Genomic DNA, 144,179 nt, shown 5'->3' with positions numbered 1-144,179 from the left:
GATATCCAGTATTATGATCCCTCTCATTTTGTTCTTCTTTCTCAAGACTTCTGTGGCTATTTGGGGTCTTTTATGGTTCCATATAAATTTTTGGAGTATTTGTTCTATATCTGTGAAATATGCCTTTGGTACTTTAATAAGGATTGCATTGAATCTGTAGATTGCTTTGGTTAATATAGACATACTAATGATGTTGATTTTTCTAGTCCATGATCGTGGTATATATTTCCACTTTTTGTATCTCCCTCTATTTCTTTTTTCAATGTACTATGGTTTTCTGAGAATAGCTCTTTTACTTTCTTTATTAAAATTATTTCTAGGTATTTTTGTTGTTATTGTTGTTGTTGCAATGGTTTTTTGTGGGGGTATTTTTGTATTTTTTGTTGTTTTAGTTTCCCTTTCTGGGTGTTCATTATTGGTGCATTAAATTGTCATCAATTTATGAATGTTGACTTTGTATCCTGCTACTTTGCCAAATTCATTTATTAAATCTAGTTACTTTTTTATGGAGTCTTAGGGTTTTCTATGTGCAATATCATGTCATCTGCAAATGAGGACAGTTTCTTTTTCTCCTTTCCAATTTGGATCACTTTTATATTTTCCTCATCTAATGGCTGTGGCTAACACTTCCAGTACTATGTTAAATAAGATTGGTGAAAGTGAGCATACTTGTCTTGTTCCTATTCCTAAGGGAAATGGTTTGAGTATGTTGTTGTCTGCAGGTTTTTCATATATGGATCTTATTATGTCGAGATATGATCCCTCTATTCTAACTTTGCTGAGGGTTTTTATCACAAATGGGTTCTGAATTTTGTCAAATGTTATTTTAGCATCTATTGATTGATCATGATTTTTATCTTTCATTTTGTTTATGTAGTGTATTACATTTTTTGATTTGTGAATATTTTACAAGCCTTGCATTCCTGGAATAAATTCCACTTGGCAGTGGTGAATAATTTTTAAAATATATTGTTAGATCTGCTTTGCTAATATTTGTTAAGAGTTTTTGTATATATGTTCAACAGGGATATTGGCTTGTAGTTTTCTTTCTTTGTAATGCCTTTATCTGGTTTTGGAATTAGAATTATTCTAGACTCATAAAAAAACTTGGAAGTCTTCCTTCCTCTTGAATGTTTTGGAATAGTTCAAGAAGAATGGTGCTCATTCTTCTTTGGATGTTCAGTAAAACTCCCCTGTAATGCTGTGCAGGACTGGGCTTTTGTTTGCTGGAAGGTTATTACTTGCATCTACAATTTCTTTAGTTGTTGTTGGTCTGTTTAAGTTTTCTCTTTTACTGGTTCAGTTTTGGGAGACTGTGATTCTAGAATTTTTTTCCATTTAGCCTAGGTTGTGCAATTTTTTGGTGTAGAAATGTTCATAGTATTTTCTAACAATCCTTTGTATATCTATGGTGTCAGTTGTTTTTTTCTCCTCTTTTGTTTCTAATTTGGTTATATGGGTCCTCTCTTTCTGTTTCTTGGTGAATTTGCTAAAGGTTCATCAATGTTGTATATCTTTTAAAGAACAAGTGCTTTTTTTTCATTGGTCTTTTGAATTTTTTTTTAGACTCCATGTCATTCATTTCTGCTCTGACCTTTACTATTTATTTCCTTCTATTTTCTCTGGGTTTTTCTTTTTGTTTACTTTCTAGTTCTTTACACTGTATGGTTAGATACTGTATTAGAAATGTTTCTTGTTTCCTGAAGTAAGCCTGTGTTGCTATGAACTTTCCTCTCAGGACTCCTTTTGCTGCGTCCCATAGATTTTTGTGTTGTTGTGTGCTCATTTTCATTGATCTCTAGGAAGTTTTTAAAATTTATTCCTTGATCTCCTTGATAACCCATTCATTGTTTAATAACATACTATTTAGCCTCCATGTGTTTGAATATTTTTTTAATTTTTTAATTGTAATGAATTTCTAGTTTCATGGCATTATAATTTGAGAAGACGCTTGATATAATTTCAGTCTTCTTGAACTTATAGAGACTTAGTCTATGTCCTAAGATGTTGTCTATCTTTGAGAATGTCCCATACGTACTTGAGAAGAATGTGAATTCTGCAGTTTTGGGTTATAATTATCTGTAAATATGTATTAAATCCATTTGATCTAGTTATTAGATCCTCAGCCTCCTTGCTAAATATTTTATCTACAGGATATATCCTGTGATGACAGTAGGGTGTTGTAGTTCCCTAAAACTTTTCATTTAAATCAAGAAAAAAAAAACAAAAACTTTGAAGGATGAGTCTCTGGCACCTCTACTGATATCTTGTTCCTTTACTTATGATTCACTCTGACACTGACCTCAGCTTATCTGAATCCTTCTTATGCACAGAGATTTCCTAAAGGCCTGCCTCTTCGGAAATTCACTCATTTCCAGTTCACACTGATAGAAATTTTCTATATACTGCTATTGAAACAGAGAAATAACATACCAAATTTTACTTTGCTATTCTGTTTTCAATGTGATTTTTGCCTCTTTATTCAAATAGATAACATAATCCTTGGGGCAAGAACAATTTCTTGTATTTTAATATGCTTCATAGTACTGTTTAATAAAATAGTTTTGAACTTTACCTTAAGATTTATACTCAATCACTACAAGTTGGGAAGTATCACAAACCAAAATGCTGAGCTCAACAAACTAAAAATTTAATTTGTGTATGAAATACAGAAAACTATACAGAATTGTGAATTATCACTGCCAGTAAGGACTGAAAGAGGTATTTTGGCCCAGCCTGTCTTCAGGCAGATGGATATTCAAGCAAATTTATTTTCTTACGAAAGAACACAGAGAAAGAAACTTCCAAATTTCACCTCAAATATCTATTCAAATGCACGCCGACCATTAGTTAAAAATTCCTACTTTTTGCAAATGAAACCTCATATATTACTTTATGCTATCTTAGTGGTTTATCAATTATTTCTTCTTTATTTAAATTAATCGATCCACTTTGGTATCATGTTGCCAAAGCCAATGAGAAATGGTTTAACTGAATCAGTAATTTAGATGGAAATAATCTTAATCTCTTCCCTTTATGCCTATCCGCCATTTCTCACCAGTTTCTGTCAAGTGCAAAGCATACCCACACCCACAAAAAATGCTAATTCAAAATAAAAACTGTCTATCTGTGTACACACTGGCATATTTGATAAAATGCAACAATGTGTTAACATGAAATCTCAAAATGTTAAAAATAGGCTATAGAAATATACCCTAAGAAGCCTGAAACACCAATCAGAAAGAATATATGTACTCTCATGATCATAGCAGCACTATTAACAATAGCTAAGATCTGGAAATAGCCCAAATGTCCATCAGTAGAGGAATGGATAAAAAAACTGTGGTACATATACACAATGGAGTACTATGCAGCTGTAAGAAAGAAAGATCTCTTATCCTTTGAGACTACATGGAGGGACCTGGAAAGTATCATCCTAAGTGAAACAAGTCAAACAGAGAAAGACAAATATCATATGATCTCACTTATTTGTGGAACATAATGAACATAACAGTCTGAGGAATAGGGTAGTCCCAGAGACGTGGAAGTGGGGTACAGACTGACAATCCCCAGAAGAGGACGTGGTGGGGAAAAGATAAACCTCAGAACTTATATGCATGAACAATGGACATGGACAACAAAGCTGGGGAAAGGGCAGGGAGGGAGAGGGAAGGGAGGATCAGTGGGTGAAAAAGGAGAAACATTTGTAACAAAAATTAATTATTAAAAAAAATAGGCCATAGAAATTATTTTTAATCCCTTTAAATATGGGCTACGCCAAAATAAGGCCAAAGTTGTAAAGTACACCTTGACTTCTCAGGATGAAATCCTAAGCTGTAAGACCAGGGAAATTTTAGCCTAACATCTTAATAGAACTAATTCATAAGTGGGAGGACTTTAATTACCATAGCTGCTACCAAATATATTTTATAAAAGCATTTTGGGAAGTAAAAATGTCTATACTTTATCCACCTTTAAAGAATTCCTTTCAGCATGGATCCTTACATACAGATACAAAGGACATATAATCATTGCTTGGTGTTGCCTTTGACCATAACACAAATTACTTAGGAATTCTCTTAGCAAAGAAGTATTTTCCAATCAAAACACTTGACATAAGGTCAATGAATAATAGTCCTATAAAATAAGTTCCCTTTTCATTTCAATCTGTTTTACTGAATACATGTTTACTAAACTCCTACTTCTATACTCACTAAAGGCTTATCCATATGGGGAATCAAAAGAAGATATTACCTTTAATAACAAGGTACTCTTAATATTGTAAGAGAGATGAGACTTTTCACATACAACAATTACAAAACTAATATGTTACTAAACTCTGGACACAAATACAGAATTTCCTATTTCTTGACTAAAGCACATAAACATATTTTTGAAATAATCTATGTTGAAATATAAATGAATAATAGGTTCAAAATAGCCTGGTATTGGCACATGAACAGGCATATAGACCAGTGGAACAGAACAGAGAACCCAGAAATTGACCCAAGGCAATATGCTCAATGAATATTTGACAAAGAGGGCAAGAGCATACAGTGGAGTAAAGACAGCCTCTTTAATAAATGGTGCTGGGAAAATTGGACAGCTACATGCAAAAAAAAAAAAAAAAAAAACTGAAACTAGACCATCAACTTACACCCTACACAAGAATAAACTCAAAATAGATAAAAGACTTAAACATGACTCATGAGTCCATAAAAATCCTAGAAGAAAATGTAGGGAACAATATTTCAGACATCATGCACAGCAGAATTTTCACTGATACATCACATAAGGCAACAGAAACACAGGAGAAAATGAACACATGGGACTACATCAAACTAAAAAGCTTCTGCACAGTGAAAGATACAATCATCAAAACGGAAAGTCTACCAACTGTATGGGAGAGCATAATTGCCAATGATATATCAGACAAGGACTTAATATCCAAAACATATAGGGTGCACATACAATGCAACAACAACAACAAAAAAGGACAAAGAACCCAATTAAAAAGTGGGCAGAGGAACTAAATAGACACCTCTTTAAACAGGACATGCAAATGGCTAAGACACATATGAAGAAATGCTCATCATCACTAATCATCAGAGAGATGCAAATTAAAACAACAATGAGGTATCACCTTACACCTGTCAGAATGGCCACCATCAACAAATCATCAAACAACAAGTGTTGGCGAGGGTGTGGAGAAAAGGGGACTCTAGTACACTACTGGTGGGAATGCAGACTGGTGCAGCCACTATGGAAAACAATATGGTGCTACCTTAAGAAATTTATAATTTAACTGCAACTTGACCCAGTGATCCCACTTCTAGGAATATACCCTAAGAAGCCTGAAACACCAATCAGAAAGAATATATGTACCCCCATGTTCGTAGCAGCACTACTTACAATAGCTAAGATCTGGAAACAGCCCATCAGTAGACGAATGGATAAAAAAAACTGTAGGAATTCCAAAATGGCGGCACAGTGAATGGAAGCTACACAGACAGTCTCCCAGTACCAAACTGGAATTACAACAAAAATCAAGACAAATTGATGAGAAAAAGCAACAGAAAAGCAGATTGCGAGGATCATAAAACCAGGGACACTGACTCATTCCTGGTAGAATTACAGAGGTGTGATATGGGGCCTAGAAGCTCACAGACAGCAGCAGCCTTAGATGTGAGTAGCGCACTGGAGTTAAACTCCCAAGTGGCTCCACAGAACAGAGCTGGAACAGACGCTAAAATAGCCACAGCCACTCAACTTGGGCTCCGGCAGAGGGAGGGCAGACTGGAATGGAACTGTGTGGGGACACTCAGGATTTGGAGGGGGCTCAGAGATTTTCCTGCATTGCAGCCACACAGGACAGTGGCCATGTTATACCTTCCCAGGTCTCTGGGGAGAGGTGGTGGCCCCTCCCTCAGACATTCAACCTGACCCAGATGGGCCATTGAAATTCAAATTGAGGCTCACTAACAACAAGATCTGCCCCACGCTGTGGAAATCCCCTTACACTGAAAACCTGAGGGAGTTTTTCATTCAACTGAGAACTCAAGGCTCTTCAAGTAACTGCTACTCAAGGCCTCCAGGCAAAAAGATAGAGGATAACTGTACCATTCCTGAGCTAGTAACTCTAAACAGGAAAGTAAGACTTGACAGTGGTGTTTAACATGGGATCTCCCAAGCTCATCCAAACCCAAAAGAGGGAGCCACAAAGAGCAGAACACCAATACCCACAGGAAAATTTTGGCAGGCTCCAAAGCCCACTGTGATAGCCAAAATGGTGAAGCACAGAAACAAAAGCCAAATGAAAGAACAAGAGACCTCTACTAAAGATGAAATAAATGAGGTGCAGTTAATCAAGTTAACAGAACTAGAATTCAGAGCTATGATCTTGTGGAAGCTCAACAGCATGTGTAAGGACATAAAGGTGTTGAAAATCAACCAATTGGAAATTAAAACCCAAGAGGAAGAAAAAAAAAGACATATCAGAAATAAAGAAAACATTGGAAGGTCTAAACCGCAGAGTAGAAGAAACTGAGGACCGTTTCAGTGAATTAGAAGATAGGGTAGAAAAAAATCAACCAATCAGAAAACCAAAAGAAAAAAAAAACTTTTAAAAACAGGAAGACAGCTTAAGAGAACTGTGGGACAAGTGGAAACATAATAATATTTGCATCATAAGAGTCCCCGAATAAGAAGAACATGAGCAAGGGTTAGAGAATATATTTAAAGAAATAGTGACAGAAAACTTCCCTAATTTGGTGAAGGAAGAAGGCATTCAAGTTCAAGAAGCACAGAGAGCCTCAAGTAAGAAGAACCAAAACAGGCCCACACCAAGACACATAATAATTAAAATGCCAAAAGTTAAAGACAAAGAAAGAATCCTAAAAGAAACAAGAGACAAGCAACAGAATACCTATAAAGGAACCCCCATGACACTCTCAGCTGACTTCTCAACAGTAACAATACAGGCCAGAAGAAAATGGCACAAAGTAATCAAGGTCATGAAAAACAAGTATCTGAATCCAAGATTACTCTACCAAGCAAGGCTGTCATTCAAAATAGAAGGTCAAATAAAGAGCTTCCCATTAAAAAACAAAAACAAAACAAAACAAAACAAAAAAAAACAACAAAACTAAGGGAATACATTAGCACCAAACCACTGCAAGAAATGTTAAAAGGACTGCTCTAATTAGTAGAAAAAAGAGGAAGAAAAATAGAACCACACTAAGCAAAAATGGCAATAAATAAGTACATATCAATAATCAGCTTAAATGTAAATGAACTGAATGCTCCCATAAAAAGACACAGAGCAGCTGATTGGATAAGAATTCATGACTCATCTATATGTTGCTTACAAGAGACCCACTGCACAACAAAAGACTCACATAGGTTGAAAGTGAAGGGATAGAAAAAAATCTTCCAAGCAAGTAGAAAGAAATAAAATGCTGGGGTAGCAATACTCATATCTGATAAAATAGATTTCAAAATGAAGGCCATAACTAGTGACAAAGAAGGCCACTCCACAGTATTGCAAGGATATATCCAACAGGAAGACACAACCTTGATAAACATAAAAGCACCCAATATAGGATCACCAAAATATATTAAAAATCTTATGGAGCACTTCAAAGGAGAAATCGAAAGCAATAAAATCATAGCAGGGGACTTCAACACCCTGATGACACCACTGGATAGATCCTCTAGACAAAAAAATTAGCAAGGAAACAGAGACTCTAAATGAAGCACTAGACCACATGGATTTAATAGATATCTACAGAGAATTACTCCCCAAAACTACAGAATTCACATTCTTCTCAAATGCACACAGGACAGTCACAAATGTAGACCACATAATAGGACCCAAAATAAATTTCTACAAGTTCAAGAAGATAGAAATCATATCCAGCATCTTATCAGATCACAATGGCATGAAACTAGAAATCAATTGCAACAAGAACATGCAAAGACATTTGAACACATGGAGACTAAATAGCATGTTATTAAACAATGAATGGGTTACTGCGGAGATAAAGGAAGAAATTTAAAAATTCCTAGAAACCAAGGAAAATGAACAGCCTACAACACAAACTCTATGGGATGTACCAAAAGCAGTTCTGGGAGGGAAGGTCATTGCACTGGAGGCCTACCTCAAGAAACAAGAAAAATTTCTAATTGACTGTCGAACCTCACAACTTAAAGAATTAGAAAGCAAACAAAAAGAAAATGTAGAAGACAGAAAATAGTATAGATCAGAGCAGAAGTAAATGACATAGGGACCAAAAAATAATTCAAAGGATCAATGAAACAAAGAGCTGGTTTTACAAAAAGATAAACAAGATTGATGTACACTTAGCTAGACTCACCAAGAAACAAAGAGAGAGAACCCTAATACACAAAATCATAAATGAAAGAGGAGAAGTAACAACTAACACCACAGAAATACAAAGATCGTTGACAGGTACTATGAATAATTATATGGCAACAAATTTGACAATCTAAGCAAAATGGACAAATTTCTAGAAACACACAGTCTACCACAACTGGACTGGAAAGAGAGAAAAAACTCAAACAGACCAATAACAACTAAGGGAATTGAAGAGGTAATCAAAACTCTCCCAGCTATCAAAAGCCCAGGTCCGGATGGCTTCACGGGGAGTTTACCAAACATTCATAAAAGAACTAACATGCGTTCTTCTCAAAATCTTTCGAAAAATTTAAGAAGAAGGAATACTTCCAATCTCGTTTTATGAAGCCAGCATAATTCTAATTCCAAAACCAGAAAAAGACACTACAAAGAAAGAAAACTACAGGCCATTATCCCTGATGAACATAGACACCAAAATTCTGAACAAAATACTAGCAAATCGAATCCAGCAATACAGCGAAGAAATTCATGATGACCCAGTGGGATTCATCCAAGGGATGCAAGGCTGGTATAATATTTGCAAATCAATAAATGTGATACACTACATAAACAAAATTTAAGATAAAAAATTCATATGATCATATCAATAAATGCAGAAAAAGCATTTGACAAAATCCAGCATCCATTTCTGATTAAATATTCTCAGCAATGTGGGAATAGAGGGATGATGTCCTGACATTATAAAGGTCATATATGAAAGACCTACAGCCAACATCATACTCAATGGGCAGGAACTAAAAGCATTTCCCTTAAGAACAGGAACAAGACAGGGATGCCCACTTTCGCCACTCTTATTTAACATAGTACTGGAAGTCTTAGCCACAGCAATTTGACATGAGGGAAAAATAAAGGTATCTACATCGGAAAGGAGGAAGTGAAACTGTCATTATTTGCAGATGACATGATATTATACATAGAAAACCCTAAAGACTTCATCAAAATTCTCCTATACTTAATAAATGAATTTGGCAAAGTAACAGGAGACAAAATCAATGTCAAGAAATTGACAGCATTTTTGTACACCAATGATGAACTCACAGAAAGAAAAACTGAAAAAAACAATCCCATTTACAATCGTGGCAAAAATATTAAGATACATAACAATAAACATAACCAAAGAAGTAAAGAACCTATTTGTAGAATACTACAGGACATTGACAATAGAAATAGAGGAAGATGTAAAAAAGTGGAAGCACATACCTTGTTCATGGATTGGAAGAATTAACATCATTAAAATGTCCATAGTACCCAAAGTGATCTATAGATTCAATGCAATCCCCATCAAAATATTAACAACATACTTCATGAAACTAGAACAAATACTTCAAAAGTTCATATAGAACAAAAAAAGACCCCGAATGGCCACAGCAATCTTGAAATACAAGAAAATACTAGGTGGGATCACAATGCCAGTTATTAGGTTATACTACAAAGCAATTGTAATCAAAACAGCCTGGTACTGGCACAAGAACAGGCATATAGACCAGTGGAACAGAATAGAGAACCCAGAAATGGACCCAAGACAGTATGCTCAAGTAATATTTGACAAAGGAAGCAAGAGCATACCATAGAGTAAAGACAGCCTCTTTAATAAATGGTTTTGGGAAAATTGGACAGCTACATGCAAAAAAAATGAAACTAGAACATCAACTTACACCATACACAAAAAAGAAACTCAAAATGGATGGATGAGTTAAATGTGACTCATGAATACATAAAAATTCTAGAGGAAGTGCAGGCAACAAAATTTAAGATGGCATATGCCACAGAATTTTTTTTTTTTTTTTATTATGAATTTTTATTTATTTTTTTGTTACAGATATTTTACCTTTTTACCCCATTGGCACCCCCCACCCCCCTCCCCCTCCACCCTGTCCCCGGCTTAGTTGTCCATGTCCATTGGTCATGCATACATGCATATAAGTTCTGTGGTTTATCTCTTCCCACCCCCCCACCCCCCATCCCCTCTTCTGAGGGATGTCAGTCTGTACCCTACTTCCATGAACATAACAGTCTGAGGAATACAGTAGACGCCACAGAATTTTCACTGACACATCACCTAATGCAACAAAAAGAAAGGAGAAAATGAACACATGGGACTACATCAAACTAAAACGCTTCTGCACAGCAAAAGAAACACACATCAAAATGTAAAGGCAACCCACTGTATGGAAGAACATCATTGGCAATGATACATCAGATAAGGGGTTAATTTCCAAAATATATAGAGTACTCATACAACTCAACAAAAGGAAGACAAAGAACTCAATTGAAAAATGTACATAGGAGCTGAATAGACCCCTCTCCAAACAGGACATACAAATGGCCAATAGACATGTGAAGAAATGCTCAATGTCACTAATCATTAGAGATGCAAATTAAATCAACTATGAGGTATCACCTCACACCTGTCACAATGGCCTTCATGAAGAAATCATCAAACAACATGTGTTGGCGAGGGTGTGGAGAAAACGGGACTCTAGTACACTGCTGGTGGAAATGCAGACTGGTTCAGAAACTATGGAAAACAATATAGTGTTACCTCAAAAAATTAAAAATTGAACTGCCATTTGACCCAGTGATCCCACTTCTAGGAATATACACTTAGAAGCCTGAAACACCAATCAGAAAGAATATATGTACCTCCATGTTCATAGCAGCACTATCTACAATAGCTATGATCTGGAAACAGCCCACGTTTCCATCAGTAGACAAATGGAAAAATAGCTGTGTTACATATAAACAATGAAGTACTATATAGCTGTAAGAAAGAAAAATCTCTTATCCTTTGAGATGACACGGAGGGACCTGGAAATTATTATCCTAAGCAAAACAAGCCAAACAAAGAAAGACAAGTATCATATGATATCACTTTTTGTGGAATATAATGAACATAACAGTCTGAGGAATGGGGTAGTCCCAGGGACGTGGAAGAGGGGTACTGATTGACAATCCCCAGAAGAGGAGGTGGTGGGGGAAAGAGAAACCACAGAACTTATATGCATGTATGCATGATCAATGAACATAGACAACAAAGGTGGGGACAGGGCGGGGAGGGAGGGGCAGGTGGTAATTAGTGGGGGGAAAAAGAGAAGAATCTGTAACAAAAATAAATTAATAAAAAAATCAATCAATAAATAAAAACTAAAAAGAAAAATAAATAAATGAAAGTAGGAATCAGCCCTGGCCTGTTTTGCTCAGTGGTTATAGTATCGGCCTGCAGTCCTGAGAGACCCAGGTTCGGTTCCCCCTAAGGGCAGGTACCTCAGTTGCAGTTTGTCCCAGGCCCTGGTTGGATCCTATGGGAGGCAGCCACTCGAAGTGTCCCTTTCATGTTGATGTTTCTCTCTTTCTCTCTCTTCCTCTCCTTCCCTCCCACTCTATCTGAACAAAAAATGGAAAAAATGTCCTCGGGTGAGGATGAAAAAATAATTAAATAAGAGTTGGAATAAAAAAAAATAAAGAAATAACTCAGTTATTAGGAAACACAAATCATAAATATTGGTTATTAAAACTTATTTGCAAAAATTCAAAGTGTGATTTTGTGATGATTTAGGTACAATATGGAGAAAATGCTATGAAGATCTTTTGAAGGCAATTGATAATACACACAGTTAATCAAGATTGCTTGCAGAGAAAGATACAGTAAATTCAATCCTCTACATGTACCCCTCTGTAAGGTATAGAAATACTTGCACCCATACACACAGAGCCACATGCAAAATTGTTGACTGTAGCCCTGTTTGTATTAGCAACAATTTGGAAACATCCTAAATACCCGTAAATAAGAGAACAGCTAAGTAAACTATAGAATGTTCATATTATATAATGATACAGAGTTATTAAAAGAAATGAGCTCTATACACATGTAACAACATAAACACTTCCCAAGACATTTTGTTGAGCGAAGAAAAAAAAAGTTGCAAGACAAATTTTATGAAATGATACTAATTCTGTGATCATGCATGTGGGCATGCACAGACACCTATACATACACACACACAGATGAACGCACATACACATATCAATAGAAACATACATATATAAGTATAAAATAAGCATGGCAAATTTTGGAAGGATAAAAACCAAACTCAAGTGGTAGTACATTCTTAGCAGAAAGAGTGGACTGGAGTTGGAATACTAACCAAAGAGTACTTTGGTCTCATAAATAATGTTTTAATTTTTTAAATTAATTTATTTTTTATTAATTAATTTTTGTTACAGATGTTTCTCCTTTTCCCCCCACTGATTCCCCCCTCCCCCTCCCTTCCTGCCCTGTCCCCAGTTTGTTGTCCATGTTCACTGTTCATGCATACATACATATAAGTTCTGTGGTTTATCTCTCCCCCACCACCCCCTCTTCTGGGGATTGTCAGTCTGTACACCACTTCCACGTTTCTGGGACTACCCCATTCCTCAGACTGTTATGTTCATTATATTCCACAAATAAGTGAGATCATATGATACTTGTCTTTCTCTGTTTGGCTTGTTTCACTTAGGATGATACTTTCCAGGTCTCTCCATACAGTCTCAAAGGATAAGAGATCTTTCTTTCTTACAGCTGTGGAGTACTCCATTGTGTATATGTACCACAGCTTTTTTATCCATTCGTCTACTGATGGACACTTGGGCTGTTTCCAGATCTTAGCTATTGTAAATAGTGCTGCTACGAACATGGGGGTACATATATTATTTCTGCTTGGTGTTTCAGGCTTCTTAGGGTCTATTCCTAAAAGTGGAATGACTGGGTCAAATGGAAGTTCAATTTTTAATTTTTTAAGGTAACACCATATTGTTTTCCATAGTGGCTGCACCAGTATAAGAATACAAGTAAAATAAGAAAGAATAGAAACCCTGTAGTCCAACTACTTAATCCTACACATCTACTCTGGACATGGCTCCACTGCTCTACATTGCCTCAACACCAGGCCACAAATTTGTCCAAGCCAAGGACTTTTCCCGTGGACTCATAGGCACAAAACCATATCCAAAAGAAAACTTGTCTTGTTTCAGAACAATTTGAAATGAAAGTCCATCCTCTGTTAATATGCAGGGCAGAAAGTTAAAACAAACAAGAGAAAAGTTCAAAAAGTGTATTTTGAAAACTCATGATTATCTGCTTGCGACACTGCACATTTGCCCTTTTTCAAATATTTTAATAGGATTTTTCCATATAAAAATTTCAAACTTGTAAATTGCCAGCTCTTCTGCTTCTCCTTCAGTGAGTTAGCTAGAACTTGCTTCTCAGTTGCCAAAGCCCAGCTATAAATTTAACTTATTTCATTTTTAAAGAAAAATGGTCTCTGGAGTTTTTCTCAACTGGCACTAGTACATATCTCATGCAGCATTTAAAATAATCATATTCTAACAATGGTAAAATGACTAGAACTTGTTTATCAATCAATTACATTTAATGCAGATTGTGTTTTGCAACAAAGAAACCATTTCATGGTTATACAAGGCAACTAAATTACCACAATGCTACAGTGGTAGAATATTTATGTACATGTCTTATCTTCAGTACTAGATTATAAGATGTAAATGTCATAGGAACAATTTTTTTAAAGGTACAAATTTTAAGCACTTACTATATCAGTTACTCTATCACCACTTCACATAGATTACTGCTTTTAAATTATTATCCTCATAGTCAACTGTAAAGAATGTATCATTAGCCCATTTTTTCAGAGGAAGAAAGTGATGCTGAGACACTTTAAGCAATTTACTCTCAAGGTCACTCATCTAGTAAGTAGCGGAGCCAGAGTTTGAATCTGGGTTTGTTGTATTTCAAAGACAGCATCAATTATATACATACTACAGTCTTTTATATATCAAATGGAAAAAGTAAGTCTGGAAAAAACATTGAGAGAGTGACCCCACAAGAGTTTGCTTGGTAGCAAGTATATGTCATTCATCTTTGTATGGCACAGGACACATAGTCTAGTTAACTGCACATAGTATGTACTCATTAAATATTTGTTCACTAAATAAATTTGCATTTAAAATTACAGCAATAGCCCTGGCCGGTTTTGCTCAGCGGTTAGAGCGTCGGCCTGCGGTCCCGAGAGACCCGGGTTCGGTTCCCGCTAAGGCCATGTACCTCGGTTGCAGTTTGTCCGCGGCTCTGGTCAGTCGTGCGGGTGGCAGCCACTCGATGTGTCCCTTCACGTCGATGTTTCTCTCTCTCTGTTCCTCTCTCCCCCTCCTACTCTACCTGAACAAAAAATGGAAAAATGTCCTCGGGTGAGGATAAAAAAAAAAAAAATTAAAATTACAGCAATAAAATTCTGAAGAAAAATGTGTATCACTTGAAAAAGAGAAATGAAATTAATTAAGTTTCTACTTTGGTGAGAAGGTAAAATTGTTCAGCCATTTTGAAAAACAGTTTGCCAGTTTCTCATTTAAAAACTAAATTTATCATATGACCCAAAGTTTACACTCCTAGGTGTTTAACTAAATAAAATGAAATTTATGTTCACACAAAAACATAAATGTGAATAGGTATACAGGCTTACCTTTAATTAACATCAAAATTTTGAATAAAGCAATTGTCCTATCAACTAGCACATAAACAACTTGTGCTACATGGTATAAGAAATTTCAGAGTTTATTTAGCAATAAAAAGGAATTTGCCTTTTTATTGTCTGTGTTGTCACACGTGTAACAACACAGACAAATGTCAAATCATTACGATTAGTGAAAGAAGCCAACAGAAAACACAACATGCTGTATGATTCCATTTATATGACATTCTGGAAGAGGGAAAACACTGAGGGTGGAAACCAAATCAGTCAGAGATTGGGAATCAGGGGTGAATACAAAGAAGTATTTTTCAGAGGAAGAAAGTGATACTGAGACACTTTAATTGGAAGGGTAGCAGAACTGTTTTATAACTGAACTTTGTTAGCTTGTACTTGTCAAAACCCTCAGAATTGTATGTTAAATAGGATAAATTTTACTATATGTAAATTATACTTTAATTTTTTTCAAAGTAAAATAAAAACCTCACTTAAAGAACTTGTAAAGAAACTATTTGAATTTTTTGTTCCATCTTGCTTCAAAAAAGAGAGTATGTTGTTACAAATACATCTAATGCAAAAGGTAAAAATTCCATTTGTAATAATTTAAAAAATAAATGTGATCATTTGAAATAATAGTATAATCAGTTGTGATGCTCAAAGCTTCTTCTTCCCAAAAATATGAGTGAGGAAATTATTGCAAAGAAAAAATATGGGCAGTAAAATTCAGATTAAATTAGTGATGAGGTTAATAAAATAATGCATGCTATAATGTCTTGCCATTTACTAAAGGGTGGCCACAAATTTAGTTCACAGTTTCCTAGCAATTGATACAAATAGAAAGATCCAATGTGCTACACAAGTCCTGTTATTGCTCAGTAAAGAAGAAAAGCATTCAATTACTTAGGACACAAAGAGATTCAAGTATTATAAGCCAGGAAGAAAATTAAAAAAAAAAAAAAAAAAACAACATAAGAAAAGTAAAACAAGAAAACTAAGATGAGATAAAGGCAAAATACAGAAAGAAAATGTAGCAGGATTAATAAATAAAGACAATGATTGGGTATAAGGGAAAATAATACAATTTAACAAATGAAAGATTATAAAAATTAACAAAAAAGAGACAAAATGACTCTGGTAAGTGTGGCTGAATTGGTTGGGTATCTTTCCATGTGGGTTCAATTCCGTGTCAGGGCACTTGCCCAGTCCCAGGCTAGATCCCTGGTAGGGAGCTTGCAGGAGAAAGCTGAACAATGTTTCATACAGTCGGCCCTCGTTTACCACGGTTAATCAGTTCCAGACTCTACTGTGATAAATGAGTTTCTCCGAAGTAGGATTCTTTACACTCAGTTGTCCCTCACCACTTCACACTTCGCCTTTCAGATTTACTCTATGGTGGTTTTTTCAAATACTACACTAAAACAACCGCCATAGAGTGAAGCCATTAAAATCCCAGTGTGAAGTGTCCAGGGACTTAGTTGCAGTTTGTCCCTACCCCAGTTGGGATTGTGTGGGTGGCAACCGGTCTATGTGTCTCTCTCACATTGATGTTTCTCTCTCTTCCTCCCTCTCTCTCCCTCTCACTCTATCTGAAGATAAATGCAACAATGGTCTCGGGTGAGGATAAAAAAAGAAAATGTTCAGCTATGAAATATAATAAAAATGAGTATCAAAAGAAAGCATTGTAAGAAAAATGTAAATGATAAATTTTTATATAACAGGCTAATATTTATTCTTTTAGTAAATAAATGTCAACTATTTTATTGCTATTTTATTTTATTTTATATTTTATTGTTGAAAGTATTACAGATGTCTCCAGTGTTTCCCCATCAACCTTCTTCCCGCTCCCACAACCCTCCTGCCTTCCCCAGCCTAGTGTCCATGTCAATTGGCTGTGCATATTTGCATATATCACTTTGGTTTATCTCTTCCCTCCCCTTCCACCTTCCATCCCTCTAAGATTAGTCAGTCTTCTGTCTACTTCCATAATTCTGGATCTCTTTTGGTTGACACCTTATTTTGTTCATTATGTTCTACCAATACATGAGATCATGTGGTAATTCTCTTTCTCTGAATGGTTTATTCCACTTAACATAATGCTCTTCAGGTCCCTCCATGTCATCTCAAAGGGTAAGAGATCTCTTTTTCTTATAGCTGCATAGTATTCCACTGTGTAAATGTACCTCTTCTTTGTTATCCACTCATCTACTAATGGGCACTTGGTCTGTTTCTAGATCTTAACTATTGTAAATAGCTCTGTTATGAACATAGGGGTGCATATAGTCTTCCTGACTGCGGCTTCCAGCTTCTTAGGATATATTCCAGGAAGTGGGATCACTGGATCAAATGGCAGTTCCATTTTAAATTTTTTGATGAGACACTATATTGTTTGCCATAGTGTCTGAGTCGTGTGCATTCCCACCAGCAGCATATAAAATTACCCTTTTCTACACAACCTCACCAGCATTTGTTGTTTGAGGATTTGTTGATGGCCGCCATTCTGTCAGGTGGGAGTGATATCCCATAATCATTTTAATTTGCATCTTCGTGATTATTAGAAACGTTGAGTATTTTTTCATATGTCTCCTGGTCATTTGTATGTCCTGTTTGGAAAAGTGTCTATTCATGTTCAATGTTCATTTTATAATTGAGTTCTTCGTCTTCCTTTGTTGAGTTGTATGAGTACTCTGTATATTTTGGATATTAACCTTTTATCTGATTTATCATTGGCAAGTATGTTCTCCCACACAATGGATTCCCTTTTCATTTTGATGCTGGTTTCTTTTGCCATGCAGAAGTTTTTAAGTTTGATGAAGTCCAATTTATCTTTTTTTTTTCTTTATTTCTCTTGCCCTAGGTGAGGTATCAGTGATTCCTCTACATATGATGTGTGAGATTTTTCTGCCCGCATTTTCTTCTAGGATTTTTATGGCTTTAGGGGTTACATTTAAGTATTTAATCCATTTAGCCTATTCTTGTGTATGATGTAAGTTCATGGTCTAGTTTCATTTTTTTGCATGTAGCTGTCCAATTTTCCCAGCACCATTTATTGAAGAGACTGTCTTTTCTGCATTGTATGCACTTGCATCCTTTATCAAGCATTAATTGTGCATACTGCCTTGAGTCAATATTTGGGTTCTCTGTTATGTTCCATTGATCTATATATCTGTTCCTGTGCCAGTACGAGGCTCTTTTTATTACAATGGCTTTGTAGTATGAACTGATATCTAGTATTGTGATCCCTCCTACTTTGTTCTTCTTTTTCAAGATTGCTGTGGCGAATCAGGGTCTTTTATGGTTCCATGTAAACTTTCAGAGTATTTGTACTAGATCTGTAAAGTTTGCCTTGGGTACTTTAATAGGGATTGCATTGTATCTGTAGATTGCTTTGGGTAGTATGGACATTTTAACTATGTTAATTCTTCCAATCCATGAACAAGGTATATGCTTCCATTTTTTAATACCTTCTGCTATTTCTTTTTTTAATGCCCTGTAATTTTCTGAGAACATGTCCTATACTTCTTTGGTTAAGTTTATTCCTAGGTGTCTTAGTTATTTTGCTACAATGGTAAATGAAATTATTTTATTAGTTTCTCTCTCTGTGAGTTCATTATTTCTGTATAAGAATGTCATAAATTTCTTTTTATATTTTACTTTTTTTCTTTATTGATTTTAGAGAAAAAGGAAGAAAGGTAAGAGAGATAGAAACATCAATGAGAGAGAACAACAATTCACTGCCTTCTGCAGGACCCTCACTAGGGACTGGGCCCACAAACTGGTCATGTGCCCTGACTGGTAATAGAACTGGCGACCTCTTGGTGCATGGATCAACACTCAACCACTGAGGCACACCGGTCTGACTCTGTCGATTTCTTGATATTAATTTTGTATCCTGCTACTCTGCCACATTCATTTATTAACTCTAGTATTTTTTTTTTAATTTTGATAACTTTTACAATTTTTATTAATCTATTTTTGTTTCAGATGTTTCTACTTTTTCCCCCCTAGACACATTCCTTGCCATCCTGCCCTCCCACACCCCGAGCATTGTTGTCTATGTCCATGTGTTATGCATACATGCATATAAATTCTTTGGTTAATCTCATCCATCTGCCCTCTCCTCTGAGGTTTATTAGTGGGAACCATACTCCTTTCTATGTATCTGGGTCTATTTTGTTCATCAGTCCACCTTATTCATTATATTTCCCTAATAACTAAGATCATGTGATATTTGTCTTTTTTGATTGGATTATTTCGCTTAGCATAATATTCTTGAGGTCCCTTCATATGTCTCAAAGGATAAGAGATCTTTCTTTTTAACAGCTGCATAGTATTCCATTGTGTATATGTACCACAGCTTTTTTATCTATGCACCTACTGATGGATACTTGGGGTGTTTCCATATCTTAGCAATTGTAAATAGTGCTGCTATGAACATAAGGTACATATATTCTTTCTGATTGGTGTTTCAGGCTTCTTAGCATATATTCCTAGAAGTGCAATCATTGGGTCAAATGGCAGATCAATTTTTCATTTTTTGAGGAAACACCTAGTGTTTTCCACAGTGTCTGCACCAGTGTGCATTCCCACCAGCAGTGTATTAGAGTCTCCATTTTTTTCCAAACCCTGGCCAGCAGTTGTTTGATGATTGTTTGATGCCAGGCATTCTGGCAGGTGTGAGGTGAAACCTCATAGTTGTTTCCATTTGCATCTCTCTGATGATTCAGCATTACTTCATATGTCTCTTGGCCATTTGTATGTCCTTTTTGGAGAGATGTCTATTCAGGTCCTTTGCCCATTTTTAATTGGGTTCTTTGTTTTCCTTTTGTTGTGTTGTATGAGCACACTATTTATTTTTTTTAAATTAGCCCCTTATCTGCTGTATCATTGGCAGTTATGCTCTCCCATATAATGGGTTCCCTTTCCATTTTGATGGTTGTTTTATTTTATTTTATTTTATTTTTTTTTTGCTGTGCAGAATCTTTTGAGTTTGATGTAGTCCCATGTGTTTATTTTTTCCTTAGTTTCTCTTGTCTTAGGAGTTGTATCAGTAAAAATTCTGCTGCATATGATGTCTGAAATTTTGTTGACTATATTTTTTGTAGGATTTTTATAGATTCACGAGTCACATTTAAGTCTTTTATCAATTTTGATTTTATTTTTGTGTATGGTGTAAGTTGATTGTCTAGTTTCATTTTTTATTCCATGTAGCTTTTCAATTTTCTCAACATCATTTATGAAAGAGGCTGTCTTTACTCCATTGTATGCTTTTGCCACTTTTGTCAAATATTAATTGAGTCGATTTATATTTGGGTCAATTTCCATGTTCTCTGTTCTGTTCCACTGATCTATCTGCCTGTTCTTGTGCAACTACCAGGCTCTTTTGATTACAATTGCTTTGTAGTATAACCTGATATTTGGTATCTTCCTCCCTAAGTCTTTCCATCAGAGAGTTCAATCCATTTACATGTAATGTTATTATTGATATGTGCATTTTATCCCCATTTTTGTTTATCGGGATTATATTTTTCTTCCTATTTTTTCTTCTAATCACAGCAGTCCTTTTAACATTTCTTGCAGTGCTGGTTTGGTACTAATATATTCCCTCAGCCTTTTTTGGTCTGGGAAGCTCTTTATTTCACCTTCTATTTTGAATGATAGCCTTGCTGGGTAGAGTAGTTTTGGATTCAGATCCTTGTTTTTTATTACATTGATTACTTCATGTCATTCCCTTCTGGCCTGTAGTGTTTCTGTTGAGAATTCAGCTGATAGCTTTATGGGGGTTCCTTTGTAGGTAACATATTGCGTATCTCTTGCTGCCTTTAGGATTATCTCTTTGTTTTTAACTTTTGGCATTTTAATTATTATGTGTCTTGGTGTAGGTCTGTTTGTGTTCTTCTTACTTGGGGCTCTCTCTCTGTGCTTCTTGAACTTGAATGCCTTCTTTCTTCACCAAGTTAGGGGAATTTTCTGAAACTATTTCTTCAAATATATTATCTAACGTGTGATCATTTTCTTCTTCTTCTGGAACTCTTATGATGTGAATGTTGTCATGGTTCTAGTTGTCCCTCAGTTGTCTTAAGCTGTCTTCCTGTTTTGTTTTGTTTTTCCTTTTGATTTTCTGATTGGTTGATTTTTTTCTACCCTATCTTCTAATTCACTGATACAGTCCTGATCTTCCTCTACTTTGCTGGTTATTCCTTCCAATGTGTTCTTCATTTCTGCCATGTCATTCTTCATTTCCACTTGGTTGGTTTTCAATGTTTCTATATCTTTACTCATGCTGTTGAGCTTCCTCAAGATCATAGCTCTGAACTCTACCTCTGATAACTTGCTTAACTGCATTTTGAAATCCATTTAATTTTTCATTTTTATAACACTGTTCTTTCTAAATTTAATCTCACTAAATACTTAGAGATGAGTAGAAAAATCAGATAAACCCCATTTAGTTACTAAATAATCAAAGGATGAGGCTCAAGCTAACACCTGTTTCTCTGACTCAGTTCTCTAAAACTATTCTAGTAGATTTTTAATAGAGTCTTTAGGGTTTTCTATGTACAGTATTATGTCATCTGCAAATAATGACAGTTTCACTTCTTCTTTTCCAATTTGGATCCTTTTTATGATTTTTTTTTTCATATCTAATTGCTATGGCTAAGAATTTTAGAACTATGTTAAATAAGAGTGGCAAAAGTGGTAATGCCTGTCTTGCTCCTGTTCTTAAGGAAAATGCTTTTAGTTTTTGCCCAGTGGGTTTGATGTTGGCTATAGGTTTTCATATATGGCCTTTATTATGTCAAGATATGGTCTCTCTATTCCCACATTGCTGAGCATTTATATCAGAAATAGGTGCTCAGTTTTTGTTGAATGTGTTTTCAGCATCTATGTCTATGATCATATGTTTTTTTCTTTCATTTTGTTTTTGTGGTGTATCACATTTATGGATTTGAAAATATTGTATCAGTCTTGCATGCCTGGGATGAATCTCACTTGATCACAGTGAATATTTTTTTTAATAAATTGCTGGATCTGATTTGCTAATATTTTGTTAAGGATTTTGGCATCTATGTTTATCATGGATATTGGCCTGTAGTTTTCTTTATTTGTAGTGTATTTTTCTGATTTTGGAATTAGAGTTATGCTGGCCTCATAAAATTAGTTTGGGAGTCTTCCTTCTTGTTGGAATTTTTGGAATAGTTGAGGAGCATGGATCATACACCTGTGAATATTTGGTAAAGCTCCTCTGTGAAGCCATCGGGGTCTGGCCTTTTGTTTGCTGGGTGTTTCTTGATTACATCTTTAATTTTCTTAGTTGTTATTGGTTTGTTCAAGTTTCTGTCCCTTTCTGGTTCAGTTTTCGGAGATACTGTCTTTCTAGAAATTTGTCCATTTTACCTAGATTGTCTAATTTGTTGGCATATAATTGTTTGTAGTATATTTTGATGATTCTTGTATTTCTGTTTGTTTATCTATTCAAAGAACCAACTCTTTGTTTCATTGACTTTTTAAAATTGTGTTTTAAGTTACTGTGTCATTTATTTCTGTTAAAACCTTTACTATTTAGTTTCTTCTACTTGTTCTAGATTTGTCTTTTTATTTACATTCTAGTTCTTTAAGTTGTGAGGTTAGATAATCAATTAGAAATTTTTCTTGTTTCTTGAAGACATGGGGGAGGAGCTCAGCGTAGGAACTCAGGCATCAGTCTTCAGAGCCAGGACCCCCCAAACTGAGAGCCTGGTCCAAGTTTCAAATATTTCTTGGAGTCTTTTTTATCTCTCCTTGCTTGCTTGTAGTCTCTAGCTGTTAATGAGCCCCAGTTTGCATTTCTCCAGCCAGGTCGTGTTAAATTCCTGAGGGAGGAGCCATTGCTTCTTCCCTGGGCTCTTTGAGTCAGATGGCTACTGTCCTATGAGGGAGTGATTTAGCCTAACATTGCTGATGACCTCCTTCCCAGCTCTCTCCCCAGTGCCATGATCCCCTGACTCTCTTCACACATTTCCAGTCCAATCTGCCCTCCTTTTTCTGGAGCCCAAAGTGAGTGGCTGTAGCTGTTTTAGTCCACTGGTCCTTCATGGAAGTGCTTGTGATCCCAGCACCTCTCCCTGCTGGATTAAACCTCTGTCTGCTGTTTCTCTCATCCAAGTGTTATGTGGGCACCTTTCTCTGTTCTTCCACTCTGTGTTGGGGAACCAGCTTAGGGTTTTAACCCCCAACTTCTCTGAGGGAACTGCTTAAGGTAAGACGGCCCTCAGCTGCCGCCCATAGGCACCCAGCCAACCCTCTTCTTCCTCCACAGCTCCTAACAGGCTCAATTTGGTGTCCTCTTTATGTCTCTGGTTATAAGGGCTCTATCCAGATGCTCTTCAGTTCATTTTTCCTGAACTATCAGGTTAATATTTGTGTTCTACTTGAAAAGTTAACAAAGAAAATGAACAGGCAGTTTATACAAAAGTAAATTGAAATAGAATATTATGTGAAAAAGATAAAGCCTTCATAGCAATTAAATTAATATAAATTAAAATAAAAATATCATTGCTTATAAATTAAACTGACATAAACACATACAGTTTATAAAGTCAATTTTTTGTGGGAATTTGGGGTTATGGGTGACCTTATACACTACTCTTGGTTCTGTAAAGTGATTCAGTTTTGCTGAAGGGTAATTTGGCTACATATGAAAAGAAAAACCATTCATAAAATTTTGTCTAGCAATTTATTTGTAGAGAATATACTACTAAGAAAACAACCAAAAGGAAAAAGTGATTTGTTCTATGATTCTCATGGCTGTGCTCTGTTCAACTATAAAAAAATAGAAGAGAGTCCAAATGCCCTTTATTACTGACATGATAACAAAGATGTTTTCTATAGGTATTAAAAGTGACAAATGTAAGAAATTTGTTGTTATATATAATTACATATATAAAACAGTTATATGAAAAAATCAGAACAAAAAAATAGTACATACACAATAATACAACCATGCTAACTGGAGTAATACAATTTATAATTTTCTATTTTTTTCTGTCAACTTTGGAAAGCCGTACAGTATTTTCCTAAAACTTTGTCCATAATATTTAAATTTTAAAATGTACTGAGATAAAGCTGTTCATATATATATTTTAATGTTTTTTGTTATTTTTTCAATTTATTTTTGTTACAGGTGTTTCTCCTTTTTTCCCCATTGACACCCTCCTCCTCATCCCCCACAACCCCGTCCCCAGCATTGTTGTCCATGTCTATCAGTTATGCGTACATGCATATAAGTTCTGTGGCTTATTTCTTTCCTTCCCCCACCCCCTCTTCTCAAGATTGTCAGTCTATACCCTACTTCTATGCCTCTGGGTCTACGGCTGTGGTATATATACACAATGGAGTACTATGCAGCTGTAAAAAAGAAAAATTTTGTATCCTTTGAGATGACATGGAGGGGCCTGGAGAGTATTATTCTAAGCAAAGCAAGCCAAGCAAAGAAAAACAAGTATCACATGATCTCACTTATTTATGGAATATAATAAACATAACAGTATGAGGAACAGGATAGAACCATATATATATATATTTACATTACAAATCTAATGGGCTCTGGCCAGGTGGCTCAGTTGGTTGGAGCATCATCCTGTACAACAAAAGGTTGTGGTAGATTTGTTCCCCAGTTGGGAAACATATGAGAGGCAATGTTTCTCTCTTATGTTGATGTTTCTCTCTCTCCTCCTCTCCCTTCCTCCCTCTCTCTACAATCAATAAAAACATATTCTTGGGTGAGGATTAAAAATAATCTGTTGGGATGATGCCTTCTTTGAGTTTTTCTTGGACAGTATTGGAAGAAGTTTACTTTATTTTTCCTTTCAAACTACCAACTTTTGGCTTTGTTGACTATCTCTAATGTATTTTTGTTTACTACTACATTTATGCCCTTATTTTTATTTCCTGTCTTCTATGTTTCTTGAGTTTAATTTGCTGCTCTTATTCTAATCTCATGAAATGGATGGTTATCATTGTGTTTCAGTTTGTCTTCTTTCTAATCTATGTATAGACACAAATACCTCTCTAACCACAGCTACATTCCACAAGTGTTGATATATATTTTCACTCATTCAATTAAAATATTTTCTAATTTCCATAACTTTTATTTGACTTATACATTTTATAGTATTATACTGCTCTTTTTAAAAATAAATCATGATTTACTGATTATCCTTTTCCTATTGATTTCAACCTTAATTTTATTATGGTTAAACAGTATACTTTGTGTAATTTGAATCCACTGAAATTTATTCAGACATGATTTCTGGCCCAGCATATACTCAGTTTGGGAAATATTATTGTATATAATTGAAAAAAATGTGTAGTGTCCCAGTCTCAGACGTAGTGCTGCTCTGTACATGTGATAGTATGTTGGTAAATGTTTAACTGGATCTCAAACAGAGACCTGGATATGTACCATTGGCCAGTTTTTATCATGTGAATGCTCTCAACATAGTCAAATGCAAGCTTACAACAAAAGATCAATGAATTCATAGTTGGAAAGAGATGCACACATGAGACTCTCACAAGTCAGTATGAGTTCACACTGGTATACCACTGTATATATGTCTTATTAGGTCAAGTTATTAATTGTGTAGTTCAATACTCTATATCCTTACTTATTATTTGTTTTTATTGATTAAATATTTGTACCTCCACCAATTCATATGTAGAAACTTAATGCCCAATATGTCAGAAAGTGTAGGCTTTGGGAGTTTCTTAGGTCATGAGGGTTGAGTCCTCATACTTTGATTAGTGATTTTATGAAAGTGACCTCATAAATCTCCCAAGTCCCCTTCTACCATGTGAAATTACAACAAGAAGATGGCCATCTGTTAGAAAGTGGGACCTCACCAAACACCAATACTGCTGATGCTCTAATCTTTGACTGACTTCCCAGACCCCAGAACTATGAGAAATAAATGCTTGTTTTTATGTCACCCAGTTTGTTATTTTTTATACCATTCTGAGTTGATTAAGATATTTGCCATCTTGTTTTATTATTTATTAAGAGAATTGTGTAAAATATCTCACTATGATTATGGATTTACCAAATATTCCTTGTATTTCTCTATCAATTTTTGTTTTATCTATTTTGAAGCTACATTACTAGGTGCATACAAATTTATGATTGTTATATTTTCCAGAGTGGCTGAGAATTCATATATATATATATATATATATATATATATATATATATATATATATATAATATAAAATCTGGTTTATAATCTAGTAATTATTCTTGCCTTAAGTCTACTTTACTTTTTTGTGGAAGGAAGAGATACTTACTAGAAGAGGTATAGGGTTCCTAGATATCATAAACCCAACCATACACCAAAACTTGATGTGACCATATTTATTACTATCTTTGAATGTACCGCCAGATATTTATTCAGATGAACACCTTTTTATAATCATCTGAACATAGAGCTCAACTTTATTTTATATAAAATATTTCCCTGTGGTTTTAATATACTCTGATCTTTCCAGGGAAGCACAAACTATATACACAGAAGATTATATTTTTCTTAATAGATAACATAAGCAAGATTTAGTCATCATTTAAAATAATTATGTTGCCAATGTCAATGAAGCTCACTGTACTTAAGTTATCAACAAAACTCTGTACATTTTGTGTTTGTAGATGTTTCATTCATAGTGGTTCTACATGAAAATCAAAGTGTTTAATTGATTATAATGTCTAGGGCTGTAGTACCTGGACATCTACATATTCAAATACACATTTTATTAAAAATTATTTCTTGTTTTTATTTTATAGTACATTTAAGAATATATACATATTTCTAAAAAGAAAGAAGATTAGCAAAAAGGTGGCAGAGAGAATGGAATCCACACAGATCATCTCCCAGGACCAAACTGGAATTACAAAGAAAATAAAAACAAATCATCAGGAAAAAGCAACAGAAAAGCAGCTTGGAGGACAATATAACCAGGGACACCAAATCAATCCTAGTAGGATTGCGGAGGTGTGAGAGGGGGGCTGGGAGCCCACAGATAACAGTGGCCTTAGCAATGAGCAGCACCCTCAGGTTAAACTCTGAAGTGGTTTCAGAGCACAGAGTCAGGATGGAGGCTAAAATAGCCACAGCCACTCACCCTGGGCTCCAGCAGAGGTAGGGCAGACTGAACTGGAACTGTGTGGGAACACTCAGGATTTGGAGGGTACTCAGAGCTTTTGCTGACTTGCAGCCACTAAGGACAATGGTTATCTTACTCCTTCTCAGGGCTCTGGGGAAAGGCAGTGGCCCCTCCCTCAGAGATTCAACCCCACTTGGTGGCCATTGAAATGCAAATTGAGGACCATTAACAACCAGAATCTTCCCCACTCTTGGGAAGGCCCCTTATACTGAGTACCTGAGGGAGTTTTTGATTCAAACGAGAACCCAAGGTGCTTCAAGTAACCCCTACAGATAGCCTCCAGGCAGAAAGCTAGAGGATAACTGTACCATTCCTGGGCTAGCAACTATTACCAGAAAAGTAAGACTTGACAGTGGTGTTTAACTTGGGTCCTCCATCACTCATCCAAACCCAGGATAGAAAGCCACAAACCTCAGAACACCAACACCCACAGAAGACTCCAAAGACCACAATGATAGCCAAAATAGTTAAAAACAGAAACAAAAGCCAAATGAAAGAACAAGAGAACTCTATGAAAGATGAGATAAATGAGGTGCAGATAATCAAGTTAACCAAACTAGAATTCAGAGCCATGATCTTGAGGAAGCTCAACAACATGTATAAGGACATGAGAACGATGAGTAAAGACTTAGAAATGTTGAAAATAAACCAGTTGGAAATTAAAAACCACCAAGGAGAAATGAAGAATGACATATCAGAAATAAAAAACACATTTGAAGGTCTAAATGGCAGAGTACAGGAAGCATAGGACCAGATCAGTGAATTAAAAGACAGTGTAGAAAAAAGTCAACCAATCAGAAAACAAAAAGGAAAAAAATGATTAAAAAACAGAAAGACAGCATAAGAGAACTGTGGGACAACTGGAAACATAATAATATTTTCATCATAGGAGTCTCCGAAGAAAAAGAAAATGAGCATGATTTAGAGAATATATTTGAAGAGATAGTGACAGAAAACTTCCCTAATTTGGTGAAGAAAGAAGGCATTCAAGTTCAAGAAGCACAGAGAGCCCAAAGGAAGAAGAACCCAAACAGGTCCACACCAAAACACATAGTAATCAAAATGCCAAAAATTAAAGAGAAAGAGAGAACCCTAAAGGCAGCAAGAGATAAAAAACAGGTTACCTACAAAGGAACCCCCATAAGGCTCTCAGCTGACTTCTCAACAGAAACATTACAGGCCAGAAGGGAATGGCATGAGGTAATCAAGGTCATGAAAAACATGGATCTGAATCCAAGACTACTCTACCCAGCAAGGCTATCATTCAAAATAGAAGGTCAAAATAAAAGCTTCCCACACAAAAAAAAGGCTAAGGGAATACATTAACACCAAACCAGAACTGCAAGAAATGTTAAAAGGACTGATGTAATTAGCAGAAGAAATAGGAAGAATATAACCATACTAAATAAAAATGGCAATAAATAAGTACATATCAATGATTACCTTAAATGTAAATGGACTGAATGCTCCCATAAAAAGACACAGAGTAGCTGACCAGATAAAAAGGCATTACACATATAAATATTGTTTACACAAGACCCACATAATAACAAAAGACTGACATAGGTTGGAAGTGAAGAAATAGAAAAAAAACAAAAACAAAACTTACAAGCAAATGAAAAGAAAAAAAAGCTGGGGTAGCAATACTCATATCTGATGAAATAGATTTCAAAATGAAGGCCATAACTAGAGACAAAGAAGGCCACTATGTAATATCGAAAAGATCTATCCAACAGAAAGATATAACCTAGATAAACATATATGCACCCAATATAGGAGCACCCAAATATATTAAAAATCTTCCGGAAGACTTCAAATGAGAAATTGATAGCAATACAATCATAGCAGGGAACTTCAACACCCTGCTGATATCACTGAATAGAACCTTTAGACAAAAAATGAGCAAGAAAACAGAGACTCTAAATGAAGCCCTAGACCAAATGGATTTAATCTATATATACAGAGAATTACACCCCAAACTACAGAATTCACATTCTTCTCAAGTGCACATGAAACATTCTCAAAGACAGACCACATGTTAGGACACAAACTAAGACTCTAAAGTTTTAAGAATATTGAAATCATATCAAGCATTTTCTCAGATCACAAGGGCATAAAACTAGAAATCAATTGCAACAAGAACATTCAAACACATTTGAACACATGGTGGCTAAATAGCATGTTATTAAACAACAAATGGGTTACCAAGGAGGTCAAGGAAGAAATTAAAAACTTCCTGAAAACCAATGAAAATGAACACTCAACAACAGAAAATGTATGGGATGCAGTGAAAGCAGATCTGAGAGGGAAGTTCATAGCAGTACAGGCCTAAGTCAAGAAACAAAAAAAAAATCTCTAGTAGACTATCTACCCCCACAACTTAAATAACTAGAAAGCAAAGAAAAATAAAACCCCAGAGCAAGTAGAAGCTAGAAAATAGTAAAGATCAGAGCAGAAATAAATGACATAGAGTCCAAAAAAACATTCAAAGGATCAATGAAACAAAGAGCTGGTTTTTCTAAAAGATAAACAAGATTAATGGGACCTTAGCTAGACTCACCAAGAAACCAAGATAGAAAACCCAAATCCACACAATCAGAAATGAAAGAGGAGAAGTAACAGCTGACACCACGGAAATACAAAAGATCGTTAACAACTACTATGAACAATTATATGGCAACAAATTTGACAATCCAAGCGAAATGGACTGATTTCTAGAAACACACAGTCTCCGAAAACTGGACCGAGAACATATAGAAAACTTGAACAGACCAATAACAACTAAGGAAATTGAAGATGTAATCAAAACTCTCCCACCAAACAGAAGCCCAGGCCTGGAAGGCTTCAGGGGGGAGTTTTACTGAACATTCCAAAAAGAACTAACACCCATTCTCTTTAAACTCTTTCAAGAAATTCAAAAAGAAGGAAGACTTCCAAACTAATTTTATAAGGCCAGCATTATTCTAACACCAAAAACACGAAAAAGATATTACAAAGAAAGAAACCACAGGCCAATATCCCTAATGAATATAGACGTCAAAATCCTGAACAAAATACTAGCAAATCGAATCCAGTAATACATCAAAAATATTATTCAACATGACCAAGTAGGATTCATCCCAGGGATGCAAGGCTGGTACAATATTCGCAAATCAGTAAATGTGATACACCACATAAACAAAATAAAAGATAAAAATCATATGATCATATCAATAGATGCTAAAAAAGCCTTCGACAAAATCCAGCATCCATTTCTGATAAAAATACTCAGCAATGTGGTAATAGAAGGATCATATCTCGACATAATAAAGGCCATATACAAAAGACCTAAAGCAAACATAATACTCAATGGACAAAAACTAAAAGCATTTCCCTTAAGAACAGAAACAAAACAAGGATGCAAGACAATTTTTGCCACTCTTATTTAACATAGTACTGGAAGTCTTAGCCACAGCAATCAGGGAGGAAGAAAAAATACAAAAGATCCAAATTGGAAAGGAGGAAGTGAAACTGTCAATATTACAGCTGAAATGATACTATACATAGAAAACCCCAAAGACTCCATCAGTAATTTACTAGACTTAATAAATGAATTTGGCAAAGTAGCCGGATACAAAATTAATGTCAAGAAACCGATGGCATTCTTATACACCAATGATGAACTCACAGAAAGAGAATCTAAGAAAAGAATCCCTTTTACCACTAATGGAAAAAAACAATTAAGATACCTAGGTATCAACTTAACCAAAAAATAAAAGACCTATGCTCAGAAAACTAGAGGTCATTGAAAAAAAAAAAAATAGAGGAAGATATAAAAAAAGTGGAACCACATACCTTGTTCATGGATTGGAAGAATTAAAATCATTAAAATGTCCTTACTACCCAAAGCAATCTATAGATTCAATGCAATCCCCATCAAAGTACCAATGACATACTTCACAGAACTGAAACAAATACTTTAAAAGTTCACATGGAACTAAAAAAGACCCTGAATAGCCACAGCAATCTTGAAAAAGAAGAACAAAGTAGGAGGGATCACATTACCAGATTTCAGGCTATACTACAAATCCACTGTAATCAAAACAGCCTGGTACTGACACAAGAACAGGCATATAGACCAGTGAAATAGAACAGAGAACCCAGAAATGGACCCAAGGCAATATGCTCAATTAATATTGACAAATGTGGCAAGAGCATACAGTAGACTAAAGATAGCCTCTTTAATAAATGGTGCTGGGAAAATTGGACAGCTACATGCAAAAAAAATGAAACTAGACCATCAACTTACACCCTACACAAGAATAAACTCAAAATGGATAAATGACTTAAATGTAATGCACGAATCCATAAAAATCCTAAAAGAAACTGTAGGCAACAAAATTTCAGACATCATACACAGCACAATTTTCACTGATGCATCACCTAATGCACTAGAAATAAAGTAGAAAATGAACACATGAGACTACATCAAACTCAAAAGTTTCTGCACAGCAAAAGATACAATCATCAAAATGGAAAAGCAATCCACTGTATGGGAGAGCATCATTGCCAAGAGTATATCAGATAAGGGGTTAATTTCCAATATATATAGAGTGCTCATAGAACTCAACAAAAGGAAGACAAAAAACCCAATTAACAAAATTGGCAGAGGAGATAAATAGACACCTCTCCAAAGAGGACACAGAAATGGCGAAGAGACATATGAAGAAATGCTCAACATCACTAATTACCAGAGGGATGCAAGTTAAAACAACAATGAGGTACCACCTCACACCTGTCAGAATGGCCACCATCAACAAATCATCAAACAACATGTGCTGGGGAGGTTGTGGAGAAAAGTGGACTGTAGTACACTGCCTGTGGGCATGCAGACAGGTGCAGCCACTATGGATAACAATATGGTGTTACCTCAAAATGTTAAATATTAAAGTTCCATTTGACCCAGTGATCCCACTTCTAGGAATATACCCTATGAAGCCTTAAATACCAATCAGAAAGAATATAGGTACCCCCATGTTTGTAGCAGCACTATTTACAATAGCTAAGATCTGGAAACAGCCCAAATGTCCATAAATAGACAAAGGGATAAAAAAAAGCTGTGGAACATATACACAGTGGAGTACTATGCAGCTGTAAGAAAGAAACATTTCTTATTTTTTGAGACAACATGGAGGGACCTAGAAAGTATTATCTTAAGTGAAACAAGCCAAACAGGGAAAGACAAGTATCATATGATTTCATTTATTTGTGGAATATAATGAACATAACGGTCTGAGAGATGGGCTAGTCCCAGAGACATGGAATTGGGGTACAGACTGACAATCCCCAGAAGAGGGGGTAGGGAGGAGAGATAAGCCACAGAACTTATATGCATGTACGCATAATCAATGGACATGGACAACAAAGCTGGGGATGGTTTCGGGTGGATGGGGAGGAAGGTGTCAATGAGGTAAAAAAGGAGAAACATCTGTAACAAAACTAAAATAAAAATAATAATAATAAATTACAAAAAATAAAAAGAAAGAAGATTATGTTATCTATGGAATAATTACAAAATAATTTTTCTAATTTATTTTGGATGAATATTTAGGAGAAGAGGAAGTTTTTTACTATTAGCACTTTTTTATAGAAATTTCAAGTAACTTAAGGACATATGGCTTTAAGGCTCCTGGGTACTAAGGTCTGAACAGAGATTCAACAAAAGAGATAGAAGATAATCAGTAGAATTTTGTTTTTTTGTTGTATACACCAAGCGTTTTCTCTTTCCTGGAACACTCAACAAACCAGGTGTCATAGTACCAGTAAGCCAATTCCAAGATTATAACAACCATTTCAAAAGACTCACACAGTGAAAAAAGATCAGGTAACCAATCCAATGACTACAGCTGTGGCTTTTACTGATCACCAATCCAAAGGTAATGGTCTTTATATTAACGGTTGTGACAACAAACAAGTGTGGCCAAATAGAGTTGAATTAAAAAAATGAATAAATGTCTCTGTCTCTCTTATACTGTGTACCTCTTTCATGAAGACTTCCTGGTTATTTCAGCCCTTTAGAAGATTATCTACTCTAATGCTTAGAATCTTTCCAATCTGTACCTAACAACCTAATTCTTGTGCTCTCAAGGCAACATTATAATGACTTGATAGGAGAACAGGCTCTTAGAAAAGACTGCCTAGACAAAAATTCCAGTCATTGTACTTATTAGATGGACAAGTTACTTAGCCTCACTGTGCCTTTTCTTTTTTGGAAATGTAATATGCATAAAGTTCTTAGAACAGTGCTAGTTTGCATTAGATAGCTTTTATTCGTTTTTTTTTTTAAACAACCTTAGCAGCTCTATAATCAAGGTGATTGAACTTTTTGTAGAGTACTTCAAATGAGAAGAGTTTAACTTTCTTGATTAGCACTAAGTAGAACCCAGGAAACTTTGTGGATCCAAAAATAGAGTCAATAGAAACCAGGATGAAGTAAGGTTGGAAATGTACAAAGATCATGGGAGGGTACTGAACTGATTCAAGTTGTAACATTAGGTACTTGAGCCAAGTTTAAATTCTGAGAGAGAGTTGACAAATATGAATGCAAAGTACTAAGGGAACAGAGAGGGAGACTGTGCAATCCAAAGTGTAGAAGTGAAGGGTAAAGAAAGCCTGATTGGAGGAATTGATAGTTGAGCTTAATCTTGAATAATATATGAATCAAAGTTGTAGTAGAGGAACAGTGGAAGCATAAATAGCAGTGTAAATTAAGGTTAAAAAACCTGAAACAACATGCTGTGTTAGAGGATCTACAAGTAGTTTAAACTTGATGGAGCTTAAAATATAAGACAAAGAGCCCAGCCAGTGTGGTTGGGCATCGATCCATGCATCAAGAGGTCTCCAGTTCGATTCCTGGTCAGGGCACATGCCCAGGTTGTGGACCCGATCCCCAGTGGTGGGGTGCAAGAAGTAGCCAACCGATGTTCTCTCTCATTGATGTTTCTATGCTCTTTCTCTCCCTTCCTCTCTGTCTCTAAAATCAATAAAGAAAAAAAAAGCATGAACTTTCTCAAAAACACACACACACACACACACACACGACAAAGAGTTGTATAAAATGAGCTTGGAAAGTCAAGTAGGTGCCAGACCACATAGACCTCTGTAAATCATGGTAACAAATACAATCTTTATATTAATTATAATGTCCAGAGTGAGTACGTGCTGAGGAACAACAAGCACACATTGTTACCCATACTAGAAAAGGAAAACAATGCCTGGAGAAGTTGGACCACCACTATTCTGATCATTTGAGTTAGGCTCACCAGCAATTTAGACTTGTGACTATCCAATAGAACAGAATTCTAGCGAAAATTACAAAACACTAAAAAGTCCATTAACATGGATTCTAATAATTAAAACTCCATAATGTGGACTTAGGCATAGTCTCCCTCTTCTTTCATTTTTTTTTGAAGAAAGTGTATTTTAAATGTTATTTTAAGCACAGTAATATTTGAATACTTTACATCCTTTCCATCTTCCATGTCCTACCTTGGCAAGAACATTGCATTTACTGCAAAATTAAAGTCCAAAAATTTCTCTGTGAACTATACATTGACTTAATGTAGCACAATTTCTGAAAGCTTTCTCATGGAACTTTGGGATTTTTTTCCAGATTCCTATGACAATGTAAGATCTCCCAGATACAACATCTTTTTATATCTTTAGAATTTACTTCTGGGATTAGAGCTTTAGGACCCAGCTGATGATATCTCTCATATTCAGTCCAATAGAGGACAAATCCTCTTAAAATAAAACTTATATATGTGTATGCTCATCATCTTTAAACCTTGTATTATAGTTATTGCTGTGTCTTCTCTATTACATTATAAGATTACTGAAAACAAGGACCATATTTTTGTCATCTTTCTAATTCATACTACCTAACATAGCATCTATAGGTACTAATAACTATTTACTGATTGAGTAATTGGTGGATTAAATTAGTGAATAAAAGTTTTGGTATCACTTCACATCTCTATTTTAAAACCTCAAAGATTCTATTTAAATATTGCTCTTAAAATGCTTAGTTTTAAAAGAAATGGTAGCCCATTTAGAAAGTCATTTTGCTAATAAAAGAAGATTGAATAACTACAAGGTTTTTCAAAAGATGAACTGATTCTGAAAGCAGATATATTTGATTTTGTGTGATGGCTACTAAGAAAATACCTGAATGTAAATTTTATTTTACATAAAACTCAGTTAAAATATTAATTAGAAGAGAAAAAAAGCTTTAAATAAAGTAATAAAGTGACTAAAAACTGTTTTCTGATTGGAAGGAAAAAAGATCATATTTTATATAATCAATCTCTATATTTCAGTCACTGTAAGTAGAGGAAAGCTAGTAGCAAGAAGGCAGAAAGGAGACACTATCTTTCTACTTCCTAACAGTTTCTGTCTTATGCTAATTTTCAGAATAGGGGAAAAGACAAAATAGGTAAATGCTAGCAATTTAATCTCTTCAACACTTAGTGATCTAGATTTCAGCTGAAAGCTCACACCTTATGGTAAACCTCTCTCAGAAGGGAGTGGTGGCTTAATATGTGTTCTCACAGGATATAGAACCTCTCCAGTTCGAGCACTCAGTATACTGTATTATAATTTCTCTAATACTTCTCTATCATCTCCTCTTCAATGTAAATTTTGTGAGACCAGGGCTGTGTCTTATTCATGCCTAAATTTCTAGCACCTGGCCCAGTGACCCGCTTCCCTTTTCAGCTTCTTCTTCTTATATTGCTCCCTTAACACTTTACACTCTCAATGAGACTTTAAAAAATCTGAATTTAGCAACAGGCCACTCTTTCTCTCACTTTTGGACCTTTTCACACAGTACTGTTCTCTCTATCCTAATGTCCTAAACCTCACTATTCCCTGACAAAATATTTTTCATCTCAGTTATCTGCTTATGAATCACTTCCTTCAAGACCTCCCTGACTCTCCAAGTCTAGGTGAGGGGAACCCTCTTATGTGTTTCAATTCTACCCTAACATGGCACATATCTCATGGTGCTGTAATAATTTATTTCATGGCAGTAAATAACTCATCTCACTGCCCCCCCCCCCCACACACACACGTAGCACAGTGCCTGCTACATCATATGAGCTTAATAAATAGTTGATGACTGCATAAAAAGATGAATGCCTACTGTAGACAAAAATATCTGACAGATGTGGGGTAATGCAGGGTATGTTTATGACACAATTCTTGCTGACAGCATCAGGAAGGATCCAAACAAATGCATAATTAACGCCAACACAAGGCAGACTGTAATGAATTCTACAATTAAGGCAAACATGCACTCTGAATTTTTTAGAACCATCTTGATTTCAAATAAACTATCATGTTGTTCCTGTAAGTACAATTATAGTTGTCAAAGCCTGTGTTCTGATTTTAGAGTTCAGCAAACACAATGGCTGTAGTTATAACTCAAGAATAAGCAAAATGCTATGGGCATATGGAAGATGAAAAGATGAGTACTGAGGAAGACTTATTAGAGGAAGTGTGATTTGCTCTGGGTTGGGAATGGAGAGAATGACAGGCAGAAATGAATGAAGGGAAGAGGAATTTCAGGCATAGGAAATCAGCCTAAGCAAAAACATGAGGCAGGAATAGGTGAAGTATGGTGCCAAGAAATGATTAATAAATTAGTATGACTGGGGCAGAGAACAGGAGGTCATCTTAAAGCATAAGGAACATTAGAAATGGCAAAGGAGCTTCTGACCTTTGATTAGTTGTAAGCAGGTAGTTATTTTTCTCACAGGGGAGCTAAATTGACCCTCAACATAAGAAAAGCTGCAGGGGCTGTGATAGTAAGATTCCAGAGGTGCCAGAACAGTGAAAACCTCTTGAAGATGGAGAGAGATTGAAACTCTAAGAAGAGTTAGAAAGAATCCTGGTAGGGTAGAGGATGGAAATAATGAGAATGCTGTATTTACTTTTAAAATTTACCTTAACTGTACATCTTTCATGGTAATGTGTAGCAATTTACAAAGAATTCTATTTAGGGGCAGAATACAATTGAGTGGGAGAACATCCTAAGCTGTTTTTCAGTTAAGAATGACTACATAAAGTAACATTTAACTGAAAGCAAGAAATGTATCTAAGAGAAAATTGTTTTGAGTCTTAATATAATGATATTAATAGCCCAATACTTAAATCTACTTTATACATATCATCAACCAAACTATGTCCTTAATTTATCAGTGGGTAGCACAAACAATTATTTCTTAATCAATTGCTTCATTAAAATGGGTTTTTGCAGACAACAACAAATTTACCTGAATATCTGCTTTTGAATCTGTGGTGTTTACACTTAATTTTTATTCAGTTCACATCATAGCAAAGAAAGCCTTTCAAACCCATTCACTTAACTATATCCCTACTCCTGGAGACATTTGAGAAAGAGACGTTTTGTTTCTGTTGTTCTATGCATCAGCTGCAGATATAAAATGTCCCTTCATGGCATGGAGAACCTGAGCAGGGAACTATAGGAGAAGATAGGCAGGTCTCCTAATCCTCCAATTCCAGATGTTTCCAGTACCATGTCCTTATTTGGTTTATTCTAGGAGTTTGTTTCGTCAGATAAGCACAAATTCAAATATATGTATAAAACTCTCTAAAGCAAGTTAGAAATTATTTTTTTAATTATCAACACATTCACACTAGACCTTCAACTAGAAGAAGCCTAGCAACAAATTAGATTACTCCTTTCATTTTAAAAACAAGGAAACTAAAATTCAGATAAATTAAGGAACTTCTTGCCCAGCCAGTGTGGCTCAGTGGTTGAGCATGCACCAAGAGGTCTTCAGTTCAATTCCTGCTCAGGCCACATGCCCAGATTGTGGGTCTGATCCCAGTTGGGGGACTAGCAGAAGAGAGGTCAATCGATGTTCTCTCTCATCAATGTTACTATCTCTCTCTCTCTCCCTTCCTCTCTCTCTAATATTAATAAAGAATTTTATTTTTAATTAAGGAGCTTCCCTGTGAACACCCATATGACTGTTCAGATTATTCACTGCATATAGCAAATAGGCAGAGAGCAACACTTGAGTTGTACAGTGCATAACCTGCACAAACATATGGGTACCTCTTATGCCCTTAGGCATACAGCTACCTAATTGCAGAACCAGGAAGGCGGTATAGTCTCATGGTTCAGCATGGAGATTCTGGAGTCAGTCTTTCTAAATTCAAAGCCCATTTCTGCCATTTGCGAGCTGTGTTACCTTATGCAAGCAGCCAATCTTTTTAAATCTCAGTTCCCTCATATTTAAAATGAGGATAATGAAAATAAATAAATAAATAAATAAATAAATAAATAAATAAATTTGGGATAATGATATTACCTACTTAGGGTTGTTGTGAGTATTAAATGCTTAGTAAAGGCCTAATAAATATTAACTTTTTATTGTTGTTGTCATTATTATTATTAATCAGACTAAAACACACATCTCCTAACTTCTACTCATTATTTCTTTCACTACCTTCTTACATATGAGTAGGCAGTAATTTGCCATATAATAAAGTATTGGCTAATTGTGCAATTATTTGTACTATTTCACTTAGCATTCATACTAATAATAAAAATAATAAATATATATTGAGTAGTTTGCTGGGCCCAGTGCTAAGCACATTTATACACATTTCATTCAATCCTCATAATAACTCCATAAAAGAAATTGTTTTATTATCTCTGTTTTACAAATGAGGAAACCAAAGTTTATTAAAATAAAATAACTTGCCCAGCTGGTGTGGCTCAGTGGATTGAGCATAATTCCATGGACTGAGACGTCCTGGTTCAATTCCCGGTCAGGGCACATGCCTTGTTTGCAGGCTCGATCCTCAGTAGGAGGTGTGCAGAAGGAAGCTGATCAATGTTTCTCTCTCACATGGATGTTTCTATCTCTCTCTCTAAAAAACTGATAAAATCGTATTTAAAAACGTATTAAACAATTTAAGACCCCCTCAGCCAGCAAATGACAGCACCAAAATTCAAACTCTCGTCCATTTGACCCTAGAGCCCACATTTTTTTAAAATTTATTTATTTTTTATTTAATTTGTTTTGTTACCGATGTTTCTCATCTTTCCCCCATTGACACCCTCCTTCCCTTCTCCCCTCCACTCCATTCCCAGCTTTGTTGTCTATGATCATTGGTTATGCATACATGCATGTAAGTTCTATGGTTTATCTCTTCCTTCCCCATCCCCTCCTCCTCTGAGGCCTGTCAGTCTGTACCCCACCTTGATGTTAGAGTCCACAGTCTTAATCTCTGTTATGCCTCAGTATATGAAAATATTTTAGTCTGTTCCATATTTCATTACAAATGGCCTTTGACCTGGCCCACTCGGTCCTAGACCTCAGCTCACTTGTTCACCTACCCAGAAGCCAGGCCAGCTCTGAAGATTATAGATATCAAACTGTTTCCTTTGCTATATTATTCTTTAATAAATGATAAAGTCTCAACCTGCAATGTTATGCAAGGGCTACCATGAAAGGTAAATATTTCTTAAGTTCTAATTTCCTATTCTCTTCATCTTTCTCTGGGTGCTCCTTTGCTGTTTAATATTTTGAAAAATTAATAGCTTAATTTCTAGTGATTTATTAAACCAACACTGAGAAGAACATCTTATTTATTTATTTTTACTGCTAAAAGTATTACAGATGTCTCCCTTTTCTCCCCATTGATCCCTCCCTCCCAGGAACATCTTAACTGAATACTTTTGAGCTCATCATCTCTGTATAGCAGATAATTTACTGCTGGGAGAAAAATCCAGGCAGAAGAGAGCAAAGGAGAAAAATCTTTCCTTTCTTTGCTTGGTAGAAAACATTTATAGTCACAGTGTCAAGTCAGAAAGAAGTATTATGAAACTCTGAGAAAGGAACACAAGGAGTAAATTATGTCTTTACTTTTTATTTGACTCAGTGGCTTCTCCAGAGTTAACATCAGACATAGCAAAACCTGAATGCAAAGTCATATAAAAAGACACATATAAAACATATATGCTGTATATATGTATTATATATACTATATAGGGAAATAATAGCATCTAAAATATGAACCTTAACATATTTGTATATTCTAATTATCAGTGATCAATGGCTATTGATCATAACCATGACAAAGAGTAGTTTTAAAAAATATCTAGGAAGACTATAATTAGAGATATCATATAAGGTTCTTCTTAACTTTTATAGATTCCATATGACTTGAAATCACTAAATCAACTTGCTTTTGCTATTATTGTTGTTGTTTCCTCCAAAACATAGCACTGATAATTTACTTTGCCTATAATTGTGAGCTTTTTCACATATGTGTTCTATACACGAGGTTAGCCACTTTCTCTAGGCCAGAGGTCAGCATACGCCTTTAATAAATAATTAAATAGTAAATGTAAAGGAATGCGTATGTTTGAGTTTCAGTAAGACTTTATTTATGGACACTGAAATTTGAATTCATATAATTTCCCCATGTCACAAAATGTTCCTCGTTTGATTTTTTAACAACCATTTTAAAATTTAAAAACTATTCTTATCTGACTTGCTATACAAACATAAGCAGCAGGTTGGATTTGGCCTTTAGATTATAGCTGCCAACTCCTAACCTAGGTATGGACCAAGCTGATCTTAAGAGGAGGTGATAGGTATTTTGACTTTGCTATTTGTCCTGTGGAGTCAGAAACTGATAATGGAAAGACTTAATAGGCTACACTATTTATCAGAATTACCTGATGCATTATGTCTTAATACTCTAAGGCTTGGGTTTGGGGAGACACAAGCCCATAATAGCTCTAAATATGAGATCTTAAGTTTGACAGTTACTGACAACAGGAACAAAAGAGATTTGCAATTGGCAGGAGATTCATGTCAATAAATATTTTTTGATTCAAAAAATACCATGAATAAATGTTTTTCATCTTTTTAATTTTTTTTTCTGTATTGATTTTTACAGAAGGGAAGGGAGAAGGAGAGAGAGATAGAAACATCGATGAGAGAGAAAATCGATTGGCCACCTTCTGCATGCCCACCACTGAGGATTGGGCCCACAACCTGAGCATGTGCCCCAACCGAGAATCAAACTGCTTACCTCTTGGTGTATGGGTCAACACTCAACCACTGAGCCATATCAGCCAGGCGAATAAATGTGTTTTAATCATTTTATTCTTGCTTAATATATAATAGGAAACTCACAGAGAACAATCACCTTCGCTTTTCTATTTGATCAACAGCTGATCATCTTGGCATAATTGATTTAGATTCCTAAAACAAGGGATTCGTCCTTCTAGGACTAGTTAATAGCTGGTCTAGTTACTTCTTGTAATTGCTTAGACATGAACATCAAGAAATAGCATACCCTTCTTTCTCTGGAATTCTGATTCACATGATATAGTGGCATTCATGCAATTATAATATTTTTTTTTTAAATCCAATTTTCATATGGGTCATTCTAACATAGATTGAACCTTCACAAGGATAGTGATCATATGCTTTGTTCACTGCTCTATCCCAAAGTTATGACACTGTTTTGAGAATATAGGCAGATATAGGAAGCTCTCAATAAATAAGGCAATATCATATGGTTGGTAAAATTGTGCACTTCCGAGTTAGACAGACATGGATTTGAATCCACGCTCTACTCAACCTAACAAGTCATAGAGGCTCACTGAGCCTCAGTTTTCTAATCCACAAAATGAGGATAATAATAGTGGATTGAATTAGGTGATATCTATAAAATAACAATGTTGGCACTGGCATATAGAAAGCATTAATAGGGACTAGGAAAATGGCGGCGGAGTGAATGGAAGCTACATAGACCATCTCCCAGGACCAAACCAGAATTACAACAAAAATAAAGAAAAATCGTAAAGAAAAGACAACCGAAAAGCAGCTTGGAGAACCACATAACCAGGGACACTGACTCAATCCTGGTAGGCTTGTGAAGACACGAGAGGGGGCCGGGAGCCCACAGTTTGCAGCAGCCTGGTCTGGGACCTGTGGCAGTCTCGGCTGGGACCGGCGCACTCAGCTGGCACCTCCAGCCTCGGCTGGGACCTGTGGCCTCAGCTGGGACCTGCGGCCTCCGCTGGGACCTGTGCCCTCACCTGGGACCTGTGCCCTCAGCTGGGACCTGCGGCCTCTGCTGGGAGCTGCAGGCTTGGCTGGGACCTGCGGGGACCTCGGCTGGGACCTACGGGTTTGGCTGGGACCTGCGACCTCTGCTGGGATCTGCGACCTCTGCTGGGACCTGCGCCCTCGGCTAGGTGCTACGCCCTCGGCTGGGAATGACGGCCATAGCTGGGAGAAGCACCCTTAGCTTAGAGTGGCGCCCTCGGGATAAAGTCCCAAGTGGCTCCACAGCGCAGAGCTGGGACAGAGGATAAATTAGCTGCAGCCACTCAACTAGGGCTCCGGCAGACAGAGGGCAGACTGGATTGGAAATGTATGGAGACACTTGGGATTGAAGGGCGCTCAGAGCTTTTGCTGAGTTGCAGCCTCAGGACCTTGGTCATCTTCCTCTTTCTCAGGGCCCTGGTGAGAGGCTCAGCCCCTCCCTCAGGGATTCAACACCACCCAGTGGCCATTGAAATGCTAATTGGGGCCCATTACCAACCAGCATCTGCCCCATCCTTGGGAAATCCTCTTACACTGAGCACCGGAGGGAGTTTTTCAGTCAACTCAGAAACCAAGGGTCTTCAGGTGACCACTACTAATAGCCTCCAGGCAAAAAAATAGAGGATATCTACCATTCCCAGGGCTAGCAACTCTAACCAGGAAAGTAAGACTTGACAGTAGCGGTTAAAGTGGGTCCTCCATGCCTCATCCAAATTCAGGAGAGGGAGCCACAAACAGCAGAACACCAACACCCACAAGGAAAATCAGGCAGGCTCCAAAGCCCACTATGATAGCCAAAATGGTGAAACACAGAAACAAAAGCCAAATGAAAGGATAAGATACCTCTACCGAGAATGAGATAAATGAGGTGCAGTTAAGCAACTTAACAGAACTAGAATTCAGAGCCATGATCTTGAGGAAGCGCAACAGCATGTGTAAGGACATGAGCACCATGAGTAAAGACATACAAATGTTGAAAATCAACCAGTTGGAAATTAAAAACCACCAAGAAGAAACAAAGAATGACATATCAGAAATAAAAAAATAAAAAAAAAAAAACACATTTCAAAGTCTAAATAGCAGAGTAGAGGAGGCTAAGGACCAGTTCTGTGAATTAGAAGATAGAGTAGAAAAAATCAACCAATCAAAAAACCAAAAGGAAAACACAATTAAAAAGCAAAAAGACAGCTTAAGAGAACTGTGGGACAACTGGAAACGTAATAACATTCACATCATAGGAGTCCCCAAAGAAGAAGAAAATGAGAAAGGGTTAGAGAATATATTTAAAGAAACAGTGACAGAAAACTTCCCTAATTTGGTGAAGGAAGAAGGCATTCAAGTTCAAGAAGCACAGAGAGCCCCAAGTAAGAAGAACCCAAACAGGCCCACACCAAGACACATAGTAATCAAAGGGCCAAAAATTAGAGACAAAGAGAGAATTCTAAAGGCAACAAGAAAGAAGCAACTGGTTACTGACATAGGAAACCCCATTAAAGGTCTCAGCTGACTTCTGAACAGAAACACTAGAGTCCAGAAGGGAATGGCATGCGGTAATCAAGGTCATGAAAAACAAGAATCTGAATCCAAGACTACTCTACCCAGCGAGGCTATCATTCAAAAACGAAGGTCAAATTAAGAGCTTCCCAGACAAAAAGAGGCAAAAGGAATAGATTAGCACCAAACCAGCACTGCAAGAAACGTTAAAAGGACTGCTGTACTTAGCAGGAGAAATAGGAAGAAATATATAACCACACTAAACAAAAATGGCCATAAATAAGTACATATCAATAATCACCTTAAATGTAAATGGATTGAATGCTCCCATAAAAAGACACAGAGTAGCTGATTGGAAAAGAAAGCATGACTCATCTACATGTTGTTTACAAGAGACCCACCTCACAACAAAAGACTCACATACGTTGAAAGTGAAGGGATGGTAAAAAAAAATGCCATGCAAACGGAAAGGAAAAATAAGCTGGGATAGCAATATTCATATCTAATAAAACAGATTTCAAAATGAAGGCCATAACTAGAGAAAAAAAAAAAAAAGAAGGGCACTACATAATATTCAAAGGATCTATCCAACAGGAAGATATAACCTTGATAAACATATATGCACCCAATATAGGAGCACCAAAATATATTAAAAATCTTCTGGACGACTTCAAAGGAGAAATCGACAGCAATACAATCATAGCAGGGGACTTCACCACCCCACTGACATTAATGGATAGATCCTCTGGACTAAAAATTAGCAAGGAAATAGAGACTCTAAATGAAGCACTAGACCAAATGGACGTAATAGATATCTACAAAGAATTAAAGACCAAAACTATAGAATTTACATTCTTCTCAAGTGCACATGGGATGTTCTCAAAGATAGACCACATGTTAGGACGCACACTAAGTCTCTACAAGTTCAAGAAGACTGAAATCATGTCAAGCATCTTCTCATCACAGTGGCATGAAACTAGAAATCAATTGCAACAAGAACATGCAAAGACATTTGAATACATGGAAGCTAAATAGCATGTTATAAAACAATGAATTGGTTACCGAGGAGATCAAGGAAAAATTAAAAACTTCCTGTAATCCAATGAAAATAAAGACACAACAACACAAAATCTATAGGATGCAGCAAAAGCAATTCTGAGAGGGAAGTTCATAGCACTACAGGCATACCAAAAAAACAAAAACAAAAATCTGTAATACACTATCTAACCTCATTACTTAAAGTACGACAGAAAAACAAAACAAAACAAAACAAACAAACAAACAAAAAAAAAAAAACAGAGAAAGTAGAAGGAAAAAAATAGTAAAGATCAGAGCAGAAATAAAAGACATAGTGTCCAAAATAACAATTGAAAGGATCAGTGAAACAAAGAGCTTGTTTTTCGAAAAGATAAACAAGATTGATGGACCCTTAGCTAGACTCACCAAGAAACAAAGAGAGAGAACCCAAATACACAAAATCAGACATGAAAGAGGAGAAGCAACAACTGAAACCATAGAAATACAGAAGATTTTTAACAACTACTATGGACAATTATATGACAACAAATTTGAAAATCTAAGTGAAATGGACAAATTTCTAGAAACACATAGTCGCCCAAAACTGGACCAGGAAGATATAGAAAACTTGAACAGACCAATAACAACAGAAGAAATTGAAGATGTAATCAAGACTCTCCCATCAAACAAAAGCCCAGGCCCGGATGGCTTCATGGGGGGTTTGACCTAACATTCAATGAAGAACTAACACCCATTCTCCTCAAACTATTTCAAAAAATTCAAGAAGAAGGAAGACTTCCAAACACGTTTTATAAGGCTAGAATAATTCTAATTCCAAAACCAGAAAGAGACATTGCAAACAAAGAAAACTACAGACCTATATCCCTGACGAACATAAACACCAAAATCCTGAACAAAATACTAGCAAATCAGATCCAGCAATACAGCAAAAAAACTATTCACCATGACCAAGTGGGATTCATCCCAGGGATGCAAGGCTGATACAATATTTGCAAATCAATAAACGTGATACACCACATAAATAAAAAGAATAAAAACCATATGATCATATCAACAGATGCCAAAAAAGCCTTCGACAAAATCCAGGATCCATTTCTGATAAAAACACTCAGAAATGGTGGAATAGAGGGATCATATCCTGACATAATAAAGGCCATATATGAAAGACCTACAACCATCATTATACTTAATGGGCAAAAACTAAAAGCATTTCCCTTAAGAAGAGGAATAAGACAAGGATGCCCACTTTTGCCACTCCTATTTAACATAATACTGGAAGTCTTAGCCACAGCAATCAGACAGGAAGAAAAAATACAAGAGATCCAAATTGGAAAGGAGGAAGTGAAACTGTATTATTCACAGATGACATGATACTATACGTAAAAAACCCTAAAGACTCCATCAAAAATTTACTAGACTTAATGAATGAATTTGGAAAAGTAGCAGGATACAAAATGAATGTCAAGAAATCGATAGCATTCTTATGCACCAATGATGAACTCAAAGAAAGAGAAACTAGGAAAACAATCCCATTTACCATTGTGGCAAAAAAATTAAGATACCTAGGAATAAACTTATCCAAAGATATAAAGGACCTATTTGCAGTAAACTATAGGTCATTGACAAAAGAAATAGAGGAAGATATAAAAAAGTGGAAGCACAAACCCTGTTCATGGATTGGAAGAATTAACATCATTAAAATGTCCATACTACCCAAAGCAATCTATAGATTCAATGCAATCCCCATTAAAATACCAATGACATATGTCACAGAACTAGAACAAATATTCAAAAGTCTATATGGAACCAAAAAAAACCTGGTATATCCACAGCAATATTGAAAGAGAAGAAAAAAATTGGAGGGATCACATTACCAGATTGCAGGTTATACTACAAAGCCACTGTAATCACAACAGCCTGGTACTGGCACAAGAACAGGCATATAGACCAGTGGAACAGATCAGAGAACCTAGAAATGGACCCAAGGCAATATGCTCAATTAATATTTGACAAAGGTGGCAAGAGCATACAGTGGAGTAAGGACAGCCTCTTTAATAAATGGTGTTGGGAAAATTAGACAGCTACATGCAAAAAAATGAAAGTAGATCATCAAATTATACCCTACACAAGAATAAAATCAAAATGGACAAATGACTTAAATGTGCCTCATGAATCCATAAAATTCCTAGAAGATACTGTAGGCAACAAAATTTCAGACATCATACGTAGCAGAATTTTCACTGATACATCACCTAAGGCAATAGAAACAAAGGAGAAAATGAACACATGGGACTATATCAAACTCAATAGCTTCTGCACAGCAAAAGAAGCAACCATCAAAATAGAAAGTTTACCCACTGCATGAAAGAGCAAATTGCTAATGACATATCAGATAAGGGGTTAATTTTCAATATATATAGAGTGCTCATGCAACTCCACAAAAGGAAGACAAAGAACCCAATTAAAAATGGGCAGAGGAACTAAATAGACACCTCTCCAAACAGGACATCCCAATGGCTAAGAGATATATGAAGAAATGCTCAACATCACTAATCATCAGAGAGATTCAAATTAAAACAGCAATGAGATATCACCTCACACCTGTCAGAATGGCTTCCATCAACACATAATCAAACTACAGGTGTTGGCGAGAATGTGGAGAAAAGGGTACTCTAGTACACTGTTGGTGGTAATGCAGACTGGTGCTGCCACTATGGAAAACAATATGGTGTTACCTCAAAAATTTAAAATTGAACTGCCATTTGACCCAGTGATCCCACTTCTAGGAATATACCCTAAGAAGCCTGAAACACCAATTAGAAAGAATATATGTACCCCCATGTTTGTAGCAGCACTATTTACAATAGCTAAGATCTGGAAACAGCCCAAGTGTCCATCAGTAGACAAATGGATAAAAAAGCAGTGGTACATATACACAATGGAGTACTATGCAGCTGTAAGCAAGAAAGATCTCTTATCCTTTGAGACTACATGGAGGGACCTGGAAAGTATTATGCTAAGCAAAACAAGCCAAACAGAGAAAGACAAGTATCATATGATCTCACTTATTTGTGGAATATAATTTACATAACAGTCTGCGGAATGGGGTAGTCCCAGAGATGTAGACATGGGGTATAGACTGACAATCCCCAGAAGTGGTGGTGGTGGGGGAGAGATAAACCACAGACCTTATATGCATGTATGCATGAACAATGGACATGGACAATAAAGCTGGGGACAGGGCAAGGAGGTAGGGGGAAGGGGGAGTCAGTGGGGGAAGAAGGAGAAACATCTGTAATAAAAGTAATTAAATTAATTAATAAAAAGAAAAGCAAGCATTAATAAATACTAGCTGTGATTCCTTCTCTTTCTTGTTCTCTTGTTCTTTTTCCTTGTTATTTTCAATACTGTTTATTCTTCAATTGGTGTGTTTCAGCTTATACACTGAGTCTCAAAAATGTTGTTTTGTTATCATCTAGGGGATATATTGATATAAATACACTTCTCTTTAGCCTGGCAAGGATTTTTACAGGGAACTTAACACATGCTTTTCTGAATAATGCTTCCTGATAGGTCTAGTTAGAGTGACCATCCCAGGTTCCACAGGATTGAGGGTGTTACCAAGATTTTCAGTGTTAAATGGGGATGGGTAAACTGGAATGAACCTGTTGACTTACCCTGAAGTTTTCCTTCCTTGTCATCCTAGCATTGAGATGCCACCCATAAAAAATAAATTTGCATTTGGGACTGGATGGATGAATAAGAGAGGAAGGAAAATAATATTCAATGCTTCTGGTGGGAACCAGAACAGAAAGCCTAACAAGAGTGCACATTTTTTCTCATCTTGCAAATAGAAATAGTTAGCACTTCACACAATGGTTAATCAACTAGCTGCAGGCTATAGAAGAACTGGTATTTACATTCATCCCCCTCAAAAATGTTAATTGAAATTATCTATAGCTAAAGGAAGTTTGAAAACTACTTTTGTGATATAGACAAAGCCTGGAAAGGTGTCGTTTCTCTCTCTTATTTTTCTTTATTATGAGCTCTTGTTCCACAGATCAAAGAGTAGCCATGCCATTTGCAGCTGGCTATTTTATCTTCTGAAGTTTTATTCATATGAAAATCCAAATATAAGATTCAAGCTTGGATGCTGATAGGTGAAAATCCCTTCTTTGACAAGCTTTCCTCCATGCAGCTGGAGAAACAGCCCAGGACTGCTTTTCTGCTGCATATAGTTCCTCAGGACTTAATTTGAAATGGGGATGGCTTCAGAGGAAGATGCATGCCATTGAAACAGAAGTCATCTCTTTTGCTATTCCCCTGCAGCTTTACAATTTCTGCAGAAATGCTCCAGAATTAACTGAGGAGTGTAGGTTCCAGTCAAGGAAAATATGAAAACCTGTTGCACCTAAGGTAACCAGGCATCCCAGGAATTAATTTTACAATAATAACACCATATTACATAATAAATCATTGATATGAGGCAGGATAATAAAAATCTAGGAAAATTCCTTGGCAAGTGGAATAGGCAAACTAGACAGAGGGCTGATTCAAACTGGTCCCATCCAGCAAGGGCTACCATGAAAGGTAAATATTTTTTAGGTTCTAATTTACTACTCTCTTCATCACAAGGGGGCCTCAGAATGTGCTTTTTCATGTACTACCTAAAGGTCAAGAATGACATCTGGACAATCTCTAGCCTACAAGACAATCATTGGCTTTTTTAGGCAGAGGTTTAGCCAACCAGGTTATATTTCCAATGGTATTGCATATGATTTTGCTGAAAAATCAGAGATTTAGCAAAATTGCAACGATTTCTGAAGGCCTTCTAATCCCATCTTCTAATGTATACTGTGGAAAGAGGAAAAACTTTCCTCTACTCCCTTAGGTTCTTTTGGCAGGTCTAACAAGTCTACATGAGACAAATTAGATTGACAAGATAAAATAATCAAATTTAATACATACATGCTAAAGTGGCACATCTTGGAGGGGCCTGTTCTAAACACCTTCAATGCTTAAATCTCTGTACGCTATAGTAATGTATCAGAATTTGCCACTGAAAATATGTCTCTTTGGCATAGAATTATTTTCGGCCAGTTATTATTATTATTTTTATAAAACAGTAGATATGAGAGAAGCTCTGAAAACTAAGTACAAGTTACCCTTTGAGAGACATTTACTTTTTGTAAGGGAAATCTCTATTTGTAAGATTGTCTCCCTGGCTATACCAGGGAGAGGGGTATGACTCTAAATCTCTAGAAACTCTTGTCGATGGAGAAGGCAAAGATTTAGATCTGCACAGTAACACTACACTGTTTACTGTGCTTTTCCAGGTAAATTCTCATAACTGACTCTTCACTTTTAATATTTTCTTCTGTCTTTAACTAAAGATAATGTTTAAAGTGATGGCCTCCACCATTTCAGTGAGTTACTCAGTTTTCTTGGGTCTCTCTCATGCATTCAGGAGGTCTACAGGTTATTAAACTTGTTTTTTTTTTCCTTTTTAATCTGTTTTATATCAATTTAATCATTAGACCAGCCAAAAATTCTAGAGGGTAAGACAGAAAATTTTCCACCCCTACAAGATGACTTGTCATTTTGTCTAAATTTGAACAGCTCTAGGATGGAGAACTCACTACCATAGATCATATTTTATTATGTCTATGAGACAATTTATCTTTACACTGAATGACAATATGTCATCTTAGAGTTTTCACCAACTAAACATGACATAACTGCTTTCATAATACATAGACCCACTCAAATTTCTCTACCATGCCTCTCTCCAATTATATAACTTATATAACATTTACAGTGTACCAAGCACTGTTATATTTTCTTTTATTAAATGTATTGGGGTACAGGTTTCAAGTGTACAACTCCATAAAACATTATCAAACATTATCTGCACACTGCATCTTGAGCCCCTTGCTGCAAGAGTCTCTTTCTGTCTTCAATCACCCCCTTGCCAAGCACTGTTTTAAGTGCTTTGAATATTAAATTACTTAATTCTCTTAACAACCCTATGTTTTAAATACTATTATTATGCCCAACTTAAAAAATGAGAGAACGAAAGCAGATAAGTTAAATAGCTTGCCAAATGTCACCCAGCTAATAAATTTAGAGCTGGCTCCAGGGTCTGTACTTTAACTCTAATGGTATATTGACCCTCAAATACTTTCTTTTCTAGAAGTAACAGTCCTACTTCCTCTAAACATTTTTATATGGAATGCTTTTGAGTTTGCTCATTGTATTGGTTTCCTTTCTTTTAATACATTTGCTTGACTATAGCCCTGTTGTTCAGAACTAATTACTGCACTCTAGTCATGCTCTTATGGAGTCTGAGTAGAAAGGGGTTATCATCTTCATGCTGAATATCTTCTGTTTCCCTCTTCCAATCCACTTCTACCCTGCTCTTTGCCCTACAAGCTGACCTCTACATAATGCATTAACTGGGCTTCCTTGCTTATAGCTTCCAGTTGGTTTTGGCGTATGGAAATCTTTGGAGCAAGAATGGAGGAGGAATATGAAGGTGAGGAAGAGGGTATTCTGCTCTCCTGGTTGTCACCCCTACTAGGCCCCAGGTTAGCTGTAGTTGTGTTGCTCTACCCAAGGTCACCATCCTATCAGTGGATCATTTCTCTAAGATACCCTTTGGAAGTTCCAGGAACAACTCTTTCCCCCTTGCTTCTTCAGATCTAAGAAAGGTAACAGTTCTGAAGGGGAACCACTCCCAAATATGCCTTTTTGGCATTAGGATTATTTTAGACTGGTTATTTTTAAGAAACATAAGACATAAGAAAAGCTCTAAAAACCAAGTAAAAGTGATCCTTTTGTAAGAGCAATTTGTATTAATAAGAGAAATCTCCATTTGTAAGTAGTCTCTCTCTCTCTCTCTCTCTCTCTCTCTCTCTCTCTCTCTCTCTCTCTCTCTTTCACTTTCTCCAGAAAAAAAGATGAGTCTAAGTCTCTATAAACTCTTATCAATGCAGACAGCAAGGAATGAAATTTGCATAACAACCTTGCCCTTATTTACTGTGTTTTTCCAGGTAACCTCCCATAACTTCCCCTCCACCCCACATCTTCTTTTGTCCTTAGCTGGAGATGGTATGTAAGGTGGCAGCTTGGGCCATTTAAGAAAATGATTCACTTTTCTTGGGACCCTTTTAAATGAGAAATTAAGTGAAGAAATAAAATGGAGTCATTTTAGTTAAGCTTCTAAATTACCAAAATAAAGCAATTTGGAGCATGAAGAAACAATTCCATTCTTATTTTAACTAGACTAGAAGTTAAACTTTTGAACTTTCCAGTCCTGAGTCATTGCCTAGGTATACACTAAACCTTAAGATAACTCTCTGATTGCCCCCAATGGACAAAGGAAATAATGTTCACATATCCAGACCATCTGACATTCATTATTCAGACCACTTGTCATCTAGAAGATTATCATGTGGACAAAAAGGAGCCACATGCTAACCTGACAAGCTCAGGGAAAGCCTACATGGAGACCTTGCTAACTCAAAGACCTAAAATAATCACAAAGAATGGTCTAAAATTAAAACGTTTTAACTAAAAGCAGTTTATGGCAGGCAATCATGTCCTAGGCCAGTATCTTCCCTGACAAAGGTCAATCTTTACCTTAACTGAGCCTATCTATTGTCTTTTTGCATCTATGATACCATATCTTTGAAATTTCAGAGTAATTTACCTTTTTCCAGACCCCTCAAAGCATAAGCACCACTCTGTGAAGAACACAAATGCTCTCATTGTTATCAAGTTAATTGTTGACTGTTAAGTATTCTGTACCCCACTATGTAAAATATATATGTGTCTATCATTTTACTTTTCATCCAATCCCAGAGGTTTCCCTACTTTGATTTCTCCCACCTCCTTAATCTATCACCATTAAATGTCATGTAACTCACTTGCATCTTCTTTTGATTATAATGTATAAAATAAAATACAAAACTGCCATTATCTAGAACATTATCTCATTTTGTTGAGATTTTGTTTCCCAACAATTGCCAAAGTTTTTAGCTCAAATAAACTCACAAAAATTATTATTATTTTTTTATTTTTGGGTGAACTTGGGTGACTTGTTCTTTTGATCCAGGACCTTCCCTGGCTTATGGTAGAGGCTCTGACTTTATTTGAGCTATAATTTTAAATCCTCTAGATGGAACTAAGGTTAAGGGTTGACAAAACCCAGGCTAAAGCAAAACAGAATGAAGAATGGATGACCTGTTTGGATTTCAGTTTTTCAACTGTAATTACTTTCTGAGAGTCTGAACAAAAACCTTCACTGTATAAATGAGGGTTGAACTTGGTCAAGTCCAAAAATAAGGGGCAAGCCCTCCCTTTAGCCCAAATCTCTAGTGTTCTTAGGTGACTAAGAATCTTTGTAGAAGTTCAGAGATCATTCCTCACAACATGCAGGAGCTCCATAGGCAAATTGCAACTCAACTGTAATTAAACTGACTGGTTTTTCCAGTGGAGCACCCATAATGTTTGGTCAACCAGAGCCCTGAGCCCTTCTGGTTATTTTAGACAGCCGGGAGAGAAACCAAGGCACATAGGAGGGTTGAATGCAACTCCAGGGATGAGAGCTTCATGGAGCTCAACCCAGAAGCAACACACTTCAACCTACTACATAACATCCCTAGAAAAAATTTCAGATGCCAAATACCCCCCCCCCAAAAAAAAACCCTCTAAAATTGACATGGGAAGTTATGCCTCCAAGGCCAGGAACTCCCAGACCCCAGCCCTCATTAATACTCATAATAGGAAGCCTTTACTTGCAAATAATTTACAGAAATGAGATTTAACTAGAAATGATGCCAACTTTAAATGGCCAAATACAGTTGTTTTGGGCGTGCCTAAGTTAATTGTTGACATGAAAAGAATTAGAAAAATGGCAGCTCTAAAATTAAACTGAATAAATGAATGGAAAGTATACCTTATTTGAAAATTTGAAGCTTCTAAGAAGTATAAATAAATTATTAAAGAAAATAATAAAAAAAATAGATACTGTCTCCGAACTATTCTAAAACCAATAAATTCCTACACCCCCTTCTTTCCCTTGCATTACTCCTCCACTATACCCTTTGCTCTCTGAGCTTCCTTGTCCAGACCTGCCCTTCCCCTCCCTGCTTCTTTTCCCTACTATCTCTTTCACTACCATTCCCTATTGACTTAAGGGAAAGTGAGAATAGGAATTCTAACAACTCCCTTTAAAGAAAAACTGTCTCAGCCAAACAGGAACCAGCAATTATTTCTGCTTTTATCTGGAACCCTGATGGGTTCACCAAAAAATTTAATTATTAGAACATACAATCCTGACTACTCTAATTTATTGCAATTAATATAACTACTGGTTTCTTGGAGCAAAAGCAACAGAAATACTAAATAAGGTTCATAAGGAAACTACTATAAAAAAGTGTCTACTTTAAGAATTATAGGAAACTAAAATAAAATTAACGAAACAAAACAAACAAACAAGCATAGGACTGCTCTGGTAACTAGAAGAAAACATTTCCCCTGCTCCTTATTAATAGTAGTTTAGGAAAAATTAAAATTACCATGAAAAGGGAGAGCTTATAATTCCACATATGAGTCCCTATAATTCTCCTATTCTTCCAATAAAGACACTAAATGAAAAAAAAAAAAGGAAATACATTTATACAAAATATCAGAATTATAAATACACTAGTTATTCCTAGACACCCTGTGGTTCCAAATCCACCTACCTTATTGTCAGCCACTCCTGTTGACTACCAATAATTTTTAGTAATAGATTTATGTAGTACTTTTTTCAGAACTCCAATAGAAAAAGACAGTCAATACATCTTTGCTTTCACCTGTGAAGATCACAAGTTTACTTGGACAGTAATGCCCCAGGGCGATATGAAAAGACCCACCTATAGTCTTAGATACTAAAAACTAATTTAAATAATATTAATTTTTCTAAACATCCCATTCTAAATCCATGTATGTAATTTAGTTTTATGCTCCAGAAAAATTACTAAACTCCCAGAAGGACATAATATACCTATTACAACAGCTAACTATAAAGGGACATAATTGAAGATTCTTATTTACCTGAATAAAATCTGCCTAACAAGCTTAATTATTTATTCTAATTTAGGCTTGTCAATTGGCCAAAAATCAAATAGCCAATATTTACACTAATAATAGTTATACCTTTAGTATATAGCTCACAACTTTAGAATATTATAGAAGCAGCAAGGCTTCTTAGTTTTCTAAGGCAGCCCATAAAGAATGAAAAACAAATTATAGAATTATTAAATGTCACACAAAAATTTAAACAATTCACTATTATCAAAACTCCAGGGCATTCTAAAACTGCCACCATGGAAACAAAACAAAACAAAAATAATTTATCTGATACTACCAGTATATCTGTTTTACCATTCCTAAGGGAAATGGACAGAGATTCCATATATCCAAGACTTTATGTCTCTCAGAGGTGACAATAAGCTATATACTGTCTACAAACTAAGAAAACCCAAATGGGAAGAAACATTCCAAACCTGGGCAAATGGATTTTGAGTCCATTGTTAAGGTATTAAAATAAATAGAGATGATAGATAGATAGATAGATAGATAGATAGATAGATAGATAGATAGATAGATGATAGATAGATAGATAGATAGATAGATAGATGATAGATAGATGATGATAGATGATAGATAGATACATGATAGATAGATAGATAATAGATAGATGATAGATAGATAGATAGATAGATAGATAGATAGATAGATGATAGATAGATAGATAGATGATAAAGTACTGTCCTTACTTTATAATAGTCTTTACAGGGACAGAGGTATGGCTCCAGAAACAATTCACAGCCCACCAGATCTTATCTGGGCTATCTTTTAAAATCCAAATTTTTGAAAGGTAATCCTAATTGAAGGGGACAAAAAATTTAGCCACCTAAGCAAATCAGTTTAACTAGTTTAACTAATTTTAGCTATTCCTTTCTAAATTAATAAACTTAATAAAAGTTTTTAAATATCTAAATATTTTTAAATAACATAAAATTCTAAAATACTGATTGCTAGGCTGTGGAATAAATTTGGAACTGTTAATAAACGTCTAATACTTTGTTAAAAGTATGTTTCTTGAAGGTGTGTTTGACAGTAGAGGAAACTATATTTCCAAAGGTTATAAAATAAGTTCATTAAAGTCAATCTAGGAAATATTAGATGCTTATTTTTTTGGTTGTCATTGGAAATAAAGATTTCTAAAAGTTAAAAATTCTAATTAGGATAAAAAAGTATATGATTTTGTTAATAGAAGGCATGAGATATGAAAATTCATTTTTGAGAAAAAATAAAAAATGGAAGTTTTCTAAGGATAGTTATTTCTGAATGGGTAAAAAGGTTTGTAAAAATTATAAAACGGTATATAAAAGATTGTAAAGACTATAAAAGTTTATAAAATTTTTAAATTTTTATTTAAAAAAAGCTTAACTCACACCTATTGCTTAGTTTCTTAGATTGGAGCCAAGACTTTCTTTATTTCTACCACTCATTCATAGCCCTTGAAGCTTTCATTGTAAGTTTCAACAGGTCTTCCTGCTTGATGTTTAAGAACTTCCCTCACCTTTTTCTAAAATGTCATCAAAAACAAATGAAAAAAATCTTGTGTCTTCTCCATAAAGATAATAATTTTGATTATGTGTATGGTCTTTATATATTTAGTCTTCATTAAGTATGGTCTTTATATGTTTGTCTGTGGTATATGTGGTATATATGTTTATATGTGTTAAGTTCTTTGCCACTGGATGGCATTACTAAAGGATGATTTTTTATTGGCCTAAAAAATTAAATACTTATATAAATTAAGCAAAATCCTATGGTCTGGACAAATATTTCACACTAAAACTGGTTTAAGTTTAGTTATGTTTTTTAAAATTATTACCACAAAATACATGTTTATTTTACCTAAATTTATAAAGAATGTATAATATAACCTTTTGATTAAATATATTTGACAACCTTCCCAAAGTTTACATTTTAAAAAACTTTTTAACCAAAAAATGACTTTGAATTATTCTAATGGGCCTTGTAATACTTCAAGAATTTATTCTCTTGAACAGTAGGAGAAGATGGCGGTAGGTAAGACCAGAGGGAGGGTGAGTGTGTGAGAGAGTCTGAGTGGATGTGGAGGTGGACGACCAAACTCATGCAGTGCAGAGACACTGAGCAGAAGATTCCTGTGCTGTGGATGGGAGCAGCCAACTACCACTGTAAGCTGCTCTTCAGGGCACTTCTCCCTGCACCTTGGGGTGGTCCCATCATTTTGGAAGATCCTGGGTGGAGGAAGTGTGAGCTGCTAGGGCCCAGCAACATGAACCCAACAGCACACCTGGCACCATGGGACCAGTGGACACTCTGTGTCAACACAGACCAGTGCACAGTAGTGAAGCTCCCAAGGTGCCTGTTGCAGAAGCTTCAAACAGCCAGGAGAACGGCACCATGCCCCATAGTAGCAGCCCAATCAGAGTCAAGATATACCTCCAGCAGCAGAGGCTGGGGAGCAGACACCCATCCCTAGGCAAGAGAAGCACAGACCAGCAGCTGAGACCCATCCACAAACTAGAGCAAATGCTGAGTAGGAGATGAGCCCCACAGGGCAGCAGCAGTCCCCAGCCACCAGCAGCGGGACCTGGGGCTCCACAGAGGCCTGTGTGGTCCAGCAGTTCACAAGAGCAGTGGGAAGCAGGAGCCCAAGAAAGACTGGTGCTATCCAGCTGCCTGCACATTGAACCTGCAGGGCGCTGGGGCAACAGAGAGGCCTGTGCGATCCAGCAGGAACTGGGCAATCCAGTTACCCCCGGGATCTGCAGGGTGCAAAAGCACCAGAGAGGCCTATGCAACACAGCAGGGACTGTACAATCTAGTTTCCCCAGGACCTACAGAGTGCTAAAACACCAGAGAGGCCTGTGCTACCCAGAAGGTATTGCAGAACTAGTTACCCACAGGACATGAGGGGTGCTGAAGCACCAGAGAGGCCTGTGCTACCAATCAGACCATAACATAGGCATAGAGCCAGGTTCCCAAAGGGACTAGGTGATGCAGTTACCCTAGGGACCTGCAGGGTGCAGGGGTACCAGAGAGGCCTGTGCAACCCAGCTGCTCACAAGATAGGCATAAAGGATGTGAAAATGGAGGTGGAGTGAATAGAACCTACACAGAGGATCTCCCAGAACCAAACAGGAATTACAACTAAAATAAAAACAAATCCTCAAAAAGAAAACAACAGAAAAAAAAAGCAGGACAGGACCATATAACCAGGGACACTGGTAGGACCTGTGGAGGCATAAGAGGGTTGCAGGCTAGGAGCCCACTGACAGTAACAGCCTTAGCTGTGAGCAGAGCCCTTGGGAAATAAAGACCAAGCCTGCTCCACAGCACAAAGAGCCTGGACAGAGCACTAAAATAGCCACAGCCATTCATCTGGGGGTTGCTGCAGAGGGAGGGCAGACTGGACTACAACTCTGTGGGGACAACCTGGACTTGGAGGGCACTCAGAGTTTTTGCTTAGTTGCAGCCAAAAAAATAAAAAAATAAAAAAATCAGTGGCCAGTGTGCTCCTTCCCAGAGCTGTAGGGAAAAGCAGCAACCCCCACCTCAAAAATTCAGGCTTTCCCAGGTGAGGCAAAGAAATGCAAATAGAGGATCATTAACAACCAGCATCTGTCCCACCCTCTGAAAATTCTTTTATGCAGAACACCAGGACTATATATCCCAAGGCAATAGGTAACCAACTACTAACTTCCAGGAAAAAGCTTGAGGATAATTGAACCTTTCTTGGGCTTGCAACTCTATCCAGGAAATGAAGACTTGACAGTGGTGCTTAACGGGGATCTGCCCAGGCCCATCCAAACCCAGTAGAGGGAGCCACAAACAGAAGAACACAAACACCCACAGGGAAAATTTGGCAGGATCCAAACCCACTGAGATAGCCAAAATGGTGAAAGAAAGAAACAAATCCCAAATGAAAGAACAAGAGAACTCTATCAAAGATGAGATAAATGTAATGTAGTTAAGCAAACTATCAGAGGTAGAGTTCAGAACCATGATCATTAGAAAGCTTAACAGCATGAATAAGGACATCAGCACGATGAGTAAATATATAGAATCACTGAAAAACAAAAAAGTGGAAATGAAGAATGACACACCAGAATAAAGGACACATTGGAAAGATTAGCCAGCAGAGTAGAGGAAGCTGAGGACTGGATCAGTGAATTAGGAGACAGGGTAGAAAAAATATCAACCAATCAGAAAACCAAAAGTAAAAAATAATTAAAAAACAGGAAGACAGCTTAAAAGAACTGTGGGACAATTAGAAACATAATAACATTCACATTATAGGAGTCCCCAAAGAGAAAGAAAATAGGCAAGGGTTAGAAAATACATTTGAAGAAATAGTGACAGAAAACTTTCTAAACTTGGTAAAGAAAGAAGACATTCAAGTTCAAGAAGCACAGAGAACCCCCAAAAAAAGAAGAACCCAAAAAGGCCCACACCAAGACACATAGTAATTAAAATACCAAAAATTAAAGACAAAGAGAGAATCCCAAAGGAAGTAAGAGATAAGCAACAGGTTACTTACAAAGAAAACCCCATAAGGCTCTCAACTGACTTCTCAACATAAACACTGCAGGCCAGAATAAAGTGGCATTAAGTAATCAAGGTCAGGAAAAACAAAGGTCTGAATCTGACATACTCTCTCCAGAAAGGCTATCATTCAAAATAGAAGGTCAAATAAAGAGCTTTCCAGACAAAAAAAGGCTAAGGGAATATATTAACACCAAACCATCACTGCAAGATATGCTAAAAGGACTGCTGTAGTTAGTAGAAGAAATAGAAAGAAAAATATAACCACACAAAACAAAAATGGCCATAAATAAGTACATATAAATTATCACTTTAAATGTGAATGGTTTCAATACTTCAATAGAAAGACACAGAGTAGCTGACTGGATAAGAAAGCATGACTCATCTATATGTTGTTTACAAGAGACCCACTTCACAACAAAAGACTCACATAGGTTTAAAATGAAGAGATGAAAAAAAATATCTTTCAAGCAAACGGAAAGCAAAAAAAGCTGGGATAGCAATACTCATATCTGATAAAGTAGATTTCAAAATGAAGACCATCACTAGAGACAAAGAAGGCCACTACATAATATTGAACAGATCTACCCAACAGGAAGATAAAACCTTGGTAAACATATATGCACCCAATATAAGAGCAACAACATATATAAAAAATCTTCAGGAGGACTTCAAAGGAGAAAGCAATCGCAATACAATCATAGCAGGGAACTTCAACACCCGGCTGATATCACTGAATAGATCATCTAGACAAAATTTAACAAAAAAACACAAACTCTAAATGAAGCACTAGATCAAATAGATTTAATAGATATCTACAGAGAATTACACCCCAAAACTGCAGAATTAACATGCCCCACAAGTACACATGTGACATTCTCAAAGATAGATCATATATCAGGGCACAAACTAAGTCTCTACAAGTTCAAGAAGATTGAAATCACATCAAGCATCCTCTCAGATCACAATGGCATGCAACTAGAAATCAACTGCAACAAGAACATGAAAAGACATTTGAAAACATGGAGGGGAAATAGCATTTTATTAAACAATGAATGGGTCACCATGGAGATCAGGATGAAATTAAAAACTTCTTGGAAACCGATAAAAATGAACACACAACAACACAAAATCTATGTGATGCAGCAAAAGCAGTTCTGTGAGGGAAGTTCATAGCACTAAAAGCCAACCACAATAAACAAGAAAATTTTCTAATAGACTATCTAACCTTACAACTTAAAGAACTAGAAAGCAAGCAAACAAACAAACAAAAAAACAGAGCAAGTAGAAGGAAGGAAATAGTAAATATCAAGCAGAAATAAATGACAGAAAGACCAAAAAATAAAATAAAATAAACATTCAATGAATCAATGAAACAAAGACTTGGTTCTTTGAAAAGATAAACAAGCCCTGTCACATTTGGCTGAACAGTTAGAGCATTGGCCCTTGGTCCAGAGATACCTGGGTTTGGTTCCCACTAAGAGTGCATACCTTGGTGGCCTTTGGCCTTGGCCCTTGTATAGTTGTGTGGGTGGCAGCCATTTGATGTATCTCTTTCAGGTCAATGTTTCTCTCTCTCTCTCTCTCTCTCTCTCTCTCTCTCTCTCTCTCTCTCTCTCCCTCTCCCTCCCACTCTATCTGAACAACAAATGGAAAATGTCCTTGGGTGAGGATAAAAAATAAAAAAAATAAAAAAAAGATAAGCAAGATTGATGGTCCCTTAGCTAGACTCACCAAGAAACAAAGAGAGAGAACCCAAATATACAAAATCAGATATGTAAGAGGGGAAGTAACAACTGACACCACAGAAATACAAAAGATTGTTAACTACTTCAAAACAATTATATGGCAACAAATTCGACAATCTAAGAGAAATAGACAAATTTCTAGAAACACATGGTCTCCCAAAACTGGACCAGGAAGAGATAGAAAACTTGAACAGACCAAAAACAACAGAAGAAATTGAAGATGTAATCAAGACTGCCAGCAAACAAAAGCCCAGGCCCAGATGGCTTCACGAGGGAGTTTTACCAAACATTCAAAGAAGAACTAACAGCCATTCTCCTCAAACTATTTCAAAAAATTCAAGAAGAACGAAGACTTCCAAACTCGTTTTATGAAGCCAGGATAATTCTAATTCCAAAACCAGAAAAAGACACTACAATGAAAGAAAACTACAGGCCAATATCCCTGATGAACATAAACACCAAAATCCTGAACAAAATACTAGCAAATCAGATCCAGCAATATACCAAAAAAATTATCCACCATGACCAAGTGGGATTCATCCCAGAGATGCAAGGCTGGTAGAATATTTGCAAATCAATAAACTTGATAAACCACAGAAATAAAATGAAGAATATAAACCACATGATCATATCAATAAATGCCGAAAAAGACTTTGACAAAATCCAGCATCTATTTCTGATTAAAAAGCTCAGCAATGTGGGGATAGAGGGATCATATCTAGACAAAATAAAGGCCATATATGAAAGACCTACAGCAACATCATACTCAATGGGCAAAAACTAAAAGCATTTTCCTTAAGAACAGGTACAAGGCAGGGATGCCTGCTTTCACCACTCTTATTTAACATATTACTGGAAGTCTTAGCCACAGCAATCAGACAGGAAAAAAAATAAAAGGGATCCAAATTGGAAAGGAGGAAGTGAAATTGTCATTATTTGTAGATGACATGATACTATTCATAGAAAACCACAAAGACTCCATCAAAAATGTACTAGCCTTAATAAATGAATTTGGAAAAGTAACAGGATACAAAATGAATGTCAAGAAATCGATGGCATTCTTGTGCACCAATGATGAACCCTCAGAAAAAGAAACTAGGAGAACAATCCCACGTACCATTGTGGCAACAACATTAAGATACCTAGAAATAAACTTAACCGAAGAAATAAAGGACCTATTCACAGAAAACTACAGGTCATTGAAAAAAGAAATAGAGGAAAATATAAAAAAGTGGAAGCACATATCCTGTTCATGGATTGGGAGAATTAACATCATTAAAATGTCCATGTTACCCAAAGCAATCTATAGCTACAATGCAATCCCCATCAAAATACCAATGGCATACTTCACAGAATTAGAACAAGTACTTCAAGAGTTCATATGGAACCAAAAAATACCTTGAATAGCCACATCAATCTTGAAAAAGAAGAACAAAGTTAGAGGGATCACATTACCACATTTCAGGTTATACTTCAAAAGTACTGTAATCAAAACAGCCTGGTACTGGCACAAGAACAGGCATATAGACCAGTGGAACAGAACAGAGAATCCAGAAATGGACCCAACGCAATATGCTCAATTAATATATGACAAAGGTAGTAAGGACAGCGTCTTTAATAAGTGGTGTTGGGAAAATTGGACAGCTACATGCAGAAAAATAAAACTGGGTTATCAACTTACACCCTTCACAAGAATAAACTCAAAATGGATAAAAGACTTAAATGTGACTCATGAATCCATAAAAATCCTAGAAGAAACTGTAGGCAACAAAATTTCAGACATCATATGCAGCAGAATTTTCACTGATTCATCACCTAAGGCAACAGAAACAAAGGAGAAAATGAACACATGGGACTACATCAAACTCAAAAGCTTCTGCACAGTGAACGATACAATCATCAAAACAGAAAGTCCACTCAATGTATGGGAGAGCATAATTGCCAACGATATATCAGATAACGGGTTAATTTCTAATATATATAGAGTTCTCATATAACTCCAAAAAAAGAAGACAAAGAACCCAATTAAAACATCGGCAGAGGAACTAAATAGACACCTCTCCAAACAGGACATACAAATGGCTAAGAGACATGAAGAAATGCTTAACATCACTAATCATTAGAGAGATGCAAAATAAAACAACAATGAGGTACCACCTCACACCTGTCAGAATGGCCGCCATCAACAAAGTATCAAACAACAAGTGTTGGCGAGGGTATGCAGAAAAGGGGACTCTAGTGCACTGCTGGTGGGAATGCAGACTGGTGCAGCCACTATGGAAAACAATATGGTGTTACCTCAAAAACTAAAAATTGAACTTCCATTTGACCCAGTCATTCCACTTCTAGGAATATACCCTAAGAAGCCTGAAACACCCAGCAGAAAGAATATATGTACCCCCATGTTTGTAGCAGCTCTATTTACAATAGCTGATATCTGGAAGCAGCCCAAGCGTCCATCAGTAGACGAATGGATAAACAAGCTGTGGGACATATACACAATGGAGTACTACAGAGCTGTAAGAAAGAAAGATCTCTTATCCTTTGAGACAACATGGAGGAATGTGGAAAGTATCATCCTAAGTGAAACAAGCCAAACAGAGAAAGGCAAGTATCATGTGACCTCACTTATTTGTGGAATATAATGAACATAACAGTTTGAGGAATGGGGTAGTCCAGGAGACGCGGAAGTGGGGTACAGACTGACAATCCCCAGAAGAGGGGGTGGTGGGGGAGAGATAAACCACAGAACTTATATGCATGTGTGCATGAACAGTGGACATGGACAACAAAGCTGGGGATAGGGCAGGGAGGGAGGGGGAAGGGGAAATCAGGTGGGCGAAAAGGAGAAACATCTGTAACAAAAATTAATTAATAAAATAATGAAAAAAAATAAAATAAAAGAGTTTCTCTGTATAGGGAAAACACTTAAATCAACATCTATAACAACAAATGGGGACAATTTTACTCTGAAAAGTATTCCTGGACGGTCTGTATTTGTAGTTGCAAGTGGAGAAACACTAGAATCTAATAATCTGTTACCAAAGTGAAATGTGAAGCTAATATTGATTTTGCTTTAGTTACTTAGAAACAATATTAATCTTTAAGAGGTATATTTAAACATTCTGAATTTATTTTGAATTAGTTTCAACGAATTGATTGAAAAACATTGTATATCATTTTTGTTTTTAATGAGATCTTTAACTTCTGGCTCATATATTTGTACTCCAGTGAAAGATTAAAAGTGGATTTTATTCACCCAGCCAGAATGGCTCAGTGGTTGAGCATAGAACCATGCACCAAGAGTCACCATTTCGATTCTCAGTAATGGCACACGCCCTGGTTTGGTCCAAATTCCCAGTAGGGGGCAAGGAGGAGTTGTATAATCGATGTTCTCTTTCTCCCTCTGTCTTCATCTCTTTCTAAAATCAATAAAGTAAAAAAAAAATTCAAGTGGATTTTATAGGTGAAAATTTAACATAAATAAGTGCCCATTCCATGTTGTATAAAGAAAAAGAAAAGAAAACCAAAACCTAAACATGGCAGACTCATTTTTATGAAATGAGTGATGGGTGAAAAGTTAATAAGTTGGCTTAGTGCCCAGGAGAAATACCTCTTTCTCTGTTCCCCTGACAATCTCATACCATCTTCCATGCACATTTTAAAATTTTCAGAAGACTCAAAGTTTTCCTTCCAAACTTTCCTCAAATATACCCTAGAACAAAGAAAGCATCTGAGAATGTCCAGGCTTCTACATTAGTCAAATGGGTTTTAGGCTCCTCTTGTTTCCAATTAAAGAACTGCAATTCGTTTCTAACATTGCAAACTAAGATAGTCTGGGTCACTTCTCCATCAACTGAGACATAGAAAATGCATGTATTCTCCCAAACATTTGGAGAAATTATACAGCCAGGTAAAAGAGACTAAGGGGCACCAAAAAAAAGAAAGAAAGAAAGAAAGAAAGCCGAAATGTGTCATGGAAACACCTAACTTTAAATCCCAGCTCATTATTCAGTGGTAGTGTGACCTTGAACAGGTTTACTTATCATCTCAGCATTTCATCCATAAAAATTCAATTTCATAAGAATGTTCTGGGAACTCAATGAGATTGAGACAATGTTTGTAAAAGAACCAAGTAAAATAATAAACACATAAATTTTTTCTCAATAAATGACAGTTTTTTATTTCATACAAAAAAAAAGATTTGTTTTAAAGTTATATAGTCTAGTTAGAGCAATAAGCTATTTGTACAAAAAATAAAGAGCATTTTAAGGCAGTAAAGACTCAGGCATCACATGGCATAGCCTCAGGTCACAAAATTGGTAACTTTTTTATAGTTTCAATTTTTTTCATTAATTTATTTTTGTTACAAATTATTTTTTTTCCTCACTGACACCCACCTCCCCATGCCCCCACAACCGGACCCCAGCTTTGTTGTTTATGTCCATTGGTTATGCATACATGCCTATAAGTTCTGTGGTTTATCACTTCCCCCTCCCCTTATTCTGAGGAATGTCAGAATGACTCTGGATCTATTTTGTTCATCAGTTTGTTTAGTCCATTATATTCCAGAAATGAGTGAGATCATGTAATATTTGTCTTTCTCTGATTGGTTTGTTTTGCTTATTATCCAGCTCCCTCAATGTCATCTCAAAGGATAAGAGATCTTTCTTTCTTACAGCTGCATAGTATTCCATTGTGTATATGTAACACAGCTTTTTTATCCATTCGTCTACTGGTGGACACTTGGGCTGTTTCCAGATCTTAGCTATTGTAAATAGTGCTGTTACAAACATAGGGGTACATATATTCTTTGTGATTGGTGTTTCAGGCTTCTTAGGGTATATTCCTAGAAGTGGGACCACTGGGTCAAATGGCAGTTCAATTTTACATTTTTTGAGGTAACACCATATTGTTTTCCATAGTAGCTGCACCAGTCTGCATTTCTACCAGCAGTGTACTAGAGTTCCCTATTCTCCAAACTCTCATTAGCACTTGTTTGATAATTTGTTGATGGTGGTCCTTCTCACAGATGTGTAGTGATACCTCATTGTTATTTTAATTTGCATCTTTCCGATGACTAGTGACATTGAGCATTTTTTCATATGTCTCTTGACCATTTGTATGTCCTGTTTGGAGAGGTATCTCTTTAGGTCCTCTTCCCATTTTTTTAATTGTTTTCTTGGCCTTCCTTTTGTTGAGTTGTGTGCGTACTTTATATATTTTGGAAATCAACCGCTTATCTAATGTTATCATTAGTAATTATGGTCTCCCATATAGTGGGTTCCCTTTCCATTGTGATGGTTGTTTCTTTTGCTGTGCAGAAGCTTTTGAGTTTGATGTAGTCCTATGTGTTCAGTTTTTGTTTGTTTGTTTCTGTTTCCTTAGGTGTTGTATCAGTGAAAATTTTGCAGCATATGATGTCTGAAATTTTGTTGCCTGCATTTTTTTCTAGGATTTTTATGGATTCACGAGTTACATTTAAGTCTTTTATTTATTTTGAGTTTATTGTTGTGTATGGTGTAAGATAGTTGTCTAGCTTCAATTTTTTGCAAGTAGCTATCCAATTTTTTCAACACCATTTATTGAAGAGGCTGTCTTTATTCCACTGTATGCTCTTGCACACTGTGTAAAATATTAATTGAGCATATTGTCTTGGGTTAATTTCTGGGATCTCTGTTCTGTTCCATTGATCTATCTACCTGTTTTTTGTGCCAGTTCCAGGCTGTTTTGATTACAGTGGCTTTGTTGTATAACCTGATATCTGCTACTGTGATCCCTCCTAATTTTTTTTTTCAAGATTGCTGTGACTATTTGGGGTCTTTTTCTTCCATATACACTTTTGGAGTGTTTGTTCTAGTTCTCTGAAGTATATAATTAGTATTTTAGATGAAAATTGCATTAAATTTATATATAGTTTTGGGTAGTATGGACATTTTAATAATGTTAATTCTTTCAATCTGTGAACAAGGTATGTGTTTCCAATTTTTTATATCTTTCTTTATTTCGTTTTTCAATAATCTGTAGTTTTCTGTGAGGAGGTCTTTACTTCTTTGGTTAAGTTTATTAATAGGTATCTTAATTTTTTTTTTCCTGTGGTGGTAAATGGAATTGTTTTTTAGTTTCTCTTTCTGTATGTTCATCACTGCTGTATGAGAATGCCGTCGATTTCTTGACGTTAATTTTGTACCCTGTTACTTTACCAAATTCATTTTTGAATTCTAGTATATTTTTGATGGAATCTTTGGGTTTTCTATGTACAATATCATGTCATCTGCAAAAAATGACAGTTTCACTTCCTTTTTTTCAATTTGAATCACATTTATTTTTTCTTCATGTCTAATTGCTGTGGCTAAGACTTCCATTACTATATTGAATAAAAGTGGTAAAAGTGGGCATCCCTGTCTTGTTCACATTTATAAGGAAAATGCTTTCAGTTTTTGTCCAGTGTGTATAATGCTGGCTGTAGGTTTTTCATATTTGTCTTTTATTATGTTGAGATATGATCCATCTATGCCATCATTGCTGAGCGTTATTCTCAGAAGTGGGTGCTGGATTTTGTTGAATGTTTTTCAGGATCTATTGATATGATTATATGGTTTTCATTTTTGATTTTGTTTATGTGGTGTATCACATTTATTGATTTGCAAATACTGTACCATCCTTTCATCCCTGGGATGAATCCCACTTGGTCAGGATAATTTTTTTGGTGCATTACTGGATTTGATTTGCTAATATTTTGTTAAGGAATTTAGCATCTGTGTTTATCAGAAATATTGGCCTGTATCTTGCTTTTTTTTCTAATGTTTTTATCCAGTTTTGAAATTAGAATTATGCTGGCCTCCTAAAGTAACTTTGGAAGTGTCCTGTCTTCTTGGAATTTTTGGAATACTTTGAGGAGAATGGGTATTAGATCTTCTTTGAATTTTTGGTAATACTCCTCCATGAAGCAATCTGGGACTAGGCTTTTGTTTGCTGGGAGTTTTTAAATTACATCTTCAATTTTCTTTGCTGTTATTGGTCTGTTCAAGTTTTCTGTCTCTTCCTGGTTCAGTTTTGTGACGTTGTATGTTTCTAGAAATTTGTCCATTTCTCTTAGACTGTCGAATGTTTTTGGCGTAAAATTGTTCATAGTAAGTTTTGATAATCTTTTGTATTTCTGTGCTGTCAATTGATATTTCTCCTCTTTCCTTTTTGATTTTGTTTATTTGTTGTTGTTTTTTTTTTTCTCTTTTTGTTTCTTGGTGAGTTTGGCTAAAGGTTCCTCGATCTTGTTAATCTTTTCAAAGAAACAGCTTTTTGTTTCATTGATCTTTTGAATTTTTTAAAAAATATCTATACCGTTTATTTCTGCTCGAAACTTTACTATATCCTTCATCCTACTTGTTCTGGGTTTTTCTTATTGTTTACTTTCTAGTTCTTTAAGTTGTAAGGTTAGAAAGTCGATTAGAAATTTTTCTTGTTTCTTGAGGTAGGCCTGTAGTTCTTTGAACTTTCCTCCCAGGACTGCTTTTGCTTTGTCCCATAGATTTTGTGTTTTTGAATGTTAGTTTTCATTGGTTTCCAGGAAGTTTTTAATTTCCTCTGTGATCTCGTTACAAACCCATTCATTGTTTAATTACATGCTATTTAGCCTCCAAGTGTTTGAATGTTTCTGTGTGTGTGTGTGTGTGTGTGTGTGTGTGTGTGTGTTTTCGAATTGAGTTCTAGTTTTAGGCCACTGTGATCTGAGAAGATGCTTTATATAATTTCAATCTTTTTAAATTTTTGGAGACTTGCTTTGTGTCCTAACATGTGGTCTATCTTTAAGAATGTCCTATGTGCACTTGAGAAGAATGTATATTCTGCAGCTTTGGGGTGAACTGTTCTGTAAATACCAATTAAGTCCAACTGATCTAGTTTGTTCTGTAAAAACTCTGTGTCCTTGTTCATTTTTTGTCCAGAAGACCTATGCAGTTGTTTCAGTGGCGTGTTAAAGTCACCCACTATGATCATATTGCTATTGATCTCTCCCTTGAAGTCCTCCAAAAGATTTAATATATTTTGGTGCTTTTGTATTTAGTGTGTATATGTTTACCAGGGTTATATCCTTATGTAGTGACCTGTTCTGTCTCTTATTATGACCCTTATTTTGAAGTCTATCTTGTCAGATATGAGTATTGCTACACCCGCTTTTTTTATTATTATTATTTCCATTTACTTGAAAATTGTATTCTATCCCTTCACTTTCTTCCTGTGTGAGTTTTCTGTTCTGAGGTGGGTCTCTTGTAAACAGCAAATATATGGATCAGGATTTCTTATCCAATAAGCTATACTATGTCTTTTTTTCTTTTAAAGAGAAGTAAACTTTATCTTTTTTTATTTATTCATTATTCATACACATGTTTCTTCATTTTCCCCCATTGACACCCTCCTCCTTCTCCCACACCGCCATGTCCCCAACTTTGTTGTCCATGTCCATTGGTTATACATACATGCATATAACATCTGTGGTTTATCTCTCCCCACTCACTCCATCTTCTGGGGATTGTCAATCTGTACCCTACTTTCATGTCCCTGGGGCTACCCTGTACTTCAGACTGTTACGTTCATTATATTCCACAAATAAGTGAGATCATATGATACTTTCTATCTCTGCTTGGCTTGTTTCACTTTGGATAACACTTTTCAGGTTCTTCCATGTCATCTCAAAGGATAAGAGATTGTTCTTTCTAACAGCTGCATAGTACTCCATTGTGTATATGTACCACGGCTTTGTTATCCATTCGTCTACTGATGGACATTTGGGTTGTTTCCAGATCTTAGCTATTGTAAATAGTGCTGCTATGAACATGGGGGTACATATATTCTTTCTGATTGGTGTTTCAGGCTTCTTAGGGTATATTCCTAGAAGTGGGATCACTGGGTCAAACGTCAATTCAATTTTTAATTTTAGAGGTAACAATATAGTGTTTTCCAGAGTGGCTGCACAAATCTGCATTTTCAACAGCAATGTACTAGAGTCCCCTTTTCCCCACACCCTCGCCAACATTTGTTGTTTGATGATTTGTTGATGGCGGCCATTCTGACAGGTGTGAGGTGAAACCTCATTGTTGTTTTAATTTGCATCTCTCTAATGATTAATGATGTTGAGCATTTATTCATATGTCTCTTGGCCATTTGTATGTCCTGTTGGGAGAGGTGTCTATTTAGTTCCTCTGCTGATATTTTAATTGGGTTCTTTATCTTTCTTTTGTTGAATTGTATGAGCACTCTCTATATTTGGAATATTAACCCCTTATCTGATATATCATTGGCAATTATGTTCTCCCATAAAATAGGTTGCCTTTCCATTTTGGTGGTTGTTCTTTTGCTGTGCAGAAGCTTTTGAGTTTGATGTAATCCCATGTGTTCATTTTCTCTTTTGTTTCTGTTGCCTTAGGTGATGTATCAGTGAAAATTCTGCTGTGTATGATTTCTGAAATTTTGTTGCCTACATTTTCTTCTAGAATTTTTATAAATTTATGAGTCACTTTTAAGTCTTTTATCCATTTTGAGTTTATTCTTGTGTATAGTGTAATTTGATGGCCTAGTTTCATGTTTTTGCAGGTGGCTGTTTAATTCCCTGCACCATTTATTAAAGAGGCTGTCCTTCCTCCATCGTATGCTCATGCCACCTTTGTTGAATATCTATTGAGAATAAAGTTTTGGGTCCATTTCTGGGTTTTCTGTTCTCTTCCTGTGATCTATGTGCCTGTTCTTGTGCCAGTAGCAGGCTGTTTTGATTACAGTGGCTTTGTAGTATAACCTGATATCCGGTATTGTGATCGTGCCTACTTTGTCTATTCAGGGTCTTTATTGATTCCATATGAACCTTTGAAATATTTGTTCTAGTTCTGTGAAGTATATCATTGGTATTTTGATGGGAATTTCATTGAATCTATAGAATGCTTTGGGTAGTGTAAACATTTTAATGATGTTAATTCTTCCAATTCATGAACAATGTATGTGCTTTTACTTTTTTATATCTTCTTCTATTTGTTTTTTTTTTTTTCAATGACCTGTAGTTTTCTATGAAGAAGTTCTTTACTTCTTTGGTTAAGCTTATTTATAGATATCTTATTTTTTGCTGCGTTGGTAAATGGGATTGTTTTCTTAGTTTTTCCTTCTGTGAATTCATCATTGGTGTTTAAGGATGCCATCAATTTCTTGACATTAATTTTGTATCCTGCTACATAGCCAAATATATTTATTAAGTCTAGTAATTTTTTGATGGAGTCTCTACGGTTTTCTATGTACAATATTATGCTGTCTGTGAATAATGACAGTTTTACTTGTTCTTTCCAGGTTGAATCCCTTTTATTTTTCTTCATGTCTGATTGCTGAGCCTAAGACTTCCAGTAATATATTAAATAAGAGTGGTGGAAGTGGGCATCCTTGTCTTGTGTACTCTCTTAAGCGAAATGCTTTTAGTTTTTGTCCATTGAGTATGATGTTGGCTGTAGGTCTTCCATAAATGACTTTTATTATGACAAGATATGATCCCATAGTCCCTCATTACTCCGTGTTTTAATCAGAAATACATGCTGGATTTTGTCAAATGCTTTTTCAGCATCTATTGATATGATCATATGATTTTATGATTTTTATCTTTCCTTTTGTTTATGTGGTGTATTATATTAACTGATTTGTGAATATTGCACCAGCCTTGTATCCATGGAATGAATCCCACTTGGTCATGCTGATATATTGCTGAATCTGATTTGCTAGTATTTTGTTAAGAATTTTGGCATCTATGTTCATCAGGAATATTGGCCTGTAGTTTTCTTTATCTGTAGTGTCTTTTTATGGTTTTGGAATTAGAATTATGCTGGACTCATAAAACAAGCATGGAAGTCTTTCTTCTACTTGAAATTTTTTAAATAGTTTGAGGAGAATGTGTATTGAATGTTTGGTAAAATTCCCCCGTGAAGCTGTCCGGGCCTGGGCTTTTGTTTGATGGGAGAGTCTTGATTACATCTTCAATTCCTTTGTTGTTATTGGTCTGTTCAAGTTTTCTATTTCTTCCCGGTTCAGTTTTGGTAGACTATGTGTTTCTAGAAATTTGTTCATTTCTCTTAGATTGTCGAATTTTTTGTTGTATAATTGTTCACAATATTTGTTAATGATCCTTTGTATTTCTGTGGTGTAAGTTATTATTTCTTCTCTTTCATTTTTGAGTTTTTGTATTTGAGTTCTGTTTGTTTCTTGTTGAGTCTAGCTAAGGGGCTATCAAACGTGTTTCTCTTTTCAAAGACCAGATCTTTGTTTCATTGATCCTTTGAATTTTTTATTTGGTCTCCATGTCATTTATTTCTGCTGTGATATTTACTATTTCATTTTTTCTACTTGCTCTATTTGTTTGCTTTCTAGTTCTTTAAGTTGGTAGGTTAGATAATCTATTAGAAATTTTTATTCCTTCTTGAGGTAGTCCTGCAGTTCTATGAACTTCCCTCTCAGAAATACTTTCTCTGCATCCCATAGATTTTGTGTTGTGTGTACATTTTCTTTGGTTTCCAGGAAGTTTTTGATTTCTTCCTTGGTCTCCACAGTAACCTATTCGTTGTTTAATAACATGCTATTTAGCCTCCATGTATTCCAATGTCTTTGAATGTTCTTGTTGCAATTGATTTCTAGTTTCATGCCATTGTGATCTGAGAAGATGCTTGATATGATTTCAATCTTCGTGAACTTGTAGAGACTTAGTTTGTTTCCTATCATATGGTCTATCTTTGAGAATGCCCCATGTGCACTTGAGAAGAATGGGAATTCTGAAATTTTGGGGTGTAATTCTCTGTAGATATTTATTAAATCCATTTGGCCTAGTGCTTTATTTAGAGTCTCTGTTTCCTTGCTAATTTTTTGTCTAGAGGATCTATCCAGTGATGTCAGTAAGGTGTTGCAGTCCCCTGATATGACTGTATTGTTCTCAATTTCTCCTTTGAAGTACTCCAGAAGATTCTTAATATATGTTGGTGCTTCTATATTGGGTGCATATATGTTTACCAAAGTTATATCTTCCTGTTGGATAGATCCTTTTAATATTATGTAGTGGCCTTCTTTTCCTCTAGTTATGGCCTTCATTTTGAAATCTATTTTATCAGATATGAGTATTGCTACCCCAGCTTTTTTTTTTTTTTTCCCCGTTTGCTTGGAATTTTTTTTTTATCCTTTCATTTTTAACCTATCTGAGTGTTTTGTTGTGAGGTGGGTCTCTTGTAAATAACATATATATGAGCTATGTTTTTGTATCTAATCAGCTACTCTGTGTCTTTTTATGGGAGCATTCAATCCATTTACATTGAAGGTTATTATAGATGTGTACTTATTTATTGCAATATTTTATTTAGTGTCATTATATTTTTCTTCCTATTTCTTCTACTAATTACAGCAGTCCTTTTAACATTTCTTGCAGTGCTGGTATGGTGCTAATGTATTCCCTTAGCTTTTTTTTTTTTTTTGCCTGGAAAGTTCTTTATTTGACCTTCTATTTTGAATGATAGCCTTGCTGGGTAGAGTAGTCTTGGATTCAGATACTTGTCTTTTATGACCTTGATTACTTTATGACATTCCCTTCTCACCCGTAGTGTTTCTTCTGAGAAGTCAGCTGAGAGCTTTATGAGGGTTTGTTTGTAGGTAACCTGTTGCTTCTCTCTTGCTGCCTTTAGGATTCTCTCTTTGTCTTTAATTATTGGAATTTTGATTACTATGTGTCTCGTTGTGGGCCAGTTTGAGATCTTACTTGGGGCTCTCTCTGCATCTTGAACTTGAATGCCTTCTTTCACCACATTAGGGAAGTTTACTGTCACTATTTCTTCAAATATATTCTCTAACTCTTGCTCATTTTCTTCTTTTTCAAGGACTCCTATGATGCAAATATCATGACATTTCGAGTTTTCCCACAGTTCTCTTAAGCTGTTTTCTTGTTTTTTAATCATTTTTTTTCCTTTTGGTTTTCTGATTGGTTGATTTTTTCTACCCTATCTTCTAATTCACTGATCCATTCCTCAGCTTCCTTTACTCTGCTGTGTAGTCCTTCTAATGTGTTCTTTATTTCTGCTATGTCATTGTTCATTTCTTCTTGGTGGTTTTTAATTTCCAGCTGGTCGATTTTCAACATTTCTCTGAGGAAGGGGCCACCACCTCTCCCCAGAGCTCTGAGAAGAAGTAAGGTGACTACCGTTCTTCATGGCTGCAACTCAGCAAATGTTCTGAGTGCCCTCCGAGTATCTGAGTGACCCCATACAGTTCCAGTCCAGTCCTCCCTCCCTCTACCTGAGCCCAAGGTGAGTAGCTGTGGCTATTTTAATGCTCTGCCCTGGCTCTCTGCGCTGTGGAGCCACTTGGAAGTTTAACCATATGGCACTGCTCACAGGTCAGACCAATGCTGTCCATGAGCTCCCAGCCCCCCTTTCGTGGCTCCGTAATCCTACCAGGATTGGTTTAGTGTCCCTGGTTATATGGTCCTCGCAAGCTGCTTTTTTGTTGCTTTTTCCAAACAATTTGTCTTCATTTTAGTTGTAATTCCCATTTGGTCTTGGAAGATGGTCTGTGTAGATTCCATTCACCATTTTGGAATCTTTGGTAAGCTCTTTATTTGACCTTCTATTTTGCATGATAACCTTACTAGATAGAGTAGACTTGGATGTAGATCCTTGCTTTTCATGTCCTTGATTACTTTATGACATTTTCTTCTGGCCTGTAGTGTTTCTGTTGAGAAATCAGATGGTAACCTTATGGGGGTTCCTTTGTAGATAACTTGTTGCCTATCTCTTGCTGCCTTTAGAATTCTCTTTTTGTCTTTAATCTCTGGCATTTTAATTATTATGTGTCTTGGTGTGGGCCTTTTTGGGTTCTTCTTACTTGGGGCTCTCTGTGCTTCTTGAACTTGAATGTCTTCTTTCTTCACCAAGTTTGGGAAATTTGCTGTCACTATTTCTTCAAATATATTCTCTAACCTTTGCTCATTTTTTTTTTTTTTTCTTTTTTGGGGACTCCTATGATGAGAATGTTATTACGTTTCCAGTTTTCCCACAGTTTTCTTAAGCTGTCTTCTTGTTTCTTAATTTTTCTTTTTCCTTTTGGTTTTCTGATTGGTTGATTTTTTCTACCCTATCTTCTAATTCACTGATTCAGTCCTCAGCTTCCTCTACTCTGCTGATTATTCCTTACAAATGTGTTCTTTATTTCTGCTATGTTATTCTTCATTTCCACTTGGTTGTTTTTCAGTATTTCTATATATTTATTCATGGTGCTGATGTCCTTACTCATGCTGTTGAGCTTCCTCAAACTTATGGCTCTGAACTCTACTTCTGATAATTTGCTTAATTGCATTTCATTTATCTCGTTTTTGATAGGGTTCTCTTGGTTTTTTTATTTGGGATTTGTTTCTTGGTTTCACCATTTTGGCTATCTCCGTGGGTTTTGGAGCCTGCCAAATTTCCCCTGTTGTAGTTGGTGTTCTGCTGTTTGTAGTTTCCTCCACTGGGTTTGAATGAGTGTGGGAAGACCCACATTAAACACCACTGTCAAGTCTTCCTTTCCTGGATAGAGTTGCAAGCCCAGAAAAGGTTTAGTTATCCTTTATATTTTTTTCCTGGATGCTAGTAGTTTTAGTTACTCAGGGCCTTAGAATGTAACCCTGGTGTTCTTCCTAAGAGGACTTCCAGAGGTGAGACAGATGCTGGTTGTCAATGAGCCTCAATTTGCATTTCTTTGCCTCACCTAGAATGGGCTAAATCTCTGAGGGCGGGGCTACTGATTTTCCCCACAGCTCAGGGAAGGAGAAAGCTGGCCACCTTCCTTTGTTGCCACAACTCAGTAGAAACTCTGAACACCTTTCACATCCTGGGTGTCCCCATAGAGTCCCAGTTCAGTCTGCCCTCCTTCTGCTGGAGCCCCATGTGAGTGGCTGTAGCCACTCCAGTGCTCTGTTCCAGCCGTCTGTGCTGTGGAACATGCTTGGCATTTTATCCCCAAGGGCACTGCTCACAGCTAAGACTTCTTCTGTCCATGGGCTCCCAGCCTGCCACCCTCCTGTGCCTCCACAGATCCTACCAGTGTCTCTGGTTATTTGGTTTTGTGTCATTGCTTTTATGCTCCTTTTTCCCCCCCAAAGATTTGCCTTTATTTTATTTGTAATTCTCATTTGGTCCTGGGATATCATCTGTGTAGCTTCCATTCACTCTGCCACCATTTTCCTGAACCGACCCTTCGTCTTTTGATTGGAGCATTTAAGCCATTTACATTTAAGGTAATTATTGATAGATAGTTATTAGTTGCTATTTTAATTTTATGCCTGTGATCCTCACTCTTTGTCTCTGTTTCTTCTTCTTACACCAGTCCCTTCAGCATTTCTTTCAGTGCTAGTTTGGTGATGGTAAATTCCTTTAGCTTTTCTTTATTCATAAAGCTCTTTATTTCTTCTTCAATTTTGAATGATAGCTTTGCTGAATAGAATAGTCTTGGATTCAAATTTTTGCCTTGCTTTACTTTGTACACTTCATGCACTCCCTTCTGGATTTCAGCATTTCTATTGAGAAATCAGCTGACTTTCTAATGGGAGCTCCCTTGTAGGTAACTTTCTGTCTCTCTCTTGCTTCCTTTAAGTTTCTTTCTTTGTGTTTAATATTTGCTATTTTTATTATGATGTGTCTATCTGTGCGTCTTCTGGGGTTCATCTTGCTTGAGACTCTATGTGTTTCCTGGACTTGTGTGACTTTTTTCTCACTAGTTTAAGCAAGTTTTCTGTCATTATTTCTTCAAACAGTTTCTTATTCCTTTCTCTAATTCTTCTTCTTCCGGTACCTCTATATGCAAATGTTGTTACGTTTTGTAATGTCCCACAGTTTTCTTAAACTCTCCTCCTGCTTTTTAAACTCTTTTTCCATTTGGTACTCTATTTGGGTGTTTTTATTTAACTTGTCTTTTAAGTCACTGATTTGGTCTTCAGTTTCTTCTAATCTACTATTGAACCCTTCAAAATTATTTTTCATAACACCTATGTCATTCTTTATTTCCTCTTGATTTTTATGCATAGCTTCTACCTCTATTTTTAAGCTGAAGCAGTTTCCAGTGAGCTCTTCATAATTCTTATTAAGTTGCATGTAGTTCTCACAAAATTGTTTGAGCACCCTTTAAATCATTGCTTTGAATTCTTTATCTGACAAGTTGCTTTCTTCCATTTTCTGTTATTTTTTTCCTAGTGATTCCTCTTTTTTTTTTTTTTTTTTTTTCCTTTGTGTATTGTTTCTTTGTCTCCCCATTTTAGACATCTGGTAGCTCTAGACCCAGTGAGAGATGTTTAGATGTGTAAGCAGCTCATTGTATATCAAATAAGGTCACTGTGCCTCTCATACTCTTTTGTTATGTGTCTCTTGTTGTCTATTGTGGATCCTAGTGGATTGACTACTGAGGGCTGATATTGGTATGTCCTGGTATGTGCTACTGCTGAATTGTGTGGGCCCCTCTGAAGTTGTGTTCTCCACTGGTTGTTGATGCCACCTGTAGCATATAGCTCTGACCATGCTGGAACTGCACTCCCTGCTTGCACTGTGGGTGGCTGGGTGGCACAGGCTTCTCTGGAGCCCTGGCTGCGCACTGCTCTTTTTGGTTACTGGGTCACACGGGTCCCTCTGTATCCCTGGCTTTCTGCTGCTTTCCTGGGCAGCTGTGTTGCACAGTCCCTTATGGAGCCCCAGGTCCCACCACTGGCAGCTTGAGAGTGCTGCTACCCAATGGGGCTCAGCTTCTTCTCAGCCTTTGCTGTAGTTTTTGGGGATAGGTCTCTGCTGCTGGTCTGTGCTTTTTTGCCTGGGTATGAATGTCTGCTCCCCAGCTTTTGTAGCTGGGGGTATATCTTGTCTCTAATTGAGCTGCTACTGTGGGAAATGGTGCTGGGCTTCTGGCCATTTTTGGTTTCTGCAGCTGGCACCTTGACAGCTCTGCTACTGGGCACTGGTCTGTGTTGACACAGGGTGTCTACTGATCCAATGGTGCCAGGTGCACCAGTGGGTTCAATTTTCTGAGCCCTAGCTATTCCCACTGCATCCTCCCAAGGAAGACCTGGTATCTTACAAAATGTTGGGACCTCCCTGTGGCACAGGGAGAAGTGCCTTGAAGAGCCACTTACTGTGGTAGCTGGCTGCTCCCATCCACAGCACAAGAACCTTCTGCTGTGTGTCTCTGCACTACAGGAGTTTGGTTGTCTACCTTCATGTCCACTCACACTCTGTCTCACACTTGCTCACTCTCTCATGCACTCATCCTCTCTCCAGTCCTTCCCGCCTTCATCTTCTCTCTTAAGTATAATTTTAAAGGCAATATATCATCACCCAGCCCAACAATGACCATTGCTACCTGCTAACATTTATATACCTGTTGCAAATGCTTCAGTTCTAAGCACAACATAAGGTACTAATTTTTAGTTGTTAGCATGTTATGGGATCACTTAAAAATTTTATTAACATACAGATTCTAACATCCCAATACCTTCAGTTTCTAGTTTAGAAAAATTTTGGTAGGCCCTAGTAATGCACATATTTGTATCAAACACTGAATAGTTTGCATGCCTTCACTTAAGTTATTGTTAGAAGCACATGCTATGAAAATTTTGACCCATGAGCTCCCAGTGGCTTTTTAACAGAGGTGGAGTTACTAGATAAGTTGGTTCTCATGTAGAATTCTGCTTAGAATGAAAGGAAGAGGGAGATGGAAACTTGGTGTCCTGCTGGGGTAGGAGTACAGCAATAGGGAGACATTAGTCACCCCAGGGATAGCCTGAGATAATTGTGTATAGGCATATGATAAAGGCAGTTATGATAAAGCCAAATGAAAAGAGAGAAGTGGGAGAAAATTATAGAGAACTGAAATTCAACTTGACTTCCTTTGCATCAAGCATGCCCCACAAGAGAAAATGGTGCCAGAGAAGTATGGCTATCCAGTCAATAAATCGTCCTTTCTCTCATCTTTGCTACCATTTCTTTGTTGGCCTGATAACTCCTGGGTGTGGCAGGACCAATAGACAAAAGATATAGAAGACAACTATGGCACCATCAGAAACATTTCAACGAATGTTGCCAGCAGAATGGTGCCACAGAAAGAGCTATAGACTGGTATCAAGAGACCTAGGTTAAAGACCTGGATCACCACTAATTCCACTTCACTGCTTTGAGGCTCATTTGTAGCACATTTAGCTAGAATCCATGACTCAGTCCCAACAGGCATGACAGCTGAGAAAGCCAAGGACTGAAGCTGGGAAGAGGAGGGCTGAGGTGATGGGGAAGAATCATATCCCCTCAAGTGTTGCTCATGAACAGAACTCTTTGCCATGCTGTGAGATGATCAACTTCAATTTAAAACTTTAAATAAAAAAGAAAGAATAAAAAAGACACACAGGCAGTCATTTAATGCTGCATGTACCTCAAGAAGTACAGCCAAATTTATCAGAGTCCAGTATTTAGAGAGAAGTATGCAAAAAACACATTGCCATTAAAGCGTTTCACAGAAGCCTATAAAAGCAGAAATGCAATTAGAGAAAAACAGTGAAGGCAGATCTTCCCTTGAGGTAGGGGGAAGGGGGTAGTTCTAAGCCAAGATCTATATCTACATGGGAGGAGGGGATACAGGTTCTGTCCATACAGACAGTCATGCTCAGGTCAAAAACCTGAAATTGCTAATTAGATAATGTGGGCCTTCAGAAACACAGTTGCTCCTTTAACTGGATCCCTGTAGCTCCTTTGGGCTTCCACCCCCAACACATGCTCCAAATATTCACTGTTCTCCTGCTGTCAATCCCCTAACTTCCCAAGAAGCCCTCTGGCTTCAACACCTGCTCTCTGTTAGGTGATTAAAGGTCAGAATCAGATAAACAGACATCTCTAACCAGTGAAAGTGTACATGTTTGAAAACAATTTCATAAAGTAAATCTAGTAGGTAGAAATTTCAGGCTGTGTAGACATTGATGGAGAAAAAAGCTGATCCAAAACCTAACTGTCAAATAGAGAAAAGTTCTATGGTTTCAGTCTCCCCTTTTTGTATGTTTGTTCTTCCTATTTGCCTACCCTCTAAAATCAATTTTGTCTTAAAGAGTGAACTAGTGTCTACATTCTCTCTGCCATTCTTTTATCAAAATCTTATTTTATAAAAGAAACTGCAATGTCACTAATACTTCCATTAGGTTATTTTTCCTGTGGTGGGTGAGTTTCAAGGCCTCTTTTTCTTTGTGAAATTACAGGCTTTGTCATCTCCTATTAAACAGATTTCTAGATTTAGTGAGCAATTTGTGTGTGGGGGATATGGGGGATTACAATCTTTTTCAGGTTCCCTGAAGTCAGAGACACCATCCAAAACTATGGCTGATTTCTAGTACAGACCTGGCATGTAAGGTTCATTTTTATATTTTTCATGAAAGTTGAAAGCAATAAAATTGCTAAGCACAAAATCACTTATTCAATTTCTTATTTCCATGTAATTTCTAATCACTAATAGAACTGGTCTATGAAATAATGACCCATATAATTGGCAGTTATATACAAAGTACTTTGAAGTAGTAGATCTAAAGAAGTCTATTGCCAGAGTGACTCTTGATTATAGCAAGGCATTTTATTTATTTTTTAATGATTACATATATATATATAAAATAACTTGTATCCAAGATATAAAAGAAGTATTATAATTCAATAATAGAAAGAAAACCAAATTGAAAGTGACTTAGTCTTTTTTATTTAAAAACTTCTTATAATGCTACAGTTATCAAAACAATTGTGGTGCTATATTGAGATACATATAGATCAATATCAAGGTATTTAAAAAGAGGAATTTTATGATAACCTTATGGGCAAGATGAAGATATATAGAATATCTAGACAATAATAGTACGGTGAGGCACAACCTTAACTCATTGATGTCAACCTGGGAAAAGCTCTATAGTAATACCCAAGGTTCTTGCCCTTTACATAATTCTGTTAAATATAGTAATCAATAACTTGAATGAAGATGCAAAAAGCCTGTTTGTCAAAATTCCAGGTGATAAATAAATTGAAAGAATAGTAAATACACTGGTTGACAGACTCTACATGTAAAAAGTCTCAACAGAATAAGAATAAAGTACAATTGTATTCCAAAAAACAAATGTATAGGTACAATACAGGGAGATCTGACATATGAAAGTGTTTTAGAAGTTTCTGTTAACAAAAATCCAATTAAGTCTTCAGTGTACTATGGCTCTTCAAAACTGCCAATATAACTGCTTTAAGAGGAATGTACTGTCCAGCCTGTGTGGCTCAGTGGTTGAGCATCGACTCATGCACCAAGAGGTCACTGGTTCGGTTCCTGGTCAGGGCATATGCCCAGGTTGTGGGCCAAATCCCTAGTGGGGGGCATATAGGAGGTGGCTAATCAATGTTCTCTCTTATCAATGTTTCTGTCTTTCTGTCTCTCTCTTCCTCTCCCTTCCTCTATCTCTAAAATCAATAAAGAAAAAAATTTAAAAAAAAAACAAAAACAGGAATGTACAACCAGTCATTATGAAGCCAACAAATAGGCAGCATTAGACAACTGATAAAAAAATACAGTGGTTATTCTTCACAAGATTCTGTGTTGGGTTTATAATTATTGTTATCTAGAGGCAGTATTGCCCCAGTGAGCATAAGGTAATATGTTGGTAGTTTTGGTGGGTATCACAATGACTGAGAACTACTAGCATTCAGTGAGTAGGGGCCAAAGTTGCTAAACACTCTGCAATGTGCAAGAGGAGTCCTACATGTATTCAGAACTTTCTCCTCTATAATGTAAATAGCAACCATCACCAATGAGAAACATTTGTTAAGCTAACAAGAGAAACTAGGAACCATGTCACAAGAGGCAGAGTTGAAATGACTGAGAATATCTACCCTGGAGATAAAAAGGAATATCAGAAAGAATAAGTCTTTCATAATATATGAAGCACTGTGTTAATTGCCTAAGGTCTCACAATTAACAAACAGACATGTAGACCAGGAACTCAATCTCTAGATGCAGACTATTTAAGGAGTGGGGTAGGAGAAAACTTGGCCTTTGGAACCTGCCAGATACAGTTGCTAGGGCTTACTTACTGCCTCTGCTTGTATCATGTACCAATATAGCAGGGCTATCATAAAGATTAAATTAGACAATGAAAATAAAGGCCTTACTTTGTGTCCATTATATCATGATAGCTTAATAAATATTAGCTGCCAGTATTTTGAGGAGTATAGCATGGCAGATTCATGTTACAGTTTGGTTTGACACAACACAAGAAGCACTGTGCAGAATGGGTCAGAGGGTGGTTTCCAAAGCCAGATAGCCTGTGTTTAAATATGAGTTTTGTTATGTTCTAGCTGTGGTTTTAGACAAGTCACTTAATCACTGTGCCTTAGAGTCCTATATCTGCTGAACAGCAATAATAATAACACTTCCATTGGGCTGTTGTGAAGATTAAATAATTATTTTTTAAATCATATTTGGGAAAGTGAATGTCAGACAGTGAGCATTATATAAAAAATTGCTCTAATCATGGACTATGTGTGAACTTTGTAATCTGGAACAGGTTATTTAACACAGCTTTAAGTTCCTTGTCTATAGAATAGAGATAATGATATGTTTGTGATGATTAAGAAAGGAACAAAAATCTACTAATGTAGTACCTGACAGCATATCATAAGTATGTGAATTGTTAACTATCATTATTATCAGTGGTAAAAAACACCAGGAGCACCAAGCAAATCAATCCATCCATCATTCTAACAAACTTATAGTTAAGATGTATTATCACATTTCCTGGACATCATCTGTTAACAACAAAATCTGGAGGTGAGCCTCAGGCCTCAGTATTTTTCAAAAGCTTCCAAGGAGACTCTAATATGCAAACAAGGTTGAAGACCACTGCACTGTGCACTCTATTTCCCTGAACTCCTTAAAATCTTATAGAGAGGTGAGGCAACAGAGATGAAGGTGCAGAATGCTGGGGAACACAGCAGAGAAAATGCATACAGCTTAAAAAGTCTTTCAAAAATGAATCTTTCTTTGTTGATCTGAGAATCACTGCAGTAAAGTCAACAGGAATTTGGGAGGCAGTATATAGTCAAAGCAGCAGCCACGAGCATAAGACATCTTTAGAATTTCATGTTTTTTATTTATTTTCAATATGTACTCATTTTGCCTTCAATTACCTAGTCTAGTTTCATTTTTTACATGAGATTGCATTTGGCTCATAGTGAAACTGCCTCCCCAAGAAGATTAATCATGCTTACCCCATGGAGCCTTCTCATACATCTCAGCATAATGCCACCTACTTGTGGTAGACAGCTTTCAAAGATGCCCGCATGATCCTTGCTTCCTGTTGTTCCTGCCCTTTTACTATCTTCTTCCCTAGAAACTAGCTTTGAATGAACAGAATGTGACAACAGTGATAGGATGTTACTTTCATAATTAGGCTGCAGAAGACTGACTTCCATCTTTGCTAGCCATGTTGTGCGCTGTCCTGTGGTGAGGCCCAGAAGTCAAGGAACTGACAGACACTTCTAGCCAATAGTCAGCAAGGAACTCAGACCTGTTAACAGCCACAGGAGTGATCTTGGAAGCAGATATTTCCCATGTAGAGCCTGGCTACAGCCTTTTAGCGATTCTGAGCAGGATTCTGATTCAAGTATAATGAATCCAAAGCCTATTGTATACATTAAGATAGACTAAGGTTTGAGTTTCAATCTCAGTTCTGCCATTAACACTTTATTTGACCTTGCATTAAGTTATCTCAATTTGTTAAACCCCAGTTTTCTTATCTGTTAAATGGGGATACTTACTAGTGTTTGTGGAGCCTGGGAGAAGAGCACAAATGAAGGCGCACATACCAGATGTCAACATATTTTTAAAATATAAACAAAAATTTAAAAATAGTTAAATAAAATGTTTACTCCTACTTTGAAAAATAAAATTAATAACAGCTTTGAAGGCTAAGTTCAATTTTAAATGCTCAGATTCCCCTGAGTTCTGTACCAGAATATGTCAGTACAGAAAGAGGTGACCCCATGTCCCTAGTGTGCTCCCTTCTCTTCTGACTCCAGGCTCTATACCACAGAGTAAAGGGCCTCACACACATATATGTGGACATTCCCGACCACAAATCCAAGTTTTGACTGTACAAGGGTTGCCAGACTCAGAAATAAAAATACAGAGTGTCATATATTTTATCTGGCAAACCTAGACGGTACTTCCTTCCACACAGAATTTTCCCCAGGCCTCAATGCACACACTGGCAGCACTAAGTACACTCTCTGTGGAGAGAGATAGCCAGAGTGGGGATCTTTTAGAGCATGGAGCCCAGGGTAGTTGCAGCTTTTGCTCAGGTCTAAAATTAGATAGGCCTTAAGTGATTAAATGAGTTTTCATTTGAGGGTCTCTTTTCTAACCTCCATTTGTCCCTTCTGTATTGTTTCCTTTTACCAGTGCCCTCAAATAGCTTCTAACTTCCCAATTCCTTAGATCTTAAGTTTATTATTTAAGTCTGGCCCAGAAACACTGACAGAAAACCTTGCCCATAAGACTATATTTAACTGTGTAATGTATTTGTCAGAGCTCAAATCCCTCCCCTTCTCCATCCCCATTCCCACTCACAATTCCTTACCCTCTGAGTCATTGCCAAAGATTTCTAAAGAACAGTGAAAGGAGGTGAAACATATATGTATTTGTGTGTGCATCCAAAAAAATAAATTCAGCAATTGCAATGTAAGTGAAGTCCTAAAACAAAATGACAGAACAGGCAAAGGCAGCCAAGCCATCGTTAAATGTATCACATTATGAAATAGGATTAATTTTGTTCAGCAGTCATTTTCTAAATGTATATTCATCAGAAACATACTAAACATAATAAAGCAAGGCACAGATAGAATGGGCAACATTTCTCTCCTATTGCTTGAAGTGTAATATAAAATCTATCCACCTACAGAAAATATTCTGAAGCTGAGGAAGGCCACAAGCCACATTTCCATAGCAACCCCCCCCCAAAAAAAAAAAAAAAAAAATCAAGTCAAGGACATCAAGCCTGACACTGAAATTACATCTCTCGGGAAGATGACATAAAATCAAGTAAAACAGATAGAGTTGGTCAAAATGTGTCTCAAAGAGGTAGATAAAGGCTTTCCTGAAAATATGGCTCTGGGCAGGACTGGAGTGAGGGTGTGCGAGAGTGAGAGAGAGTGAGAGTGGACATGAGTGTGGAAGATCAACCTCGAGTAGTGCAGAAACATTGGAGAGAGGCTTCCTGTGCTGTGGATGGGGAGCAGCAAGCTACTACAATAAATGGCTTGTCAGGGTGCTTCTCCTTGCATGGCTGGAAGGCCCCGCAATTTTGGAAGATCTGCTGGTCTTCTCTGGAAGGAGGCAGCAGAGAGTGGCTAGGGCCGAGAGTGGTGCTGTCAAGGTGCCTTCTCTCAGAGCAGCAACCAGACAGATCCAAGCACCATCCCCCACAGCAGCAGCGGTAGCCTCACCTCGGGAGCAGAGCAACACCCCCAAAAGCAGTAGTGCCAGCTTGGGAACCTAGTACCTTCCCCGTTAGCAGCAGTGATTGGCTTAAAATTGGAGCTCCACCTGCAACAGCAGCTGAGGCTCAGGAACTGAGAGGCACACCCAGCAGCAGAGGCTCAGGAAGCTGAGGACCAACCCTGACAACTGTAGAAGATGTGGAGGGGAGCCCCTCCCACAGCAGCAGGAAAGTCCTGGGAGCTGAGAGCACACCCTGACAACAGCAGCAGCAGCAGCAGTAGCAGCACAAACTGGGAGCTGACACTGGCCCCCAGCATCATTATCAATGACTGATTGGGACCTGAGTCTGACCAGACAGCAGCGCACCCCAGCAGACCACCAGCAGGATCCATTCACACCAGGAGCACCTACCATGACAGACAAATACCATCAGCCAGTTGTCAGTCCTCCAGGACCCACAGCAGGCAAGAGACACCACACACCAGAACAGTCTAGGAGGCATATCAGTCTTATTTGATATCCACTAACCTGCCTACACATTCCAAAATCCCTCACTACACCTGGAACTGCCAGACTGCTAAAATGGTGAGACAAAAAATAACCACCAAATGAAAGAAAAGGAGGCATCACCAAAAAAAGAACTACATGAAATTAAAGCAAGTCATTTGTCAGATAAAAAATTCAAAGTAATGATTTTAAAGTTACTACAACAATTCATTGAGAACTGCAAGGAACTAAATGAGAATTATAAAGAGCTCAGTGGAAAATACATCATATCAAAAAAGATGTAGAAGCTATGAATAAAAGTCAAGTGGAAATAAAGCATGACATATCTGATATGATCCTTGGAAGGATTTAGTAGTAAATTAGAAGAAGGTAAAGACCAAATCAGCGAGTTAGAAGACAAGTAGAAAAAAACACCCAAATAGAGCAGCAAATGGGAAGAAAAATTAAAAAGCAGGAGGAGAGTTTAAGGGAGCTTTGAGACAATATAAAATGTCATAACAATTGCATCATAGGAGTACCAGAAGAAGAAGAATCAGAAAAAGGATAGAGAACCTATTTGAAAAAGTAGTGACAGAAAACTTTCCTAATTTGGTAAAGAAAAAAAGTAACACAAGTCCAGAGAGTCCAAAGCAAGATTAACCAAAAAGACCCACAGATAGACACATCATAATCAAAATGGTAAACATTAAAGACAAAAAAAAAAAGAATCTTAAAAGAAGCAAGAGACAGAAACTTACCTACAAGGAAGGTGCCATTAGACTGTCAGCTGATTTCTCAATAGAAATACTGTGGGCCAGAAGGGAGTGCCATAAAGTGTAAAGAGTAATGAAAGGCAAGGGTCTGAATCGAAGACTACTTTGTTCAGCAAGGCTATGATACAGAATTTAAGGTGAAATGAAAAGCTTCATACACACACACACACATACACACATGTGTGCACACACATGTGTGCTAAAGGAATTTACTACCACCAAACTAGCACTGCAAGAAATGCTAAGGGGGCTGCTATAAGAATAAGAAGAAATAGAGACAAAGAGAGAAACACAGGCATAAAATAGAAATGGCAACTAATAACAATCTATCAATAATTACCATAAATGTAAATGGCTAAAATACTCCAATAAAAAGACATAGGATACTTGGAAATAAGGAAACGGCGGAGGAGTGAATGGAAGCTACACAGATCATCTCCCAGGACCAAACTGCATTTACAATGAAAATAAAGACAAATTGTCATGAAGGGGCAACCAAAAGACACCTTGGAGGACCACATAAACAGGGACACCAACTCAATTCTGGTAGGCTTGGGAGAATGTGAGAGGGGGCTGGGAGCCCACGGTCTGCAGCGGCATGGGCAGGGACCAGTGGACTTGGCTGGGACCAGGGGACTTGGCTGGAAGCTGCAGCCGCCTCAGCTGAGTCCCGCTACCATGGCTGAGACCTGTGGCTTCCGCTAAGTGCTACGCCCTCAGATGAGTCCTGCGAACTCGCCTGAGTGCTACACCCTTGGCTGGGGCCACAGCCAAAACTGCCCTTGGCTGAAAGCAGCGCCCTCAGATTAAAAGTCCCAGGTGGCTACATGCCGCAGAGTCTAGACAGAGGCTAAATTGAAAGCAGCCACTCATCTTGGGCTCTAGCAGAGGGAAGGCAGACTGGACTGAAACTGTGTGGGGACACTTGGGATTTGGAGAGTGCTCAGAGCTTTTCCTGAGTGCAGCCACGCAGGACTGTGGTCATTTTACTCCTTCCCAGGGCGCTGGGGAGAGGTGGTAGCCCCTCCCTCAGAGATTCAACACCACCTGGAGGCCATTGAAATGCTAATTGAGGCCTATTAACAACCAGCAGCTGCCCAACTCTCAGGAAATCCTCTTACACTGAGAACATGAGGGACATTTTTAGGCAACTCAAAAACCAAGGTTCTTCAGGTGACCTCTACTAATAGCCTCTAGGCAAAAAAAGCTAGAGGATAACTACCATTTCCTAGGCTAGCAACACTAACCAGAAAAGCTAAGATTTGACAGGGGTGTTTAAAGTGGGTCCTCCCTGCCTCATCCAAAGCCAGGAGAGGGATTGACAAACAGCAGAACACCAACACCCACAGGGGAAATTTGGCAGACTCCAAAGCCCACTGTGATAGCCAAAATGGTGAAAAACAGAAACAAAAGCCAAATGAAAGAACAAGAGACCTCTACAGAAGATGAGATAAATGAGGTGCAGTTAAGCAAGTTAACAGACTAGAATTTCCAGCCATGATGTTGAGGAAGTTCAACAGCATGTGAAAGGACATGAGCACCATGAGTAAAGACATAGAAATGTTGAAAATCAACCAATTGGAAATTATAAACCACCAAGAAGAAATGAAGAATGACATATCAAAAATGAAAAACACATTGGAATCTATAAAAAGCAGAGTAAGGGAAGCTGAGGACCAGATGAGTGAATTAGAAGACCGGGTAGAAAAAATCAACCAATCAGAAAACCAAAAGAAAAAAAAACTATTAAAAAATAGGAAGACAGCTTAAGAGAACTGTGGGACAACTGGAAATGTAATAATATTTGCATCATAGAAGTCCCTGAAGAAGAAAATGAAAAAATGTTAGAGAATATATTCAAATAAATAGTGACAGAAAACTCCCCTAATTTGGTGAAGTAGGAAGGTATTCTAGTTCAAGAAGCACAGAGAGCCCCAAGTAAGAAGAACCCAAACAGGCCCACAACAAGACACATAGTAATCAAACTGCCAAAAATTAAAGACAAAGGGAGAATCCTAAAAGAAGCAAGAGATAAGCAACATGTTACTTACAAAGGAAACCCCATAAGGATCTCAGCTGAATTCTCACAAGAAACACTACAGGCCAGAAGAGAATGTCATGAAGTAATCAAGATCATGAAAAAGAAGGATCTGAATCCAAGACTACTCTACCAGCAAGGCTATCATTTGAAATAGAAGGTCAAATAAAGAGCTTCCCAGACAAAAAAAGGCTAAGGGAATACATTAGCACAAAACCAGCACTGCAAGAAATGTTAAAGAGTGCTGTAATTTACAGGAGAAATGGGAAGATAAATGGAACCACACTAAACAAAAATGGCAATAAATAAGTACATATCAATAATCACCTTCAATGTACATGGATTGAATACTCCCCTAAAAAGACACAGAGTAGCTGATTGGATAAGAAAGCATGACTCATCTATATGTTGTTTACAAGAGACCCACCTCACAACAAAAGACTCACATAGATTGAAAGTGAAGGGATGGAAAAAAATCTTCCAAGCAAACAGAAAGGAAAAAAAAAAGCTGGGGTAGTAATACTGATATCTGATAAAATAGATTTCAAAAAGAAGGCCTCAACTAGAGACAAAGAAGGCCACTACATAATATTGAAAGAATCTTTACCACAGGAAGATATAACCTTGATAAACATATATGCATGCTATACAGGAGAACCAAAATATATTAAAAATCTTCTGGATGACTTCAAAGGAGAAATGAATAGCAATACAATCATAGCAGGGGACTTCAACACTCCTCTGACATCACTGGATAGATCCTCTAGACAAAAAATTAACAAGGAAACAGAGACTCTAAATGAAGCAGTAGACCAAATGGATTTAATAGATATCTACAGAAAATTACACACCAAAACTACAGAATTCACATTCTTCTCAAGTGCACATGGGACATTCTCAAAGATAGACCACATGTTAGGGCACAAAGTAAGTCTCTACAAGTTCAAGAAGACTGAAATCATATCAAGCATCTTCTAAGATCACAATGGCATGAAACTAGAAATAAATTGCAAGAAGAACGTACAAAGACATTTGAACACATGGAAGCTAAATAGCATGTTATTAAACAATGAATGGGTCACCGAGGAGATCAAGGAAAAAGTTAAAAACCTCCTGGAAACCAATGAAAATGAACACACAACAAAACAAAACCTATGGGATGCAGCAAAAGCAGTTCTGAGAGGGAAGTTCATAGCACTACAGGTGTACCTCAAAATAAACAAGAAAAATCTCTAATAGATTTTCTAACCTCACAACTTAAAGAACTAGGGAGCAAACTAAAAGAAAACCCCAGAGCAAGTAGAAGAAAGGAAATAGTAAAGATCAGAACAGAAATAAATGACATAGAGACCAAAAAAAAACAAACAAACAAACAAAAAAAAACAATTCAAAGGATCAATGAAACAAAGAACTGGTTTTTTGAAAGATAAACAAGATTGATGGAACCTTAGCTAGACTCACCAAGAAAAAAAGAGAGAGAACCCAAATACACAAAATCAGAAATGAAAGAGGAGAGGTAACAACTGACACCACAGAACTAAAAAAGATCGTTAAAAACTACTAAGAACAACTATATGGCAAAAAAATTGACAATATAACTGAAATGGACAAATTTCTGGAAACACATAGTCTCCCAAAACTGCATCAAGAAGAGACAGAAAACTTGAACAGACCAAAAACAACAGAAGAAACGGAAGATGTAATCAAGACTTTCCCAGCAAACAAAAGCCCAGGTCCGCATGGCTTCACTGGGGAGATTTACCGAACATTCAAAGAAGTATTCTCCTGAAAGTATTTTTAAAAATTCAAGAAGAAGGAAGACTTCCAAATTCATTTTATGAAGCCAGCAAAATTTTAATTCCAAAACCAGAAAAAGACACAACAGAGAAAGAAAACTACAGGCCAATATCCCTGATGAACATAGATGCCAAAATCCTGAACAAAATACTAGCAAATCAGATCTAGCAATACACCAAAAAATTATCCAACATGACCAAAAGGGATTCATCCCAGGGATGCAAGGCTTGTACAATATTCGCGAATCAATAAACGTGATACACCACATAATTAAAATGAAGAATAAAACCGCATCATCATATCAATAGATATCGAAAAAGATGTTGACAAAATCGAGCATCCATTTCTGATAAAAACGCTCAACAGTGTGGGAATAGAGGGATCATATCTAGACATCATAAAGGCCATATATGAAAGACCTACAGCCAACATCATACTCAATGGGCAAAAACTAAAAGCATTTTCCTTAAGAACAGGAACAAGGCAAGGATGCCCACTTTCCCCACTCTTATTTAACATAGTACTGGAAGCCTTAGCCACAGCAATCAGACAGGAAGAAAAAATAAAAGGGATGCAAATTGGAAAAGAGGAAGTGAAATTGTCATTATTTGCAGATGACATCATACTATATGTAGAAAACCACAAAGACTCCACCAAAGTTTACTAGACTTAATCAATGAATTTGGCAAAGTAGCAGGATACAAAATTAACGTCAAGAAATCGATGGCATTGCTATACACCAATGATGAACTCACAGAAAGAGAAACTTAGAAAACAATCCCTTTTACGATTGCGGCAAAAGAAAAAAAAAAAATACCTAGGAATAAACTTAACCAAAGAAATAAAGGACCTATTCGCAGAAAACTACAGGTCATTGAAAAAATAAATAGAGGAAGTTATAAAAAAAATGGAAGCACATACCTTGTTCATGGATTGGGAGAATTAACATCATTAAAATGTCCATATTACCCAAAGCAATCTATAGATTCAACGCAATCCCCATTAAAATACCAACGGCATACTTCACAGAATTAGTACAATTATTTCAAAAGTTCACATGGAACCAAAAAAGACCTTGAAAAGCCACAGCAATCTTCAAAAAGAAGAACAAAGTTGGATGGATTACATTACCACATTTCAGGTTATAATACAAAGGCACCGTAATCAAAAGACCCTGGTACTGGCACAAGAACAGGCATATAGACCAGTGGAACAGAACAGAGAACCCAGAAATGGACCCAAGGCAATATGCTCAATTAATATTTGACAAAGATGGCAAGAGCATACAGTGGAGTAAGGATAGCCTCTTTAATAAATGGTGCTGGGAATGTTGGACAGCTACATGCAGAAAAATGAAACTAGACAATTAACTTACACCCTACACAAGATTAAACTCAAAATGGATTAAAGACTTAAATGTGACTCATGAATCCATAAAAATCCTAGAAGAAACTGTAGGCAACAAAATTTCAGACATCATACGCAGCAGAATTTTCACTTACACATCACCTAATGCAATAGAAACACAGAAGAAAATGAACACATGGGACTACATCAAACTCAAAAGCTTCTGCACAGGGAAAAATACAATCATTAAAACGGAAAGGCTACCCACTGTATGGGAGAGCATAATTGCCAATGATATATCAGATAAGGGGTTAATTTCCAATATATAGAGTGCTCATACAACTCCACAAAAGGAAGACAAAGAACCCATTAAAAAATCGGCAGAGGAACTAAATAGACACCTCTCCAATCAGGATATAAAAATGGCTAATAGACATATGAAGAAATGCTCATCATCACTAATCAGCAGAGAGATGCAAATTAAAACAACAATGAGGTATCACCTCACACTTGTCAGATTGGCCGCCATCAACACATCATCAAACAACAAGTGTTGGTGAGGGTGTGGAGAAAAGGGGACTCAAGTGCACTGCTGATGGGAATGCAGACTGGTGCAGCCACTATGGAAAACAATATGGTGTTACCTCAAAAAATTAAAAATTGAACTTCCATTTGACCCAGTGATACACTTCGAGGAATATACCCTAAGAAACCTGAAACTCCAATCAGAAAGAATATATGTACACCCATGTTTATAGAAGCACTATTTACAATAGGTAAGATCTGGAAACAGCCCAAGTGTCCATCAGTAGACGAATGGAGAAAAAAGCAGTGATACATATACTCAATGGAGTACTACGCAGCGGTAAGAAAGAAAGATCTCTTATCCTTTGAGACTACATGGAGGGACCTGGAAAGTATCATCCTAAGTGAAACAAGCCAAACAGAGAAAGACAAAATTCATATGATCTCACTTATTTGTGGAATATAATGAACATAACAGTCTGAGGAATGGGATAGTTCCAGAGTCGTGGAAGTGGGGTACAGACTGACAATCCCCAGGAGAGGAGGTGGTGGGGGAGAGATAAACCACAGAACTTATATGCATTTATTCATGAACAGTGGACATGGACAACAAACTGGGGAAAGGGCAGGGAGGGTGCGGGAGGGGGTAATCAGTGGGGGGAAAAGGAGAAACATCTGTAACAAAAATTAATTTATAAAAAAATGATAAAAACTAAATAAGGGAAAAAAAAAGACATAGGATACTTAATGGGAAAGGGAAATATGCCCAATATAGATGCTGTTTACAAGAGACCCACCTCACAAAAAAAAGACTCACAGTGGATGAAAGTGAAGGGATGGAAAAAAATTTTCCAGGCAACTGGAAATAAAAAGCTGGTGTAGCAATATTCATATCTGATCAGAGAGACTTCAAAAGAAAGGCCATAATAAGAGACCAAGAAGGTCACTACATAATTTCAAAGGGATCGATCCATAATATAACCCTGGTAAACATATATCCACTGAATATGGAGCACAAAATGCAATAAAAAAAAACTTCTGGAGAACTTTGAGGGAGAGATCAATAGCAATAAATTCATAATGGGTGACTTTAACCACCCACTGACACATCTGGATACATATTCTAGAAAAAAATAAATAAATAACCAGAAAACAGAGTCGCTAAATGATGAATTAGATCAGTTGGACTTAATCAATATTTACAGAACATTTCACCAAAAAGCTTCAGAATATACATTTTTCTCAAGTGTACACAGGATATTCTCAAATATAGACCACATGTCAGGACACCAACTAAGACTCTACAAACTAAAGAAGATTGTAATCATATCAAGCATCTTCTCAGATTACAATGGCATGAAACTGAAAATCAATTACAATAAAAACACTGAAAAATATTCAAACACATGGAGAATAAAGAACTTGTTATTATACAATGAATGGGTTACCAAGGACATCAAGAAAGAAATAAAAACACTTCCTGGAAACTAATGAAAATGAACATACAACACTACAAAATCCACAGGATACAACAAAAACAGTCCTGAGGGGGAAGTTCATAGCAGTACAGGCCTACCTCAGGGAAGCAGAAAGATTTGTAATAAAGTATCTAACCAAACAATTTACAGATTTAGAAAGAGAACAATAAAAAAAACCCAAAGTTAGTAGAAGGAAATAAATAATATCAGAGCAGAAATTAATGACAAAGAGACTAAGATTAATGTACAAAAGATCAATGAATCCATGAGTTGGTTCTTTGAAAAAAAATAAGATTAACCAACCTGTAGCCAGAATCACCAAGAAACAAAGAAAGAGAACCAAAATTAATAAAATCGGAAACAAAAGAGTTGAAGTAACAACTGACACCACAGAAATACAACGAATTGTAAGAATATACTATGAACAATTATATGCCAACAAATTTGACAACCTAGGCAAAATGGACAAATTTTTGGAATCATATACTACTCCAAAACTCAGCTGGGAAGAGTCTGAAAACCTAAACAGACCAGTAAAAATTAAGGAAATAGAAAAAGTGATCAATAAAATCCCAGCAACAAAAGTCCTTGTCTGGACCGCTACATAGGGGAATTTTACCAAACATTCAAAGAACAATCACCTGTCCTCCTCAAACTAGTCCAAAAAATTCAAGAGGAAGAAAGATTTCCCAGCTCTTTTTATGAGACCGGCATAATCCTAATTTCAAAATCAAATAAAGACACTACAAAGAAATAGAATTATATGCCAATGTCTCTGATGAATGTAGACCCAAAATCCTCAACAAAATTTTAACAAATCAAATACAGCAATATATTTAAAAAGTATACACCAGGACCAAATGAGATTTATCCCAGGGATGCAAGGCTGGCAAAATATTCATAAATCAATAAATGTGATACACCACATAAAGAAAAGGAAAGATAAAAATCATGTGACCATATAGATAGGTGCTAAAAAAACATTTTACAAAATCCAGCTTTATTTTTGATAAAAACTCTCAGAAAAATGGGAATAAAAGGATCATATCAATATAATAAAGGCCATTTATGATAAACCTATAGCCAACATTGTACTCAGTGGGCAAAATCTGAAAGCATTTCCTTTAAGAACAAGAACAAGATAGAGATATCCACTTTCACCACTTTCATTTAACATAGTACTATAGAAGTCTAAGCCACAGCAGTCAGACAACAAGTAACAACAAAAGGGATCCAAATTTGAATGGAAGAAGTGAAACATCATTATTTGCAGATGACATAATATTGTATGTAAAAAACCCTAATGACTCCATCAAATAACTATTAGGTTTAATAAATAAATTTAGCAAAGTAGCAGGATACAAAATTAACGTCAAGAAATGGACAGCATTCTTATACACCAACAGCAAACTCACAAAAATAAAAACTAACAAAAACAATCTCATTCACCATTGGAACAAAAAATTAACATACTAGGAAGAAACTTAACCCAAAAAGTAAAGGACCTGTTCAGTGAAGACTGTAGGACATTGAAATAAAAAATAAAGGAATATATAAAAAAGTGAAAACATATGCCTTGTTCATGGATTGGAAGAATTAACATAATTAAAATGTCCATACTACTCAAAGCGATCTATAAATTCAATACAATCCCCATTAAAATAACAATGAAATACTTCATAGAACTAGAACAAACACTCCAAAAGTTTATATGAAATCAAAAAAGACCCTAAATAGCCACAGCAATCTTGAAAAAGAAGAACAAAGTAGGAAGGATCACAATACCGAATATCAGGTTATACTACAAAGCCACTGTAATCAAAACAGCCTGGTACTGGCAGAAGAACAGGCATATAGATCAATGGAACAGAACAGAGAACCCAGTAATGGACCCAAGATAACATGCTCAATTAATATTTGACAAAGGTGGCAAGAGCATACCATGGAGTAAAGACAGCCTCTCCAATAAATGATGTTGAGAAAATTGGACCGAGACATGCAAAAAAGAAAAAAAAGAAGAAGAAACTAGACCACCAACTTATACCATACACAAGAATAAACTCAAAATGAATAAAAGACTTAAATGTGACTCATGAATTCATAAAAACCCTTGAAAATATGTAGGTGGCAAAATTTCAGACATAATACGCAGAAGAATTTTCACTGATACAACACTTAAAGCAAGAGAAACAGAAAAAAAAAATAAACACATGGGATAACATCAAACTAAAAAGCTTCTGCAGAGCAAAAGAAGCAACCGTCAAATGGAAAGGGATCCCACTGTATAGCAGAGCATAATTGTCAATGATACATCAAATAAAAAGTTAATTTCCAGAATATATACAGTGCTTATACAACTCAATAAAAGGAAGACAAAGAACCCAATTAAAAAATGGGCAGAGGACCTAAAGAGACACCTCTCCAAACAAGACATACAAATGACCAAGTGACATATGAAAAAATGCTCAACATCACTAATCATCAGAGATGCAAATTAAAACAACAATAAGGTATCACCTTACACCTGCCAGAATGGCTGCCATCTACAAATCATCAAACAACAAGTGCTGGCAAGGTTGTGGAGAAAAAGGGACTCTAGTACACTGATGGTGGGAATGCAAACTGGGCAGCCACTATGGAAAACACTATGGTGTTTTCTCAAAAAATTAAAAATTGAAGTGCCATTTGACTCAGTGATCCCACTTCTAGGAGTATATTTGAAGAACCCTGAAACACCAGTCAGAAAGAATATATGCACCCCTATGTTCATATCAGCACAATTTACATTTGCTAAGATCTGGAAACAGCCCAAGTGTCCATCAGTAGATGAGTGGATAAAAAAGCTGTGCTACATATACACAATTGAATACTATGCAGCTGTAAGAAAGAAAGATCTCTTATTCTTTGAGACAACATGGAGGGACCTGAAGAGTATTTTCCTAAGCGAAACAAGCCAATCAAAGAAGACAAATATCACCTGATCTTACTTATTTGTGGTATATAATGAGCAAAACAAACTGATGAAAAAAATGGACTTAGAGACATAATAGTAGGGTACAAACTGACAAACCTCAGAAAGGGTGTCAGAGGGGATTAGAGAGATGAGATAAAACACAGAACTTATATGCAGGTATGCATAACTATGGACATGGGCAACAATGCTGGGGATGGATAAGGGGATGGGATCAGAAGGAGGGGTTCAATGGGGGAAAAGGAGAAACATTCGTAACAAAAATAAATTAATAAAATAATAAACAAAATTTTAAAAATAATAAAAAATAATTCATACAACTTAACACCAAACAAACAAATAATCCAATTAAAACGTGTGGATAGGGCCTAAACAGACACTTCTCCTGAAAAGACATACAAATGGCAAACAGATACTAGAAAATAAGTTTAACTTCACTAGATATCAGGAAAATGCAAATCAGAACTACAATGAGATACCACCTCACATCTGTTAGAATGGCTATTATCAACAATACAGGTATTAAGAAGTGTTGGAGAGGTTGTGGAGAATAGGTGACCCTCATTTACTGCTGGTGTGACTATAAAGTGGTACAACCACTGTGGAAAACAATACAATATGGAATTCTGTCAAAAAATTAAGAATAGAGTTACCATATGACCCTATAATGCCTCTTCTGGATATCTTCCCCCAAAAAACTTGAGAATATATGTTTGCAATGATTATGCAGCCCAATGTTCATTGCAGCATTATTCACGGTGACCAAGACATGGAGACAACTGAACTGTCCTTTGGTAGAGGATTGTATAAAGAAGATGTAGTACATATATACTATGGAATACTATTCAGCCATAAGAAAAAATGAAACATTGCCATTTGCATCAGCATGGATGAACCTTGAGAATATTATGCGAAGTGAAATAAGTCAGACAGAAAGAGCTAAGAACTATATGATTTCACTCATATGTATGATATAAAAGTGAAACTCATAGACACAGACAACAGTATGGTGGGCACCAGAGGAAAAGGGGTGGGGGGGGTAGTAAAGGGGGCCAAATATATGGTGATGGAAGATTTGAATTTGGGTTGTGAACACACAATGCGATATACAGATTAGGTATTACAGAAATATACTTTTAAAACAATTATTATCTTATTAACCAGTGTCACCATAATAAATTTATATAAGGATGATTGCCTGAACATAAGTGGTCAACCTGATGACTTCTAGTAAGTCAGTAAGCCTTTCTGTTCTTTTGCCCTTTGTCCATATAAGGGAAATAAAATCACAATACTGTTTTATCTGTTGATTTTTAACAAAATAAAATATTTTATCCAGCATGAAGTTTGTGACTTCTCAAGATATCCCCATTCTCTTGATGGACCATAATAACTCTTGACAGTATTTATTATTTTTAGTTAATGATTAATATCACTTCTGCCCCTAAAGCCAAACAGAGTATTAGAATAATATCTCTTCTACATCATTACCCTTTATATATATTAAAGTCATGCATTCATATTTTCCTCCATTAATTCATTCATCCATTTTATTCAACAAATATTTTTTGAGAACCTACTATATTGTTAGGTATTTTGGTAGAAATTGGGGATATATGAGTGATTAAAAGACACATAATCCCTGATTTTATGGATCTTATGTCTCCTTGAGTCTTTTTTTTTTTTTTTTTCATGATGAATATATTTAGTTTCTCATACTTTTCCTCACATGGCATGGTTTGAATTCCCCTCACCGCTTTGGTCATCTTCTTTTGGACATGTCATCAGTTTCCTTCTAAGGAGTATGAGTCTCCAATCAGAAGTGATCCAACAAATGGTTGTCATATCTGGGTTCAGATAACAACTCTGTGTATTATTAATTGTATTATATATAACAAAATATTTAATCTATCTGGTACTCTATTTCCTCTTCTATAAAATGGAAAATATAAAGGTATTGACTGAGCTGTTGTGATGATTAAAAAGAGACTGTACATAAAAAGAACTTACCACAGTACCTGACATGTAAGTACCTAATAAAGAATGCGACATTATTTTATTTATATTTGTTAAACAGCCTAAGATGGCATTAGCATTTTGGGAAGATATATTTCTTGCTATTGCCTCCTGAGGTTACAATTACTCTAAACCCCCAAGTCATTTTCTGTCTTCCTGGGAAATTACTTCTATTTTCCAGAGCTGAGACCAGATGTCAAAACCCTACATACCACTTTTTTAAAATTAATTTATTTTTTTCACTTAAATTACTTTATTTTGGTTACAGATGTTTCTCCTTTCCCCCCCATTGACACCCTCTTCCTGATCCTGCACTCCCCTCACAGAATTGTTGTCTATGTCCATTGGTCATGCTTATATGCATATGTTCTTTGGTTTATCTCTTCTCTCCCCACTTTCCACCTCCTCTAAGGTTTCTCAGGCTGAAACATACTCTTTTATTTTTCTCTGGGTTTATTTTCTTCATTAGCTTATTTTATTCATTATATTCTACAAATAAGTGAGATCATGTGGTGCTTGTCTTTCTCTCACTAGCTTATTTCACTTAGCATAATACCCTTCAGGTCCCAACATGTTGTCTCAAAGAATAAAAGATCTTTCTTTCTTACAGCTGCGCAGTATTCCGGTGTGTAAATGTACCAGTTTTTTTTATCCACTCATCTACTGATGGACACTTGGGCTGTTTCCAGATCTTAGCAAATGTAAATTGTGCTGATATGAACATAGGGGTGCATATATTCTTTCTGACTGGTGTTTCAGGGTTCTTCAAATATACTCCTAGAAGTGGGATCACTGAGTCAAATGGCACTTCAATTTTTAATTTTTTGAGAAAACACCACAGTGTTTTCCATAGTGGTTGCCCAGTCTGCATTCCCACCATCAGTGTACTAGAGTCCCTTTTTCTCCACAACCTTGCCAGCACTTGTTGTTTGATGATTTGTTGATGGCAGCCATTCTGGCAGATGTGAGGTAATACCTCATAGTTGTTTTAATTTGCATCTCTCTGATGATTAGTGAGGTTGAGCATTTTTTTATATGTCTCTTGGCCATTTCTGTTTAGATTATTTCTCTTCTATTTGTTGAGTTGTATGAGTACAGTATATATTTTGGAAATTAGCATGTATCCTTGGCATTTATGGTCTCCAATACAGTGGGTTCCCTTTTCATTTTGATGCTCGTTTCTTTTGCTGTGCAGACGCTTTTTAGTTTGATGTTGCCCCATTGTTCATTTTTTCCTTTGTTTCTCTTGCCTTAAGTGTTGTACCAATGAAAATTCTGCAGTGTGTGATGTTTAAGATTTTTCTGCCTAGATTTTCTTCAAGGATTTTGATGGATTCATGAGTCACATTTAAGTCTTTTATCCATTTTGAGTTTATTCTTGTGTTTGGTGTAAGTTGGTGGACTAGATTCATTTTTTTCCATGTACCTGTGCACTTTTCCCAACACAATTGATTAAAGAGGCTATCTTTACTCCACAATATGTTATTGCCACCTTTGTAAAGTATTAATTGAGCATAATGTCTTGGGTTAACTTCTGGGTTCTCTGTTCTGTTCCATTGATCTATATGCCTGTTGTTGTGCCAGTACCAGGCTGTTTTGATTACAGTGGCTTTGTAGTATAACCTGATATCCAGTATTGTGATTCCTCCTACTTTGTTCTTCTTTTTCAAGATTGCTGTGGCTATTTGGGGTCTTTTTTCATTCTATATAAACTTTTGGAGTATTTAATCTAGTTATGTGAAATATGCATTGGTATTTTAATGGGGATTGCATTGAATTTATAGATTGCTTTGGGTAGTATGAATATTGTAATGATGTTAATTCTTCCAATGAACATGGCATATGCTTCTACTTTTTTATATCTTTCTCTATTTATTTTTTAAATGACCTGTAATTGTCTGTGAAGAAGTTCTTTACTTCTTTGGTGAAGTTTATTCCTAGGTATCTTAGGTTTTTTTGCCACAATGGTAAATGGGATTTTTTTTTTTAAATTTCTCTTTCTGTGAGTTCATTGTTGACATATAAGAACACCATCAATTTCTTGATGTTAATTTTGTAACCTGCTACTTTGACAAATTCATTCACTGAACCTAGTATGTATGTATGTATTTATTTATTTATTTATTTATTTATTTTTATCCTCACTTGAGGATATTTTTCCATTCTTTGTTCAGATAGAATGGGAGGGAGAGAGAAGGACAGAGAGAGAGAGAAACATCGACGTGAAAGGGACACATCGAGTGGCTGCCACCCGCACGACCAAGCAGGTCCGGGGAAAAACCACAACCGAGACACGTGCCCTCAGCGGGAACCGAACCCGGGACTCTCTGGACTGCAGGTCGACGCTCTAACCGCTGAGCCAAACCGGCCAGGGCAAAACCTAGTATATTTTTTTACTGAGTCTTTATGGTTTTCTATATACAATATTATGTCATCTGCAAATAATGCCAGTTTCACTTCCTCCTTTCCAATTTGGATTCCATTTACTTTTTCTTCATGTCAAATTGCTGTGGTTAAGACCTCAAATGTTAAATAAGAGAGGCGAAAGTGGGCATCCCTAACTATTTCCTGTTCTTAAGGGAAATGCTTATAGTTTTTGCCCACTGAGTGTTGTGTTGGTTGTAGGTTTTTCATATATGGCCTTTATTTTGTTGAGCTATGATCCCTCGATTCCCACATTGCTGAGTGTTTTTATCAGAATTGGATGCTGGATTTTGTCAAATGCTTTTTCAGTGTCTATTGACATGATTATATGGTTTGTATCTTCCATTTTGTTTACATAGTGTATCACATTTATTGAGTTATGAATATTGTACCATTCTTGCATCCCTGGGATGAATCCCCCTGGGTCATGATGAATACTTTTTTTTGATATATCGTTGGATTTGATTTGCTAATATTTTGTCAAGATTTTGGCATCTGTGTTCATCAGGGATATTGGCCTGTAGCTTTTTTTCTTTGTAGTGTCTTTATCTGGTTTTGGTATTAGGATTATGCTGGCTTCATAAAATTAGTTTGGAAGTCTTCGGTCTTCTTTGATTTTTTGGAATAGTTTGAGGAGAATGGGTGTTAGATCTTCTTTGAATGTTTGGTAAAACTACCTTGTGAAGCCATCCGGGCCTTGGCTTTAGTTTGCTGGGAGTTTCTTGATTAAATCTTTAATTTCTGCTTTCTCAGCATCCCATAGATTTTGTGTTGTGTGTTCGTTTTCATTGGTTTTCAGGAAGTTTTTTATTTCTTCTTTGATGTCCTTGATAACCCATTTGTCTGTTCAAGTTTTTTTAAAAGCTCTTCCTGGTTTAGTTTTGGGAAACTGTGTTTCTAGAAATTTTTAAATTTTTCCCAGGCTTTCCAACTTGTTAGCATATAATTGTTTATAGTATGTTTTGATAATCCTTTGTATTTCTGTGGTATCAGATGTGACTTCTTCTCTTGTGTTTCTAATCTTGTTTACTAGGGTCCTCTCTTTTTGTTTTTGTTGAGTCTGGCTAAGGGTCAGTCTTATTTATTGTCTCAAAGAACCAGTTCTTTGTTTCATTGATCTTTGAATTTTTTTTTTTTTTTTTTTTGCTCTGAACTTTACTATTTCTCTACTTCTACTTGTTTTGAGTTGTTCTTTTTATTTATTTACTTTATAGTCCTTTAAGTTGTAGGGTAAGAAAGTCAGTTATAATCTTTTTCTTGTTTATTGTGGTAGGCCTGTAGTGTTTTGAACTTCTCTCCAAGACTGCTTTCTCAGCGTCCCATAGATTTTGTGTTGTTGTGTGTTCGTTTTCATTGGTTTTCAGGAAGTTTTTGATTTCTTCTTTGATGTCCTTGATAACCCATTTGTTGTTTAATAACATGCTATTTAGCCTCCAAGTGTTTGAATGTTTTTATGTGTTTTTGTTGTAATTGAGTTCTAGTTTCATGCCATCATGATCTGAGAAGATTTTTTTTGTGTTACGTGCCCCTAGCGGGAATCGAACCCGGGACTCTCTGGTTCACAGGCCGACGCACCAACCGCTGAGAAAAACTGGCCAGGGCCTGAGAAGATATTCATATTATTTCAATTTTTTTGAATTTGTAGACATTAACTTTGTGTCCTAACATATGGTCTATCATTGAGAATGTCCTGTGTGCACTTGAGAAGAATGTATATTTTGAAACTTTGGGGTGAAATGTTCTGTAAATATCAATTAAGTCCAACTGATTTAGTTTGTCATTTAAAGACTCTGTGGCATTGTTAATTTTTTGTCTGGACAATCTATCCAGTGGTGTCAGTAGGATGTTAAAGTCACCCACTATGATTGTATTGCTATTGATCTCTCCCTTGAATTCCTCCAGAAGTTTTTAAATATATTTTGGTGCTCCCTTATTTGGTGCATAGATATTTACCAGGGTTATATTCTGTTGTTGGATTAATCATTTTAATATTATGTAGTGACTTTCTTTGTCCCTTATTATGGCCCTCGCTTTGAAGTGTATCTTATCAAATATGAGGATTGCTACACCAGCTTTTTTTTTTCATTTCCATTTGCTTGGAAAATCTTTTTTCATCCCTTCACTTTCATTCTGTGTGAGTCTTTTGTTGTGAGGTGGGTTTCTTGTAGACAGCATATACATGGGTCATGTTTTCTTATAGAATCAGCTACCCTAGATCTTTGATTGGAGCATTTAAGCCATTTACATGTAAGGTTATTATTCTTAGATACTTATTAGTTACCATTTTTATTTTATGCCCGTGTTCCTCTCTCTCTGTGTTTCTTCTTTTTACAACAGTCCCTTCAGAATTTCTTGCAGTGCTGGTTTAGTGGTGGTAAATTCCTTTACCTTTTTTTTTTTTTTTGTCTTTGAAGCTCTTTATTCTCCTTCAATTTTGAATGATAGCCTTGTTGGATAGAGTAGCCTTGGATACAGACCCTTATCTTTTATTACTTTCTATACTTCATGTCTCTCCCTTCTGGCCTGCAGTGTTTCTATTGAGAAATCAGCTGACAGTCTTTTGGGAGCTCTCCCTTGTAGGTAAATGTCTGTCTCTCTCTTGCTTCCTTTAAGATTCTTTCTTTGTCTTTAATGTTTACAATTTTGATTATGATGTATCTATCTGTGGGTCCTTTTGATTCATCTTGCTTGGGACTTTCTTGTTTCCTGGACTTGTGTTACTTTTTTCTTTACCAAATTAAGCAAGTTTTCTGTCACTATTTCTTCAAACAAATTCTCAATTTCTTTCTTTGATTCCTCTCCTTCCAGTAACCCTATGATGTGAATGTTGTTACATTTTGCACTGTCCCAAATCTCCCTTAAACTCTCCTCCTTCTTTTTAATTTTTCTTCCCATTTGCTGCTTTATTTGGGTGTTTTTTGCTACCTTGTCTTGTAACTCACTGATTCAGTGTTCAGCTTCTTTTAATTTACTATTGAATCCTTCTAAGGTATTTTCCATAACAGTTATGTCATTCTTTATTTTCTCTTGATTTTAATGCATAGCTTCTACCTTTTTTTAAAGCTGATGTAGTTCCCACTGATTTCTTCATAATTCTTATTAAGTTGCTTGTAGCTATCATCAAATTGTTTGAGCACCTCTATAATCATTGCTTTGAATTCTTTATCTGACAAATTGCTTTCTTCCATTTCATGTAGTTCTATTTCTGATGATTCCACCTTTTCTTTCATTTGGGTGTTGTTTCTTTGTCTCACCATTTTAACAGTATGGTAGTTCTGGCCTGGTGAGGAATGTTGGAATGTGTAGGCAGGTTGATGTGTATCAAATAAGGCTGCTGTGCTTTCCAAACTGTTTTGGTGTGTGGCGTCTTTTGCCTGCTGTGGGTCCTGGAGTTTTGACAACTGGCAGCTGGTATTGGTCTGTCATGCAGGTCTTAACTGCCTGAGACTTGCTGCTGCTTGGGCTGGGGCACTACTCTTGATCGCCCTCTGCTAATGCTACTGGGGATGGGTCTCAGTTTCTGATCTGTGCTGCTTCCACCTGGGGTGCATGGGTCCCGCTCATGCCCTGCTGGGTTGCGTAGTTCCTCATGTTATGCTGCTTGGGTGCATGGGTCCAGCTGGTGTGCTGCTGGGCTTTGCTGCTGCCTGGTGGAACTCTGCTCCTGATCGGTCATTGCTGGGGGTGAGTGTCAGCTCCCAGTTTGCATTGCTACTGCTGCTGCTGTTGTCAGGGGTGCTTTCAGCTCCCAATCTTCTGTTGCTCTTGGGGGCTGAGGATGCTCCACTCCCAGGCCTTTGCTGCTGCTGAGAAGGGGCCCCACTCCAAATCTGCTACTGCAGTTGTTAGGGGCAGGTCTTGGCTGCCTAAGTCATTTTCCTGCTTGTGCGGGAGCACCACTCGTGATCAGCCTCTGCTGATGCCTCTGGGGATGGTTCTCAGCTGCCGATCTGTGCTGTTGCTGCCTGGGGATGGATGTCCAATCCCGAGCCTCTGCTCCTGGGGGTGTATCTCAGTTCCCAAGCCTCAGCTGCTGTTGTGGGTGGGGCTCCACTCTTGCCAATCACTGCTGCTTTGGGGAAAGGTGCTGGGCTCCCAAGCTGGCCCTAGTGCTTCTGGGGGTGTGTCTCCACTCCTGATCTTTCCTGCTGTTGTGGGTGGGGCTCCACTCCTGTCCAGTCACTGCTGCTGTGGGGATGGTGCTTATCTCCTGGCCAGTTGCGGCTACTGCAGCAGGCACCTCAATAGTACCGCTACTGTGTGCTGGTCCATGTTGGCACTGTGGGATCCACTTGTTTGATAGTACAAGGTGCTATGGTGGACTCAGGTCACTCGGCCCTGGCCACTCCCTGCTTCCTCTTCCCAGGGAAGACCAGGGATCTTCCAAAATGGTGTGGCCTCCCACCTGAGCAAGGAGAAGCACCCTGACAAGCTGTTTGTCTAGGTAGCCAGCTACTTTCCGTCCACAGCCCAGGAACCCTCTGCCCCACATTTCTGCGTTGCTCAAGGTTGGTTGTCCACATTCACATCCACTCACACTCTCTCTCACACTTGCTCACACTCTCACATACTCACCCTCGCTCTTGTCCTGCCTGCCACCATCTGACAAGGTTTCATATGAATTTTTTATAAGGGATATAGACCCCTTGTTGGAGTTGTTGTTTGGAAATATCATCTCCCATTTGGTTGGTTTCCTTTTTTTGTTTTGTTTTGTTGGTGGTTTCTTTTGCTGTACAAAAGCTTTTATTTTGATATAATCCCGTTTATTTGCTTTTGCTTTTACTTCCCTCGCTTTTGGGGTCAAATTCATAAAATGTTTTCTGACCAAGGTCCACAAGTTCAGTACCTATGTTTTCTTCTATGTAATTTATTGCTTCAGATCTTATACTTAGGTCTTTGATCCAGTTTGAATTAATTTTTGTACATAGGGACAAACTGTTTTCAGTACCATTTGTTGAAGAGGCTTTCTTTACTCCATTTTATGTTTTTTGCTCCTTTGTCAAAAAGTAATTTGCCCATAAACATGTGACTTTATTTTGGGGTTCTGAATTCTGTTTCATTGGTCTATGTATCTTTTTTTTCTGCCAATACCATGCTGTTTTGATTATCATCATGTTGTAATATAATTTGAAGTCAGGTAGTGTGATACCTTCGTCTTTGTTATTTTTTCTCAAGAGTCTATTGGCTATTCAGGGTCTTTTGTTGTTCCATACATTGTGATTTTGATGGGAAATGCATTAAATCTGTGTATTACTTTGGGTAATATGGCTATTTTAGCTATGTTGATGCTTCTGATCCTTGAAAACAGAATATCTTTCCATTTTATTGTGACTTTTTTCAATCTTTTAAAATAATTCTTTATAGTTTTTAGTATATATATATATATATATCCTTTGTTAAATTTATTCCTAGGTATTTTATTATTTTTGTTGGAATTGCAAAATGAATGTTTTTCTCATTTCTTTTTTTTTTTTTTTTTTTTTTTACATTTTATTGTTAGGATATAGGAAAGCAGTGAATTTTTTGAACATTGATTTTGATTCATGCAACTTTACTGTATTTGTTTATTGTTTCTAATAGTTTTTTTTTTTTTTTTTTTTGAAGTCTTTAGGGTTTTCTTATATGGAATCATGTCATCTTCAAAAAGTGACCCTTTTACTTCTTCATTTCCAATTTTAATGCCTTTTATTTCTTTTTCTTGTCTGACTGCTCTGGCAAGAACTTCCAAAACTATATTGAATAAAATTGGTGAGAGTGGGCTTCCTTGTCTTGTTTCTGATTTTAGATGAAAAGCTTTCAGTTTTTCACTATTGAGTATGATATTGGGTTAGGGTTTTTTATATATGGCCTTTATTATGTTGAGGTATTTTCTTTCTATACACATTTTATTGAGTGTTTTAATCATAAATGGATGTTGTATCCTATCAAATGATTTTTATGCATCTATTGATTACATCATACAATTTTTATAATTTTTTTTGTTAATGTGGTATTACATTGATTGATTTGCATATATTCAACCATCCTTGTGCCCCTGGAATGAACCCCACTTGATTATAATTTATTATTTCTTTATGTATTGTAATATTCAATTTGCTAGCATTTTGTTTAGGATTTTCACATCTGTATTCATCAGAGATACTGGTCTATAGTTTTTTTTGTGTGTGTGTTATTCTTGCCAGATTTTGGTATCAGTGTTATGTTGACCTCATAAAATGTGTTAGGAAGTACTGCCTCTTCTTCAAATTTTTTTTTTTTTTTTTTTTTAAGGGCTTGTAAAGGATAAGTATCAAATCTTCTCTTAATGTTTGGTAAAACTCAATGTCCACACTGTTAAGCAGTTTATCTAGGTTTTTCAATTATTCATGATTCTGTCTATGAAGGTCATATATTTCTAGGAACATGTCCATTTCTTCTAGGTTGTTGAATTTGGTCACATATACCAAATAACTTCGTGGTATTCTACTTTGATCCTTTGTGTATCTGTAACGTCTGTAGTAACTTCTCTTTCATTTCTGATTTTGTTTATATGAGTCTTTTCTCTTTTTCCCTTACTGAGTCTAGCCAGGGCTTTTTCAATTTTATTAATCTTTTTGAAGAACCAGTTCTTTGTAGTATGACTGTTCATACAGTCTTATTTTATCTCTGTTTCATTAGATTATGCTAAAATTTCATCATTTTCTTTCTTCTGCTGACTTTGGGTTGCTTTGTTCTTCTTCTTCTTTCTTTTTAAGATGTAATGTTACGTTGTTTACTTGTTTCTTGAGATAAGCCTGTAATGATATAGACTTCTCTCTTATTACATCTCTTGCTGCATCCCTGAAGTTTTGATATGTCATATTTTTATTCTTATTTGTCTCTACATAGCTTCTGATCTCACTTTTATTTCTTCTTTGACCCAGTCATATTTTAATAGTATGTTGTTTAATCTCCACATATTTAGGGTTTTTTTTAACTTCCTTTTTGCAGTTGATTTATAATTTCAAAACAGAGAATATACTTAGTATGATCTCAATCTTCTTGAATGTGCTGTCTGCCTCAGCCAGATGCTACCATCACCAAAGCCACAATTTATGGGGGTGGGTGGGCTGGGAGAACCCAGCAGCTTTCTGTGTTATTTTCCCTCCTGGTAATGGTAACCTCAACCTCTACATGGTTTCCCCTGCATCCTGACTCAGGGATCAGTCGCAGAGTGCACCCTTTACTCAAGAAAAAGTGTTTCTGTACTACCAATTCTCAGGTTTGCAGATAATGTCCTTCACAACCCAACATCAAGGGCAAAGGGAGGCAAGCTCTGAGGAGTACAGGGAAACCAGGCTCCATAGCTTTGTTGTTCTGTCTGGAATGCCAACCACCCAAGAACTGTGGCTGCTCCTTTATGCTGTGTCCTTGCTCAGGTCTCAGGATTCAGCTGCAGCTTGTACTGAGCTCTCCTGCAGGAAGGCCCACCAAATCTCTTTGCTCTTCCTGGCTGACAAGAGTGCCAGTCACAACCTGAATCCTCCCCTCTCCAGGATGAGCCCTGTCATGAGCTCCCATCTGTAGGGCTGTGTCAGTGGCTTTTTTCAACTTTCCTACCTTCTCCCTTCCCCAGTTCATTCCTATTTGCCCAGCTTTAGATATTTCAATGTGAGGATCTCTCAGGAGTGTTTTTGCATTGTGCATTGTTGAGTTACAGCTGTTCAAATTGTTGAAATTTCAATGGGAGAGACCAAGGAGATCTTTCATGCTGCCATTCTTCTGATGTTTCTCCATTGCCTTTAGAATTGAAACTACAACTTTGGCCTTAAATACCCAAACTCAAGTGTGTGCATGTAAAGTGGTAATTTGCTTGAGTGTCTGAATATGATTTGAATTTTTCTATGGCAACTTTATATTTAAGTCTACATAACTGGTCCATAGAATTGCTGATACATATATTGCTAACTAATACATATGAAAACCAGCAGGTCAGTGCTATTTGAGGAAGTCTGTTTACCTAGTCAGTTACTTGGAACCCAACTATTATATGATTAACTGACCACTTCCCATTGATATCAGCCTGGTTTACCATAACAAAGGATTGTGGATAAAATTAATAATTCTAATAACTAAAAAATACAAGTAATGCTATAGATCCATCATCAAGCAGATACAATTGATCTTCAGTACACACATATTCCATATTTACAAGATTGCCTACTCCCTAAAATTTATTTGTAACCTAAAATAAACACTCATAGTGCTTTTATGGTAATTCAACAGCATGCAAATATTCAGAGTGTTTAGAAAAATGTGAGTCTCCCTAATGTGTACATTTCCAGTTGAGATGGAACAAGGAAATTCTCTTATTGTTTCAGCTCTCATACTGTAAACAAGTGTTCTTTTCACAGTCTATTTAGTGCCACACTTTTCCTTTTTTTCCTTAGTGATTTCACTATTTAAAATGACCCCCAATTCCCTAGTCTGATCGGCTTAGTGGTTGGAACGTCGGCCTGTGGATCAGAGAGTCCTGGGTTCAGTTCCTTCTAGGGGCACGTAACAAAAAATAAAATAAAATAAAATGATCCCCAAGCATAGTGTCGAAGTGTTGTCTGATATAAAGAGCAAGAAGCTGCAATGTGCCTTATGGAGAATAAACATGTGTTAGATATGCTTCATTTAGGTATGCGTTATATATAGTGCTATTGGCTGTGAGTTCAATGTTAATAAATCAACAATATACATTAAATAAGGTGTCATTAAACATAAACACATATAAAATAAGGTTACATATTGATTAATTGACAAATAGGCTCACAGGAATCTAACCTAACCTAGTTAATTCACTCTTTGTGGCAATTTTGTAGAATATAACTATCATGTATAATGAGAATCAACTATATATACTTTAACAATCTCCTTATTTTGCCTGAGGTGAAAGGGATTTGTGCTCAATACCAACCATCTCAACCTGGTTTCCTGGAGTTCATATGCACACATCTATAAGCATCTGGGCAGCAGCATGGGTGAAAAGAAATGGAACCACATAAACAGAGACTCCAAAGTCTTAAACTCAGCCTCAATATGTAGTATCTATAATTTTGAAAACCTTCTGAAATAAGGAAACCAGAAAATCCAAGCCCTGCTCAAGTTTATTAATCCCAGCCAAACAGGCACCAATATGCCCAAGGATGACACTGCCTGTGGCCTAGTTATATATACTTTCTTTTTTCTTCCCAGGACACATGCTGGCAAGTAGGATTCTTACTAAAAAAATAAATATTATCAAATATTTTGGCTTGTGTTGAAAACTAAGCCATTCTGGTAAAGGGTTTTGCAGTGAGAGGTGAGGTATAGAGATAGAGTGTAGGACTAGTTCCTATATTCAACTTGGCAGAGGATATCTTGCTATTACAGTCCCAACTTGGCCAGATCAAGCATGTTATTATTCCCTGAAGGCTGAATTGATCCTGATAAAAGTGACACAATGGGTCTCGGGAGGCTCCCTTCCCAACAGAGAAACCAGTCAAATCTAGCAGCTGCCAAAGGGCTTGCCACTGATAAAGTCAGTGATACAACCACCACATCTATTAGAAAAGAACCCCGTGCACCACCACCACCACAGCTGGGAAACAGAAGTCCAGCCTTCCTGGCAAGATGTCTAACTAAGAGCAATTAGCCACCGAGCTCCCGAAAGCTTCAGATCACAGTACTTGCCACAGATATGCCACCTACCACCAGAAGTTTCTAAATAAATGAAGTGGGTTTTTTAATTTCTTATTTTTTTTTTATAAAAAGAGCACTGACAAAAGGTACTAAAATACTCAGAATAGAATCTCAAATCAAAACTGTCAAAGGCATCTGAATAAAGTACTGCAAATACCTGCAAAAATTTGCAGGGTTTCTTTAAGCCAAACCACACTGCCACCTACTGTACAAGAACACCCTTTTTCTTGGCCTTGACTATCCTGGATGCTTCTTAAATATTCACTCTGGGAAATGTGGTCATTCTTGTCCATGTTCTTAGGACAGTTTGGCAACAGGACAGACAGCTCACTCTGTGAGCCAGCAGCACCATTTTTTTGGTACTCACCCACCAGAAGAAACTTAAAGAAATTGGATGGCAAGTTGGCACCAACAGACACTGACTCATTTGTTCCATGATAAAAATCAGGGGAGACAGAATCCAAATGAATGTGAGGAGATGTATACCACATGAAAAACAACTGCATCACTAGGCAACAACAGGGAAGAAACTGCTGACAAGTATTAGAAGCAAGGCAACCATAACCATGAATCACACAGCATAACAGTTGGGTACCAAATGATTTGTAAGTCTAGAAGATTCAGAAATAACTTTGCAGCAACAACCCATATGAGATCCAATTCTTAGCCCAGATCCCCTGGACTAAGGTCACTGAAAAATAGAAGTAGGCCTGTGATTAACTGCTTCCCAAACCATAATTTTCCATTAAGAACTCAGTTAATACTCCAGTTTCAAGCCTGAAATCCCAAATAACAAGGGGAAAGAGTTCAGGGAAAAACTGGATACCCGGGCTAAAGTTTGATATTTACACTTGCTAGGAAAGTCTTTTTCTAGTTGGTAAAGATCATTTCTCTTCTCAAGACAGAGACAAGAGATAAGGGGAGGAAAAAAAGAAAGAAGAAAGAAAAAAAAAGGAGGGAGTAACAGTGACAACTTCTTTTACTGAATATATATTATATCCCTAATACTTCTCTAGGCATTTTAACATGCCACTAATTCTAATCCTCTCAACAATGTAACTAGTTTTATAGAACAGGAAATAGATTCAAAACAGTAAAAGTACTTGCCAAGATCATGTAGATGATGAGACAAAATCTGGATTGTAACTAGCTATTAGAAAGTAAGAAAACAATTAAAAAAAAAAAAAAAAAGCCCAGCTGGTGTGGCTCAGTGGTTGAGCGTTGATCCATGCACCAAGAGGTTGCCAGTTTGATTCCCAGTAAGGGCATATGCCCAGGTTGTGGGCCCGATCCCCAGTGGGAGGCATGCAAGAGGTGGCCAATCGATGTTCTCTCTCATTGATAGTTCTATCTCTCTCTCCCTCTCCTTTCCACTCTCTCTCTAAAAATCAATAAAGAAAAAATTTTTAATTAAAGAAAGTAAGGAGAAGCCCAGCCAGTATGGCTCAGAGGATAGAGTGCCGTCCCATGGACTGAGAGGTCCCAGTTCGATTCATGGTCAGGGTATATGTCTGGGTTGCAGGCTTGATCCCTAGTAGGGGGCGTGGATTGGTGTTTCACATTAATGTTTCTATCTCTGGATCCCTTCATCTCTCTCTAAAAATAGGTAAATGAATAAGAAAGTATGGTAGAAACGGGAAGAATGGCTGCCTAATTGCACATGAGCAAGAACCTATTTTCAATATCAAAATTAGGCAGTCAGGAAGGGCCACTTGAAATAGAATCAATTTTGCTAGACATGTAAGTGGTACTGATGTGTCTAGGCAAGACAAAACCATACCAGTGAGAAGCTATTTTCTTCTACTCCTCCAAATGAATAGTTCCCATTATCAGAAAGATAGTAATAGGTTCAAAGCTTGAGAATCTGCTTGAGGAGCAGGGTTGAGGCCTTATGCCACAGAGGTGGATAATCCAAATGAATCTGTGGTTTATATTTAAATTGTCATCCAAACAATAGGGCTGTGTGGTAAAATTCAGAAAACTTTTTTTTAATTCCTCACTCGAGGATATTTTTCTATTTCTCATCAGATAGAGTAGGAGGGAGGGAGAGAGAGAGAGAGACAGAGACAGAGAAACATCAATGTGATAGAGCCACATTGACTGGTTTCCTTACACACAACCCGACCAGGGCTGGGAATGAACCGCAACCCAGGTACGTGCCCTTGACTGGAATTGAACCCGTGATTCCTTGGTCCACAGGCCAACACTCTAACCACTGAGAAAAACTGGCCACGGCAAATTCAGGAAACTTTTAAAACCTTTAATCAGTTTTCCATGATTCACAGCACTTTTTGGAATGTATAATCCAAGCTCAAGTGGATGTCAAGAATCATACTAAAAAGAGCTGGCCTCTCTCATACTTTCCCTAGTGCCAAGAAACCAGTTAAGCGTTTGGATTATATCCAAGTACACACAAACCTAGGATGCAACAGCCACAAAGAAACTCAGACATCACCTAGTCTAATACCATTATTTGACAAAGGAAGGGACTGGGACATAGAAAAAGAAACTCCTCATCCAACGTCTTCCTTCTACCATTTATTCAAGAGTTTCAAAGCCCTATTGTACTATTGTAACATGGTCTGGGAAATGTAAACAAAGTGGAAGATACAGTCTTTGCCCTCCAAGAGATTCTGGTAGAGCTCTAGTTGTTGAACCTTTTAAAATGATATTTGAAAACATCACAACATTTTGTTGATCTGTCCATGAAAGCAATTATACTATTAGTGCTAACTGATTATGAAATTTGGTAATAATCAAAAGTTGCTATGAATTCAGTGATGCTTTTAAATATATTTGTATTTAAATAAAGCCTACATATGAATCTGAAGAAAAATGGTATGTATGCATTTTGAGAAAGCATTTATTTAATTTCCAGATAGTTCTTCATAAGTGCACTTATGCAATATATTGTAGCTGCAGGACACAGGCAGGGAAATACTGCTATAGAGAAAAACCTCAAGACACTGCAGCCAGATCCAACTTTATACTCTGACAGAATTGAGGTGACTTATATGACATGTCTTAATGTGTTTTAGAAATATTTATCTTCTCTAATATATTCCTTTCCCCCCTCCTTGAGATATTTTACTTCCCTTTGATACACTACACACTTTCAACATTCTGAAATTCCAATGACCAAAGCAGACATGGTTTCACAAGCAACCACTAAATAAAAGCAATCCCCTCAGAAAGGTGGACATTCACATATACCTTTACATAGGTCCCTTATATCTATCTAGCTGAGTTTGAGTAAAAAGCATTATGGAAACTGGATGAATGAAAGTTTAATTTTAATTGAGAAGAACTAAAAGGAATCTGGGCATGGCATGCTAGAACTTGGGTAGGGATAAGGGCTTAGAAATTTGGGGATCAAAAGGACACTAGCTGCAGGAGAATCATGAGGAGGTAAGGGAACAGGGAAGGGCTATCAAAGGCAAATTTTACTAAAACTGCATGAGTATATTATGGACTGCTAAGTGTTATGGTATATAAACTAATTGGCAGAGAAGTAAAAAAAAAAATGTTATCTTTTTTTGCTTGACTATTTAGGGAGGCTTCATAAAGAAGTGGGGTATAAACTGGACCTGAAAGTATAGGCAGAATTTGAAGAGCTAAGGGAAGGGTATTCCAGGTCTATAGGAAATCATTAAACATAAGTGAGCTTTAGGGAGAGAGTGGGAAACAATGATTAAGTCTTCTTGGACAGTTGGAGCAATGGGTAGGTATTGAAAGTCATAAGAAAAGAGGTTGTAGAAAGATGGTGGTACAAAATAACAGAAAGCCTTGGAACCAGGTATGAGAGTTCATTCTTATTGTAGGCACTGGGAATCTCCACATGTACCTATACAGTTAGGTGGCATAATGAAAAGTGATATAAACAGAGTATTGGTTATTAATGAATGGCCCTCAAAGTTAAAACCTGAGTTTGTTTGTTTTTTTAAACTTATTACCTATGAGGCCATGGGCAAGCTATGTAACCTTTTTGAACCACATGTTTTTATTTTATTTACTTTTTAATTTTTTATATATTAATTTGTTTTTTACAGATGTTTTTCATTTTTCCTCCATTGACACACTTTTCCCCTCCCCCCCATCTCACACCACCCAGCTTTGCTGTCTATGTTCATTGGTCATGCATACATGCATCTAAGTTCTGTGGTTAATCTCTTCCCCAAACCCCCCCCCCCCCTCTGAGGCTTGTAAGTCTGTATACTACCTCTGTCTCTGGGTTAATTTTGTTCAGCAGTTTGTTAAGTTCATTATCTTCCACAAATGAGTGAGATAATGTGATATTTGTCTTTCTCTGCTTGGCTTGTTTCGCTGAGCATAATACTCTCCAGGTCCTTCCATGCCATCTCAAAGAACAACAGATCTTTCTTTCTTACATCTGCATAGTATTCCATTTTGTACATGGACCACAGCTTTATAATCCATTCATTTACTGATGGACATAGGTTGTTTCCAGATCTTAGCTATTGTAAATAGTGCTGCTATGAACATAGGGATACATATATTCTTTCTAATTGGTGTGTCAGGTTTCTTAGGTTACATTCCTAGAAGTGGGATCACTGGTTCAAATAGCAGTTCAATTTTTAACTTTTTGAAGTAACACCATACTGTTTTTCACAGTGGCTGCACCAGTCTGCATCCCCACTAGCAGTGTACTAGAGTCCCCTTTTCTCCACACCCTCGCCAACACTTGTTGTTTGACGATTTGTTGATGGTGGCCATTCTGACAGGTGTGAGGTGATACCTCATAATGGTTTTAATTTGCATCACTCTGATGATTAGCGATATTGAGCATTTCTTCATATGTCTCTTGGCCATTTGTATGTCATGTTTGGAGAGGTCTTCTGCCCATTTTTTAATTGGGTTCTTTGTCTTCCTTTTGTTGAGTTGTATGAGCACTCTATACATTTTGGAAATTAACCCCTTATCTGATGCATCATTGGAGATTATGGTCTCCCATATAGTGGGATCCCTTTCGGTTTTGATGGTAGTTTCTTTTCCAGTGCAGAAGCTTTTCAGTTTGATGTAATCCCATGTGTTCATTTTTTTTCTTTGTTTCTCTTGCCTTAGGTGGTGTATCAGTGAAAATTCTGCTGCATGTGATGTCTGAGATTTTGTTGCCTACAGTTTCTTCTAGAATTTTTATGAATCCATGAGTTACATTTAAGTCTTATATCCATTTTGAGCTTATTCCCTTGTATGGTGTTCTAGTTTAATTTTTTGCTAGTAGCTGTCCAATTTTACCAACACCATTTATTTTTTTTATTTTTATTTTTTGGATTCATATAGTTTTTATTATTATTATTTTTTGTTACAGATGTTTCTCCTTTTGTACCCCATTGACACCCCCTCCGCCCTGTCCCCGGCTTTGTTGTCCATGTCCATTGGTTATGCATACATGCATGTAAATTCTGTGGTTTATCTCTTCCCACCCCCCAACCCCTCTTCTGAGGGATGTCAGTCTGTGCCCTACTTCCATGTTTCTGGGTCCACTGGTTTCCTCAGACTGTTATGTTCCTTATATTCCGTATATAAGTGAGATCATGTGGTATTTGTCTTTTTCTGTTTTGCTTATTTCACACCATTTATTGAGGAGACTGTCATGACTCCACTGCATGCTCTTGCCACCTTTGTCAAATATTAATTGAACGTATTGTCTTGAGTCAATTTCTGGGTTCTCTATTCTGTTCCATTGATCTATCTGCCTGTTCTTGTGCCAGTACCAGGCTGTTTTGATTACAGTGGCTTTGTAGTATAACCTGAAATCTGGTAATGTGATCCCTCCTACTTTGTTCTTTTTTCAATATTGTGGCTATTCGGGGTCTTTTTGGTTCCATATAAATTTTGGAGTGTTTGTTCTAGTTCTGTGAAGTATGTTGTTGAAATTTTGATGGGGACTTCATTGAATCTATAGATTGCTTTGGGTTGTTTGGATATTTCAATGATGTTAATTCTTCCAATTCATGAACAAGGTGTATAATTCCACTTTTTTATATATTCCTCCATTTCTTTTTTCAATGACATGTAGTTTTCTGTGAAAAGGTCCTTTATTTCTTTGGTTAAGTTTATTCCTAGGTATCTTAATTTTTTTGCTACAATGGTAAATGGGATTGTCTTTTTAGTTTCTCTTTCTGTGATTTCATCATTGGTGTATAAGACTGCTGTTGATTTTTTGACATTAATTTTGTATCCTGCTACTTAGTCAAATTCATTTATTAAGTCTAGTAGATTTTTGATGAAGTCTTTAGGGTTTTCTATGTAAAATATCATGTTATCTGCCAATAATGACAGTTTCACTTCCTTCTTTCCAATTTGGACCCCCTTTATTTTTTCTTCCTGTCTGATTGCTGTGGCTAAAACTTCGAGTAGTATGTTAAATAAGAGTGGTGAAAGTGGGCATTTCTGTCTCGTTCCTGTTCTGAAGGGGAATACTTTTAGTTTTTGCCCATTGAGTATAATGTTGGCTGTAGGTTTTTCATATATGGCCTTTATCATGTTGACATAATCCCTCTATTTTGACATTGTTGAGCATTTTTATCAGAAATGGGTGCTGAATTTTGTCAAATGCTTTTACAGCAACTATTGATATGATCATGTGGTTGTATCCTTTCTCTTGTTTATGTTGTGTATCACATTTATTGATTTGGGAACATTGTACCATTCTTATATACCTGGGATAAAACCCACTTGGTCATGTTGAATAATATTTTTGATGTATTGCTGGATCCAATTTGCTAATATTTTGTTAAAGATTTTGGCATCTGTGGCCTGTAGTTGTCTTTCTTTGTAGTGCTTTATTTGGTTTTGGAATTAGGATTATGCTGGACTCATAAAATGAGTTTTGAAGTGTTCTGTCTTCTTGGATTTTTTGGAATAGTTTGAGGAGAATGGGTATTAGATTTTCCTTGAATGTTCAGTCAAACTCCCCCATGAAGGCATCTGGGCTTGGGCTTTTGTTTGCTGGGAGTTTTTTTATTATATCTTCAATTTTCTTTGTTGTTATTGGTCTGTTCAAGTTTTCTAACTCTTCCTGGTTCAGGTTTGGGAGGCTGTGTGTTTCTAGAAATTTGTCTATTTCTCCTAGATTGTCCAGTTTGTTGGCATATGATTGTTCATAGTATGTTTCAATGATCTTTTGCATTTCTGTGGTGGCAGTTTTTACTTCTCTCATTTTTTATTTTGTTTATTTGGTTTCTCTCTTTTTGTTTCTTGGTGAGTGTGGCTAAAGGTCCATCGATCTTGTTTATTTTTTTCAAAGAACCAGCTCTTTGTTTCATTGATATTTTGAATTGTTTTTTTAGTCTTTTTGTCATTGATTTCTGCTCTGACCTTTACTATTTCCTTCTTCCTACTAGCTCTGGGTTTTTCTTTTTGTTTTCATTCTTTAAGTTGTAGGGTTAGAAATTAAATTAAGAATTTTTCTTGTTTCTTGAGGTATGCCTGTAGTGCTATGAATTTCCCTCTCAGGACTGCGTTTGCTGTGTCCCATAGATTTTGTGTTGTTGTGTGTTGGTTTTCATTGGTTTCCTGGAAGTTTTTAACTTCTTTCTTGATCTCCTTAGTAAACCATTTGTTGTTTAATAACATGCTATTTTGCCTGCAAGTATTTGAATGTTTTTGTGTGTTTTTATTGTAATTGACTTCTAGTTTCATGCCACTGTGATCTGAGAAGATGCTTGATATGATTTTAATTTTTTTGAATTTGTAGACTTGCTTTGTGTCCTAACATGTGGTATATCTTTGAGAATGATCCATGTGCACTTGAGAAGAATGTATATTCTGCAGATTTGGGGTGAACTGATATAGTTTGTCTTGTAAGGACTCTGTCCTTATTAATTTTTTCTCTAGAAGATCTATCCAGTGGTGTGAGTGGCATGTTAAAGTCACCCACTATGATTGTGTTGCTATTGACTTCTCCCTTGAAGCTCTCCAGAAGTTTTCAAATATATTTTGGTGCTCCGTATTTGGTGTGTATATGTTTACCAGGGTTATATCCTCTTGTTGGATTGCTCCTTTTAATATTATGTAGTTACCTTCTCTATCTCTTATATTGGCCCTTGTTTTGAAGTTTATCTTGTCAGATATGAGTATTGCAACACCAGCTGTTTTTCATTTTCATTTGTTGGAAATTTTGTTTCCATCCCTTCACTTTCATCCTGTGTGAGTCTTTTGTTGTGAGGTGGGTTTCTTGTAGACAGCATATATATCAATCGTGTTTTCTTATCCAATCAGCTACCCTATGTCTTTTTTGGAGCGTTTAATCCATTTACATTTAAGGTAATTATTGATAGATAGTTCTTAGCTGCCATTTTAATTTTCTTCTTCTCCTCCTCCTCCTCCTCCTCCTCCTCCTCCTCCTCCTCCTCCTCCTCCTCCTCCTCCTCCTCTCTTCTTCTTCTTCTTCTTCTTCTTCTTCTTCTTCTTCTTCTTCCTCCAACAGTCCCTTCAGCATTTCTAGCAGTGCTGGTTTGGTTGTGGTAAATTCCTTTAGCTTTTTTTTTTTTTCATCCATGAAGCTCTTTATTTCTCCTTCACTTTTGAATGATAGCCTTGCTGGATAGAACAGCCTTGGATCCAGACCCTTGCCTTGCATTACTTTGTATACTTCATGCCACTCCCTGCTGGCTTGCATCATTTCTATTGAGAAATTAGCTGACAGTCTAATGAGAGCTCCCTTGTAGGTAACTTTCTGTTTCTCTCTTGCTTCCTTTAAGATTTTTTCTTTGTTCAATGTTTGCCATTTTTATTATGATGTGTCTAGCTGTGGGTCTTCTGGGGTTCATCTTGCTTGGGACTCTCTGTGTTTCCTGGACTTGTGTGACTTTTTCCTTCACCAATTTAAGGAAGTTTTCTGTCATTATTTCTTCAAACAGATTCTCTCTTTCTTTCTCTGATATTTCTCCTTCTGGTACTCCAATGATAAAAATGTTATTACATTTCACAATGTCCCAAAGCTCCCTTAAACTCTTTTCCTGCTTTTTATTTATTTTTATTTTTTTCATTTGCTGCTCTATTTGAGTGTTTTTCTCTACCTTGTCTTCTAAGTCGCTGATTTGGTCTTCAGCTTCTTCTAATCTACTATTAAAGCCTTCTAAGTTGTTTTTATTATAACAGCTATGTAATTCTTCATTTCCTCTTGATTTTTATGCATAGATTCTACCTCTTTATGTGTAGATTCTACCTCTATTTTTTAAGGTGAAGTAATTTTCAGTGAGCTCTTCATAATTATTATTGAGCTCTTCAAAATTATTATTTTGTTTATTTGGTTTCTCTCTTTTTGTAGTTTTCATCAAATTGTTTGAGCACCCTTAAAATCATTGCTTTGGCCCTGGACGGTTTGGCTCCGCGGTTAGAGCATCGGCCTGCGGTCTGGAGAGACCCGGGTTCGGTTCCCGCTGAGGGCACGTACTTCGGTTGCAGTTTGTCCCCGGCCCTGGTTGGTCGTGCGGGTGGCAGCCACTCGATGTGTCCCTTCACATCGATGTTTCTCACTCTCTCTCCCTTCCTCTCTCTCCCTCCCACTCTATCTGTACATAAAATGGAAAAATATCCTCGGGTGAGGATAAAAAAAAAAAATCATTGCTTTGAATTCTTTATCTGACAAGTTGCTGTCTTCCATTTTCTATAATTCCTTTTCTGGTGATTCTTCTTTTGCTTTCTGTTGTGTTTTTTTTTTTTTTTCTCCCCATTTTAGCAGTTATGCAGCTCAATGTATATCAAATAAAGCTACTGTGCCTCCCAGACTCTTTTGTTGTGTATCACCTCTTACCTGCTGTGGATCCTGGAGGATTGACTACTGCGGCCTGGTATTGCTGTGTCCTGATAGATGCTGCTACTGGATCACATGGGCCTTTCTGGAACTGTGTTCCCAGCTGGTTGCTGATGCCACCTGTAGCTGTATAGCTCAGGCCCTGTTGGAACTGCACTCCCTGCCTGTACCTTGAGAAGCTGGGTCTCACAGTCCTTTTGAAGACTGGACTTCACAACTATCCTTTGGGTATCTGGGTCACAGAGGCCTCTCTGGTGCCCCAGCACCTCGCAGGCCCTGCAGGCAACTGGATCACACAGTTCCTTTGGAGACCCAGCTCTATGCCTATCTTGTGGGTTGCTGGGTTGCACAGGCATGTCTGGTGCCTCTGCACCCCACAGGTTCCATGAGTGAGCGGCTTGATTGCACTAGTCCCTCTAGGGCTCCTGTGGGCTGTGGGATCACACAGGCCTCTGTGGAGCCAAAGGTCCCACTGCTGGTGGCTGGGGAGTGCTGCTGCCCAGTGGGGCTCAGCTCCTGCTCAGCCTTTGCTGTAGTTTTGGGGGATGGGTCTCAGCTGCTGGTCTGTGCTTCTGTTGCCTGGGGATGGAAGTCTGCTTCCCAGCCTCTGTTGCTGGGGGTATATCTGGACTGTGATTGGGCTGCTACTGTGGGGAATGGTGCTGGGCTCCTGGCCATCTGGAGCTTCCGCATCTGGTACCTTGGCAGCTCCACTACTGTTTACTGGTCTGTGTTGACACAGGGGCCCACTGTTCTGATTGTTCCAGGTGCACTGGTGGGCTGCTGGACCCTAACCACTTCCACTGTATCCTCCCAGGAAACACCCAGTATCTTCCAAAATGGTGGGATCTCCAGGAAGTGCAGGGAGAAGTGCCCTGGAGAGTCGCTTACCATTGTAGCTGACTGTTCCTGTCCACAGCACAGGAAGCTTCTGCTCCATGTTTCTGCACTGCTTGAGTTTGGTAGTCCACCTTTACATCTACTCACACTCTCTCACACACTAGTTCACTCTCTCACACACGCACCCTCCCTCCAGTCCTGCCTGCTGCCATCTTCTCTTCCTGAATATCAGCCACATGCTTTTAAATTGCTAAAGTGTGGATACAAATATATACTTTATGCAGTTGTTATATGAGAATCAAGTAAGATAATCTTAATAAAGTACGTTAGTGTAATGCTTAGTAAACACTAGATAATAAATTCTAGCTATTACTAATAATAATTATTGTTATTATCATCATTATCTACAACAGCAATACTTGGGGAAATAATTAGAAAGCTGTGGCAGATTTTCAGATGCCATCTAATATTTAGGCCTAGATAAAGTCCAAAACTAGGTTATTTGTAGAGGTCATGAAGAGGAGGAATTGACTCCCAAAGATATTGCAGAAAGGATTTGGGATATACTGCATATGAACAGTGAAGAAAGAAGTTAGAAAGATCCCAAGGCCTGGGAGATTTGGATGATATAAGTATACACAAACAGCAAAAATGGAAAACCAAATTAGAAAGAAAGGGTTGTTTGGGTGGTAGAAGAGGCAACAAATTTCTTTTATAAATTATAAATTTTGAAGTGATTGAAATATACTCAAGTGATAATATTCCACCAATTTTCACAATATTTAATAAAGTCCACAGGCCAGGACTGGAAAAATAGATTTGGGAATTAACTACATGGACATCATAATTGAAGTCAGATAGTAGATAAACTTGCCAAAGAATGAATATATAAGAAGGAGAACAGAGGGTGAATAACAGAGCCAGGAGGAACAGCTATCATTATGAATAAGGTAGAAGAAGAGTATAGGAATTTTATTAAAAATAAGGGAAGAGAATAAGCAATACCTCTCTTTAAGAATAGTTACACTAGCTCTGACCAGTTTGGCTCAGCATATAGAACATTGGCCTGAAGTCAAGAGAGACCCAGTTTCGGTTCCCACTAAAAGCATGTACCTTGGTTGCGGTTTGTCCCCAGCCCTGGTTGGGTCATGTGGGTGGCAGCCACTCGATGTGTCCCTTTCATGTAGATGTTTCTCTCTCTCTCTCTTCCCCTCTATCCCTCCCTCTTTATCTGAATAAGAAATAGAAAAATGTCCTCAGGTGAGAATAAAAATAAAATTAAAAAAAGGAATAGTTACTCTAGTGTACAATGAAAGAAATGCAAAATAATCATAAAAGAAAATGCCTGCTAAAGTTAGAATGGTCTTCAAAAGGAATATACTTATCTTCCTGGAATAAATTATGGTTCACTGGTAGTTTTAAATGGAATTATCACTCAATACATTAATTTACTCAAAAGCATCTTCCATGTTCGACAAATATGACACTAAGTGTTTTAGGAGATATAATAAAGTATACAAATCTGTCTACAAGAAAGGGGTAAGAGATATAATAATACATGTATTTGCAAACATTAAAATAATAATACCAGAACAAATTAGCAATTTTAGACAATAATTGTCACAGGGTAATAGCTAACTAAGAGTCACTTAACTGGTAATAGTTCAGAAAAGAGAAAAATGCATTTGGTCTAGAGTGTTCAAGGAATGCTTCCTAGAAGGTGTGATTTTTAGCCATGGGTTTGTAACAGAGCAATTGGAACAAAATTCTGATACTTTAAGCTACTAATAGTTACCATGAAATGTATCTAAAGGGTTTTGTCATGGATATCAATCACCATAGGGTCTATAGAATGAAAAGCCTCTCCAAGTTAACATTCCTAGAATTTTCTCAGTATGGTCAATATCAAGCTTGCCTTCCCTTCTCAACTGTAACTCATGGAGCTCTTACTGTACAATTTAGTAAATCTAATTAAAATCATACAACTTTTCCCAGGGAAAATCCCCAGTACGTAGAAAACACATCAGGAAAAAAAAAACACATCATAAACAGAATATGGGCCTGGACATAACCCATATTTTTCTGAGTGTCATATGTACACACACACACACACACACACACACACACACACACAAGGCAAAGTTAGAAATCATAAATTGGACTTCCGGTCAAGATGGCAGCATAGGTAAACGCGGTATGGCATCCTCCCACAACCACATCAAAGTTACAACTAAACTACAGAACAACCATCATTCAGAACTGCCTAAAATCAAGTTGAATGGAAGTCTTATAACTACGGAATTAAAGCAGCAGACACACTCAGACTGGTAGGAGGGGCGGCAGTGCAATGGGCTGGTCCCACACCCAAGTGTGGCGGAGAAAAATCAGGTGGCTCCCGCAGCTGGGAAGGTCCTCCCTGAGGACTGAGGGGTCCACATCCCACACCAGGTGCCCCGCTCAGGGTTCCAGTGCCAGGAGGAGAAGTCCCCATAACTTCTGGCTGGAAAAACCAGCGGAAACTGAGGCTCAGGGAAGCTGAAGCGGCTGGAGCCCCAGGCAGCTCCTTAAAGGGCCTGCGCGAACTTATTGGACTCTCTCCCTCTAAGCTTGGAGGGGAGGCAGCTCGAGGAGGGCCAGAGACATACAGGGAACAACTGAGCTGTTTGGCACTACAGTGAGGGCTGGAAAGGGGGCTTGCTCCAGGACAAACGTGCTGTAAGAAGCCATTGTTCCTTTGGTGAGGCCTTTCCTGGGGCTGCAGACAGAAGCTATATCTGGGACTCCAGCAACCTGGCTCACACTGGTAGCCCCACCCTGGTGACTCCCTGAGGCCCCGCCCTGCCCCACCCAACTTTCAGGCCTACCCAAGCTGTTGCCACTTGCTTAACCATAGGATTGGCCTGTCTTAGAGCCTGCTTCAGGTTTTCCTAAATTATTTCCAATGAGCAGCATCTGGTCTCAGTGAGCCCCATACCACTCCTTAAGTAATACATGGAAACAAACACAGGGAGGCAGCCAAAATGAGGAGACAAAGAAACAGGTCCCAAATGAAAGAACAGAACAAAACCCCAAGAAAAGGACTAAGCGAAATGGAGATAAGCAACCTAACAGATGCTGAGTTCAAAATACTGCTTATAAGGATGCTCAATGAACTTAGTGAGAACCTCAGTGAACTTAGTGAGGGCCTCAAGAGCATAAAAAAGGACCAGTCAGAAATCATGGATGCACAGTTAGAATTGAAGGAGGCATTAACTGAAATAAAGAATAATTTACACAGCTTCAATAATAGAGTACGTAAATCCAAGGAGCAAACCTTCGATTTGGAATATAAGGAAGCAAAAAATGCCCAATCAGAACAGCAAAAGAAAAAAGAATCCAAAAAAAAGAGGATAGTGTAAGGAGCCTCTGGGACAACTTCAAGCGTGCCAGCATTTGCATCTTGGGTGTGCCAGAAGGAGAAGAGAGAGAACAAGAAATCAAAAACCTGTTTGAAACAATAATGGCGGAAAACTTTCCTAACTTGGTGAAGGAAACAGGCATACAAGTCCAGGAAGCACAGAGAGTCCCAAAAAGATGAACCCCAAGAGGCCCACACCAAGACACATCATCATCAAAATGCAAAAGGTTCAAGACAAAGAGAGAATCTTAAAAGCAGAAAGAGAAAGGCAGCTATTTACCTACAAGGGAGTTCCCATAAGGCTGTCAGCTGATTTCTCAAAAGAACCTTTGCAGGCAAGAAGGGAGGGGCAAGAAATATTCAGAGTGATGAAAGGCAAGAACCTACAACCAAGATTACTCTATCCTGCAAAGCTGTCATTTAGAATCGATGGCCATATAAAAACTGTCCCAGACAAGAAAAAGTTAAAGGAGTTCATCACTACCAAACCGTTATTATATGAAATGATGAAGGGTCTTTTTGAAGAAAAAGATAAAATATATGAACAAACAAAATGGCAAGGAATACCTATATATTGACAATGGAATCTACAAACAAAATGAACAGACAGAACAGAAACATTCTCATAGGTACAGAGAACATTTTGTTGGTTGCCAGTTGGGAGGGGGGTTGAGGGAATGGGTGAAAAGGTTGAAGGGATTAAGATGTACAAATTCATTGCTAGACTGACAAACCTGAAAGGGAAAGAGGTTGGGGGGGTGGTAAGAAATAAACCAAAGAAATTGTATGCATAACCAATGGACACAGTCAATAATGTGGGAAAAGGCGGGAGGGGGGCGGGAGTGGGGAGGAGGGAGTCAAAGGGGGAAAAATGTGGAATATCTGTAATACATTTTACATCCAACAATAAAGATGAAAATAAATAAATAAATAAATAAATAAATAAATAAATAAATAAATAAGAAATCATAAATTGCCAGAGTGATCAGGAAAATAAAATCATCAGGTAATGACCTGATCTGAAAGAGGAGCTTTTCATTCATAACATGGAAATACACAATGCATAAAATTAACTAGTAATGTAATTTATTCATTTGTTATTATTTATATCTTTATGTCTTTATTTTATTTCATTAATTTATTTTTGTTACAGAGGTTTCTCCTTTTTCCCCCACAGATTACCCCCTCAAACTTCCTCCCCACCCTGTCCACAGCTCTGATATCCATGTCAATTGTTCATGCATACATGCAAATAAGTTCTGAGGTTTATCTGTCCCCCATGACCTCCTGTTCTGGGGATTGTCATTCTGTACCACACTTCCACGTCACTGGGACTACCCCATTCCTCAGACTGTTATATTCACTATATTCCACAGATAAGTGAGATCATATGATACTTGTATTTTTCTGCTTGGCTTGTTTCGCTTAGGTCCCTCAACATCGTCTCAGAGGATAAGAGATCTTTCTTTCTTACAGCTGCATAGTACTCCATTGTGTATATGTACTACATCTTTTTTATCCATTTGTCTACTTATGGACATTTGGGCTGTTTCAAGATCTTAGTTATTGTAAAGAGTGCTGCTATGGACATAGGGTACATATATATATTTCTGATTGGTGTTACAGGCATCTTACAGTATATTCCTAGAAGTGGGAACACTGGGCCAAATGGCAGTTCAATTTTGAATTTTTTGAGGTAACACCATATTGTTTTCCATAGTGGCAGCAGCAGTCTGCATTCCCACCAGCACTGTACTAGAGTCCCCTTTTCTCCACACCCTAGACAACACTTGTTGTTGGATGATTTGTTGATGGCGGCCATTCTGACAGGTGTGAAGTGATACCTCATTGTTGTTTTAATTTGCATCTCTCTGATGATTAGGGGTGCTGAGCATTTCTTCATATGTCTCTTAGCCATTTGTATGTCCTATTTGGAGAGGTGTCTATTTAGTTCCACTGCCCATTTTTTAATTGGGTTCTTTGTCTTCCTTTTGTGGAGTTGTATGAGCACTCTATCTATATATATATTGGATATCAACTGCTTATCTGATATATCATTGGCAATTATGCTCTCCCATACAGTGGGTTGCCTTCCATTATGATGATTGTATTTTTTGCTGTGCAGAAGCTTTTGAGTTTAATGTAGTTCCATGTGTTCATTTTCTCCTTTGTTTCTGTTGCCTTAGGTGATGTATTGCTGCAAATTCTGCTGCGTATGGTTTGTGAAATTTTGTTACCTACAGTTTCTTCTAGGATTTTTATAGGTTCATGAGTCATCTGTGAATAATGACAGTTTCACTACCTTCTTTCCGAATTAGATTTCTTTTACTTTTTCTTCCTGGTTGATTGCTGTGGTTAAGACTTCCAGTACTATGTTATATAAGAGTGGTGAAAGTGGGCATCCTTGTCTTGTTCCTGTTCTTTTTTTTTTTTTATTAATTAATTTTTTGTTACAGATGTTTCTCTTTTTCCCCCCACTGATCCCCCCTCCCTCCCTGCCCTGTCCCCAGTTTGTAATCCATGTCCACACTTCATGCATACATGCATATATGTTCTGTGATTTATCTCTCCCCAACCACTACCTCTTCTGGGGATTGTCAGTCTGTACCCCACTTCCACGTCTCTGGGACTACCTCATTACTCAGACTGTTATGTTCCTTATATTCCACAAATAAGTGAGATCATATGAAACTTGTCTTTCCCTGTTTGGCTTGTTTCACTTAGGATGATGCTTTCCAGGTCCCTCCATGCAGTCTCAAAGGATAAGAGATCTTTCTTCCTTAAAGCTGCGTAGTAATCCATTGTGTACAAGTACCAAAGCTTTTTTAACCATTCAACTAATGATGGACACTTGGGCTGTTTTCAGATCTTAGCTATTGTAAATAGTGCTGCTGCAAACAAGGGTGTACATATATTCTTTCTGATTGGTGTTTCAGGCTTCTAAGGGTATGTTCCTAGAAGTGGGATCACTGGGTCAAATGGAAGTTCAATTTTTAATTTTTTGAGGTGACACCATAGTGTTTTCCATAGTGGCTGCACCAGCCTGCATTCCAACAGGCAATGCACTAGAGTCCCCTTTTCTCCACACCCTTGCCAACACTTGTTGTTTGATGATTTGTTGATGGCGGCCATTCTGACAGGTGTGAGTTGATACCTCATTGTTGTTTTAAATTGCATCTCTCTGATGATTAGTGATGATGAGCATTTCTTCATATGTCTCTTAGCCATTTGTATGTCCTGATTGGAGAGGTGTCTATTTAGTGACTCTGCCCATTTTTTAATTGGGTTCTTTGTATCCCTTTTGTGGAGTTGTATAAGCACACTATATGCATTGGAAATTAACCCCTTATCTGATATATCATTGGCAATTATGCTCTCCCATACAGTGGGTAGCCTTTCCATTTTGATGATTGTATCTTTTGCTGTGCAGAAGTTTTTGAGTTTGATGTAGTCCCATGTGTTCATTTTCTCCTTTGTTTCTAGTGCCTTAAGTGATGTGTCAGTGAAAATTCTGCTGCGTATGGTGTGTGAAATTTTGTTGCCTACAGTTTCTTCTAGGATTTTTATGGATTCATGAGTCACATTTAAGTCTTTAATCCACTTTGTGTAGGGTGTAAGTTAATGGTCTAGTTTCATTTTTTCTGCATGTAGCTGTCCAATTTTCCCAACACCATGTATGAGAGTGGCTGTCCTTAGTCCACTGTATGCTCTTGCCCCCTTTGTCAAATATTAATTGAGCATATTGCCTTGGGTCCATTTCTGGGTTCTCTATTCTGTTCCACTGGTCTATATGCCTGTTCTTGTGCCAGTACCATGCTGTTTTAATTACAGTGGCTTTGTAGTATAACCTTAAATCTGGTATTGTGATCCCTCCAACTTTGTTCTTCCCTTTCAAGATTGCTGTGGCTATTCGAGGTCTTTTTTGGTTCCATATGAACTTTTGAAGTACTTGTTATAATTCTGTGAAGTATGGCGTTGGTATTTTAATGGAAATTGCATTGAATCCATAAATCACTTTGGGTAATATGGATATTTTAATGATGTTAATTCTCCCAATCCATGAACAGGGTATGTGCTTCCACTTTTTTATATTTTCCTCTATTTCTTTTGTCAATGACCTGTAGTTTTCTGCAAACAGGTCCTTTATTTCTTTGGTTAAGTTTAATTCTAGGTATCATAATTTTTTTAACTCAATGGTAAATGGGATTGTTTGCTTACTTTCTCACTCTGTGAGTTCATCGTTGGTGTATAAGAATGCCATCAATTTCTTCAGGTTAATTTTGTATCCTGCTACTTTGCAAAATTTGTTTATTAAGTATAGTAAACTTTTGATGGAGTCTTTGGGGTTTTCTACATATAGTATCATGTCATCAGCAAATAATGACAGTTTCACTTCCTCCTTTCCCATTTGAATTTCTTTTATTTTTTCTTTCTATCTGGTTGCTGTGGCTAAGACTTCCAGTACTATGTTAAATAAGAGTGGTGAAAGGGGCAACCTTATCTTGTTCTTGTTCTTAACAGAAAATCTTTTAGATTTCGCCCATTGAGTATGATGTTGGCTGTAGGTCTTTCATATATGGCCTTTATTATGTCTACATATAATCCCTCTATTCCCACACTGCTGAGCGTTTTTCTCAGAAATGGATGCTGGATTTTGTCGATGGCTTTTTCAGCATCTATTGATATTATCATGTGGTTTTTATTCTTCATTTTATTTATGTGGTGTATCACATTTATGGATTTGTGAGTATTGTACCAGCCTTGCATCCCTGGGATGAATCCCACTTGGTCATGGTGGAAAATTTTTTTGGTGTATTGCTGGATTCTATTTGCTAGTATTTTGTTCATGATTTTGGCATCTATGTTCATCAGGGATATTGGCCTGTCGTTTTCTTTCTCTGTTGTGTCTTTTTCTGGTTTTGGAATTAAAATTTTGCTGGCTTCATAAAACGAGTTTGGAAGTCTTCCTTCTTCTTGAATTTTTTAAAATAGTTTGAGGAGAATGGGTATTGGTTCTTCTTTGAATGTTTGGTAAAACTCCCCCGTGAAGCCATCCGGGCCTGGGCTTTTGTTTGCTGGGAGAGTCTTGATTACATCTTCAATTTCTTCTGTTGTTATTGGTCTCTTCAAGTTTTCCTTCTCTTCCTGATCCAGTTTTGGGAGACTATGTGTTTCCAGAAATTTGTCTATTTCTCTTAGATTGTCGAATTTGTTGCCATATAATTGTTTGAAGTAGTTGTTAACGATCTTTTGTATTTCTGTGGTGTCAGTTGTTATCTCTCCTCTTTCATATCTGATTTTGTGTATTTGGGTTCTCTCGCTTTGTTTCTTGGTGAGTCTAGATCAGGGTCCATCAATCTTGTTTATCTTTTTGAAAAACCAGCTCTTTGTTTTATTGATCCTCTGAATTGTTTTTTTGGTCTCTATGTCATTTATTTCTGCTCTGATCCTTACTATTTCCTTCCTTCTACTTGCTCTGAGGTTTTCTTTTGGTTTGCTCTCTAGTTCTTTAAGTTGTCAGGTTAAATATTCTAGTAGAGATTTTTCTTCTTTTTTGAGGTAGGCCTGTAGTGCTATGAACTTCCCTCTCAGAATTGCTTTCGCTGAATCCCATAGATTTTGTGTTGTTGTGTCTTCATTTTCATTGGTTTCCAGGAAGTTTTTGATTTCTTCCTTGATCTTTCGGTGACCCATTCATTGTTTAATAGCATGCTATTTAGCTTCCATGTGTTCAAATGTCTTTGTATGTTCTTCTTGCAATTGATTTCTAGTTTCATGCCATTGTGGTCTGAGAAGATGCTTGTTATAATTTCAATCTTCTTGAACTTGTAGAGACATAGTTTGTGCCCTAACATGTGGTCTGTCTTTGAGAATGTTCCATGTGCACTTGAGAAGAATGTGAATTCTGTAGTTTTGGGGTGTAGTTATCTGTAGATATCTATTAAATCCATTTGGTCTAGTGCTTCATTTAGAGTCTCTGTTTCCTTGCTAATTTTTTGTCTAGAGGATCTATCCAGTGATGTGAGCGGGGTGTTGAAGTCCCTTGTTATGATTGTATTGCTATTGATTTCTCTTTTGAAGTCCTCCAGAACTTTTTTTTAAATATATTTTGGTGCTCCTATATTGGGTGCATATATGTTTATCAAGGTTATATCTTCTTGTTGGATAAGTCCTTTCAATATTACGTAGTGGCCTTGTCTCTAGTTACGGCCCTCATTCTGAAATCTATTTTATCAGATATAAGTATTGCTACCCAAGCTTTTTTTTTTTCTTTTCCGTTTGCTTGAAAGATTTTTTTCCATCCCTTCACTTTCAATCTATGTGAGTCTTTTGTTGTGAGGTGGGTCTCTTGTAAACAACATATAGTTGAGTCATGCTTTCTTATCCAATCAGCTACTCTGTGTCTTTTTATGGGCGCATTCAGTCCATTTACATTTAAGGTGATTATTGATATGTACTTATTTATTGCCATTTTTGTTTAGTGTGGTTCTATTTTCCTTTCCATTTCCCCTGGTAATTACTGCAGTCCTTTTAACATTTCTTGCAGTGCTCCTTTGGTGCTAATGTATTCCCTTAGCCTTTTTTTGTCTGAAAAGCTCTTTATTTGACCTTCTATTTTGAATGATAGCCTTTCTGGGTAGAGTAGTCTTGGATTCAGATCCTTGTTTTTCATGACCTTGATTACTTCATGCCATTCCCTTCTAGCCTGTAGTGTTTCTTGTGAAAAGTCAGCTGAGAGCCTTATGGGGTTTCCTTTGTAGGTAACCTGTTGCTTATCTCTTGCTGCTTTTAGGATTCTCTCTTTGTCTTTAATTTTTGGCAGTTTGATTACTATGTGTCTTGGTGTGGGCCTGTTTGGGTTCTTCTTACTTGGGGCTCTCTGCGCTTCTTGAACTTGAATGCCTTCTTCCTTCACCAAATTAGGGAAGTTTCCTGTCACTATTTCTTTGAATATATTCTTTAGCCCTCGCTTATTTTCTTCTTCTTCAGGGACTCCTATGATGTGAATATTATTCCGTTTCCAGTTGTCCCACAGTTCTCTTAAGCTGTCTTCCTATTTTTTAATCGTTTTTTCCTTTCTGTTTTCTGATTGGTTGATTTCTTCTAGCCTGTCTTCTAATTCACTGATCCGGTCCTCAGCTTCCCCTACTCTGCTTTTTACACCTTCCAATGTGTTTTTTATTTATGATATGTCATTCTTCATTTCTTCCTGTTGGTTTTTCATTTCCAACTGGTTTATTTTCAACATTTCTATGTCTTTACTCATGGTGCTCATGTCCTTACACATGCTGTTGAGCTTCCGCAACATCATGGCTCTGAATTCTATCTCTGTTAACTTGCTTAACTGCACCTCATTTATTTCATCTTCAGTAGAGGTCTCTTGTTCTTTAATTTGGCTTTTGTTTCTGTTTCTCACCATTTTGGCTATCACAGTGGGCTTTGGAGTCTGCCAAATTTTCCCAGTGGGTGTTGGTGTTCTGCTGTTTGTGGCTCCCTCTCCTGGGTTTGGATGCGCCAGGGAGGACCCAATTTAAACACCACAATCAAGTCTTAGCTTTTCTGGTTAGTGTTGCACGCCCGCCCAGGGAATGGTAGTTATCCTCTAGCTTTTTTTTGCCTGGAAGCTATTAGTAGAGGTCACCTGAAGACCCTTGGTTTCTGAGTTGCCTGAAAAACTCCCTCAGGTGCTCAGTGTAAGAGGATTTCCTGAGAGTGAGGCAGGTGTTCCTTGTTAATGGGGCTCAATTAGCATTTCAATGGCCACCAGGTGGGGTTGAATCTCTGAGGGAGGGGCCGCCTCCTCTCCCCAGGGCCCTGAGAAGAAGTAAAATGACCTCAGTCCTGTGTGGCTGCACTCAGCAGAAGCTCTTAGCACCCTCCAAAACCCGAGTGTCCCTACACAGTTCCAGTCCAGTCTGCCTTCCCTCTGCCGGAGCCCAAGGTGAGTGGCTGCTGCCAATTTAGCCTCTGTCCAGACTCTGCATCAAGGATCCGCCTGGGACTTTTAACCCGAGGTCGCTGCTTCCAGCCAAGGGCGGCTGTCGCTGCGGCACCAGCTTAGTGGGTTGCACTCAGCAGAAGCCCCAGGACTGAGCCACGGTAGCGGGACACTGCAGAGGTGGCAGTAGCGTCCAGCACAGTCCACTGGTCCCCGTGAGTCCGCCCGGCACCCGCTGAGGGCTTAGCACGCAGAGTTGGTGGGACTCAGCCTTGGTAGCAGCCTCCTGCCAAGTCCCCTGGTGCCTGCGAGTCTGTGCAGCACCAGCTGAGAGCTTAGCAGGCAACAGAGTTCCCAGGGCCCATGCAGGGTCACAAGGGAGGCGGTAGGAGTAACTTCCCACCGAGTTCCCTGGTCCCGCCGAGTCCCCTTGTCCCCGTGAGTCTGTGCGGCTCCAGCCCAGAGCTTAGCAGGCAACAGAGTTCCCTGGGCCCATGCAGGGTCCCAAGGGAGGCGGTAGCAGTAACTTTCCGACGAGTTCCCTGGTCCCTGCCCAGGCCGCTGTGGACCGTGCGCTCCTGGCCCCCTCTCGAGTCCTCGCAAGCCTACCAGGATTGAGTGTGTGTTTCTGGTTATGTGTTCCTCCAAGGTGTCTTTCAGCTGCCCTTTCCTGACGATTTGCCTTTATTTTCCTTGTAAATCCAGTTTGGTCTTGGGAGATGGTCTGTGTCGCTCCATTCACTTTGCCGCCATTTCCCGAGCATCTGTTCGCATTCTTTGTTATTAATTAATTATTTAATTTCTTAAAAGCCATTGACCAAATATTCCATTAACAATTACCCACCATGAATTCACTTGGGTAATTACCCAAAGTTACATCTGGAGGTGAAATCAAGAAGGGCTGGTGATAGGCTTTCTATCTTTTGTAAAAATCAGAAAGAAACTGTAAAGGAGGTGAAAAAGGCCATTGTTTAGGCCAATCAGGAGGGCTACACAGTTTGGAAGGAAGTCAAGCTACCAGCAAAGTCAGTTGGGCTGTGGTAAAGTAAAGATCATAGCAAAGACAGAACGAAGGAAAAGATGGAGACAGGTCCAAACTGAAGCACATCAGCAGTGTTAATGTGATAGGTGGGGTTTCCTAAATATTCTCATGAATCTCCTGTTCCCTGGTCCCTTCCTGCTCCTTTTTAGTATTTCTGGGATGGACAATTTGTGACATATGAGATGACATCTAAAAATTAAAAGGAACATGTACTCAGAAAACACCGCTGATTTTTTTTAATTCTCACCAGAGGACATTTTTCCATTTTTTGTTGAGGTAGAGTGGGTAGGACAGAGAGGAAGAGAGAGAGAGAGAGAAACATTGACATGGAAGAGACACATCCAGTGGCTGCCACCCACATGATCAACCAGGGCCAGGGACAAACTGCAACCGAGGTACACGTCCTTAGCAGGAACCGAACCGGGTCTCTCTGGACGGCAGGCCGACGCTCTAACCACCAAGCCACTCTGGCCAGCGCTGCAGATTTTTTAATACTGGTCTTGAGGAGCCAATGTTCTGATCTTTATTTTCAACTGACATCAGTGTTGGGAATTTCAAACCAAGAAATAAGGCCTAAATCACTAAGGCTAAATTAGCACAATACAGAGTTCTCATACCATGGCCAAGGAACTGGTTGCTTCCGGGGAGTCTGCAATCCCAGACTCTATATATATAATTTGAACTTCTTTTTCTCCAAAGTCTCTTTCTATATCAAGATCATTATAGTCTTTTAGAATATCTCATAAAAGTTTAGAAAAAGCTTTAATATTTGAGAAATTGCTTCTGTTGCAGTTAATTTTACAGCTACCTGCCTGTCAATATCTGCACTTCCAAACAAGAATTTTAGGGCAGGTCAACTCCTGTATTCACAGAACAAGTAAGTTTAGAAGAAACATCTATTTGTTGATAATACTCTGAAGAAATATAAATGAAACTAAAACTAAAAATAGAATGGGAATAAGAATCATAATGTAATGTATTATAATTCAGTTAAAAATCTCTTCCCATATGAATTGACCACCCAAAGCCTTTCATCCTTCAAGGCCATCATAGGCTTCTACACACATTCAGAAAAGCTCCCCAACCCCCAATTCTAATAATGGATATAAATGCATATAATTAGAACAGTGATTCTCAACCAGGTGTGAAAGAGTGTTAAAGAGAAGGAAAGCAAGAAGAAAACTTCCCATGGAACATGGATGGACCTAGAGGGTACTACGCTAAGTGAAATACATCAGTCAGAGAAAGACAAATATCATATGATTTCACTAATATGTGAAACCTAAAGAACAAAATAAATGAACAAACAAAATTGAAACAGACTTATAGAGAGAACAAACTGATGGCAGTTGGAAGGGAGGGAGTTTGAGGGGCTGGGTGAAAGGTGAAGGGATTAAAAAGTACAAATTAAATTTTAAATGAATAAATAAATAAAGTTTTGTAAAAGAAGTACAAATTGGTAGTTACAAAATAGTTATGGGTATGTAAATAACAACATAGGGAAAATAGTCAATAATATTGTAATAACTATGTAATGTACCTGGTGGGTACTTGAAATATCTGGGAAACACTTTGTAAAGGATATGATTGTCTAAGAATAATGCTGTACACCTGAAAGTAATTCAGAATAAAATTGAATGTCAACTGTAATTTAAAAATAAAATTTAAATTAAAAAATATAAAGACTGGCTATGTTCCTTATAGTACCTTCTCCATCAGCCTAACTTATAGGGTGATGGCAATACAGAGCTCAGCCCCCAAAATACTATGATGAATGTGTAGCTTGAACAGAAATAACCCTCTTATATTTGAAGCCACTAAGATTTCAGGGTTCTTTGTTCCTGCAGCATAATCTAGCCTGTCCTGACTGATAGTATTGATTTACCATAATCAACGTAGTTTACATCCATTAAATTGCTCTGACCCATTCTTCAAAGATTTGAATCTAAATGCTGCTAGCAATTAACTTTCTCCTAAGAATGAAATATAGAGAAAAGCAATATTGTGTTTAATCATTTAAACAAGACATACAGAGAAGGAACAAAAGAAGGCAGTATATGTCCCAGAAAATACAGTAATTCTAACATAAAAAGCAAAGAGATAAATCTTGAAACAATTTCAAGTGACAGGAAAAGACTCTCACCATCCTCCCCTGTAATGGAAGTACATGAAATGCAAAGAAAAATGTCTTGAGAAATTAAAATAGTAGACCACACTTAAGATGGCTTACTGAAAATAGATTGTCTTTGAGACAGTGATGGGAATGCCTTAGAGGAAAAATGAGAGGGAAAAAGAATTCAATAAAGACACATATATGAATCATTCCAAAGCTAAAACCATAATCCTTCTCATCTGTATAGCACTTTATATTACATGAACTCATTTGGCATCACAACTACCCAATGAGACAAACGGAGCAGGGAATATTGTCTACATTTAATTGATAAAAATTAATAGGCCCATGCAAGTTTTGAATTGTCTGAGGTCAAATAGCTAATACACTACAAAGGTGAAATTAGACACTATCTCTCCTAACAACTATTCTATCCATCCCTTTTGGGTATCACATGTATTTCTAATAAAACCCATGAGGTCATTTATTTTAAAGAAGCCATTTTTCCAGAACTGAAATCATATTGTTAGCTTCTTGGAATCACTCATGATCTAAGTGTCAGCTTTATTTGCTTAATTATCATCTGAGAAATAGGTGTAGTAGCCAAGTTTATATTCTGTTTGAAGATGAGGCATTTACAACTAAGATGTTGTATACTATGCATTAAGCATTCCATTCCACTAATTTATTTCTCAGTTGATGATGGCTCTGGATGTAAATTATCACTGTGCTTTTTAAAATCCTACAGATATTTCTGGGTGTTCATTTTTATAATTTTTTTCACTTGAGATATTACTTAGAGTAAGCAGGCACTGCATATACTGACAAACAACTCTCCTTATATCAGGACATGAAGAATAGAACTTAGAGTCCTCCAAGCTGGGGCACTCTAAAATTCAGAAATACAATTCTTTTTTTTTTGAGAGTACATGCCCTTAGTGGGAACTGAATCTGGGTCTCTCTAGTCTGCGGACCGATGCTCTAACCGCTGAGCCAAACCGACCAGGACAAGAAATATAACTCTTAATTTTTCTTTATACATCTATTCTTTGGAAGTCTCTTATCCCACAAATGTTGCCTATATACGAGAACTATGGAAGACATTTGGATGGGTCTTATTTCCTCCACCTGGCATCAGGTACTACCTTAAGAATTCTCTATTTTTAGGACTCAGTAAAGCCTTTTTTAAATTGATTTTAGAGAGAGAGTAAAGGAGAGGGAGAGAGAGATAAAAACATCGATGAGAGACAACATCAATTCGCCACCTCCCCACACTGGGTACCGAGCCCACAATCTGGGCATAAGCCCTGACCAGGAATCAAACTGGTGACATCCTGTTACATGGGTCAACACTCAACCACTAAGCCACACTGGCTGGGCTCAGTAAAGTCTTTCATTAAGTTTATGCAACCAGTTTCTATAGTCATCATTTTGGTAGTCTCTCAAATAGTCTTTACATGGAGTAATTATTGCTGACTTTGCCAATGATTAAGCACTCAAAAATCAGGCATGTAGCAGGAAAAAAACAACAACACTCACATAGCACTCAGATGCATGAAGAAAGTGTAGCTTATGCATTTATTCTATAACTGATCTGATATTCCTCATAAGCACTCATCCATATGATAAAATATAAAAATGTTTCTAGCTCAATTTGTTCATTTTAGCGCAATCTTATAACTTCTTTAAGTTGTACCTTGCCTAACACTAATTCAGTCTTTAAAATGTGTTCTTCATCCCCCTCACCATCCCTAAGATGGCACCTGAGCTCTATGGAGGGCTTTTATGAATGTAAGAAGATATTAAGATGGGGGCCTCTCAATCTGTTTAACCTGACATCTTGAAGGATTAAGAATAAAAAAAAATCATTATTCACAAGTATGCTTACATTCTAAAGTGAGGCTCTTGAACCACCAATGCAAAAATTTTAAAGGAGGTATCCAAGCCTTGTTTTGCAACCTTTAGTGGAATATCCACCTCTGGCATAAGTGAGTTAAGTCTGAAGAGGGATTGGAAAATGGAAAGAAGAAATCCCTTCAGAAATAGTTGTTGACTTGTAGTAATATCACTCTTCCTTCTTCCCATAGAGGAGGGAAGTTGGTATTTCCCCTTTACCCCTTCAAGTGAGAGGGACCTTAAGAACATTCATATAACTTTGTCTGCTGCCATCCAGAGGTCACAGAATCCTAGTGTCTACTTCGAAATCTAAAGGGCAAGAAGTGGTGGCTGACTAAGCTAGCTGCTCCTAGGGCAGAGTGAAGAGAGGATGGTACACAGATAGTTGCAGACACTCTCAGAATCTGTCCACGTAAATGATTCAATAATATCTCTCTTGGACCATATATTTCTTTTTATTTAAACATCTTTATTGTTAGAAGTATTACAGATATCCCTCCTTGTCCCTCCATGTACCCCCTCCTCCCTGTGCCTGCCCCTCTCCTGCCTTCCCCACACTATTGTATATGTCCATTGGTTATGCATATATGCATATAAGTTCTTTGGTTCTCTCTTCCTGACCCCCTCCCCCAATTCGCTATGTGGTTCCTCAGTCTAACAACCAATTTGTACTTCTAAACCCCTTCACCTTTTTTACCCATCCCCTCAATCCCGCTCCCATCTGATAGCCAACAAAATTTTCTCAGTATCTATGAGTTTGTTTTTGTTATACTTGTCCATTTTGTTTGTAGATTCAGTTGTTGATATGCATTTTATTGTTCATATTTTGTATCTTCTTCAAGAAGACCCTTCAACATTTTCTATAATACTAGCTTGATGGTGATGAACTCCTTTATCCTTTTCTTGTCTGGGAAGCTCTTTATATGTCCATTAATTCTAAATGATAGCTTTGCAAGATAGATTTATGTTGGTTGTAGGTCCTAGCTTTTCATCACTGTGAATATTTCTTGCCACTCCCTTCTGGCCTGCAGAGTTTCTTTTGAGAAATCAGCTGACAGTATTAGGCAGTTCCCTTATGAATAATTAACTGCTTTTCTCTCATTGCTTTTAAGATTCTATCTTTTTATTTAACCTTTTTAATTTTGATTATGCAGTGTCTTGGTGTGAACCTCTTTGAGATCATCTTGTTTGGAACTCTCTGTGCTTCCTGGAATTGTAAGTCTGTTTCCTTTACCAAGTTAGAGAAGTTTTCTGTCTTCATTTTTTCAAATATATTTTCAATTTCTTACTCTCTCTATTCTGCTTCTGGTACTGCCATGATGCAAATGTTGGTACACTTGAGGTTGTCCCAGAGGCTCCTTACCCTATCCTCATTTATTTGAATTCTTTTTTATTTTTTGCTGTTCTAATTGAGTGTTTTTCGCTTCGGTATATTCCAAATCAATAGATTGTTTCTCGGCTTCATCTACACTACTGTTGATTCCCTGTAAATTATTCTTTATTTCAGTTAGTGCATCCTTCATTACTCCCCCATCACTTTCATGCTCTTGAGGTCCTCAGACCTTTCTTTTTTAAAAATTAATTAATTTATTTTTGTTACAGATGTTTCTCCTTTTCCCCCCACTAATTCCCCTCTCCTCCTCCATCCCCACCCTCTTACCAGCTTTGTTGTCCATGTCCGTTGTTCATGCATACATACATAAATATAAGTTCTGTAGTTTATCTTCCCCACCTCCACCTCTTCTGGGGATAGTCAGTATATACCCCAATTTCACTTTTCTGGGGCTACAGTATGCCTCAGACTGTTATGCGCATTATATTCCACATATAGGTGAGATCATATGATACTTGTCTTTCTCTGTATGGATTGTTTCGCTTAGGATAACACTTTCCAGTTCCCTACATGTCATCTCAAAGGATAAGAGGTCTTTCTTTCTTACAGCTGCATAGTACTCTATTGTGTATATGTACCACACCTTTTTTTTTATTGATTAAATTTTGTTACTGATGTTTCTCCTTTTTCCACCACTGATTCCCCCCTCCCCCTCCCTCCCTGCCCCTTCCCCAGATTGTTGTCCATGTCCACTGTTCATGCATACATGCGTATAAGTTCTGTGGTTCATCCCTCCCCCACGTCCCCACTACTTAGGGGATTGTCAGTCTGTACCCCACTTCCGTATCTCTGGGACTACCCCATTCCTCAAACTGTTATGTTCATTATATTCCACAAATAAGTGAGATCATATGAAACTTGTCTTTCTCTGTTTGGCTTGTTTCACTTAGGATGATACTTTCAAGTTCCCTCCACGTTGTCTCAAAGGATAAGAGATCTTTCTTTCTTACCGCTGTGTAGTACTTCATTGTGTATATGTACCGCAGCTTTTTGATCCATTCGTCTACTTATGGACACTTGGTCTGTTTCCAGATCTTAGCGATTGTAAATAGTGCTGCTACAAACATGGGGGTACATATATTTTTTCTGATTGGTGTTTTATGTTTCGTAGGGTATATTCCTAGAAGTGGGATCACTGGGTCAAATGGAAGATCAATTTTTAATTTTTTGAGGTTACACCATATTGTTTTCCATAGTGGCTGCACCAGTCTGCATTCCCACCAGCAGTGCACTAGAGTCCCCTTTTCTCCACACCCTCGCCAACACTTGTTTGATGATTTGTTGATGGCGGCCATTCTGACAGGTGTGAGGTGATACCTCATTGTTGTTTTAATTTGCATCTTTCTGAGGATTAGTGATGATGAGCATTTCCTCATGTTTCTTAGCCATTTGTATGTCCTGTTTGGAGAGGTGTCTACTTAGTTCCTCTGCCCATTTTTTAATTGGATTCTTTGTCTTCCTTTTGTGGAGTTGTATGAGCACTCTATATGTATTGGATATCAACCGCAATTATGCTCTCCCATACAATGGGTAGCATTTCCGTTTTGAGGATTGTATCTTTCACTGTGCAGAAGCTTTTGAGTTTGATGTAGTCCCATGTGTTCATTTTCTCCTTTGTTTCTATTGCCTTAGGTGATGTGTCAGTAAAAATTCTGCTGCGTATGATGTCTGAAATTTTGTTGCCCACATTCTCTTCTAGGATTTTTATAGATTCATGAGTTACATTTAAGTCTTTTATCCATTTTGAGTTTATTCTCGTGTAGGGTGTAAGTTGATGGTCTAGTTTCATTTTTCTGCAAGTAGCTGTCCAATTTTCCCAGCACCATTTATTAAAGAGGCTGTCCTTACTCCACTGTATGCTTTTGCCACCTTTGTCAAATATTAATTGAGCATATTGCCTTGGGTCCATTTCTGGGTTCTCTGTTTTGTTCCACTGGTCTATATTCCTGTTCTTGTGCCAGTATCAGGCTGTTTTGATCATAGTGGCTTTGTAGTATAAACTGAAATCTGGTATTGTGATCCCTCCAACTTTGTGCTTCCTTTTCAAGAATGCTGTGGCTATTCGAGGCCTTTTTTTGGTTCCATATGAACTTTTGAAGTAATTGTTCTAATTCTGTGAAGTATGCCGTTGGTATTTTGATGGGGATTGCGTGGAATCTATGTATTGCTTTGGGTAATATGGACATTTTAATGATGTTAATTCTCCCAATCCATGAACAGGGTATGTGCTAACACTTTTTTATATCTTGCTCTATTTCTTTTTTCAATGACCTGTAGTTTTCTGCGAATAGGTCCTTTATTTCTTTGGTTAAGTTTATTCCTAGGTATCTTAATTTTTTTGCCACAATGGTAAATGGGACTGTTTCCTTAGTTTCTCTTTTTGTGAGTTCATCATTGGTGTATAAGAATGCCATCGATTTCTTGACGTTAATTTTGTATCCTGCTACTTTGCAAAATTCATTTATTAAGTCTAGTAAACTTTTGATGGAGTCTTTAGGGTATTCTATGTACAGTATCATGTCATCTGCAAATAATGACAATTTCACTTCCTCCTTTCCAATTTGGATCCCTTTTATTTTTTCTTCCTGTCTGATTGCTGTGGCTAAGACTTCCAGTACTATGTTAAATAGGAGTGGAGAAAGTGGGCATCCTTGCCTTGTTCCTGTTCTTAAGGGAAATGCTTTTAGTTATTGCACATTGAGTATGATGTTGGCTGTAGGTCTCTCATATATGGCCTTTATTATGTCTAGATATGATCCCTCTATTCCCACACTGCTGAGCGTTTTTATCAGAAATGGATTCTGGATTTTGTCGATGGCTTTGTCAGCATCTATTGATATTATCATGTGGTTTTTATTCTTCATTTTATTTATGTGGTGTATCACATTTATGGATTTGCGAATATTGTACCAGCCTTGCATCCCTGGGATGAATCCCACTTGGTCATGGTGGATAATTTTTTGGTGTATTGCTGGATTCTATTTGCTAGTATTTTGTTCATGATTTTGGCATCTATGTTCATCAGGGATATTGGCCTGTAGTTTTCTTTCTCTGTTGTGTCTTTTTCTGGTTTTGGAATTAAAATTTTGCTGGCTTCATAAAACGAGTTTGGAAGTCTTCCTTCTTCTTGAATTTTTTAAAATAGTTTGAGGAGAATGGGTGTTAGTTCTTTTTTGAATGTTCGGTAAAACTCCCCCTTGAAACCATCTGGGCCTGGGCTTTTGTTTGCTGGGAGAGTCTTGATTACCTCTTCAATTTCCTTAGTTGTTATTGGTCTGTTCAAGTTTTCTATCTCTTCCAGGAATAGTTTTGGGAGACTGTGTGTTTCTAGAAATTTGTCCATTTTGCTTAGATTGTGAAGTTTGTTTCCATATAATTCTTCATAGTAGTTGTTAAAGATTTTTGTATTTCTGTGCTGTCAGTTGTTATCTCTCCTCTTTCATTTCTGATTTTGTGTATTTGGGTTCTCTCTCTTTGTTTCTTGGTGAGTCTAGATAAGGGTCTATCAATCTTGTTTATCTTTTCCAAAAACCAGCTCTTTGTTTTATTGATCCTCTGAATTGTTTTTTTGGTCTCTATGTCATTTATTTCTGCTCTGATCCTTACTATTTCCTTCCATCTACTTGCTGTGGGGTTTTCTTTTGGTTTACTCTCTAGTTCTTTAAGTTGTCAGGTTAAATAGTCTATCAGAGATTTTTCTTCTTTTTGAGGTAGGCCTGTAGTGCTATGAACTTCCCTCTCAGAACTGCTTTCGCTGCATCCCGTAGATTTTGTGTTGTTGTGTCTTCATTTTCATTGGTTTCCAGGAAGTTTTGATTTCTTCCTTGATCTCCTCGGAGACCCATTCATTGTTTAATAGCATGCTATTTAGCTTCCACTTGTTCAAATGTCTTTGTATGTTCTTCTTGCAATTGATTTCTAGTTTCATGCCATTGTGGTCTGAAAAGATGCTTGATATAATTTCAGTCTCCTTGAACTTTTAGAGAATTAGTTTGTGCCCTACCATATGGTCTATCTTTGAGAATGTTCCATGTGCACTTGAGAGGAATGTGAGTTCTGTAGTTTTGGGGTGTAGTTATCTGTAGATATCTATTAAATCCATTTGGTCTAGTGCTTCATTTAGAGTCTCTGTTTCCTTGCTAATTTTTTGTCTAGAGGATCTATCCAGTGATGTGTGCGGGGTGCTGAAGTCCCCTGCTATGATTGTATTGCTATTGATTTCTCCTTTGAAGTCCTCTAATAGATTTTTAATATATTTTTGTGCTCCTATATTGGGTGCATATATGTTTATCAAGATTATATCTTCCTGTTGGATAGATCCTTTCAATATTACGTAGTGGGCTTCTTTGTCGATAGTTATGGCCTTCATTCTCAAGTCTATTTTTTCAGATATAAGTATTGCTACCCAAGCCTTTTTTTCTTTTCCGTTTGCTTGAAAGATTTTTTTTTATCACTTCACTTTCAATCTATGTGAGTCTTTTGTTGTGAGGTGGGTCTCTTG

The sequence above is a fragment of the Molossus molossus genome, unplaced genomic scaffold (assembly GCF_014108415.1).
Source record: "Molossus molossus isolate mMolMol1 unplaced genomic scaffold, mMolMol1.p scaffold_m16_p_2, whole genome shotgun sequence".
NCBI classification, from domain to species: Eukaryota; Metazoa; Chordata; class Mammalia; order Chiroptera; family Molossidae; genus Molossus; species Molossus molossus.
Note: the sequence above shows the minus strand (reverse complement) of the source record.